Source organism: Pseudochaenichthys georgianus, chromosome 13 (genome assembly GCF_902827115.2).
Source record: "Pseudochaenichthys georgianus chromosome 13, fPseGeo1.2, whole genome shotgun sequence".
NCBI lineage: Eukaryota > Metazoa > Chordata > Actinopteri > Perciformes > Channichthyidae > Pseudochaenichthys > Pseudochaenichthys georgianus.
This window is the reverse complement of record NC_047515.1, coordinates 25400110-25544288: the sequence shown is the minus strand read 5'-3', so window position 1 is coordinate 25544288 and position 144179 is coordinate 25400110. Positions and strand designations below refer to the sequence as shown.

At 41.6% G+C, this 144179-nt stretch overlaps 6 protein-coding genes across 8 annotated transcripts in view; 2 read left to right on the top strand and 4 right to left on the bottom strand.

Moving 5' to 3' along the window:
- Positions 1 to 51757, top strand: part of LOC117457798 (prolactin-releasing peptide receptor) — a 62220-nt gene extending 10463 nt beyond the window's left edge. The window contains exons 2-4 of the mRNA XM_034098030.2: positions 49823 to 50301; positions 50566 to 50963; positions 51480 to 51757. Coding sequence (XP_033953921.1) covers positions 49823 to 50301; positions 50566 to 50963; positions 51480 to 51707 — 1105 coding nt within the window. The 3' untranslated portion in view covers positions 51708 to 51757. The remainder of the gene's footprint in view (positions 1 to 49822; positions 50302 to 50565; positions 50964 to 51479) is intronic.
- A 6135-nt stretch (positions 51758 to 57892) lies between these two features.
- On the bottom strand, positions 57893 to 62522 carry gpr184 (G protein-coupled receptor 184). The gene is made up of 2 exons (XM_034097826.2): positions 62202 to 62522; positions 57893 to 59025 (listed from the first exon to the last, which is right to left on the bottom strand). Exon 2 carries the CDS (start codon positions 58982 to 58984, stop codon positions 57953 to 57955), a length of 1032 nt encoding a protein of 343 aa, XP_033953717.1. The 5' UTR covers positions 58985 to 59025; positions 62202 to 62522; the 3' UTR covers positions 57893 to 57952.
- A 3529-nt stretch (positions 62523 to 66051) lies between these two features.
- prkd2 (protein kinase D2) lies at positions 66052 to 108618 on the bottom strand. 2 transcript variants are annotated; one of them, XM_034097260.2, is made up of 19 exons: positions 107506 to 108618; positions 78216 to 78354; positions 77750 to 77881; positions 77401 to 77600; positions 76348 to 76531; positions 76189 to 76260; positions 75976 to 75993; positions 75656 to 75815; positions 75441 to 75552; positions 74712 to 74789; positions 74309 to 74627; positions 72968 to 73020; positions 72788 to 72860; positions 72347 to 72453; positions 70163 to 70324; positions 69790 to 69888; positions 69125 to 69392; positions 68629 to 68714; positions 66052 to 67475 (listed from the first exon to the last, which is right to left on the bottom strand). In XM_034097260.2, exons 1-19 carry the CDS (start codon positions 107830 to 107832, stop codon positions 67254 to 67256), a joined length of 2811 nt encoding a protein of 936 aa, XP_033953151.1. In that variant the 5' UTR covers positions 107833 to 108618; the 3' UTR covers positions 66052 to 67253. The 2 variants fall into 2 exon arrangements, with proteins under 2 accessions (XP_033953151.1, XP_033953152.1); XM_034097261.2 differs by lacking the exon at positions 75976 to 75993.
- Positions 108619 to 110763: 2145 nt separating this feature from the next.
- Positions 110764 to 127729, bottom strand: strn4 (striatin, calmodulin binding protein 4). Of its 2 annotated transcripts, XM_034097031.2 has the most exons (19): positions 127266 to 127729; positions 119649 to 119752; positions 119431 to 119507; positions 119252 to 119330; positions 118908 to 119093; positions 118185 to 118247; positions 117742 to 117919; positions 117472 to 117622; positions 116814 to 116909; positions 116364 to 116482; positions 116090 to 116265; positions 115928 to 115975; positions 115551 to 115672; positions 115302 to 115469; positions 115070 to 115210; positions 114853 to 114951; positions 114652 to 114738; positions 114124 to 114314; positions 110764 to 113633 (listed from the first exon to the last, which is right to left on the bottom strand). In XM_034097031.2, exons 1-18 carry the CDS (start codon positions 127560 to 127562, stop codon positions 114145 to 114147), a joined length of 2361 nt encoding a protein of 786 aa, XP_033952922.1. In that variant the 5' UTR covers positions 127563 to 127729; the 3' UTR covers positions 110764 to 113633; positions 114124 to 114144. The 2 variants fall into 2 exon arrangements, with proteins under 2 accessions (XP_033952922.1, XP_033952924.1); XM_034097033.2 differs by lacking the exon at positions 118185 to 118247.
- A 631-nt stretch (positions 127730 to 128360) lies between these two features.
- On the top strand, positions 128361 to 131783 carry fkrp (fukutin related protein). Its single transcript, XM_034096960.1, has 2 exons — positions 128361 to 128941; positions 129237 to 131783. Exon 2 carries the CDS (start codon positions 129346 to 129348, stop codon positions 130942 to 130944), a length of 1599 nt encoding a protein of 532 aa, XP_033952851.1. The 5' UTR covers positions 128361 to 128941; positions 129237 to 129345; the 3' UTR covers positions 130945 to 131783.
- A 366-nt stretch (positions 131784 to 132149) lies between these two features.
- slc1a5 (solute carrier family 1 member 5) lies at positions 132150 to 141750 on the bottom strand. Its single transcript, XM_034096959.2, has 8 exons — positions 141061 to 141750; positions 136902 to 136944; positions 136698 to 136766; positions 136421 to 136587; positions 136068 to 136301; positions 135566 to 135760; positions 135247 to 135381; positions 132150 to 134718 (listed from the first exon to the last, which is right to left on the bottom strand). The coding sequence occupies exons 1-8, from the start codon at positions 141597 to 141599 to the stop codon at positions 134484 to 134486; spliced, it is 1617 nt and encodes a 538-aa protein (XP_033952850.1). The 5' UTR covers positions 141600 to 141750; the 3' UTR covers positions 132150 to 134483.
- Between the last annotated feature and the right edge of the window lie 2429 nt (positions 141751 to 144179).

Genomic DNA, 144179 nt, shown 5'->3' with positions numbered 1-144179 from the left:
AAAGCAACCTCTTAATCCAGATATCTCACCATGACTCGTGTATGCATGCACGTGCAGGGTGTGGCGTGACCACCAAAACAGAGAGATATGGACACAAGATGTGTGCAAATGTATTTAGTTTCCTATCCATGTGAACATGATTTAAGTGGGTGGGGGACCTAACCTCCTCTAGGGGGGTCCGGGGGGCATGCTCCCCTAGGAAGATTTTTTTTTAAATGTTGAAGTTAAAAGCATCAATCTGGTGCACTTTGAGAGCAACATTAGGAGATCTATGGACACATCTCTCAACACCCAAACACAACTGTAAACAGATTTTCTTTTAATTTATGGATATTTGACAAATCACTCCCCTTTCAAACTGTATTCTTGTTTATTAATAACTGTCATATAGTATTTTATACCTGTTTACTTTATTCTCTTATTTTTTTTATAACTATAATGATCATATAAAGATGTGCCTTTACCTCACTGGTTGTAGACAAAGCTTCTTATATTCGTTAGCATAGCTAGCTAACCAGATGCTAATGATAACAACACAGTTATTGACTGTCTGTCAGTATGACAGATGAGCAGATCGCCACTGGGCTTTCAACAAAAGACACAGACACGCAGAAACTGCGGCATGTGTATGGACTTATCGGTGCTGCAATTTCTGAAGTGCTGGAGTGGCGTTCTGGTGCTCTCCGTCAGAACTGCACCCCTATCAGTCGAGTCGAGACATATACCACGTGATGACACGTTAGGCTCGTGTTGTGTTCAAGGACCCTGACCTTGGCCAGGAAAAACAGGCACTCGCTTGTTTAATTTTGTTGCGGTCTAGATTTCTTTCATTTTTTTATTTTTTGCGTGTGTTTATAAATTACCTCGAGGGCCGTACCAAATTGTCTCGCGGGCCGTATACGGCCCGGAGGTTCCCCACCCCTGAGCTAAAGGGTCAGGTGCTGTCACGTTCAAATATCCCAGAAAAGGATTATATTGTTTTTGTTTTTAAAAATGTATTAAAGTTGACTAAAATCCCTTGCTAGCAAGCTAACTATTTTTAAGCTAACATGTTGAAATGCTGAGTAATGGCAGTTAAAATGGCCGACGGTCAGGCCCTGTTACGTCAAGCCCTGACCTGTCACGTCAGGCACTGTCACAAAACAGCCAAACACCTCAGAGACATTTTTCGTATTTCTGAGATCTCTAATATGTATTAATGAAAAACAGTATAATAGGGGACCTTTAAATACCTGTTAATATTGTAATGGGGGTTATTATCTTTAAGTAACAATGGCAGTAATTTGTTTTAATTCATGGAAATTGCAGTTTAATGGCTCAGTCAGTGCAGCTGAGAGACAGAGGCAGTGTCGGGCGCGCAAGAGAAGACATGATCTGGTACCTATTTGAGGATGTAATTTTTTTCATTCAACCGCCTCAGCCTGTGACCAGCCGTCATCATGAGATAAAAAAAGAAGTTTGGGCCAAATTGGCAAAATAGAAGATGAAAAAAAATGTCCTCGTACTTGTCATTAGCTCCAATTGAAATAATGACATGCATGCAGTGTGTTTTGGTTTTTTTCGCTTTCAAAAACAAAATGAAATTGTATTTAACTGTTACTTAATTGAAAAACATTTTTTAAGCTGACAATTAATCAATTATTAAATGAAATGAATTGTAGATTACCAATGTTATGTTGTAATAAATGTGTTTATTAAAACAATGCTTCGAGAAGTTATCAATACATTTCTATCAAATCTTATCGTGTGTCCTTAAATGATTATTACCACATCAGTCTAATATTGAATCATGATAATAATTTTAAAAAGGAAAACTTACCAAAACAAGATTTAAAAAATACAAACATACATTTTCTGAATCAATTCAATCTATTAAGTCAGTCCTGTCACAAGCTGTCATATAAACGACATAAACGCGAGTGAAGTCTAATCTGACAGGACGGAGACACCTCTCAAACTACCTAAACTAGTTATAAATATGTTTATTTTTACTGTCGGCCGGGTCACTCATTACTGGATCAGCTGCTGCATGAGACAGACACTGACGCTGTCAGAAGAGAGGGAGGAAAAAGAGAGGCTCCGTGTATTTTATTATTATATTATATAGAGTCGTTATTCATTTGTTTTAAAGCTCAATAAATAACAAAGAAGAGCTTTGACCGGCACTTTTATAATTTTGTCGGAAGATTTAAACTTTAATACACGTTGACTGGCGAAAAACTCTGCCCGGTTCTCTCGGCCCCCACCGCGGAGAATAAACAGAAGGGCAACCATGACAACCATGCTTCTTCGCTGCTTTTGTGGAGGGAGTTACAGCGCCACGTACAGGCTCCTGCATATACAGTATACTTCAGCTTCTCCAGCGGTTGGAGCTAAACGGAGCTGTCTCGTGTGAACAGACACTATCCATTGCACTTTTTTGCGTTTGAGTTAATCCTATGCGTTTAGCCGTTTTCGTCCTCGTGTGGCCGGGGTATAAAATACCATCTACAAGCTGATGCTGACAGCCCCGCTCCTGCTGCCTGCTTGTGGCAGACCACACTTCCACGCTCACCGGCAGGCACCGACTGGCCATCGGGAGGACCGGGAGGGTGTGTGTATGTGTGGCTCGAGCGAGAGAGAGACCTTACGTGTATTGTTGTTGTTAGCATCTGGTGCTAGCTAGCTGCGCTAACGGATATAAATAAGGCGCTGTTTAAATGAAAACAGAGGAGCGACATTTCGCCGACAACTGCGCCGAGCACTTGACTTTATGCAGGTAGCCAGACAGTGGGACATTGTACGAAAAGTCAGCACAGTCAGCACGGATAGTGCGCGAAACATGATTGCAGCGTCCAGGCAGCTCCCGTTCGAGCATATGCCTGGAGTTGCACATAGCTCCAACGAACACACACACACACACACACACACACACACACACACACACACACACACACACACACACACACACACACACACACACACACACACACACACACACACACACACACACACACACACACACACACACACACACACACACACACACACACACACACACTTTGTGGTACATTCTACCAGAAACGTATATTATCTGTCCTGGGATTGTTACAGTGAATACAAATTATAATCCATAAAATATCTTAAAACTGATGAGATAGTTGTGTTTTGTGAGTTGTTTGTACATAGGTCTGTGATTCATTAGGGTTTCAGGTGTTTTTTAATTTATTGAAAAACACTTTTGAAAAATAGAAGTTCTTAAAAATGGCCTGTCCCCAGCCAAATTGGAGCGAGGGTTTACATTTCTTAATGAACTAAAAACTTTTATTTTAAAAACAACGTCATTAATAACACATTTAACTTGTTATCTTTTACCACAGTTCATTGAAAACATTGAATAATGCTTACATTTGACCAAAACATTGTGTTTTACAACAGTCCCCATGTTTTTGGTCAGTCCTGTCACGCTTCATAAAATACTCCTTAAAAAATGGTGTAATACACCTTTAAGAACATGATTGTGAAGGAGTTACATCATCTGACTGAGGAGGAGCTGTCCTTGAAGTGGGTAAATTCTGTCCTTGAATTTTAATATTTTAATCTTGTTTTTACACCTTTTTTTACGTGGACAAGCTAAAGCAGGGGTGGGGAACCTTTTTCCTCTCAAGGGCCATTTCAATTTTTACAATATCCTCAGAGGGCCGTACAAGTTATTGACCTCTGCTTAAAAAAACTAAAATCACAGCCCATTCATTTCATTCTGTGCAAAGAAAAAGCAACCTCTTAATCCAGATATCTCACCATGACTCGTGTATGCATGCACGTGCAGGGTGTGGCGTGACCACCAAAACAGAGAGATATGGACACAAGATGTGTGCAAATGTATTTAGTTTCCTATCCATGTGAACATGATTTAAGTGGGTGGGGGACCTAACCTCCTCTAGGGGGGTCCGGGGGGCATGCTCCCCTGGGAAGATTTTTTTTTAAATGTTGAAGTTAAAAGCATCAATCTGGTGCACTTTGAGAGCAACATTAGGAGATCTATGGACACATCTCTCAACACCCAAACACAACTGTAAACAGATTTTCTTTTAATTTATGGATATTTGACAAATCACTCCCCTTTCAAACTGTATTCTTGTTTATTAATAACTGTCATATAGTATTTTATACCTGTTTACTTTATTCTCTTATTTTTTTTATAACTATAATGATCATATAAAGATGTGCCTTTACCTCACTGGTTGTAGACAAAGCTTCTTATATTCGTTAGCATAGCTAGCTAACCAGATGCTAATGATAACAACACAGTTATTGACTGTCTGTCAGTATGACAGATGAGCAGATCGCCACTGGGCTTTCAACAAAAGACACAGACACGCAGAAACTGCGGCATGTGTATGGACTTATCGGTGCTGCAATTTCTGAAGTGCTGGAGTGGCGTTCTGGTGCTCTCCGTCAGAACTGCACCCCTATCAGTCGAGTCGAGACATATACCACGTGATGACACGTTAGGCTCGTGTTGTGTTCAAGGACCCTGACCTTGGCCAGGAAAAACAGGCACTCGCTTGTTTAATTTTGTTGCGGTCTAGATTTCTTTCATTTTTTTATTTTTTGCGTGTGTTTATAAATTACCTCGAGGGCCGTACCAAATTGTCTCGCGGGCCGTATACGGCCCGGAGGTTCCCCACCCCTGAGCTAAAGGGTCAGGTGCTGTCACGTTCAAATATCCCAGAAAAGGATTATATTGTTTTTGTTTTTAAAAAATGTATTAAAGTTGACTAAAATCCCTTGCTAGCAAGCTAACTATTTTTAAGCTAACATGTTGAAATGCTGAGTAATGGCAGTTAAAATGGCCGACGGTCAGGCCCTGTTACGTCAAGCCCTGACCTGTCACGTCAGGCACTGTCACAAAACAGCCAAACACCTCAGAGACATTTTTCGTATTTCTGAGATCTCTAATATGTATTAATGAAAAACAGTATAATAGGGGACCTTTAAATACCTGTTAATATTGTAATGGGGGTTATTATCTTTAAGTAACAATGGCAGTAATTTGTTTTAATTCATGGAAATTGCAGTTTAATGGCTCAGTCAGTGCAGCTGAGAGACAGAGGCAGTGTCGGGCGCGCAAGAGAAGACATGATCTGGTACCTATTTGAGGATGTAATTTTTTTCATTCAACCGCCTCAGCCTGTGACCAGCCGTCATCATGAGATAAAAAAGAAGTTTGGGCCAAATTGGCAAAATAGAAGATGAAAAAAAATGTCCTCGTACTTGTCATTAGCTCCAATTGAAATAATGACATGCATGCAGTGTGTTTTGGTTTTTTTCGCTTTCAAAAACAAAATGAAATTGTATTTAACTGTTACTTAATTGAAAAACATTTTTTAAGCTGACAATTAATCAATTATTAAATGAAATGAATTGTAGATTACCAATGTTATGTTGTAATAAATGTGTTTATTAAAACAATGCTTCGAGAAGTTATCAATACATTTCTATCAAATCTTATCGTGTGTCCTTAAATGATTATTACCACATCAGTCTAATATTGAATCATGATAATAATTTTAAAAAGGAAAACTTACCAAAACAAGATTTAAAAAATACAAACATACATTTTCTGAATCAATTCAATCTATTAAGTCAGTCCTGTCACAAGCTGTCAACCCTGTCACGACAGGTGTCAGTCCTGTCACACAGGAAATTATAATACAGAAATTGACTATTTATTTATTTTTTAAGTTAAATAACCTCTACAATTGTGAGCTTGGAGGTGGGGGATCATATCCACATCAGCTGTTTAGAAAAAGAATTGGTGTAAAAGTATTTTCTTTACAACACTATGACTACCTGGTGATTATTCTTTCCTTACCGTCCACTACAGTTAACTGATAGGTTGCTAAGAATTCTTAAAAGGATTAAAAAAACATTTTAGATACAATCAGGGACATGTGATCAATGGGAAAATGTTATTTGTATTAAAAAATATATTGGGAAACCATTCTACCGTACTCACATTTGTCTGTGACAGGGCCTGACATCTTAACGGCCCGTCCACACAGCGGCGTGCGTTGACGCTTCCCCATTCACTTTGAATGGGGTGACGTCACTTTTAGCCGAAATGCATCGTGGGAAGCGACGTGGAGCGTAGCTGGCGTGGCTCGCTGCAAAAGTTGAGCAATGTTCAACTTTTGACGCCTAGGCGAGGCGTCAGCCAATCGAATCATATGCCAGTACAAGCTCTAGCCAATCAAACCGCTGCTTGTGTGTCAGGGGCGGGAGATTCATGTGATTGGTTGTTGGTCGAGTTTCAGACACGCTCGCCGGCAAGCGTCAGCGCACGCCGCTGTGTGGACGGGCCGTAAGGGTGAAACTCATTTAAAAATGGATTTTATTCAAAAATAAAAACATGCTGAGATGGGACAGTGTTCCTAACAGTTTAACATGTTCTCCATATGACCTGTTATTGAAATTGAAATAAATAAATAATTTTTCTTCAGTATATTTAGAAATATACATTTCTGGTAGAATGACTCTTGTATTGTATTATTGAATGAGAGAGGTTCCAGGTTGAATTGAGGCGAATATTTGTAATGTTCAGAGGTTGTTGTGTTTAATATTCATGAGAATATTTGTCATTGTTCAAATGTTAATAAACATTTACATAAAGCATATGTGTCCACTCATATGTTGATAAAAGTATTAAAAACTTGAAAAATATTCCTCTAAGGTACATTTAGAACAGATAAAAAATGTGCGATTAATCGCGATTAACTATGGACAATCATGCGATTAAATATTTTAATCGACTCACAACTTTTAAAATACTTTAAATTGTCAACATTTAAGAAATTGACACCCAGAGGCCTCTGGGTGTCACGTCACAATTTCTTGAGTTTTGACACCCTCTGCCAGCAGAATATATATATATATACTGTTGGAAGCTCAGGTTCAGTTCAAAACTGTATCCAGTCATGCCAACGAGGTATGTGTCCTGTATTCATACTTGCCAACCCTCCCGATTTCATTGCCCTCTCCCGGTTTCCTCCCGGGGTCATATTTCTCCCGATTTCTGACAAAATCAGATTTACTCAGGACTGTTTCCACTCTGACACAGCTACACCATTGTTTGGTTTCCATGGTAGCGCGTCTCTTTAGCAGCGCGCGCAACTGAAAGTCTGAGAGGGTGAGGAAGATAGTCACAGAAAACTGAACAAATTGCTCACTCCTTTCCTGGTCCAGCCCACACATATGCTCCATCAAGGAAGGTGCTACTACAGGCAGCAAGGCAGTGCACAACTACAATGAGCATGAGCATTAATCTAATACAGCTCCGGCGATCCACTAGCACCCCCCCCCCCCGCGGTGGTTCTGAAATGCTCCCGATTTCTGAGGTCTCAAGGTTGGCAAGTATGCCTGTATTGTGAAGAGAAATCTTCAATGCATGCCTTACCGAGGGCAGAACCACGACGAAGTCAGTGGTTGAAATTTATTTTTAACACTGTTCCTTCAGATGTTCGAGCCGGTATTTTACTGTGTGCGCAGCATTTCACGGAGCAAAGCTTCACAAACCTTTCAGCGATTCATGGCGGATATGTACAGCGTAGGGCACTGAAGAACGATGCTGTTCCTACTTTGTTCGGACCAGCGGGTGATTCGGGTACACAATCTGTAAGTATTCATTGTTGTTTTGGTATTTATGATGTTTAAAACAAACAAGGTATCGCCCACGACTGTTTAAATGGGTAAACGTTTTTCGGCATGTTAAGCCATTGACCTTTATATATACAGTCTATGCCATTGACACAGTGCTAACTGGGCTAACTAATGCCCCGGCCACACGAGGACGAAAACGGCTAAACGCATAGGATTAACGCAAACGCAATCGCAAAAAAGCTTCCGTCCACACGCAATAGTCATCCGGATAGTGTCTGTCCACACTCCACAGAGACAGCTCCGTTGAGCTCCAACCGCTGGAGAAGCTGCAGTACATATGCAGGAGCCTGTACGTGGCGCTGTAACTTCCTCCACAAAAGCAGCGAAGAAGCATGGTTGTCATGGTTGTCATGGTTGCCCTTCTGTTTATTCTCCGCGGTGGGGGCCGAGCATGGTGCCGAGGGAACCGGGCAGAGTTTTTCGCCAGTCAAAGTGTATTAAAGTTTAAATCTTAAATTATAAAAGTCCCGGTCAAAGGTGTTCTTTGTTATTTATTGAGCTTTAAAACAAATGAATAACGACTCTATATAATATAATAATAAAATACACGGAGCCTCTCTTTTTCCTCCCTCTCTTTGGACAGCGCCAGTGTCTGTTTCATGCAGCAGCTGATCCAGTAATGAGTGACCCGGCCGACAGTAAAAATAAACATATTTATAACTAGTTTAGGTAGTTTGAGAGGTGTCTCCGTCCTGTCAGATTATACTTCACCAGCGTTTAGGTCCATATCGAGAGAAAAATAAATAATCTGAATTCAGTGTGCAGTTTACTTTGACGCGGGGGTGAGCAGCAGAGGTGGGGAGAGGCGGGGCTATTGCCTCATCATTATCGGAAAATTATCGTATTCTTTCACACACACATACGGGTTTTGGGCCGAGGGCGACACCGTACTTCCGGTATGCGCCATTTCACGCGAGGTGCAAGCAGAATATCATAGTCTATTGCCTTAATCAATATAGTCAACTCTAAAATACCACATATATGCAATGGCATGATAATATTATTGTGACAAGTTGGGTATTCACCTGGTGTTTCCAGAAATTAGACGTCGATGCAGCCAAAATCGACGAAGGCCACTTTCGTTTTTCCATACATCTGCAGGCAGTCTGGGAGGGCAATCCGACAACCCACACAGCTCTAGTTTACGCTGGTAACGACCTAGAGCACACCCCTCAAGTCCAGAGATGTAATCCGAAGACATGCAGCGAATTCTTCGGTCGTTAATTCAGAAAAAAAAACTAGTGCGCTCTGCCTGGCTACGTTAGCTTTATATTTGCACCTCCAGGATATTTGCACCTCCAGGAAAATGGCGTATTTATATATATATTAGGGCTGTCAGTCGATTAAAATATTTAATCGCGATTAATCGCATGATTGTCCATATTTAATCGCGATTAATCGCACATTTTTGATCTGTTCTAAATGTACCTTAGAGGAATATTTTTCAAGTTTGTAATACTCTTATCAACATATGAGTGGACAAATATGCTTTATGCTAATGTTTATTATCATTTGAACAATGACAAATATTCTCATGAATATTAAACACAACCTCTGAACATTACAAATATTCGCCTCAATTCAACCTGGAACCTCTCTCATACAATACAAAGTGTGTGTGTGTGTGTGTGTGTGTGTGTGTGTGCGTGTGCGTGCGTGTGTGTGTGTGTGTGTTGGATCGTTGGAGCTATGTGCAACTCAAGGCATATGCTCGAACGGGAGCTGCCTGGACGCTGCAATCATGTTGCGCGCACTGAGTGTGCTTACTTTTTGTACAATGTCCCACTGTCTGGCTTCCTGCATCAAGTCAAGTGCTCGGCGCAGTTGTGTGGATAGAGCGCTCCTCTGTTTTCATTTAAACAGCTCCTTATATCCGTTAGCGCACCAGATGCTAACAACAACAATGCACGTAAGGTCTCTCTCTCGCTCGCTCGGGCCACACATACACACACCCTCCCGGTCCTCCCGATGGCCAGTCGGTGCCTGCCGGTGAGCGTGGAAGTGTGGTCTGCCACAAGCGGGCGGCAGGAGCGGGGCTGTCAGCATCAGCTTGTAGATGGTATTTTAAACTCGATGCGCTCTGAAACTACGGGGCGGCCGAGGACAAAAAATACACATGCGTTAATCGCGTTAAAATAATTAGTGGCGTTATTTTTTTTTTTGCTATTAACGCGTTAACTTGACAGCCCTAATATATATATATATGGCGCGCATTGCATTGTGGGTAGCTCGTGACGTCACTGTGTGTGAAAGAATATCAACTCCAATGTGAGCAGATGGCCTTACATGTATTTCATAGCAGGAGAATGTCTGCATTCACACACAAAATACTTATAGACAGTATACTCCGGGTGATTTGCCGTTCGGTCAGTCGCGAAACTTAATTACATTATAGTTGGCGTAACGGCGTTCCTAGTGTGTATGCTACCGAGCTAAAAAAGAAGGCTACCAAGAGCTAGACATGAGTTGGGAACACATTAGGATTTTTTGAGACGAGTGAGACCTGCGCTAGCTATGTCAATAAACCTTTGAAAATCTTGAAATCTTGAAAGGGATGTGCAAAATAGCCATAATATACAGTCTTTAATGAACTATTAGTAGAGAATAACGAGTAATGAATATACTTTATTACTCGTTTCCATTCATGTCAATTGCAGATAAATGTTTAGTCTTCTCAAGCACCAACTATCAAATATCTCGCCTGATTGTTGGCACTTGACAATCACCTTACCTGAATTTTACTCAGGTGTAACTAAAGTCTGATTTAAGGGTTGTTTATATTTCACATCATTAATCAGAATCTGCAAAGTAACTCAAATAAGTGTAGTGGAGTAAAAATACCAGGTTAACCTCTGAATTGTAGTGGAGTAGAATTACAAAGTAACAATGAGCTGTCATGTGGGTATATATTAATGCTGCGCATTATGGACACAAGCGATTTTCACCCATTTATTAATTATATGTTTTACATTTGATAACACCAATGTGTTTAATAATGGCAACTTCTAATTGTGGGAAAAAGGAAAACGTTCAGGAGAGACCTCCCATAGAACATTTTGCAAAACACAATAGCCAGCATGTAGTTCTGGGGGGGCGTTCGATTCCAGTTTTGGATAGTCTGGCATGGTTTCGTTCCATTTCAAACAGCTGTTTGACGCTCGTAGCTTGAAGATGAATCACGGGGACTGTAGTCCTAAACGATAGCTGGGGATTATGGGTAGTGTTGTGTCTTCAACCATCCTAAACTCCTAGAGGCCGGTTATTTTTATTTTGAAATTCAGTTCCTGACGGACGCCAAAAAAGCCAGAGATTATGGAATTAAACCAATAAATAAATAAATGCAAGGATAATTGTGTGTTATTGGTGAGTAAATAACAGTGTGTTATTTTGAAAAGAATAACAAAGGAAAAAAAGATTTAAAAAATACAGATTTCAGTATTCAGAGGCTCTGAGCCCCATTTATTTTCCTCACAGACGGCAACACAAATCCGAAATTATACGATTTAAAATAAAAGCAATAATTGTGGCTTGATATTGAGTAAGAACATGTTTTTATGAACCACACAGCTTCCGGTCTTCCACGACCCGACCGGAGAAAAAGACGTGCTGCAGGCACGAAACACATTACCAGTAGAAATACATTGCTTTTAAAATCGTGCTGTGCAACATGAAAAAAAGGGGGAAATTGTGTTGGTGAACACGAATCAATAGATTAAAAATCGTGTTGGTGAACACGAAATGCCATGAGACTGGGTTGAACCTATAGGAAGGTAAGATATTTGTAACAACACGTTTAGCAATTAAACCAACTATGGCAAGGTTTACAAAATAGACATTCAATTACTAAGGAAGAAATAAAAGGGCATATTATAGTCTATTGACAAATATGTATGGTGTATATCTTGGCATATAATGTTGTGTTCTACTGTTGGTGTTTTCAGCTAGCTGGCTACATAATGTTGTAACTGTCAGCTAGGCTACCTTTCTAATTTATTAGAACCCACTTCGGTAGGCATAATGGCGCAATTTCCACAAGTGCACCTAAATAACAACAGTTGTAGGTACAGTTTGGTTAGTTAGCGGACAAACTTGTTACTGTGATGTAGATAAATGATGCAGTTCTAACATCTGAAATGTAAGATCTATTTTAGTAGACCTCAACAATGGAATTATGATCAGTAGAAATGGCCATGACATGGGCCCTTTAAAAAATGTGGGATGAGGTAATCCCCTTCGTTTTGTTTGCAGCTCGTGAGGCTGTTCAGGAATCGTTAGGATTCAGTCCTGCAGAGTTCGTTTTCGGCCACATGCCCCGCGGTCCACTTAAAATCCTGCACGATGAGTTTCTGTCTGTTGATTCCACTCCAGATAAAAACGTATTTTTGCACCGTGCAAACTCCCTCGCCAGAGAGTCTCTTTCTGCCTCCCAAGCAGTTATGAAGCGTAACTATGACCGTGCCTCTGTCCATAGGCACTTCGAAATAGGCAATAAAGTCCTCGCACTAATATTGCCCATCCCTGGCTCTGCTCTCTCTGCCAAATTCCTCGGTCCGTACGAGATTTACAGCCGCCGATAGCCAGCCTGTAGTGTTGGATAGTCAAAAAGCCGCTGTTTGATATACTATATTTGAAGACTATAGTCACGGATAGTTCCGAACCATCCGACGACGGTTTGGTGATGCGTTCACATCACCAGCCGGATACCCGGCTATGTAATTCTGATATGATAAAAGCACTGCCAACTCAGTTAAGTCACCTGCCTGAGGAGCAACAGCATGACATAACTCGCCTAGTGGCTCGTTTCCCGTGTCTTTTCCAAGATGTCCCGACTGAAGTATTAAAATAACGTGTTATAGCAGAAGATTTAATAGAGCGTATTTCTGGTATATTCATTTTTATGTCACCTGATATATGATGTGTGTTAAACTTGAATGGGACAAATTGATGTTTTCCTCTTAAGCATACTGAGGTCTTTAAATGATGTCTCCTTTTAAGTAGAAGTAGATTAGCGCAAATGGTCTTTTCTTCCACTTTTTGTGTTATAATCAAAGGGTGTTTTTTTGGCTATTTGTGAGTAGGTAAGGTACAGTACAGCCTGTGATTTCTGTCTTGAGTAAAATGATTACCCGTTGATGAGTATTTTTCAGTAAGTCATTTTGGGCTTTCAAGGGCAGAACTCAGTAGGTTGTCTGTAAGAGTTTTCTGTATGATCTGGAAAGCTTAAATTAATACAAGAAGGAAATAGTATGTAAATTATTGGACCTTCTCAATAAAGGTGGGGTAGGTAAGTTTCAGAAACCGGCTCGAGTTCACTAAAATGTGAAAGTACACAGCCGAAAAGAATCCGCCCCTTCCCTCAGACTTCCTTACAGAGCACCTCCTCCAACACACATGAACGCGCAATGCACGCCCAATGAGGGCACGAGATACATTTGTGCGTGCACGAGATGGAAGGCTGACAGATAGGGCGGCTAAACGGATTGGTTGTACTTTTTACAGTACTACGGCTTCCACAGATGACATTTTGTTATGGATTTTTTGTCAAAGCACTTAAGATATTCATTGCTATCGGGATGTTACGAGCATTCCATGGAATATAACAAAAAGTGTAGCTCGAGCCGGTTTCTGAAACTTACCTACCCCACCTTTAATGTGGAGAAAGAGATGTCCTGTATGGGTTGATTGTGCGTTGATCTGTTGGTAATGCCTTGGGGTTCCAGTGGGCATGTAAACAAATGCATAATGCTGCGCTATACTTTGCGGCCTCACCCGGTTGCATAGCGACGCTTATTGTTTAGGTGTCTTTTAATAAGCAGGTAGTCATATAATGAGCTAGAACTAGCTAGATCTGATCGATATGGACATAAACGTGAGTAAAGTCTAATCGGACGGGAGAGAGAGATCAGCTGCTGCTGACGAGTCGACATGCAGCTCTGCATGATCACATGCAGCGGTGAGCGGACAAAACACACACTTCAGGTTAGAATATCACACGTAGCTATTTTAATTACCTCTCAAACTCAAACTACCTAAACTAGTTATTATAGATATGTTTAGTTTTACTGTCGGGTCACTCATTACTGATCCGCGAGCTGCATGATACTGACGGGCTGTCAGGAGAGGGAGAGAGCGCTCCGTTTATTATTCCCGTGTTATTGTAAATTACTGTACACTTTTGAATAGTTTATCTACTATAATTAGTTTGTTTAATATTGAATCATATCAATTTGTTTTAAAGCTCAATAAATAACAAAGAAGACCTTTGACCGACACTTTTCAAATTTTGTCCGGAAGATTTAAACTTTAAAGGTGGGGTAGGTAAGTTTGAGAAACCGGTTCGAGATCACTAGAATTTGAAAATATACAACCGGAGAAAATCTGCCACTTCCTTATAGAGCCCCTCCTCCAACACACACGAACGCGCACATGACCAATGAGGGCACGAGATAAGTTTGTTGGCTGACAGGCAGGTAGGCTAAACGGATTGGTTGTACTTTTTACAGTATTACGGCTTCTACAGATGACATTTTTGTATGGATCTTTTGTCAAAGCACTTAAGATATTTGTAGGTGCCATAACACTACTTAGCTCAAGTTCATTATTTGTATTATCATTATTATTTACGTCACCTTTATTTGCTTGTTGAGCACTTCCGGTAATTGTCACATGGGTGTGGTTTGGTTATATAAGTCACCTGTTTGATGTCGAGTGCACGTGACAGAGGGTGAGCTTGTGCTGTCATTTTTTCTGTTGACCGTTTTTGTCCATAGTTAGTATGTTTTGATTTTGTTTATTAAATATCCTTACAACTATATTGTTTCAACATGGACTTTCTTTTCGAAAACGCGTCACAGTTTAAAGCCAAGTTTAGCCTCTCGGCGACTCAAATGTAACTGAGTATTGAGCCGCCACATTAAGTCAACAGAAAAAACGCCGGTGATTCCCATCAGAGACCGAACTGGACGGACCGGCTGACTTCCTAAGCTTACGGATCGCTTGGATGCTACGGATAACGGACTTAACATTTTGTAGCCTACCTTTGGAACCTTCGGATAGTTTTTCCCTGATCGATATGGATTGGAGTAGCCACGAGGACTCACTTATGGACACTCATTGACTGCAGCGCACAACAAGCTAAAAGCGGTAGGCACGATTATTTCCTTTCTTGTGTATTTTTGCTGGACACAGTTTGGGAAGCGTGACCGTTTGTCCATTGGGGACTTTGGCTTTTGTTGTGTGTGTTTATTATGCCGTGAGCGGCGGAAGTTTTGTTATGTGTTGTGCTGTGAGTGGCGGTTGTGCATGCTTGTTATGCCATGAGCGGCGGAAGTTTTCGAATTGTTTGTTTTGTTGTGGCGGCCGGGCCCCGCTGGTTTAAGTTTCATACCAGTGAACACTGTCGTGTTACTTGAAATGCTAAGGCACCACACATATTGCATCAAATATGAGTGACACAAACGGTGAAATGGGAAAAAGTGCTGTCAAGCTTACTAGTAAAGCCTTGGCTTGCAAAATCGAACAACTACAAAAAGAATGTCAGTCAAACGTGCAGAAGATTAAAGGACGCACACAGGAAATCAAACATCTAATGAAAAATGATGAAAATGCAACGGATGTTAGACTCAAACTGGACAAATTAATTCATCAATATGAAAATGCAAAAACAGCACATGAATCAGTTATTATGTTGCTTTCCGAAGACGTCCTGGAAATACAAAATAACTGGTTTCAACAAATAACAAAACATAACAATGATTTTATGGAGGATGTACAACAATGGCTCTTGGAAACAGGGAGGAGGCCCTTTCTGCAAACGGGTCACGTGACTGTCAATGAACCAATCGCTGCAAACACAGATATTCCTCTCATTCTACCAGACAAGGCACCCGCCGATGTAAAGGAGCAATTCGAGCACACTGAGGCTCAGCAGGACGTTCTCTTTCTCCCGTCAAACATGAAGGCTACATCAAGCACACAAGATGATATACAACCTGGTGACAGCATATCAAACATTGGTAGCAGAAAAAGCAGCCAAAGCTCAAGATCAAAAGTTTCCAGCACCGCATCTGCACACATAAAAGCTGAGGCCGAAGTGGCAGCCATGAAAGTACTCCAAAAACTCCTAAAGAACAAACATGTCCTGGAAGCACAGGAACAGGAATTGAGGAGGAAAAATGAGCAAATGGAATTGGAAGGAAACATTGCTGCCACCATTGCAAAAATGAAAGTGTTAGCAGCCCCCAGGGGATCAGCTAATTGTTCTATATCATCCAATGGCATGCAGTCATATTTTGAAACGGGACAAAGGGAAATACAGTTTGTACCATTAAAACAACCAATCATAACCACCACAGACAGAGCTGTCACTAACATTGATACAGCTCCCCTAACACCCAATGCAGGCATCAGGAATCTAGATGAACATTTACATGTAGCATCTCCAGGTCCAGTATCTGCAACAGTGACAAGTGCAATATATTTTCAGTCATGGAAAAACAAAATGAAATAACCGCTTTATTAATCCAGCAACAGTGTCTATCATCCATGCCCAAGAAAGACATTCCAGTGTTTAATGGTGACCCCCTTCAGTACCAAACATTTGTGAGCTCTTTCGAATTTAATATTGAAAACAATAACCCCAGAGACTGCCTCTACTATCTGGAGCAATATACAACAGGACTGCCCAGAGACCTTGTACGGAGTTGCCAACATATGGCATCAGACAGTGGATTCAGCAAGGCCAAACAGTTACTGCAACAGAACTTTGGCAATGAACATACAATTGCTACAGCATACATGGAAAGAGCTCTTTCATGGCCATTAATAAGGGCTGAGGCATACACGGTCTACCTTAGAGGATGTTGCAATGCGATGGAAGATGTAAACTACATGTTTGAGCTCAACATTCCAGCAAACATGCTAGCCATTTTAAAGAAACTTCCATATAGGCTGAGGGATTTATGGAGAACTGTAGCATGTGACATCCAGGAAAAACAACACCAAAGAGCTGCCTTCAAGGATATTGTGGAATTGAAAGGCAAGTAAAAATTGCTACAGATCCCATATTTGGGGACATTAAAGACCCCCCTCCCGTAAGCAAAGACATAAGAAGGCCACAGCCTCATCCAAGAGGAAGCATCTTTGCAACCAATGTGAAAGTTACAGAAAATAAATATGACAGAAGCACTGTAGAGAAGGGATTTTGTCTGCTGTGAAAAACTGCTTGTATTGTAGATGTGAACATGCTCTGGAGATGTGTCCACATTAGAAAGGACACATCATGAAAAAATCACATTTCTTAAAGAAATGGTCTTTGTTTTGGCTGCCTGTGTAAAGGACACATAAGTAGAGACTGCAAGAAACGAATGAGGTGCAATCTAAATCATCCCAGAATGTTGCACATCTACCAACAAATAAAGGAAATGGAAAATGAGCAGGAGGAAATGGAAGAAGCATCTGCAAACACTGCTGACGCCTCAATTCAGACAGGTGGCCTTACTGGGGCCGGTGAAGATGGGTGCAAACTCTGCATAGTACCCGTCCAAGTTAAAGCTAAACAGGGAAACACAAGAGTGCATACCTATGCATTTCTTGACCCCGGCAGCACTGCATCGTTTGCACATTAGGGCTTATGAACAAACTTAACCTCCAAGGAAGAAGGTCAAACATTCTGCTGAGAACTATGGGTCATTGAAACCAGCATTGTGTCAGGCCTAGAGGTTGCAGGACTGGATAACCTGTACCTCAGGATCAACCCTACCTCCTCTGCAGCCCTGCCTTCACCCACACTCACTGCCTGCCTGGAGGAGATACAGGCGTGGATGAAGCAAAACTTCCTGAAACTCAACAGCTCCAAGACCGAAGCCATTATAGTTGGCACTAGTGCTGCGTACCTGGACTCACATTCAGGTTCAGGTCCGGACTCAAGTCCAGAGGTTCAGGTTCAGGTCCGGACTTATAAGTCCGGACCTGAACCCATGGCTTGTGTCAAGTTGTGCGAGTAACTAAAGTGAACTTATTGTGAGCTAATTATCAATTGAAATTAACTCATAAACAACTCAAATTCAAACTCGTCAGGTTTATTGTGCTCCCTTCCAACTTGTGTCTACATTTCTCTAAAAAGTACAAATGTAAAAAAAATACTTTTTGCCACTTAGTCTACAAATGACTTATGACAGCAACTACAGTGAACTACTACAACGTTCAAACATTATTTCATTTACCAAACTAAAGTAACCAAACAGTCCCTGAGCTGACTGAGCCTAAATCCCTAAAACGTTTGCTGAAAGGTAGAGTGTAGAGTAGACTATACACATTACACTGTTACACACCTACTATACAGTATAGGCTACACTGTAGTGACTGTACAGTCAGAGTGTACTGTACTGTCTGTGCACCATGTATTTTCTACAACTCTACATGTTTACATTATACAGTACATACTACATACATAGTGATGTACATACATACTGTTAGAAATTAAAATCAATGTGATATGGCGTAATTTTGAATTAATACACTATTTAATTTAAATCAGTTTTATTCTGAAAATCCGGAAGTTCACACTATTTACTTAATACTTTTATTCTGAAAATTCTTCACTTCCGGTTAGCATTAGCATGGGGCGAAATGCTACGTCTTCAAACCGTGATCGAAGGTGAAAGGACATGTGATGTTGTACACTGAGCACACTGGGATTAGCACTCATGTGTTGACGCTGAATAACGTTTATCAGGGAATGTTTAAATAACCACAGACACCAGATATACGTAAGTGCTAGTTTTTTTGCGAGTCCAAGTACCGGTTCCTGACGTTCCGGTTTTAACCGGACTTGAACCGAAACTTTTTACAAGTCCAGTACCGGTTCGGCGTACCGGTACGCAGCACTAGTTGGCACCCCACACCAGGTTCGGTCATCCACCATCACCACCATCACCTTCTCCGGCCAGGACATTACCCTCTCCTCAATAGTCACCAACCTGGGTGTGAAAATGGACGCCCATCTGACCTTTGAGGCCCACATTAAACAGCTGTGCAAGAACTCCTTTTACCACCTCAGGAACATCGCCAAACTCCGCCCCACACTCACTCTGTCTGATGCCGAAAAGCTGGTCCATGCCTTTGTCTCCTCCAGGCTGGATTACTGCAATGCACTCCTCATCGGGATCCCTAACAAAAGCATCCAGAAGCTCCAATACATTCAGAACAGCGCTGCTAGGATCCTGATGAGGGTGCGCAAATATGATCACATCACCCCCATCCTTAAAGCACTACACTGGCTACCCGTGGAACTGAGGATCGAATTCAAGGTCTCCGTCCTCACCCACCAGTGTGTCCATGGAACTGCCCCTCCCTACCTCAGGAACTCCTCACCCCCCTTACCTCCTTGCGGACCACCCGTTCCAGCAACTCCAATTTCCTCAAAACCCCCCAGGACTAAGCTCCGTACTATGGGAGACCGGGCCTTCTGCTCGGCTGCTCCCAGCCTGTGGAATGCTCTCCCCGACCAAATGAGAGCACCACAGACCGTGGAGGCTTTAAAAAAGGCCTCAAACCCATCTCTTCAAAGAGGCCTTTGCCTAGACATTTTTATCACCCTTTTATTTATTTTATTTTTATTTTTGTATGCTTTTTAATTAATTCTACCGTGTTGTGTAATGTTTATTTATACTGTTCATGCTCACTACTTGTAGCACTTCGGGGATTTGCATTCAAATATGAAGTGCTTTATAAATGGAACTCATTATTATTATTATTATAACAGCGACTTTTGTGATCTACCCGGCACATATACTCAGAAGACTATGCCCGTTCACAAAGGAAACATTCCACGTCAAAACGACATCAATCAATGGTTGCATTTGAGGGATGTTTATCTACCTGAAATTGATGCTGAAATTGAGTTGCTGATTGGGTCAGATGTTCCAAAAGCCCTTGAACCAATTGAGGTAATCAGGAGTGTGGGGGATGGACCTTATGCCGTAAAACCATGCTCGGATGGACCGTTAATGGACCATTAGGAGGATGTCCTGAAGATACTCAGGACAAAACTTCAATAAATGTAAACAAAACATCAGTTGTGCAACTTGACAAGCTGTGGGAACAGCATTAAGACTGACTTTTTTAGCCGAAATGCATCGTGGGAAGCGACGTGGAGCGTAGCTGGCGTGGCTCGCTGCAAAAGTTGAGCAATGTTCAACTTTTGACGCCTAGGCGAGGCGTCAGCCAATCGAATCATATGCCAGTACAAGCTCTAGCCAATCAAACCGCTGCTTGTGTGTCAGGGGCGGGAGATTCATGTGATTGGTTGTTGGTCGAGTTTCAGACACGCTCGCCGGCAAGCGTCAGCGCACGCCGCTGTGTGGACGGGCCGTAAGGGTGAAACTCATTTAAAAATGGATTTTATTCAAAAATAAAAACATGCTGAGATGGGACAGTGTTCCTAACAGTTTAACATGTTCTCCATATGACCTGTTATTGAAATTGAAATAAATAAATAATTTTCTTCAGTATATTTAGAAATATACATTTCTGGTAGAATGACTCTTGTATTGTATTATTGAATGAGAGAGGTTCCAGGTTGAATTGAGGCGAATATTTGTAATGTTCAGAGGTTGTTGTGTTTAATATTCATGAGAATATTTGTCATTGTTCAAATGTTAATAAACATTTACATAAAGCATATGTGTCCACTCATATGTTGATAAAAGTATTAAAAACTTGAAAAATATTCCTCTAAGGTACATTTAGAACAGATAAAAAATGTGCGATTAATCGCGATTAACTATGGACAATCATGCGATTAAATATTTTAATCGACTCACAACTTTTAAAATACTTTAAATTGTCAACATTTAAGAAATTGACACCCAGAGGCCTCTGGGTGTCACGTCACAATTTCTTGAGTTTTGACACCCTCTGCCAGCAGAATATATATATATACTGTTGGAAGCTCAGGTTCAGTTCAAAACTGTATCCAGTCATGCCAACGAGGTATGTGTCCTGTATTCATACTTGCCAACCCTCCCGATTTCATTGCCCTCTCCCGGTTTCCTCCCGGGGTCATATTTCTCCCGATTTCTGACAAAATCAGATTTACTCAGGACTGTTTCCACTCTGACACAGCTACACCATTGTTTGGTTTCCATGGTAGCGCGTCTCTTTAGCAGCGCGCGCAACTGAAAGTCTGAGAGGGTGAGGAAGATAGTCACAGAAAACTGAACAAATTGCTCACTCCTTTCCTGGTCCAGCCCACACATATGCTCCATCAAGGAAGGTGCTACTACAGGCAGCAAGGCAGTGCACAACTACAATGAGCATGAGCATTAATCTAATACAGCTCCGGCGATCCACTAGCACCCCCCCCCCCGCGGTGGTTCTGAAATGCTCCCGATTTCTGAGGTCTCAAGGTTGGCAAGTATGCCTGTATTGTGAAGAGAAATCTTCAATGCATGCCTTACCGAGGGCAGAACCACGACGAAGTCAGTGGTTGAAATTTATTTTTAACACTGTTCCTTCAGATGTTCGAGCCGGTATTTTACTGTGTGCGCAGCATTTCACGGAGCAAAGCTTCACAAACCTTTCAGCGATTCATGGCGGATATGTACAGCGTAGGGCACTGAAGAACGATGCTGTTCCTACTTTGTTCGGACCAGCGGGTGATTCGGGTACACAATCTGTAAGTATTCATTGTTGTTTTGGTATTTATGATGTTTAAAACAAACAAGGTATCGCCCACGACTGTTTAAATGGGTAAACGTTTTTCGGCATGTTAAGCCATTGACCTTTATATATACAGTCTATGCCATTGACACAGTGCTAACTGGGCTAACTAATGCCCCGGCCACACGAGGACGAAAACGGCTAAACGCATAGGATTAACGCAAACGCAATCGCAAAAAAGCTTCCGTCCACACGCAATAGTCATCCGGATAGTGTCTGTCCACACTCCACAGAGACAGCTCCGTTGAGCTCCAACCGCTGGAGAAGCTGCAGTACATATGCAGGAGCCTGTACGTGGCGCTGTAACTTCCTCCACAAAAGCAGCGAAGAAGCATGGTTGTCATGGTTGTCATGGTTGCCCTTCTGATTCTCCGCGGTGGGGGCCGAGCATGGTGCCGAGGGAACCGGGCAGAGTTTTTCGCCAGTCAAAGTGTATTAAAGTTTAAATCTTAAATTATAAAAGTCCCGGTCAAAGGTGTTCTTTGTTATTTATTGAGCTTTAAAACAAATGAATAACGACTCTATATAATAAATAATAAAATACACGGAGCCTCTCTTTTTCCTCCCTCTCTTTGGACAGCGCCAGTGTCTGTTTCATGCAGCAGCTGATCCAGTAATGAGTGACCCGGCCGACAGTAAAAATAAACATATTTATAACTAGTTTAGGTAGTTTGAGAGGTGTCTCCGTCCTGTCAGATTATACTTCACCAGCGTTTAGGTCCATATCGAGAGAAAAATAAATAATCTGAATTCAGTGTGCAGTTTACTTTGACGCGGGGGTGCAGCAGAGGTGGGGAGAGGCGGGGCTATTGCCTCATCATTATCGGAAAATTATCGTATTCTTTCACACACACATACGGGTTTTGGGCCGAGGGCGACACCGTACTTCCGGTATGCGCCATTTCACGCGAGGTGCAAGCAGAATATCATAGTCTATTGCCTTAATCAATATAGTCAACTCTAAAATACCACATATATGCAATGGCATGATAATATTATTGTGACAAGTTGGGTATTCACCTGGTGTTTCCAGAAATTAGACGTCGATGCAGCCAAAATCGACGAAGGCCACTTTCGTTTTTCCATACATCTGCAGGCAGTCTGGGAGGGCAATCCGACAACCCACACAGCTCTAGTTTACGCTGGTAACGACCTAGAGCACACCCCTCAAGTCCAGAGATGTAATCCGAAGACATGCAGCGAATTCTTCGGTCGTTAATTCAGAAAAAAAAACTAGTGCGCTCTGCCTGGCTACGTTAGCTTTATATTTGCACCTCCAGGATATTTGCACCTCCAGGAAAATGGCGTATTTATATATATTAGGGCTGTCAGTCGATTAAAATATTTAATCGCGATTAATCGCATGATTGTCCATATTTAATCGCGATTAATCGCACATTTTTGATCTGTTCTAAATGTACCTTAGAGGAATATTTTTCAAGTTTGTAATACTCTTATCAACATATGAGTGGACAAATATGCTTTATGCTAATGTTTATTATCATTTGAACAATGACAAATATTCTCATGAATATTAAACACAACCTCTGAACATTACAAATATTCGCCTCAATTCAACCTGGAACCTCTCTCATACAATACAAAGTGTGTGTGTGTGTGTGTGTGTGTGTGTGTGTGCGTGTGCGTGCGTGTGGTGTGTGGTGTGTTGGATCGTTGGAGCTATGTGCAACTCAAGGCATATGCTCGAACGGGAGCTGCCTGGACGCTGCAATCATGTTGCGCGCACTGAGTGTGCTTACTTTTTGTACAATGTCCCACTGTCTGGCTTCCTGCATCAAGTCAAGTGCTCGGCGCAGTTGTGTGGATAGAGCGCTCCTCTGTTTTCATTTAAACAGCTCCTTATATCCGTTAGCGCACCAGATGCTAACAACAACAATGCACGTAAGGTTCTCTCTCGCTCGCTCGGGCCACACATACACACACCCTCCCGGTCCTCCCGATGGCCAGTCGGTGCCTGCCGGTGAGCGTGGAAGTGTGGTCTGCCACAAGCGGGCGGCAGGAGCGGGGCTGTCAGCATCAGCTTGTAGATGGTATTTTAAACTCGATGCGCTCTGAAACTACGGGGCGGCCGAGGACAAAAAATACACATGCGTTAATCGCGTTAAAATAATTAGTGGCGTTATTTTTTTTTTGCTATTAACGCGTTAACTTGACAGCCCTAATATATATATATATGGCGCGCATTGCATTGTGGGTAGCTCGTGACGTCACTGTGTGTGAAAGAATATCAACTCCAATGTGAGCAGATGGCCTTACATGTATTTCATAGCAGGAGAATGTCTGCATTCACACAAAATACTTATAGACAGTATACTCCGGGTGATTTGCCGTTCGGTCAGTCGCGAAACTTAATTACATTATAGTTGGCGTAACGGCGTTCCTAGTGTGTATGCTACCGAGCTAAAAAAGAAGGCTACCAAGAGCTAGACATGAGTTGGGAACACATTAGGATTTTTTGAGACGAGTGAGACCTGCGCTAGCTATGTCAATAAACCTTTGAAAATCTTGAAATCTTGAAAGGGATGTGCAAAATAGCCATAATATACAGTCTTTAATGAACTATTAGTAGAGAATAACGAGTAATGAATATACTTTATTACTCGTTTCCATTCATGTCAATTGCAGATAAATGTTTAGTCTTCTCAAGCACCAACTATCAAATATCTCGCCTGATTGTTGGCACTTGACAATCACCTTACCTGAATTTTACTCAGGTGTAACTAAAGTCTGATTTAAGGGTTGTTTATATTTCACATCATTAATCAGAATCTGCAAAGTAACTCAAATAAGTGTAGTGGAGTAAAAATACCAGGTTAACCTCTGAATTGTAGTGGAGTAGAATTACAAAGTAACAATGAGCTGTCATGTGGGTATATATTAATGCTGCGCATTATGGACACAAGCGATTTTCACCCATTTATTAATTATATGTTTTACATTTGATAACACCAATGTGTTTAATAATGGCAACTTCTAATTGTGGGAAAAAGGAAAACGTTCAGGAGAGACCTCCCATAGAACATTTTGCAAAACACAATAGCCAGCATGTAGTTCTGGGGGGGCGTTCGATTCCAGTTTTGGATAGTCTGGCATGGTTTCGTTCCATTTCAAACAGCTGTTTGACGCTCGTAGCTTGAAGATGAATCACGGGGACTGTAGTCCTAAACGATAGCTGGGGATTATGGGTAGTGTTGTGTCTTCAACCATCCTAAACTCCTAGAGGCCGGTTATTTTTATTTTGAAATTCAGTTCCTGACGGACGCCAAAAAAGCCAGAGATTATGGAATTAAACCAATAAATAAATAAATGCAAGGATAATTGTGTGTTATTGGTGAGTAAATAACAGTGTGTTATTTTGAAAAGAATAACAAAGGAAAAAAAGATTTAAAAAATACAGATTTCAGTATTCAGAGGCTCTGAGCCCCATTTATTTTCCTCACAGACGGCAACACAAATCCGAAATTATACGATTTAAAATAAAAGCAATAATTGTGGCTTGATATTGAGTAAGAACATGTTTTTATGAACCACACAGCTTCCGGTCTTCCACGACCCGACCGGAGAAAAAGACGTGCTGCAGGCACGAAACACATTACCAGTAGAAATACATTGCTTTTAAAATCGTGCTGTGCAACATGAAAAAAAGGGGGAAATTGTGTTGGTGAACACGAATCAATAGATTAAAAATCGTGTTGGTGAACACGAAATGCCATGAGACTGGGTTGAACCTATAGGAAGGTAAGATATTTGTAACAACACGTTTAGCAATTAAACCAACTATGGCAAGGTTTACAAAATAGACATTCAATTACTAAGGAAGAAATAAAAGGGCATATTATAGTCTATTGACAAATATGTATGGTGTATATCTTGGCATATAATGTTGTGTTCTACTGTTGGTGTTTTCAGCTAGCTGGCTACATAATGTTGTAACTGTCAGCTAGGCTACCTTTCTAATTTATTAGAACCCACTTCGGTAGGCATAATGGCGCAATTTCCACAAGTGCACCTAAATAACAACAGTTGTAGGTACAGTTTGGTTAGTTAGCGGACAAACTTGTTACTGTGATGTAGATAAATGATGCAGTTCTAACATCTGAAATGTAAGATCTATTTTAGTAGACCTCAACAATGGAATTATGATCAGTAGAAATGGCCATGACATGGGCCCTTTAAAAAATGTGGGATGAGGTAATCCCCTTCGTTTTGTTTGCAGCTCGTGAGGCTGTTCAGGAATCGTTAGGATTCAGTCCTGCAGAGTTCGTTTTCGGCCACATGCCCCGCGGTCCACTTAAAATCCTGCACGATGAGTTTCTGTCTGTTGATTCCACTCCAGATAAAAACGTATTTTTGCACCGTGCAAACTCCCTCGCCAGAGAGTCTCTTTCTGCCTCCCAAGCAGTTATGAAGCGTAACTATGACCGTGCCTCTGTCCATAGGCACTTCGAAATAGGCAATAAAGTCCTCGCACTAATATTGCCCATCCCTGGCTCTGCTCTCTCTGCCAAATTCCTCGGTCCGTACGAGATTTACAGCCGCCGATAGCCAGCCTGTAGTGTTGGATAGTCAAAAAGCCGCTGTTTGATATACTATATTTGAAGACTATAGTCACGGATAGTTCCGAACCATCCGACGACGGTTTGGTGATGCGTTCACATCACCAGCCGGATACCCGGCTATGTAATTCTGATATGATAAAAGCACTGCCAACTCAGTGTAAGTCACTGCCTGAGGAGCAACAGCATGACATAACTCGCCTAGTGGCTCGTTTCCCGTTGTCTTTTCCAAGATGTCCGACTGAAGTATTAAAATAACGTGTTATAGCAGCAGATTTAATAGAGCGTATTTCTGGTATATTCATTTTTTATGTCACCTGATATATGATGTGTGTTAAACTTGAATGGGACAATTGATGTTTTCCTCTTAAGCATACTGAGGTCTTTAAATGATGTCTCCTTTTAAGTAGAAGTAGATTAGCGCAAATGGTCTTTTCTTCCACTTTTTGTGTTATAATCAAGGGTGTTTTTTTGGCTATTTGTGAGTAGGTAAGGTACAGTACAGCTGTGATTTCTGTCTTGAGTAAAATGATTACCCGTTGATGAGTATTTTTCAGTAAGTCATTTTGGGCTTTCAAGGGCAGAAACTCAGTAGGTTGTCTGTAAGGTTTTCTGTATGATCTGGAAGCTTAAATTAATACAAGAAGGAAATAGTATGTAAATTATTGGACCTTCTCAATAAAGGTGGGGTAGGTAAGTTTCAGAAAACCGGCTCGAGTTCACTAAAATGTGAAAGTACACAGCCCGAAAAGAATCCGCCCCTTCCCTCAGACTTCCTTACAGAGCACCTCCTCCAACACACATGAACGCGCAATGCACGCCCAATGAGGGCACGAGATACATTTGTGCGTGCACGAGATGGAAGGCTGACAGATAGGGCGGCTCTAAACGGATTGGTTGTACTTTTTACAGTACTACGGCTTCCACAGATGACATTTTGTTATGGATTTTTTGTCAAAGCACTTAAGATATTCATTGCTATCGGGATGTTACGAGCATTCCATGGAATATAACAAAAAGTGTAGCTCGAGCCGGTTTCTGAAACTTACCTACCCCACCTTTAATGTGGAGAAAGAGATGTCCTGTATGGGTTGATTGTGCGTGATCTGTTGGTAATGCCTTGGGGTTCCAGTGGGCATGTAAACAAATGCATAATGCTTGCGCTATACTTTGCGGCCTCACCCGGTTGCATAGCGACGCTTATTGTTTAGGTGTCTTTTAATAAGCAGGTAGTCATATAATGAGCTAGAACTAGCTAGATCTGATCGATATGGACATAAACGTGAGTAAAGTCTAATCGGACGGGAGAGAGAGATCAGCTGCCTTGCTGACGAGTCGACATGCAGCTCTGCATGATCACATGCAGCGGTGAGCGGACAAAACACACACTTCAGGTTAGAATATCACACGTAGCTATTTTAATTACCTCTCAACTCAAACTACCTAAACTAGTTATTATAGATATGTTTAGTGTTACTGTCGGGTCACTCATTACTGATCCGCGAGCTGCATGATACTGGCGCGCTGTCAGGAGAGTGACAGAGCGCTCCGTTTAGTATTCCCGTGTTGTTGTAAATTACTGTACACTTTTGAATAATGTTGTTAATCTACTATAATTAGTTTGTTTAATATCGAATCATATAAATTTGTTTAAAGCTCAATAAATAACAAAGAAGACCTTTGACCGACACTTTTCAAATTTTGTCCGGAAGATTTAAACTTTAAAGGTGGGGTAGGTAAGTTGAGAAACCGGTTCGAGATCACTAGAATTTGAAAATATACAACCGGAGAAAATCTGCCACTTCCTTATAGAGCCCCTCCTCCAACACACACGAACGCGCACATGACCAATGAGGGCACGAGATAAGTTTGTTGGCTGACAGGCAGGTAGGCTAAACGGATTGGTTGTACTTTTTACAGTATTACGGCTCTACAGATGACATTTTGTATGGATCTTTTGTCAAAGCACTTAAGATATTTGTAGGTGCCATAACACTACTTAAGCTCAAGTTCATTATTTGTATTATCATTATTATTTACGTCACCTTTATTTGCTTGTTGAGCACTTCCGGTAATTGTCACATGGGTGTGGTTTGGTTATATAAGTCACCTGTTTGATGTCGAGTGCACGTGACAGAGGGTGAGCTTGTGCTGTCATTTTTTCTGTTGACCGTTTTTGTCCATAGTTAGTATGTTTTGATTTTGTTTATTAAATATCCTTACAACTATATTGTTTCAACATGGACTTTCTTTTCGAAAACGCGTCACAGTTTAAAGCCAAGTTTAGCCTCTCGGCGACTCAAATGTAACTGAGTATTGAGCCGCCACATTAAGTCAACAGAAAAAACGCCGGTGATTCCCATCAGAGACCGAACTGGACGGACCGGCTGACTTCCTAAGCTTACGGATCGCTTGGATGCTACGGATAACGGACTTAACATTTTGTAGCCTACCTTTGGAACCTTCGGATAGTTTTCCCTGATCGATATGGATTGGAGTAGCCACGAGGACTCACTTATGGACACTCATTGACTGCAGCGCACAACAAGCTAAAAGCGGTAGGCACGATTATTTCCTTTCTTGTGTATTTTTGCTGGACACAGTTTGGGAAGCGTGACCGTTTGTCCATTGGGGACTTTGGCTTTTGTTGTGTGTGTTTATTATGCCGTGAGCGGCGGAAGTTTTGTTATGTGTTGTGCTGTGAGTGGCGGTTGTGCATGCTTGTTATGCCATGAGCGGCGGAAGTTTTCGAATTGTTTGTTTTGTTGTGGCGGCCGGGCCCCGCTGGTTTAAGTTTCATACCAGTGAACACTGTCGTGTTACTTGAAATGCTAAGGCACCACACATATTGCATCAAATATGAGTGACACAAACGGTGAAATGGGAAAAAGTGCTGTCAAGCTTACTAGTAAAGCCTTGGCTTGCAAAATCGAACAACTACAAAAAGAATGTCAGTCAAACGTGCAGAAGATTAAAGGACGCACACAGGAAATCAAACATCTAATGAAAAATGATGAAAATGCAACGGATGTTAGACTCAAACTGGACAAATTAATTCATCAATATGAAAATGCAAAAACAGCACATGAATCAGTTATTATGTTGCTTTCCGAAGACGTCCTGGAAATACAAAATAACTGGTTTCAACAAATAACAAAACATAACAATGATTTTATGGAGGATGTACAACAATGGCTCTTGGAAACAGGGAGGAGGCCCTTTCTGCAAACGGGTCACGTGACTGTCAATGAACCAATCGCTGCAAACACAGATATTCCTCTCATTCTACCAGACAAGGCACCCGCCGATGTAAAGGAGCAATTCGAGCACACTGAGGCTCAGCAGGACGTTCTCTTTCTCCCGTCAAACATGAAGGCTACATCAAGCACACAAGATGATATACAACCTGGTGACAGCATATCAAACATTGGTAGCAGAAAAAGCAGCCAAAGCTCAAGATCAAAAGTTTCCAGCACCGCATCTGCACACATAAAAGCTGAGGCCGAAGTGGCAGCCATGAAAGTACTCCAAAAACTCCTAAAGAACAAACATGTCCTGGAAGCACAGGAACAGGAATTGAGGAGGAAAAATGAGCAAATGGAATTGGAAGGAAACATTGCTGCCACCATTGCAAAAATGAAAGTGTTAGCAGCCCCCAGGGGATCAGCTAATTGTTCTATATCATCCAATGGCATGCAGTCATATTTTGAAACGGGACAAAGGGAAATACAGTTTGTACCATTAAAACAACCAATCATAACCACCACAGACAGAGCTGTCACTAACATTGATACAGCTCCCCTAACACCCAATGCAGGCATCAGGAATCTAGATGAACATTTACATGTAGCATCTCCAGGTCCAGTATCTGCAACAGTGACAAGTGCAATATATTTTCAGTCATGGAAAAACAAAATGAAATAACCGCTTTATTAATCCAGCAACAGTGTCTATCATCCATGCCCAAGAAAGACATTCCAGTGTTTAATGGTGACCCCCTTCAGTACCAAACATTTGTGAGCTCTTTCGAATTTAATATTGAAAACAATAACCCCAGAGACTGCCTCTACTATCTGGAGCAATATACAACAGGACTGCCCAGAGACCTTGTACGGAGTTGCCAACATATGGCATCAGACAGTGGATTCAGCAAGGCCAAACAGTTACTGCAACAGAACTTTGGCAATGAACATACAATTGCTACAGCATACATGGAAAGAGCTCTTTCATGGCCATTAATAAGGGCTGAGGCATACACGGTCTACCTTAGAGGATGTTGCAATGCGATGGAAGATGTAAACTACATGTTTGAGCTCAACATTCCAGCAAACATGCTAGCCATTTTAAAGAAACTTCCATATAGGCTGAGGGATTTATGGAGAACTGTAGCATGTGACATCCAGGAAAAACAACACCAAAGAGCTGCCTTCAAGGATATTGTGGAATTGAAAGGCAAGTAAAAATTGCTACAGATCCCATATTTGGGGACATTAAAGACCCCCCTCCCGTAAGCAAAGACATAAGAAGGCCACAGCCTCATCCAAGAGGAAGCATCTTTGCAACCAATGTGAAAGTTACAGAAAATAAATATGACAGAAGCACTGTAGAGAAAGGGATTTTGTCTGCTGTGAAAAACTGCTTGTATTGTAGATGTGAACATGCTCTGGAGATGTGTCCACATTTAGAAAGGACACATCATGAAAAAATCACATTTCTTAAAGAAAATGGTCTTTGTTTTGGCTGCCTGTGTAAAGGACACATAAGTAGAGACTGCAAGAAACGAATGAGGTGCAATCTAAATCATCCCAGAATGTTGCACATCTACCAACAAATAAAGGAAATGGAAAATGAGCAGGAGGAAATGGAAGAAGCATCTGCAAACACTGCTGACGCCTCAATTCAGACAGGTGGCCTTACTGGGGCCGGTGAAGATGGGTGCAAACTCTGCATAGTACCCGTCCAAGTTAAAGCTAAACAGGGAAACACAAGAGTGCATACCTATGCATTTCTTGACCCCGGCAGCACTGCATCGTTTTGCACATTAGGGCTTATGAACAAACTTAACCTCCAAGGAAGAAGGTCAAACATTCTGCTGAGAACTATGGGTCATTGAAACCAGCATTGTGTCAGGCCTAGAGGTTGCAGGACTGGATAACCTGTACCTCAGGATCAACCCTACCTCCTCTGCAGCCCTGCCTTCACCCACACTCACTGCCTGCCTGGAGGAGATACAGGCGTGGATGAAGCAAAACTTCCTGAAACTCAACAGCTCCAAGACCGAAGCCATTATAGTTGGCACTAGTGCTGCGTACCTGGACTCACATTCAGGTTCAGGTCCGGACTCAAGTCCAGAGGTTCAGGTTCAGGTCCGGACTTATAAGTCCGGACCTGAACCCATGGCTTGTGTCAAGTTGTGCGAGTAACTAAAGTGAACTTATTGTGAGCTAATTATCAATTGAAATTAACTCATAAACAACTCAAATTCAAACTCGTCAGGTTTATTGTGCTCCCTTCCAACTTGTGTCTACATTTCTCTAAAAAGTACAAATGTAAAAAAAATACTTTTTGCCACTTAGTCTACAAATGACTTATGACAGCAACTACAGTGAACTACTACAACGTTCAAACATTTATTTCATTTACCAAACTAAAGTAACCAAACAGTCCCTGAGCTGACTGAGCCTAAATCCCTAAAACGTTGCTGAAAGGTAGAGTGTAGAGTAGACTATACACATTACACTGTTACACACCTACTATACAGTATAGGCTACACTGTAGTGACTGTACAGTCAGAGTGTACTGTACTGTCTGTGCACCATGTATTTTCTACAACTCTACATGTTTACATTATACAGTACATACTACATACATAGTGATGTACATACATACTGTTAGAAATTAAAATCAATGTTGATATGGCGTAATTTTGAATTAAATACACTATTTAATTTAAATCAGTTTTATTCTGAAAATCCGGAAGTTCACACTATTTACTTAATACTTTTATTCTGAAAATTCTTCACTTCCGGTTAGCATTAGCATGGGGCGAAATGCTACGTCTTCAAACCGTGAATCGAAGGTGAAAGGACATGTGATGTTGTACACTGAGCACACTGGGATTAGCACTCATGTGTTGACGCTGAATAACGTTTATCAGGGAATGTTTAAATAACCACAGACACCAGATAATACGTAAGTGCTAGTTTTTTTGCGAGTCCAAGTACCGGTTCCTGACGTTCCGGTTTTAACCGGACTTGAACCGAAACTTTTTACAAGTCCAGTACCGGTTCGGCGTACCGGTACGCAGCACTAGTTGGCACCCCACACCAGGTTCGGTCATCCACCATCACCACCATCACCTTCTCCGGCCAGGACATTACCCTCTCCTCAATAGTCACCAACCTGGGTGTGAAAATGGACGCCCATCTGACCTTTGAGGCCCACATTAAACAGCTGTGCAAGAACTCCTTTTACCACCTCAGGAACATCGCCAAACTCCGCCCCACACTCACTCTGTCTGATGCCGAAAAGCTGGTCCATGCCTTTGTCTCCTCCAGGCTGGATTACTGCAATGCACTCCTCATCGGGATCCCTAACAAAAGCATCCAGAAGCTCCAATACATTCAGAACAGCGCTGCTAGGATCCTGATGAGGGTGCGCAAATATGATCACATCACCCCCATCCTTAAAGCACTACACTGGCTACCCGTGGAACTGAGGATCGAATTCAAGGTCTCCGTCCTCACCCACCAGTGTGTCCATGGAACTGCCCCTCCCTACCTCAAGGAACTCCTCACCCCCCTTACCTCCTTGCGGACCACCCGTTCCAGCAACTCCAATTTCCTCAAACCCCCCAGGACTAAGCTCCGTACTATGGGAGACCGGGCCTTCTGCTCGGCTGCTCCCAGCCTGTGGAATGCTCTCCCCGACCAAATGAGAGCACCACAGACCGTGGAGGCTTTTAAAAAAGGCCTCAAAACCCATCTCTTCAAAAGAGCCTTTGCCTAGACATTTTTATCACCCTTTTATTTATTTTTATTTTTATTTTTGTATTGCTTTTTAATTAATTCTACCGTGTTGTGTAATGTTTATTTATACTGTTCATGCTCACTACTTGTAGCACTTCGGGATTTGCATTCAAATATGAAGTGCTTTATAAATGGAACTCATTATTATTATTATTATAACAGCGACTTTTGTGATCTACCCGGCACATATACTCAGAAGACTATGCCCGTTCACAAAGGAAACATTCCACGTCAAAACGACATCAATCAATGGTTGCATTTGAGGGATGTTTATCTACCTGAAATTGATGCTGAAATTGAGTTGCTGATTGGGTCAGATGTTCCAAAAGCCCTTGAACCAATTGAGGTAATCAGGAGTGTGGGGGATGGACCTTATGCCGTAAAAACCATGCTCGGATGGACCGTTAATGGACCATTAGGAGGATGTCCTGAAGATACTCAGGACAAAACTTCAATAAATGTAAACAAAACATCAGTTGTGCAACTTGACAAGCTGTGGGAACAGCAATTTAAGACTGACTTTCCCGAATGTGGGAGAGACAACCAGGAACCTTCCAGGGAAGACCAACAGTTCTTGGATCTGGTTTCAAAATCTGCCCACCTAGTCAATGGACATTATTCTATTGGATTACCATTTAGAGAAAAGGAAATATGCATGCCCGACAATAAAGGTGTTGCTGAGCAACGCACTCTGAACCTTAAAAGAAGATTTAAGAGAGGTCCTTCCTTACATTCTGATTATACCAACTTTATGTCTGAGATGATATCTAAAGGCCACGCAGAGAAAGTACCGGATCATGTCTTGGAACGTAGAGACGGCAAAAAATGGTATCTACCACATCACGGAGTTTTGCATCCACAAAAGAACAAACTTCGAGTAGTGTTTGACTGTGGAGCAACATTTCGGGGAGTTTCACTAAATTCTCAGCTCTTCCAGCGGCCGGATCTGACTAGTACCTTGCTGGGAGTGTTGTCAAGATTCCGTAAAGATCCTGTTGTCATCACTGCAGACATCGAAGCCATGTTTCACCAAGTGAAAGTTCCAAGTGAAGACCGTGACTTCTTACGGTTCCTCTGGTGGCCTGATGGAGACTGCAGTCAGAACCTGGTGGAATATAGAATGACCGTGCATCTCTTCGGAGCAACCTCATCCCCAAGCTGTGCACATTTTGCCCTTAGGAAATGCGCTGAAGACAATCTAGAACAGTTCAGCCCTCAAGCCATAAATGCAATTATGAATAACTTTTACGTAGACGACTGCCTCACTTCAACAGCTTCAGAAGAAGAGGCAACAGCCCTTTATCATGAACGAGCCATTTGTTCCAAGGGAGGCTTTCTACTAACAAAATGGATAAGTAACAGTCGGCATGTGTTGGCTGCAATACCTGAAATGGAAAGAGCAAAGGAAATAAAAAATCTGGATTTGGACCATGACAATCTTCCAGTGGAGAGAGTACTGAGTGTACAATGGTGCATTCAGTCTGACGTCTTCAAGTTCAAAATCATCTTGAAAGATAGGCCACTCACAAGAAGGGGGATTCTCTCAAGCGTCAGTTCAGTGTATGATCCCCTTGGAATATTGGCACTAGTTGTCCTCACTGCAAAAAAGATCCTGCAAGATTTGTGTAGGAGAAAGCTTGGCTGGGATGACAAATTACCAGAATCTATCTCACAGGAGTGGATGAGTTGGACCCAAGACTTTCATAAGCTGGAAGACTTCAAGGTTGACAGAAGCTTCAAACCTACCGACTTTGGAACGGTGTCATCTGCTCAAATGCATCATTTCGCTGACGCTTGCGAAGAGGGTTATGGAACTGTAAGTTACCTGTTTCTGCAGAACAACTCTGGCCATTCACATTGTGGATTCGTAATGGGAAAAGCAAAAGTGGCTCCGTTAAAACCAGCCACTATCCCTCGCATGGAGCTGACTGCCGCTACTATGGCAAGCCGAATAGACACCATGTTAAGAAGGGAGCTACAGATGGAACTATCAGATTCTGTATTTTGGACAGACAGCACTTCCATACTCAAATACATCAACAACAACACCTCAAGGTTCAGAACTTTTGTGGCCAATAGAGTTTCGGAAATTGCCAAAGTATCAAATGCACTACAGTGGAGATATGTTAACACCATAGCCAATCCAGCAGACATGGCTTCACGAGGTTCGACTGTAAAATATTTTCTGAAGAAAGAAAACTGGTTGTCCGGACCTCAGTTTTTACTTCGACCTCAAGATGAGTGGCCCCAAAACCCTGATGGATTGAAAGTAATCTCCCTAAAGGACTCTGAAGTCAGGAGCATAACCGTTGACACTACTCAGATCATGTCCGAGGAAATGGATCCTGTCAACCAATTAATCCATCACTTTTCCTCTTGGAATGGTTTGAAAAGGGCAGTAGCATGGATGCTCAGACTTAAAAGACTGCTTCTGTATCGCAGCAGAAAGAGAAACCAAACAAGTGTTGTTCTTCCTCAATTAATTCCAGATAACATACATCAAAGAGGTCTACCACAAAAGGAGAGAGGGAATCTCAACAGGCAAGAAAACAATGGTCTCACAGTTGAAGAACTGGCAAACGCTGAAATAGAGGTAATCTGTTTTTGCCAAAGAAAGAGGTACACCGATGAAATCTCAAATCTGAGAAAAGGGATAAACGTCAAGAGAACCAGCCACCTTCATAAACTCAACCCCATCCTGGAAGATAATGTGTTACGGGTTGGTGGACGACTTAGCCGCGCAGCAATGCCGGAGGATATGAAACATCCTGTCATAGTGGCTAAAGACTTTCACATTGCCGATCTTATTCTGCGAAATGTTCATGAAGAAGTGGGTCATGGTGGTCGCAACCATATGTTATCCCGACTACGCCAACAATATTGGATTCCTGGAGCTACCGTAGCAATAAGAAGAACGTTGTCGAAATGCGTAGTCTGCCGGCGTATAAATGCTACTCCTGGACAACAACAGATGGCGGATTTGCCCCTGGATAGAGTCTCTCCTGATGAACCTCCATTCACATATGTTGGAGTTGATTATTTCGGACCCTTTGGAGTGAAGCGTGGAAGGAGCATTGTGAAACGTTATGGCGTCATTTTCACATGCTTAGCAATAAGAGCAATTCACCTTGAAATGGCATCATCTCTTGACACTGATTCGTTCATCAATGCGCTACGGCGCTTTATAGCTAGACGTGGTCAAGTCAAAGAACTCAGATCTGACAATGGCACTAATTTTGTAGGATCCGAACGCGAGTTGAAGGAGGCAATTGAAAGTTGGAATCAAGGTCAGATCCACAATACACTTCTCCAGAAAGGAATTATTGGATCCTCCATCCCCCAGCTGGCTCACATCATGGAGGTGTTTGGGAAAGATTAATCAGATCAGTACGAAAGGTTCTCAACTCCACTCTGAATGTACAAAGTCTCGACGAAGAGGGACTTAACACAGTCTTATGTGAAGCAGAAGCTATTCTCAATAGCCGTCCAATCACCAGAGCTTCTACAGATCTAAACGACCTAGAAGCACTGACACCGAATCATCTTTTGCTCCTTAAGACAAGACCATCCCTGCCACCAGGACTGTTTCAAAAGGAAGACATTTACGCTCGCCGCAGGTGGAGACAAGTTCAGTATATGTCAGATTTATTCTGGAAAAGGTGGATTAAAGAATATCTTCCCCTACTTCAAGAACGACAGAAATGGTCAAAAATCAGACGCAACTTCACACCAGGAGACATCGTGATCATTATGGATGACTCAGCGCCTCGGAACTCCTGGCTTACTGGAAAAGTTGCTGAGACCATCGTTGACAAAAAGGGACTCGTGCGTATGCTTCGGATCAAGACCAAGACTGGTTTCCTGAGCAGACCAATTAACAAAGTTAGCCTTCTTCAGGAGTCAGAGGACTTTTGCCATGTCTAAATGGACTATTTTTGCCTATTTTATTTGGTCTCCTACCCCCTGCACACACACAAACCTAATCATTTTTATTGATGCTGATTAGTGAGAAAAGATGATCACTTTTCCAAAAAGACTGCAACATATAAACTCTGAACAAATAATCCAAGAAAGAGATCTGAACGTATATTTTGTGTGTATTGTCATTTATTATAGTAATTATAATTTTGCGAAATGATAATTAGGGGCCGGTATTGTAGGTGCCATAACACTACTTAGCTCAAGTTCATTATTTGTATTATCATTATTATTTACGTCACCTTTATTTGCTTGTTGAGCACTTCCGGTAATTGTCACATGGGTGTGGCTTGGTTATATAAGTCACCTGTTTGATGTCGAGTGCACGTGACAGAGGGTGAGCTTGTGCTGTCATTTTTTCTGTTGACCGTTTTTGTCCATAGTTAGTATGTTTTGATTTTGTTTATTAAATATCCTTACAACTATATTGTTTCAACATGGACTTTCTTTTCGAAAACGCGTCACAGTTTAAAGCCAAGTTTAGCCTCTCGGCGACTCAAATGTAACTGAGTATTGAGCCGCCACAATATTCATTGCTATCGGGATGTTAAGAGCATTCCATGGAATATAACAAAACGTGTATCTCGAGCCCGTTTCTGAAATGTACCTACCCCACCTTTAACGGACATGTTGACTGTGCTGCAAATCCGTCATAAAAAGGGTTCAGAGAATGTGTTTGGAGATGCTCTGTCCAAGCTTATGGCTTCACAAAACCTGTGGATTTTTGTCTCAATGGAGGGGTGTTACGGCCGCTGCATCCCCGGTCCTGTTAACTCTGTTTGATTGTTGTTCTATGTAAATGAGCTGTGCGGTTGCCCTGATGTCCTTGCAGGCCCGGCTCCAGGATGAAATGACTGAGGGGGCCGTTAAAAAATCCGATGGGGCGATTTTTTTTTTCACAACAAAGAAAATACTGGCAATGTAATTAATTGACACACAAAGCTTTTTTCCTTCTCACTGCTCTACAATCTCTTTGCTTCTTTATTTGTATTCCGGATTTACCCCTCTCATTCTGTTATTTTCCTCTGATCTTTAACGATAGTACATTATTAGATGGCTGCACTTTTTTAACAGACTAACATTGATTTCCTCAATGTATAAATTGACAGGCTCTGTAATCATACCATAACCTTTTCTCCTCTATCCCTTAACTCGTCTTCCTATACAGATTTACTTACTTACTATCTACTCTATATCAGGATTAAAGAAAAATGTAAATTGATTTTTTATTTCCAGGATTGAATGTTCAAATTAAGGCCTAAAACCTGGCATTTCATAACAAAGTGACTAATATATAAACCAAATGTAATATTGGATACAATTCTACACCAAATGGACAGACACAGATTAAAGTCCCCTGGTTTGTCTCTAGAGTCTAACTGCCATGAGAAAAATCCTATCAATGTTCCAAAATCCGTCACTAGATGGCGCTCATTGTACCAATACGGTTTATATAATACATAACATATTATTATTATAGTAAAAGGGCTCGCTTTGGCAAAATCCTGATCCATACAGGCATTGCAGCCCTAAATAATAACAAGTAACCATCATGTGTGGTGCTATCTGTAGATATCTGTCTTATTTGTTGTTGATTTCATATTGTTTTCACAGTGCTGTGAAAATGAATTTCCCCCTGGGGACAATAAATCTAATCTAAACTAATTTAATATTCAATCCCGTACTTGGCGATTGAGAACATACATTCGTAATGTACCTCGTTTAAAGCACTTTTGTTGTAATACTATGGATTTAGTTGACACTACTAGCCGACTTTCTTTTGTCCAATATTTTTGCAGGAAGGTACATTGAATTAGAAGTAGAAGAAGAAGTAGAGATAGAAGAAGTAGAAAAGAAGAAGTAGAGGTAGAGGTAGAAGAAGAAGTAATAGAAGAAGAAATACGCCAGTCGTTGGCTGCTCACCGCCTCCGAAGATGTGATTGGAGCATGCCGGGCCAGACACGCTCCAATCCTAGTGCACATCCAGCACACACCTTCCGGAGACGACTACAAAGCCTGTGGACAACGATCAGTCAGCTGGCTCTGATGTGTGAACAGACGCCTCTCGTTACTTGCTCTTCATTGTTGTTAAGTGTGCTTAACTCGGGTGGTCCGTATTTAGTTTAGTGTTGTGGTGATTAGACAACAGATAAAGCCAGAAATCTAGGTGTAGACATGGACTCTGACCTGAGTTTCAACAGTCACATTAAAACGGTTACTAAATCAGCCTACTATCACCTAAAGAATATATCTAGGATAAAAAGACTAATGTCACAGCAGGATTTGGAAAAACGTGTCCATGCTTTTATCTTCAGTAGACTGGACTACTGTAATGGTGTCTTCGCAGACATGTTTTATATAGGTATGGCCCTACAATATATTATTCAAATATAGCATGATAGGTCCACTTTAACTAATGTGCATTTAAAGAAAAGAGGAATAGTTTTGGCGAAAACTAAAAAGGTACCATGGGGTACAGGAATTAGTTTTGGTTTCAAGACCCTGGTTCACGGAGGATACCATAAACAAATCCTAGAAGGACAAGGTAAACTTAACTATGTGCATTCAAAAATAAAAAAGAGGAATAGTTTCGGCGAAAACTAAAAGGTACCATGATTATAATTTTCCAAAGGGGGGTTCGTTCAGATGTGTGTATCTCACATTGCAGTGTAACTGTGATTCATGTATCTTTGCTTTTAAATTAGTGTTTTTAGATATCATGTCATAATGTTTCTTAAATGCTATTAATGTCTTTCATTTTTGTAAAGCACTTTGAATTGCCTTGTGTTGAAATGTGCTATATAAATAAACTTGCCTTGCCTAGATGTGTATAGATTAGCTTAGAATTACGTAGACTGTTTTCCGTTAGTATAGCTGTATTTTCCTACAGTCTCCTTTCGTTAGTGTGTACCACTTTGATAGTGAGGGTTGTTTTGTTGCTGTTTTGTTTATTACTATCTATTCCTTTGTGTGTAATTAGGCTCTCTTATTAGAGTCCCCCCTTGGTTGGTTGCCCATTTAAACCTGCACCCTTTTGGCCCTTTTGTTTGTTTCTGGCTGCGTGCCTTCCATTTTGTTATCCTATTATTTAATAAACTCCTTATAATTATTACCAATTCCAACTGGTGTATGTTGCTTTTCCTCATCCCCTAGTGGGGATGTAACAAGAATATTAAAATGTAATTATAAAAGGTTCTTTGCATTTCAGTAATCTAATGATGCTTATATTCTATGGTCAAAAAATACGAAAAAACGAGTATCAAGTATCAAGCTGCATCGCAATTGGCTAGATCAGGCTGAAAAATAAATCTGAATATGATCAAAATATGGACTAATGCAATACCCAATTAAGGACTAGTTCTATAACCAAATAAACAAATATGGGATAGTGCAATAGCCAAATTGCAGAAGGGGAAAATATGTTAGAGGCTAAATGTGTTAGAAATACCATTCTGAATGGAAATCATTGACCACAAAAAAGGAATGATGACAATCATCATTCCCTTCAATATTGTGATTCATATCAGAATTGCAATACCAGTGAAATATAATCACAATCAGATACCTTTTTCCAAAGCCCATGTCTGAGATATAACTTCAAACTGGAAAGTCTGGTCAGGGAAAGAATGACTGCTCTCAAAACAAACAAGACAATTTAAATTGACCCAGTTTCCTTTTTGAATAAGCAAGCAGCAATTTGTATGACTCATAACAAATTTGACTGCTGTTTCGTGTTGTGACCCTTACTCAAAACACAGAGGGAGGCTGACTCTTTGTTTGGCATAACGCCCCCCCTTGGAGACATTCACAGTGTCTTCACTGAACTATAGAGCTGGTACGTGATATTGGCTTTTAGTCGTGTAACAATAGGTAGATGTGTGATGCACAGTCTGGGTCAGGTCTCCCTAAGGCTGGGTTTAAAGGTCACAGTTGGTGCGTGTGGCTTTTTTGTTTTTTTAAAAATCAGGTTGGTCCACCAAAAACAGTTTTAGCTTGTTCATGTGCTGGTGAAAGCCTGCAACATCTGACAGAAGAGCTTGCGGCATAACAGCATTGCATTCAGGAACCTTTCAATCAATATCTACTTTCAACTACATTTTCACAGACCTTTAAAAAGAGAAACAAATATAACAAATCCGTCAGGAGAGAGCAAATCTATTTGTCCACCTTTTTGTCAATAGAAGGAGAAGTTGACATTAACAAAATCAACAGTTTTTTTCTACATTAACTGCCACGGTCAGAGAATGGTGGAGAAGAGCTACTTCGAGCCAGCTGCATGAGAATGTGCTTCACATGTGGTGAATAAAAAAGACAATTCTAATGTGTAACAGATCCATCAAACAACCCGTTTAGGATGGGCACTGTTCCTCTAGCTCCCATGTGTATTTCTCAAGATGTGAAACTTGTTCTTTAGGTCAATTTTCTCTCCATGCTGGTAGAGTTTGAGCAAACTGCAATTTTAAAGAAGGCTAGGATGGCTTTTTATTTGTCAGCATTCAACAAACAACTCAGAGACTTAACTCAACTCAACTTACTTGGAGAGATGTCAGGGCTGCATGGCAGTTGGAGTAACCAGCCTTATTTTTTCTTCAAAGCTGATGTTTTGAAATCTTCACTTACCACAGTAAAGATAGACCATTTTCACAGCAAACATTTTGACTTGCAGGGAAAGCACAGTTGGTATTGTTTTCACCTTGGGAGTCTGCGTGTGTGTCATTATTGCCAAATGTGCTTCTGGAGACACTTGCTGTAGCACCACAGAGGCCATTTTGAGAAATAGCACGAGTGTTTATATGTCAGTCTGTGAAAAGATGGTGTCACTGTGAAAGTCTGTTACAGTGCAAGATGCAGTCACAAAACTTCACAATGGGTATTTAAGATTCAATGAGTCTCCCCACATTAGACCCCTATGCCCCTTGCATGATTTGGCATCACAATACATTTTTATTTAAGATGACGATAAAGGCAGATTTAGAAGATGGTTGTGATCTGAGCAAGAGTGCTGGAAGTAGGTGGGGGGACCATTGGCCTTTTATGCTCCTGGCCTGATTTGACTTTGATGCCGGTGGGATCTAATGGCCAGATGGTTTGTAGATATTAATGTTATTAATTATGCCTGTTCTTTTCAGATATAAGTTGATTGTTACGACCCTGGTCGTTATGTGTATTGTGTGTAGAGATTTCCTTCAAGTCTTTTAGAGTCCTTCAGAATTATTAGGTAGGTTTAGTAGTAGGCATGGTTAACAAAACTGTGAGTTTATGTCTTAAAGGGGGGGTGTCACGGCTGCTGCTGCTGTCTGCTCGTTAACCTGTCTGGGATTGTTTTCAGCTGTGTATGTTATATGTATATAAGAGGTGCCGTTGCCCGGACGCCATTGGATGCCAGTTTCCTGTCCCTCCTCCGGTAGGCGTGACCGAAGATCTGGATTGGAGCAGGTCGGGCCCGACTCACCAATCCCTGCCCACACCTTCCGGGGACTCTTACAAGAGTGTGTGCATCTCACGGCCCGTCCACACAGCGGCGTGCGTTGAAGCTTCCAACGCTTCTGCCCATTTACTTTGAATGGGGTGACGTCACTTTTAGCCGAACTGCATCGTGGGAAGCGGAGCGTTGCTGGCGTGGCTTGCTGCAAAAGTTGAGCAATGTTCAACTTTTGACGCCTCGGCAGAAGCGTCAGCCAATCGAATAATATGCCAGTACAAGCTCTAGCCAATCAAACCGCTGCTTGTGTGTCTGGGGCGGGAGATTCATGTGATTGGTTGTTGGTCGAGTGTCAGACACGCCCGCCGGCAAGCGTCAACGCACGCCGCTGTGTGGACGGGCCGTCGTGCTCTCCTTACGTTCTGTGTAGCTCTGTGCTAGTTCTGCCACAGTGTGTGTGCTTAACGGCCCGTCCACACAGCGGCGTGCGTTGAAGCTTCCAACGCTTCTGCCCATTCACTTTGAATGGGGTGACGTCACTTTTAGCCGAACTGCATTTTGGGAAGCGACGTGGAGCGTTGCTGGCATTGCTGGCGTCAAAAGTTGAGCAATGTTCAACTTTTGACGCCTCGACGGAGGCGTCAGCCAATGAAATCCTGTTTATGCAAATCTGCCAGTACAATCGCTAGCCAATCAAACCGCGTGTATGCTGGGAGAGACTACGCAGGTCTTTTCCTCATATTCCAAAAAATGGAGGATAAATTAATTATAGCGGTCGTGAATCACCCGGTGTTATATGATCAGTCTCTGTTCATTTACCGGGATACAAACCGGAGGAGCCAGGCATGGAGGGAGGTGGCAGAGACAGTGGGTGGAACTGGTAGGTTTTCGCCAGTTTGGGGAGTTTATATTATATATGATATTCTGAACAAACTGTGCTGTTGTATTAGCTGTAACGTGTCTCTACTGTAGGCTAGTTTTATTATATGTACAGCACTTTGGCTCGACCAAAAATCGTTTATAAATGTGCTATATAAATACAACTTGATTTGATATATCCAGTGTACTTAATTTTAACATTGAATGGACAGCTTGCAGGCATAGACAGTATATCTAGCCAGCATGGAATGTAGCATAAAATAGCACCATAGACATTAATGTCATAAATGTTCATCATATAAAGTGTGAATGTAAAACCTTTTATGCAAATGACAGTGATAAAGGGATTTGCTTTTCATTAATGTAGAAATAATTTAGTCAATTCTTCAAGTAGTTCAACAAATTAACTTTATTATTTCATTTCATTAGAGGAATTGTGCAGGACACGGTGGAAGTCTCTGAGGGACAGGTTCCGGAAGGAGAAAGCTAGGGAGAAGGAGGCAAAAAGAAGCGGGGCAGGGTCGTCAGGGGGATATAAGCCCTGGCGTTTCACGGCAGTGATGGGTTTTTTAACCCCATTTCTCATTGACCGTGAGACGTCCAGCAATATCCCCCGGCAAACCCTGCCTCCACCCCCCTGTACTACTCCTGACCCTAGCCAGGTGCCAGAGGATGAGAGCCAAAGCCAGCTAGATGAAAGCCTTGGTGAGACTCAGCCAGCCAGCAGCCAGCAAGCTGAGGCAGGGCAGACAGGAGAGGAGGCAGGGCAGACAGGAGAGGAGAGGAGGAGGATAATGTTGAGGGCCGGGGAAAAAGGAGAAGGGGAAGGGAGATGTCCGCCTTTGAGAAAGGGTTGCTGTCAGCCATCGCTCCTGTTCTCTCCATGCCACTACCTCAACCTCGTCCAGTGGTGGAGGAGGACGAGGACGAGTTGTTTCTCCGGGGCCTCTTGCCTTCATTGCGAAGGATGTCCATGGCAAAGAAGATAAGGCTGAAATTTGCCATTCATAAGGCATTTTTTGAAGCAGAGCAGGAGGAAGACTGATTCATCACTTTTTTTTATAGTTAAGTATATATCCCCACACACAGACCACAGACACACACACAGACCCCCCCCCCCCACACACACACACACACACACACACACACACACACAGACCCCCCCCATACACACAGACCACAGACACACAGACCCCCCACACACACAGACCATAGAGACACACAGACCCCCCCATACCACCCCCCCAACACACACAGACCACAGACACACACACAGACCCCACACAGACCACAGAGACACACACACACACACACACACACACACACACACACACACACACACACACACACACACACACACAGACCCCCCCACACACACACGCCATGTACACAGGGGAGCAATACTGTATTTACCTAGCTATCTTAATTAATATCATCCATCTGAACTAAATCACAGACTTCATTCATCATTCATCCATGGCATGCATTCTCTCTCTTTATATACAGAGTCAGGTTAAAGAAGTAGAAATACACAACACAAAACGTACCGTAGGCAGATGGCGAGTCACTCGGCGGGTCCGATTGACAAACGCATATGGGTGTCTGCCTTTGAAATCAGTGGACCCACTTTCCCGAGCAACTCGTCGAACACGTCTTTGCTCATCCTGAAGTACTGCTGAAACAGTACATCATCCAGGCGGATCTCTTGGACCAGAACGTGGTATTCCCCCCGTTGCAGATGTTTTCTGAGTATTGGATGTACCCAACAACGACGCACACTACATGGCCTCCTGCGAGACATTGCATACACTAAAGCCACCCTTGCTACTACACCTGCCCCGTGCTACCCTTGCTACAAAAACCGGCATCCATTTTGGCAATAGTGGAGAAGAACCGGGCTTTTCTTTTTTTGCTATGTCGGGGGCGGGAGATTCATGTGATTGGTTGTTGGTTGCGTTGACTCCCCAAGCTTCAGACACGCCCACCGCCAAGCGTCAACGCACGCCGCTGTGTGGACAGTCCGTAAGTGTTTTGTGTGTATTCTGTGATTTGTGACGGCGTCGAACTTGTGCGAGACGCCTCACTATTTTAGCCTTAAGTGCTCATAGTGCGCTATGACTGTGATAATCTGTGGCCTTTGTTTTGTGTAGCGTTATTTTGAACAGATAGCTGGTTTTAAGAGCCTGTATTTTTGGTTATATCATCTTTATTTTGAGTTTATTATTAAAACCAACCTCTTACCAAGAACACCTGGTTTTGTGTTGCTTCCCTTTTACCCTAAGCGAGCTGGGGACGTAACATATTTGGGGGCTCGTCATTTCTAATCAGGTTGGTATTTGATAAATTCGAATCAGATGGTACATTTGTAAGCTTAGGTTAAATGGCGTTATTTGGCTGTGAGTCAGTTGAATTATGTCCTTCGCTTGAAGGAATAGACAAGTGTTGAAAAGACCATTTCAGATCGCAGATCATTTTAGTCTCACGGTAAAGAAAAATGTAGTAAAAGATGAGCTTAAGGCTCAGGTCATAGATCAGTTGGTGGAACGGGGTGTCCTTAAGTTGTCCGGTGAATCAAAGCTGGCTGTGTCTGATGGTACCATGGCCCATATAGAGTTCACACAGGAGCTTGACGGGGAAACCCAGGCTGCTGGCGCGTCGGGAGGGCAGGATGAGGAAGGTACACAGCGGGAGACGCCGGGTACACTTCCTCGATTCGATGTACTATCCACGGCAAGTGATGGCTCTCAAGATGTAGTGAGGATTAAAGTCTGCATAGCACGTCTTGAGATAGAGGCTAAGGAGCGGGCCGGGCAGGCACAGCTACAGTTTCAGCTGGAAATAAGGAAGCTGGATGCGCAGACACACGCACCAGCCCCACCCGCAGGTATGACACCCAGTTCCACTAACTTGAATTCTGTTGGCTTTGATATTAGCAGAAATATTTATTTGGTTCTGGTATTCCGTGAGACTTACAAACATATGTGGAGTTCGGCAGGGAAAAGGGAAGCATGTCCGATAAATGGGTCACAACATGTAAAGCGAATGATTTTGCTTCTCTGCGAGAATTGCTTCTGTTAGAAGAATTTAAGAAATGTTTGCCGGATCGTATTGTGGTGTAGAGTGTTTTACTGTCGCGAACCTGGGTATGTCATCGCCAACTGTTTGTCACTGAAACGCAAAGAGCAGCCGCAGTCAGGCACATTTTGAGTCCTCATGAGTCCTTATGAGTCTGTTAGTCCTTAGAGTCTGTTAGTCCTTAGAGTCCGTTAGTCATTAGAGTCTGTTAGTCCTTAGAGTCCTTATGAGTCCTTCAGAGTCTGTTAGTCCTTCAGAGTCCGTTAGTCCTTAGAGTTCTTATGAGTCCTTATGAGTTTGTTAGTCCTTAGGAGTCCTTATGAGTCTGTTAGTCCTTCAGAGTCCTTATGAGTCTGTTAGTCCTTAGAGTCCGTTAGTCCTTAGAGTCCCTTAGTCCTTAGAGTCCCTTAGTCCTTAGAGTCCTTATGAGTCCTTATGAGTTTGTTAGTCCTTCAGAGTCTGTTAGTCGTTCAGAGTCTGTTAGTCCTTAGAGTTCTTATGAGTCCTTATGAGTTTGTTAGTCCTTATTAGTCCTTATGAGTATGTTAGTCCTTCAAAGTCCTTATGAGTCCTTATGAGTCCGTTAGTCCTTAGAGTCCGTTAGTCCTTAGAGTCCTTCAGAGTTTGTTAGTCCTTCAGAGTCTGTTAGTCCTTCAGAGTCCGTTAGTCCTTAGAGTCCTTATGAGTCCTTATGAGTTTGTTAGTCCTTAAGAGTCCTTCAGAGTGCGTTAGTCCTTAAGAGTCCGTTATAGTCCTTTACATTACATTACATTACATTACATTGCATTTAGCTGACGCTTTACATTACATTACATTACATTGCATTTAGCTGACTCCTTTAGAGTCATTATGAGTCCTTCAGAGTCCGTTAGTCCTTGAGAGGTCAAACATTTTCTTTAGGGGGAAATGTTTGATTTTTAGTTGGGGGGTGTTACGACCCTGGTCGTTATGTGTATTGTGTGTAGAGATTTCCTTCAAGTCTTTTAGAGTCCTTCAGAATTATTAGGTAGGTTTAGTAGTAGGCACGGTTAACAAAACTGTGAGTTTATGTCTTAAAGGGGGGGGGGTGTCACGGCTGCTGCTGCTGTCTGCTCGTTAACCTGTCTGGGATTGTTTTCAGCTGTGTATGTTATATGTTTATGAGATGTGCCGTTGCCCGGACGCCATTGGATGCCAGTTTCCTGTCCCTCCTCCGGTAGGCGTGACCGAAGATCTGGATTGGAGCAGGTCGGGACTGACTCACCAATCCCTGCCCACACCTTCCGTGGACTCTTACAAGAGTGTGTGCATCTCAGTTAACAGGAGAGGTCTGAATCTGTGTCAGACGGCTCTCGGTGCTCTCCTTACGTTCTGTGCTAGTTCTGCTACAGTGGTTAGTTAGGGTGTGTGCGCTTAAGTGTTTTGTGTGTATTCTGTGATTTGTGACAGCGTCGAACTTGTGCGAGACGCCTCACTATTTTAGCCTTAAGTGCCCATAGTGCGCTATGACTGTGATAATCTGTGGCCTTCGTTTTGTGTAGCGTTATTTTGAACAGATAGCTGGTTTTAAGAGCCTGTATTTTTGGTTATATCATCTTTATTTTGAGCGCAAGAAAATACGTCAATCATCTCTAATGACCCTCCAGACAAGTCAGTAAATCTTAAAAGCATTTCTCATGAGAAGTAATTTATGTTCAAAGTCAGCTCTTCCACACATATTAAAAGTCTGCCTGTAGAATTCACCTCTTTCCAGAACAGTTTCATTTAAACTCAAACCGCAACTGCATGCTGAGGAATAAATAAACTAAATGATTATAGGAAATGAAGCCATGCATATCACAAACAATCAGTCGGAGTATTTCTGTGGTGACTTTTGGATCAACACAATACTTTTCTTGATGTATTTTCTGCGGTGAGCCATACACAAGCTGAAAGGCCTCAGACCAAACACCAGGGGTTTTAAAGATTATTAGAAAGATCAATACCAGTCTCAGTCAAATTTGAACACACCGACACGACGCACATACTCTATTTTTACATGCAGAATGACTTACACTTCTCGAATATCACTTCCACCATCTCGGAAACCATGGCAACTCCTTATACTGTAACTCCAGAACTTGACTGAAAATCATCAAATGTTTGAATTTCCTTCAGTATCAAAGTAATTCAGTGCTAGCTGTATGTTTTCCTTTGGGACATTGCAAACTAGCAAGCTAATGTAGCATTCACGGGGCTCAAGTTGTAGCCTACCACCAACAAAGCTTAAAGGTCCCATGTCATGCTTTTCCGGTTATTACCCGTCCCCTTGTGTGTTATGAAGGTTTTTATGCATGTAAACGGTCTGCAGAGTCACAAACCCTCAAAGTACACCCTGTAGCGATTAAACCTCTAACACAGAAAAGACCTGTCTATGCTGCCCCAGAACGCCTCGTTGTAGATTTCTCTTTTTCCATTGTTTTCTTCCTGGGTACAGTGACGTGTCCATGCCCAAATGGACCAATACGCGGAGCCGTTACGTTACGTCCGCGGAGCCATTACGTTAAATCCGAGGACTTCTTCACACACACACCCTCATTCAGCTGCAGCTCCGCCTATTTCTCCTCCCTGAGATGGCGAGGCTGCGGGTGTGTGTGTGTTCGGGCTGGTTTCGCTGTGTCTCGCTGTCTCGCAGACGGCCACTGGGCTTATAGGGAGGGGGGGCAGGAGCTCCAACAAGCCGTTTAGGACAGAGAGTGAATACACATACTTTACAGAGATGCTGTATGAGAAACCAATGTGATTTTGGAAAATTGCACAATATAAATCTATGTTAGTATACCTCAACAATGGAATTATGATCAGTAGAAATGGCCATGACATGGGACCTTTAATGACATCCCCTTATTTATTTTTAACAGGCCTGTTAAGGGTTTTCCACAAAAGCTCCGTGACTATGGGAGGTTTCTGTGGGAGATACTACTCTTGCAAATTAATTCCTCCTGTCCAAATTGTTTGTAGCCTTTGCACTTTAACATGCTTGCCCGGTCTTTAAAGGGACAGTTACTAAACTCTTGTAGTAGACCTGTCAAGCCATTCAATCACTTGAAATATTAATCACTGAGGTTTGATTTGCTGTAAAATTAAAATGGTTGTGATTAGAATGGTATAGGCTTCTCAAATAATAAAAAACCTGTATGTAGATTTTGTTTATCTCCACTTGACTTGACTTTGTCCTCAAAATGAGAAATAAAAAGCCTATTTCTTTCAGTGTTCAACAGGAAATCAATGTGAAAGTTATAGATCAAAGCGTCGCTGTATTCTCTGAAAGATTACATTTTGATTAAATGAATACCCTTAAGGACATGTGCAGGTGAAGCATATTGATTGTCATTGTAATCTCAAAATAACCAGAAATTGGAGGTTGATTACTTCTTTTACTATTGATTAATTGTTGATTATGCTCTCTCCGTTATTTCAAGGTTGGCCTCTAGCAACATGGATATCTTCACAAACGGGGATTTAGGTGTTGACGGTAACACAAGCCATGAAACAGGACAAGAAAGACTAGAAGGCACCAAAAGCCAAGGATACAACCACAGCGACCCACTGGACATGTTCATAGGCATAGAGCTTCTTCTACGTTTCAAACCTCTCTTCCTGCCACTCTATTCCCTCGTAGTGGTGGTGGCTGGTGTCGGAAACTCCTTCCTGTTGGCTTGCATCTTGTCTGACAAAAAACTACACAATGCCACCAACTTTTTCATCAGTAACTTAGCAGCTGGAGACTTGCTGATGTGTTTGACTTGTGTTCCACTGACTGTGTCTTATGCCTTCGACAGTCGTGGCTGGGCTTTTGGAAGAGTCCTCTGCCATTTGGTCCCCTTGCTGCAATGTGCGACAGTGTTTGTATCTGTGCTTTCACTCACTGCCATTGCTGTGGATCGCTACGTTGTTGTGGGTAAGGGATATTACATTATTTGTTTATCTTTTGAGAATTTCTTAATAAACATGCGATTTGCAGGATTTTTAAATGTGTTCCTTTGCAACCAAATGGTGTTATCAAAAAAGACATGAATGCATGATAAAAAAAAACATAATATAGAACACAAATACTTTGGTTTTCAGAATTATTTAAAATATGTTAAATACAATGCAAATCTAAATATGAGTAATTCTGTATTACTTTGGTTTTCATTCATGCTATTTTTCCTTCCTGTCTCAGCTCACCCAGTACGGAGGAGGATCTCTGTGTGGAGTTGTGGGGCAGTGAATCTGGGTGTGTGGCTTTTATCTCTGGCCCTGGCTGCACCTCAGTCTCTTTACACACGCTACATGGACCTGCGACCCAATGGCATCGACCTCGTAGTGTGTGAAGAATTCTGGCCTCATACTGGCAATCTGCGGCTGCTCTACTCCTGCTTCACTCTCATTGCCTCTTATATGATCCCGCTGCTGTCAGTCAGCATATCTTATTGCGCCATCACTGTTAGCCTGAAACGCTATTCAGTGCCTGGGGAGCCATCAAACAGCCAGCAGCGATGGAGCCAGAGGAGAAGGAAGACCTTCTCACTGCTGGTGGCCTCAGTGCTGGCTTTCGCCCTGTGTTGGCTGCCTCTGCAGGTGAGTCCCTGATCCAGACTGTAACATTCTTAAATGAAGCCAAACTTCGAGCCAATTTTAGCTCGACTACTCTTCTCTGCTCCTTATATAACTAACCTGTTACATGGATTTTGATTAAAATCTTGATTCAGGAGTAGGGCTTTGGCAGAAGATCTAGTCAATTCTTCCTAGGTATCTACTAGGAAATGCACAAACTCAACAGCAGTAAAAAGATGAAAAGGGGAAATCTTTAACTGACAATAAGATAATGAATGTTATACATCATTAACCACATAATCTTATTTTCAGGTACACCATGGCCATAAAACTAACTGTCTGCAATGAGCAATGCAAACAACTAACACCGAGGATTTGATCATCATGGTAGAATAGCTCAGACCTTTCATTGCAGTAGGATTGCACAAACAATGAGTCACAATCCAAAAACCAAAGAATGCTTACACACAACTCACAAATGGTTGCAGAAATGTGTGAATACAAGTAAATACAGCCAGGTTTTTCCATGTCACTGTGCAGGTGCTGACCCTGATGCTGGACCTGGACCCAGACTTCCACATCATAGGGAAGCGCTACATAAATGTCTTACAAGTATGCTGTCATTTAGTAGCTATGAGCTCTGCGTGTTACAACCCTTTTATCTACGCCTCACTGCACAGCAAGGTGCGCATGCACCTGAAAGGCTACCTCTGTCCCTGTCGTCATCGTCAGAGGGAGACGGTGGAGAGGGTGTCGTCCAGGAGCTGATTTTAGTCCGTGCCCTATTTGATATAACTGGCTGCTCTAGCATCGCCTGACACCCAGAGCCCTTGTCCAGGAAAACAAGGCAAACGCTTCATTGTACTTAAAAGCAAGGAATATGTCTGTTTCTCTATCAGTCTGTCTGTCTCTCCATCTGTCTGTCTCTCCATCTGTCCGTCTGTCCGTCTGTCCGTCTGTCTGTCTCTCCATCTGTCTGTCTCTCCATCTGTCCGTCTGTCCGTCTCTCCATCTGATAGCTTAAGAACTGTTAATCCTACCTTCATCACTCATGGCAGGCTGGTGTGGACCCAAGGACACGCAGAGTCAGATTTGATGTTATTTGGACACGCAACAAGTGATATATTAATACACTTTGAATAAACAAGCAACCTTTTTGTTAAGGGCTTCTTGGCTCGACACACTGACCATTGGCTTCAGTTCACTTTTGCTGTTATCCCTGAACGAACGATGAGCGGCTCTTGTCAGCAATATCAGGAGTCTGTTCTGAATTTGCATTGCATTACTTTATTTAAACCAGTTTTCTCAATGTGTTTCCAGAATGTTGTGACATTTTGTCCTAGTGTCCGCAGAGTAAGTTCTAAATAAGGCCACTTGTGACAAAAATGCATACCAGACTGTAGTTCAGGATGATGATCAAGAAGATTCCACTGGGATCCCTGTGTTTTTGTTGGACGGTGTAGCTGCTGGCATGGACACTAAGCAGATACTGCAGCTTGAACAGGCAGCAGAGCTGGGAAGCAGACATGCTGGAGGCTCAGGCCAGGGGGGGGGGGGGGGGTGGGGGGGCTGCCGGACCTGGTTTAACTTAAACAGTAAATGTTTAGGGAGCCGACCCTACCATGAACTCTTCTTCACCAGACATGGATTGCAGGCCGTTGTAGACATATAGATACCAGATGGTTTTTCCATATCCCTGCTGCTGAATGTCTTTGCTTAAAAATCAGATGTGTTTCTCTCATATTGCATCACCTTGATTATATTATATATTAAAAAATGTTAAATAATGTTGCCTGCTAATTTAGTGTAATTATGTAGTAGCTGTTCTCTGTGGTTTGGTTTCACTTTTATGTTACCTGTTCACATGGATTAATATGATTGTATTTGCATGTATGTAAGTTAGTATTAGTTTGCATGGACCTGCATGGAACAGATATGATATGTACAGCACTGGGAGAAAAAATATGCGGCCTTATAGTGACCTTCAGACCTCTCTGTAGAAAATTGAATTCATATCAGATTCATAAATGTTACTTTCAATCTCTGTGGCTGGGCTCTGTCTCGAGAAACATGTAAACATAATATTCAGAGTATGAACAATAAAGACACCAGAGTTTCCATCCACTAGGATTTATGCTTTCTGTGCCAAAGCCTGACGATTCAATATATTTTTTCACATGTCTTCTGTTCAATAATTCACCAAATAACTTGCTATTGTGATATCAATTATATTAAAGGTGGGGTAGGTAAGTTTGAGAAACCGGCTCGAGATACACTTTTGGTTATATTCCATGGAATGCTCTTAACATCCCGATAGCAATGAATATCTAAAGTGCTTTGACAAAAAATCCATAAAAAAATGTCATCTGTGGAAGCCGTAGCACTGTAAAAAGCACGACCAATCATCTGAGCCGGCCCGGCTAAAATAACTGGAAGGCCTACCTGAATCTCGTGCCCTCATTCGTCATGTGCGCGTCTGTGTTGGAGGAGGGGCTCTGTAAGGAAGTGGCAGATTTTCTCCGGCTGTGTATTTTCAAATTCTAGCGCACTCGAGCTGGTTTCTCCAAAATTACCTACCCCACCTTTAAATGGCATCGGATTTTGTTAACCTGGTTATTGAGGTACTACAGTTTGCATAACTATTGTTGCTTTTAAATTACAATACATGTTTTTCTACTGTTAGGTGGAAGGATAGACAAAACACAATCAAGGTGCAGGGCAGATCATCAACAACCAGCTCCCTCTTAAATGCCAAAATACAATTTGTTCGGTCAGCCAAGTGGTAGTGTAGCATTCGTTTTAGAAAAGAATCCCTGGCTCCCCAGCCAACGCTGCTGATGCCAATTGTCCCCTCTCAACAATCAGATTACTTTGCTGTTTGTTGTTTGAGTACCATGGATTTTCCATCCAAGTCAACCTTGCATTCAGCTCTCAATTGCATTTTTGGCCAGGTGCTCTTACTTAAATGGTCTCTAAAAAAATGGGAATTTCACCTTCATTTGTTGCCATGATTCCAAACACATTGTCATTCCACAGTTAAAGGCCTTTCAATTTGATTTGAAATATTCTAGTTAAGTATTTCTGGACTTGAAATACTAGGGATTATAAGCAATCAAAAACCTAAGGACCTAAAGTTACAGATAAAGAGGAAACATACCTTGCACTGTTTTTAATCAGTTCTTCAAAAGCATTGATTTTACTGTAACGGCATGTTAGACTCTAAAAACAGAGGCGTGTCTGTAAGCACAAACAAAAACAAAGAAAAATCCTCTTCTGCAGTGTAATCAAAACAAAGTGATTGCACTGTGGGGTAAACATATAATATTACACCACCATTTGTCTGCTCAGTCTAGTTATTAGTTACAAGCAGATGATGCCTTAATACCGAGAGAAATCTTGCTAAAACGCGACTGTCGTAAATAAAGGGCAGGAGAAAGAATAAAGAAAATACAACAAATAGACCCAATATAAAGAGATGCTTTTTCTCCCTATTTGGAATTCTAAAGACCATAAGTCTGACAATTCTTCACAACCACTTCAGCTGTTTGGATAAGGCTGAAAGCTGGACCAGTTCATTTGCTTCATATTCAGATAAACAAACAAAGCTCCTTAAAGTGAAGAGTTAGACTTGCTTGTGGCCTCTTGTTTTATAAACCAGACATATGTCACTGAACCACCAATAATGACGCAACTTTTAAAAGAAAAGTTCAAGTGAAAAAGTACCACATGAAAAATAAGGTTATTCAAAATATACTGCAGGTTATTATTTTTTTAGTAGAATCACAAATATGCTTTCTTGTCATCAAATCAAAAAATTGTTTTGAAAAATGTAAGTGGTTTATTATTATTGACTAAATCATTGTTTGTTTCCCTGTTTCTTAATGAGTGTTTTAGCTTGTCAACGAGAAAAATAAAAAATATATTGTGGCTATGTCTATTGTACTAAACCACATGTACATGCAAGCACACTGGTGCACAACAGAGAACCACAAAAACCTATAAGAACATCAAAATATACATCTAACCAGGTGTAAAAGCTAATTAAAACTGTAAGGGAGATGTTTTATGTATTTATTTTGTAACTTCAACAATCATCAACAAAAAACTGGGAACTCTGTTAAAGGAAGCTACCTTTTTCTAATTACCTTTAATATTAACATTGTTGATATAAACATATTGAGACAGACAGACAGACAGACAGATAGATAGATGGATTAGTCATGTTGGAAATTAAGTTTGCCTTGTGAAGCATCAAATCTATTGATAGACCACTTTGGCGTTGTGGTTCAGAAATGCATTAGGACAAATTGAGTTTGATTATTGAGACGTTCTGCTTCATTATGACGAGGTAGCGGGAGAGCAGTTTATTTTTGCTCTAATTAGCAGTGATTGCACATCATGGAAGGGAAAATAAAAAAATACTTTATATTGAATGATGCTTTGTATGTATCATAATAGGTTCAAGGTACAAGGTTCAATGCTTTTATTAGTCATATGTACATAGCTACAGTGTAGTTATGTCGATGAAAATCTTAGGTCACAGGCTCCTCCAACAGTGCAACACAATAAAACAGAAAAACAGAAAAAATTGTGCAAGTAAATACAAAAGAAAAATAGTGAAATAGTGCAATAAGAGTCTATATACAAGTGATTGGAATATGATATATTAGATAAATAATTTCTAAATTGCAGCCAATTTCAAAAGTTCAGGTGTTTACTGTAGCAGTCTTATAGCCTGTGGGATGAAACTGTCCCTGAGTCTGGTGGTTTTAGACCTGATGCTGCGGTAACGCCTGCCAGGCGGCAGCAGACAGAACAGTTTGTGGCTGGGGTGATGGGGGTCTTTTATAATCCGGAGGGCTTTCTTCCTGAGCCGCTGGGAGTAAAGATCCTCCATGGATGGCAGCTCCGTCGTAATACTAAACTAAACACTAAAATAACTTCAGTCTAGTATTAACTTCATTCTGACCCACCCTGCATCATGAGCCTGAGTCACAACAGCGAATCAATGAAAGCGCATTGATTTACCACGGCTACAGTCTGAGTAAGCTCATTAAAAGCTGAGCCTGGAGAAAATCGATCTGTAATATCTTGGACCTTATGCCACAATATGATGGACTGCAGCTTTGGGTAATTTCTTTCAAACTTGACTGCAGTCAAATCACATTTTCAAGTGGTTCTTCTTGAAATTGCCTTGGGCTCTGACTGGTAAGAGTATTGAGAGGAAATAATAGAGTGAGGAAAGGACATCTTTTGGGAGCCTTACATGAATTCATAAATGAATTAGGGACTTATTTTTCTTACAAGTCTCTCTAAGCAGAAAGACTAACCAAACCGAGAATCTGATATGGAAGATTAATCCTCACCAGTGTTATTTTTAGTTGCTGGCATCATTATTTACTTTCCATGCTTTATCCATCTCTGAATACTTTCCAACTTCCTAAAACTGTTTCTGGTCCCTTCCTGCCTACCAAAGATGATTTCCTAGAACAGCTGGGTAGGTAAGTATCCCTGGCATTAGGCTGTTTATTATGCAGTGCCAGATATAATAATAATGGCACAAATGACTTATCATCAACCATTGTTTTTGGTGGTAGAATCAATCATTTAGATTTGAAATTTCATGGAATTTGTTGAAAATAAAAGACATTTAGAATATTACCAATGTTATTATCAAAGGATTTAATACTGCACACCGAGCTTGTGATATCGGAAAATCTTTTAAAAGAAAAAGAGAAAGACAATTATTTTGCAGGGATAATAATGTTTTCATAATGACATTTCTGCACAAGTATAAATATAAAACTACTAAGTGGTTTTCTGGAAATAAGTATGCCTGTTTCCATTTACAAAAATGTGTCTTTCAGACCAATGGACTCAACAGTAAAGGCTTTTAAGAAAAAAAACATGTTGTACAAACCCAAACAACCTCAAGGATCATACTGGTTATATGCCGAGTGCTCAGTTGGTCATGTATCGATTATGCACTATAGCTCTATTGATGGATGAGAGAGCCATTGTATGAATAATGGGCAAAGCAAAACAAAGCAATAACAGCCTTATTGTTGTCAACTCACTTACTCTCTTTTCTTTCCTCTCTTATTTTTCTGTTCCTTTATCGTTGAAAATTGGTCTCTGATTACAGTGTTCGCCCACTTGACACCTGCGCTGCACACAGCTGTGCTGGATTTATTATTAACTGTATGTGTGATACAAATGGCAAAGTGCTTCAATCATTCCCTTCATCCCTGCGGATATGCAAAAAATGCCAACTGGATACAATTTCAAATGTTCTGCATAAACAACCTAAAAGCCGAGCATCTGTTCAAACCACTTTTTTATTTGGATTTACATTCAACATGGCGTTTACCGACATTTAGACAAGGTACATGGTCATGTGAATAAAATGATATTTTTGCATGCTTTAGAGTTGCACTTTGAGTCACACAATCACAATATCCTTGTATAGATTGGTCGGAAAACGCAAGTGCTCTTCAACTCCTGCAGTGCCAGCCAGGAACCAGAAGTGCCTGAAGACCTCTTGAGAGAGCAGAACCTGGGAATGCAATCCAATTACAGAGCACGGAGATGCATATAATTCAACCCCCCCCCCCCCCTCCCCGCTCTACATCGTGCAGGGTATGAGGGAGAGAATAACAATAACTGATTGTCTGAAGAAGGGTTGATTATTTGATATATATATTCATGCTATTCTCGCCACCTCTGAAAATAAAGCCATGACTTTAAAAAGCTTATGCAAGAGCATGTAGTTGTATGCACACACACACACACACACACACACACACACACACACACACACACACACACACACACACACACACACACACACACACACACACACACACACACACACACACACACACACACACACACACACACACACACACACACACACACACACACACACACACACACACACACACACACACACACACACACACACACACACACACACACACACACACACACACACACACACACACAGCTTACTTTCATATTAGGTGGTTATTATTATTAGACGTTCCTCTGTTGTATGCAGTTAAAGCTGGGTCTGTGCCTGTCTGTGTCCTTCTATGCCTCCTCCAGCACAGTTTCAAATCTTCCTGGACTCCGTTACTTACCAACACATACAACACAGGGTCCACCACGCAGTTCAGACTGGACATTGCCAGTGTACATGAGAAATAAAAGTGCATTTTTTGTTCAAACTGGCAGTAACTTCCTTCAGCTTCTTTGCTATCACTGCTGTAGAAGACAAGTGAGCGGATGAGCAGGAGAATGTGATATGGAGCAAAGCAGATGGAGAAGATGCCAATCACCCCAAAGGACAGCATGCGGACCTTCCTTTTGGCCTGGACGCTCAGGCCGGGACTCTGGCCCACGGTGGCCAGCACCCTCCAGTAGCTCACGGCCAACACCAGCAGGGGCAGCAGGAAGCCGATGCCTACTCTCAGCAGGTTGAACAAGGCGACAGCGGGGGTAATGGGGTACGTTTCATAGCAACGGTCATTGTTGTTGACCTCATCGTGGGCGTCAGTGAGATTGTCATTAATCAGTACCATGATGTGTAGCGTTATCACCACAGCGTACACAGCTGCACACTGTGCCCAGGCGTAGCGGGACGTACGCTGGGTCTTGGAGCGGAGTGGGAAGGTGACCACCAGGCAGCGGTCTATGGAGATGCTGCAGAGCAGGTAGATGCTGATGTACATGTTGGAGTAGTAGATGAAGCCAGCTACACTGCAGGAAGCAGCACCGAGCTCCCAGCGGTGGTCCTGTCTGTAATAGTTGATCCAAAGGGGCATAGTAAGGATGAAGAGAATGTCAGAGAACGACAGGTTGAGCAGGAAGATGCCCAGAACGTTTTGCCGCCGCACTTGTTGGCAAATGGGGCCCAGGGTCAGCACATGGAAGATCAAACCAAATATAAAAGCAATAATGTAAACGGACATCAAAACGTCACTGATGGCGCTGTCGCCAATTTTAACACACAGGGTTACGTTTGTGGTGTCCGTGGTGTTCATTGTGTCTTTAGTTTTCTTTCACTGTGATGGTTAGAATTCACCTGTAAAGAAATTAAGAGTTTGGTTGAGTAAAAAGGACACGGCAACATGAGTGTAACTATAATGCCATAAGATTCACAGTACAGCTAGGACATTTCTTACTCTCCATCCTATTTCGTGGTTCAATGAACTCAAGAGATAACAATTTGGTTCCCCCCCCTGATGTTTCTGAATGTGAGGTAGTTTAGCTCGGCAGAGTTGATGTTCCCCCTCAGAAAAGAGCCAGGCTTAGTCATGCTTCCTGATGATAACAGTGTCTAGCAATGGTTCAATAGAAATGGACATTGCCAAAAATCCCTTCCTATTATTTCAACAGCTCAGCATGCAGAAAGAATGTCCTATTCCTTATGGAAACTGCAAGGTACTAATCCTTTTTCTCAAATGTTTTAGACGTTAACACGTTTGGTCCCAATTTCCCCTATATCTTATCACATGCTTTTATCTCTATGCTGCTATTTGTTAAACTGTTTTAAAATGTTTGCTCTCATTGCCCTGCATGGTATACATCTGAATGTCAGTAAGGGGCAGTTCCTATTTGCATTTTACTGACATCAATGCTTGATAAACACATTTTGGGTTCTGTGTCAAAATTACCCTCAAACCGGTACTGCTAATTCAATGTGCCTTAGTGTAATGTCTGAGCAGAGCTGGGTGGCATAAGCATCCCTCCCAGACGAGAGGAAATGTAATGCTTAAGAATAAGTAATGTGGACTGGACTCATGCCTTATGTGAATTAATCAATTAATTTCTTCCTTGATTTACACGATAGATGCACGGTCAGTCCCAGGTCATCGCAGAGCTGTGGCTTTGATTCCCATCTGACACCTCCTTGATAAGTTTGCGTTGCATCCTTTTAAAAATGTTCTTGGTTGAAATGACATGGCCAGTAATGCCTGGGCGCGCAGACACATCTAATCAGAAAATGGATGATAATAATAATAAAGTCAGTTTTACTTGATGTAGATCCCTTGAATAATGTCCTTCCTACAATGACAACATTTAGTGGCTTTTTTATGTAAAGGAACCCTCAATAGCTTTTCAAAAAGATTTTCACAAGTAGATTTGATTCTGGTATCCTATTTTTCTCCGTTCATATTTGGTCCCCTCCTTTGCATATGTCCTTCACAACACATTAGAAACCCTGCTGTACTTTACTCTGGAAAATATGGAAACAGACAACTTTTTACATTCAAATCTCTTTCAGTCCCATCCATATTTGCAACATTTAGCTTTGTTCACCCTACTAAAACGTGAAATGGAAGAAGGTCTCTTTTTGTGACCACTACTTTGAACAGACATTTGGAAGCTTTAAAAACCATGTACATTTGGTGTCTGTTCTGACATGGTGCCTACCTCACTACATACATTTACCTTAAGTATCTAAGAAAACTCTGTTGAAGAATATTACCCTGAATGACAAAACAATATCTATGTTTGGATTCACCCAAAAAAATAAATCTTGCTAAAGAATATATAGGAAAAGGAGCTATGGATTAATTCCACTTGCTTTTGTTGACACCCTTCCTGAAGTTCCTGCCACTTTAATAAACATGTGCCCCTTGATGCCACTGTATCTTTGTTTTGCTTCATGCTGAAGGCTGACTTGCTGCATTTGCTACAAAGATAGCTAAACGTATACTTAGCCCCTAACCCTTCCCCTGACACAACTTCTTTGTAATGAATGTCAATGCCTTTTCTCCTCTTAGAAAAGATTGAACACAGTGAGAAGATCTGTGAAGAGATGTCACGGATACCAATTATCTCCTCTTCTTCCTTCTATAGACATTTAATCTGTCCTCCTTGTAACCCAGTTTTGTTGTTCTTTTAGCTATTTTTTATTTTATGTTAAGTGTATATTGCACACCGCCTAGGACATGTGTGATGGTGGGCAAGCAGGAGGGTTATTCCCGGGGTAATGTGCTGTCTTGAAACAGTTTAATATGTGAGAAAACTGTTATGTTTGAAATAAAAAAAGACTTCTTATTTCACAATTACGAAACACATCTCAATCGAAGTAGGAAATGAACCCGCTGCGTCTTTGTACTCTTTCTCTCTGTACCACAGTGGTATTCTTTGACATTTGTTTCCTCTCTACCTTCTGTTCTATCACTCAGGCTCGGCTCTCAGGAAGCTTCTAATGACATTAACGTCTGGGCCAAGATGGTCCAAACTCAATAATGGAAAAGCCATTTAGAGTCAGAGCATCTTTAGAGAACGATAATGTGTGCCTGCACTTGTGTGTCTTTGTGTGCATGTGAAGGCTTGCATTTGATACAAACAATGGGGTTTGTGAAACCAGACTGACTTCAGTATCAGAACGATTTACTCACAAGCAGTGGTCGTGTCTTCCAATGAATGTGCCGGCTGCTGTTTAGTCATCAGTCTGGGCGCTATGATACACCAAAGTTGTTCCCCTATTAGTAAAAATGAGTCTAAAACGGTGAACCGTTTGTTCTATTACTATGCTTCCATTTATCTCGTAAGCTACAGGTCTTCGTCTTCTGGTGTAATTCTCTGGGGATGAACTATTTCATTTTATGACATAATTCATTCTCGATACGTGCGTACTTTCTAGTACAGACTTCAGCTCGTCCTTTTTTCCATCTGAGACAACTATGTGTTTGTTAATATTGTAAACTGAACTAAGCCTGATTGTAACTACACAGCCATGTCACCAGTGAGGCTTTGAAAGAGCAGAACTAAACCTCTTCTCTCAAGAGGTGGAATGTGGCCTGTGTTAAATAACCTTTTTCAAGCCAAAACAATATGATTTATGTTTTACAGCTTGCCTCCCTAATACCAAAGCTTGTTATCAAAGGTTAACATTCCATCTGTGCAATATATTCCTATGATGTTCCAATATGTTCTCCTTGTACAGCACGACTCTTCTGTACTTTCCAGCCTGTTAAAGTGACCACCACTGGGAGAACGTCAAAATACATTCAACCTTGCAGAGAATCAACCTAATTATTTTTGCCACGCTGACTCACACAAGCGAGCCGTGTTTCCCCGGACAAAGAAACACAGGGATGAACATAAAACTAGCAAGATTTCACATTTAAAAAATACTTTAAACACTCTGCTTGAAAACATTAAAAGAAACATTACCTTTCCAGTTGTGTCTAGTTTCATTTCCACACATCTCACACCCAGACATGTAATTATTAATGAACTCACCTGTTGTTTCTGTTAGGAGGTGTTTAAAACGAAGCTGTGGTGTGGGTGGAAAGTTCCAGACACATTCCAGAGATGTTTCGAGTGTTAAGGAGTTCAGTCCAGCAGGGTCAGAGGAAGAGAGAAGAGACTCTTCAAAGCTGCTGACATGCATCCAAGCCTCCAATGTCCCACATGGTACTCTCAAATGATTACTACACTAGATAACTTTCAGCCTATAGTATAAGTGTGGGCGGCTTCTTTCTCTCTTTACTCGAGTTGTTGTTTCCTTTTTGGTTGAGATGACTTGTCGCTGACAGCCACGGTAGTAATGTGAGCAAGGAGTGTGTGAAAAGGATGAGACGAAGTACAAAAAGGGGAAGACGTAGGAGGAGGGAGGTTCGGTTGTGCATACGTACACAGAGGAAGTGTGCTTCAGGGGTGGGGAGAAGCATGAAACTGTGATGCTAGTACTCACTATATTGTGACCACTGTACTGAAGGGAAATGAGACTCTGCATAGATGTCAAACAGTACGTGACCTCATTTCACTTTCACATGTGAGTCTTGTCCGAGTGTAACCAGGAGTAAAATGATAAAATGGGGTATATTTACTACACATAGCTGAGGTGAGCTACAGAAAAAGCAGAGAGATGGAAAGAGCAAGGTTACAAAGACGAAATACTTAATAGTATTTGCCAAAAGGGTTTACTGAATACAATCTAAAAGGGGTTTTCTCACTTCGTTCTTACCTCATCTTTCATCCATAGTTTATTTTCTGCATCAATAGAAGTGTTGAGTTTCTGTCTCTGTAATGAAAAGGCCAAAGAAGCAGGTTAGCAGTTTTTTTAGTACTAGTAATATTGAAGCCAACAGTTCAGTTTATATCAGAAGGGGATGGTACATTACTCAACACATTGAAGCAGTCACTTGGTGATTTGATACCACACTTGCCTCAACTTCTGACTACATGGCTTGTGAAGGTTAGATTGAAGGATAGAGTTGTATAGCAAGACTACTCACTCGCCGTGCTGAAGATTGCTGTTTAAAAAAAAAGAAGCTTTCTAATGTAAAGGTGTGACATTTTAAAACCAGAACTTGGACGTGCAAGTTCAACTGATTTGAACTGGTGGGGCCTGGGGAGAGTAATCCTTCTCATCATATCTTTTTTTAAATCCCGAAGCATGAAGCTGACAAAGTATTTTGCTATTTCTCACAAGAGAAAAATGTGATAAGTATCGTTTGTTTCCTAGCAACAGCTTCCTTAGCTGATCCTCGTTAACATGTAATGTTAAACATTTATTTCTAAGAAACACTGGGCGATGGTTAAATGACTATTTAGCAACAGAGAAATCACATGGAAGAGAAAAGTGATAATGAACATGAACACATCATTTTATACCAGAATTTCTATTAGAAAACATTTGTCCATTAAGTTATAACTCAAAAAGAGTAGTGACATTGTTTATTGACATTTCATTTAATCAGCCTATTATTAAAATGTCAATCATACTATTTGTTATATATATATATATGTTTTGTACGGGATTGAAAGGATATTTGTACAATGGACCATAAACTGTTAAAATTATATGGCACATTTCTAACAAGTAATAAAGCGCACACAAAGTTACAGTTTTCTTTGTGCAAAGACAAACTGGGGTGAACTAGTTCTAATGTACATTTTGCGTCTGGATGACAACCGGAATCGCTCGGCAATTTTCCAAATTGCTTTACACGGTTGAGTTTTTCTCTTTCCGCATGCATTATGTCTGAGTGCGAGGGCAAGCTCAGCATGGCATAGCCTTTTAATGTATACTCCATGGCTAAACTGCAGGTCAATGCCTCTGCAGTCACAGCGGTGGATGAGGAAGTGCAATCAGAATTTGCGATCATGTTGCACGATTACAGAAAAACATTTGCAGAGCTAACAAGGTCTTTGTTTTGTAAGTTTACTGACAGTGTTCAATGGCTATCTCAGGAAGCAGGCTTTGTGAGCTGAGCTAACTCAATCTAGAAACCTTTTTACCTCACTCCACATACCAACTTTGGAAGGATTCCAAAAAAGCTCCATTATCCTAAATGTCCTATTATTTCCCCTGAACCCCCCCCCCCCCCAAATATACACAGAACATAAAAAGGAACTGTGTGAGTAGTATTACTGGCCAAGTTATGAGCACAGTTTATTTTGTAGTTGTTTTTGTCTTAAAATGTGTTTTTGGAGTTATGTTTACCAAAACCAACAATGAATTGATCATACTAAGGAGTAGCCAAAAGCTCACCGAAGTTATTCCTCTGGGCCAGAGCTCCATTATTGCCTGAAACATATATTCATAATAAATCAATTAGTGCTAAATCTCACTTTGATACCTTGAACATGGCCGCTGTCGTTTGCATCAAGTCCTACACATGTCTGCTCACTAAAATACACTGCTCACTACGAGAGCAACTCATGTGCATCGATTTGCTGCTGGTAATGGACTCCAACTAAATGTGCTTGTTCTGTCTCATTAACACTTGTTACTGGTGTTAACATTTCAGAGTGAAAATGGGCTAAAAGCAAACAGGATAGGTAAGCATTAAAGAGACACACCAACACGTTGTTGACTTTGGTCTCTATTCGCATGATTTGTTGACAATAACAGACATCGAATATTACCAGTTGTATTCTTTAAATATAGGTTAGAAACAACTCTGTCAGTTTACCTAACCTGGTTTCAACCTCTGAATAAACACCCACACCTCAGTTTTGTTCAGGAATTAAACTACGATGAATGAAAATTAAATGAATGAATTAAATTGTAACAAAATGATAATACAGTCTGATTATCAGTCATTGAACAACATCTTAACCTTTTTGACTGAACACTTGCCTAAGTAAATATTTGTTTTTATGTTTATGTACACAAAGATGCTGCCATCTCTCGTGGAAATTCAACTGAAAACCTTAAGCCACACATACAACCTGTTACGATGGCAACTGAGAGCACATGCTATCATTTGAGATGTGCTTTGTCACGAGTTCTTCCCTTAGACTTTCTGCAGTCAAGACAACAATTATTTTCTTACTTTGAAAAACAATATGAACATTGCTTCTCGAAACAATGACACAAAGCTAAGTGGAGACTTCCTTATGGTGCCAGGTACTCTGAGCTTTGGATCTCCATTTCCACTTGCCAGTGCAGAGACATTAGCATGGAGACGTGTAGATGATAGGCTGTGAACACACTATAAACACTTGAAATAAATAAAAGGAGACAGAGTGTATCACTTGTGTCATTTGGCAATGATGATTGGTGTAGTGTAGGAGGACAGAAGGGTCTGCTTTCACCAGAGGAGACGGCTGAAGTGCGCAGATCGCAGAATGTAAAACAGTTCACTAGCGTTGCCTCTATAGCCACAGGCTCCTCTTGAGTGGCACTAAGAGGCGTAATGTGTGTACAAAAATCTTTGTTCTATGAGAGCTGAGTGTTTTTTTGTGTGTGTACTCAAATGCATAAATAATATCATAGCCTTAGTCCATGTTGCAAGCATCCTTGAATTTTTGCATTAGCCCTTATTTGAGTACATTTAAATAAAAATTGAAGTCGGCATGTTTGTTGTAATCTTGCTTTTTGCCAGAAAGGGACATCAAGTGGAGTGGATGTTATTGCTGCATTAAGGTGTTCATTATTGGTTTGTCTCGTGTTAACCAAAGCATGTCTTCTGCCGCAGAAAACCTGAGGGACAATAATAGTCCCTGCTTTTTAAACTTCTAAGTAATGCATCTTAATCACATTGTCCCTCCAGGCATGCTTGGTTGTTATTTAGATTACAGTTTCTAGATGACAGTTGAAGGACAGATGAATAAATAAGGCATCCAAGGCAAAAAGGAATATTGTTCAACATTTGTATTTTCTGTTACCAAGGCTAGGATTATCCTTCAAACATGTCATACACAGTCTGCGCATATTCAACTACATAGGTTACACATGTGTATAATAGACCATCATAACTACAGTATGTTTTATCTAGATCATTCTACTACTTCACAGAAACATGCAACATATCGACTTGACAGGTTGTCAATAATCAAACTGTTTAAAAACCGAGTTTCTTAACCCAAGCTGTAACCACATCGAGAGAGAAAGACGTCTTTTCTTCTTCTTCACAACAGCAAACGAGGAGCAGTGTTGTTCAAAACAAGTCTCCATTGACCTGCTCAGGTGTAAAACATGTGTTTGCATTTGATGCAAATACACAACTGTTTGACTTTAAAGATGGGTGTGGGTGGGGAAAGAAAATCAGCTTATGAACAGCACAAAGCTGGAGTTCATTTAAACCCGCAGACATCTTTAATCACATGTATTTCCCAAGAGTCTATTGTGGCTCAAAACTAGTGGTAATTGCACATGGTTTTCTGAATGGCCTCCCGTTTTAACTACAGGGCATGCACTTATGGGGATGCATTTGTGAATGTAAATGGATTTGCCTCCATGCCTGCACATTAGTAATTTCCAGCCCAGAGGAAGACCTTTGTCTCTGTAAAGCACCGAAGAGAAATGAAAACCAATCTTTACCGAATACATAATGGCGACGGTAATTCCAGTCAGTCCAATTAAATTACAGCAAAAGCAAACTTTTCTTTTAAAAAGGGAGACAGTTTCATTTTTAATATTCACTCCATAGTTTAGACCGAACACACCCCCCAACAAAGACACTCTTTATCGCTTGTGGTGAGGTGGCATTTCCTGCTCAACTGTGAAGCATTTTGCAGTGATGGGAAAAGAACGTGACACGCGACATTCGTGTGAGACATTCTGATTTGAAGTTGACTCTAATGTAGTCTGTAAACACTGCCAGCTCAGCCGCACAGAGGATGTAAGACAGAGACGAGCAGTCCTCAGCATGTAAAGAGTTCAACGATTCAAAAGATAAAGAGGGTCAAAAGTGGCAGTGGTGAAAGATAGGCTGTATAGTCTCAACAGCTGGACACTTTTCAGACCCATGTTTTTCAGGCTACAAGTCGACCATCACAAGCCTCCCTCTAGTTCTTTCCTCCTTCCTTAATAATCTCGAGTCCTCTGTGCCTCTCTGGTCAGAGGATGCTGACCCTCTCAGTGAGGCCTTGCATATCTGCATCCTCCCCCCCGTCCTCTTCGTCAGAGCCCGCCCCCGCAGGAGGGACGAGGTGAGAAGGGTAAGGCAGAGTGTGTTCACGGGCAAACACTTGCCAGCGGGTGTCGTCACTCTCATGGGTGATGTAACGCCCACCGAGTTTGTTCTCGAGCTCCCGCAGGTCCAACCACGCCTGATAGTCCTGAGGCAAGCACACACAAACACACACAAGCACACACAAACACACACAAACACAGGGATGCAATTTCAGTTTCAGGAAAAGATTGAAATGGGATTAAAGTGAAATTGGCTTTTATGCCATTATAGCTCATAGCCAGTAATAACTTTAGACCACGAGTGTGTGCCTGTATCTGTGTGTGTGTGTGTGTGTGTGTGTGTGTGTGTGTGTGTGGTGTGTGTGTGTGTGTGTGTGTGTGTGTGTGTGTGTGTGTGTGTGTGTGTGTGTGTGTGTGTGTGTGTGTGTGTGTGTGTGTGTGTGTGTGTGTGTGTGTGTGTGTGTGTGTGTGTGTGTGTGTGTGTGTGTGTGTGTGTGTGTGTGTGTGTGTGGTTTTAGGGTGAAGACTTGGTTAGGATTAGGATTAGGGTTAGGGTAAGGGTTAGGGTTAGGCATGTGTTGGTTATGGTTAAGGTTAGGATAAGTCTCCAGGAAATGCATGTAAGTCAATGTAATGTCCTCTGAAGTGATGTATACATGGTATGTGTGTGCGTGTGCGTGTGTGTGTGTGTGTGTGTGTGTGTGTGTGTGTGTGTGTGTGTGTGTGTGTGTGTGTGTGTGTGTGTGTGTGTGTGTGTGTGTGTGTGAATAGAAACTCAAATGACCCTTCATTGGACTGAATGCTTCTGAGCTGATTATAAAAGAAACTTTTAGCAAAGTGAGGGCGACCATGACTCAAAGCTTTTTAAAGCAAGGACATTTTCAAAAGAAAAACAACAACAAGGGTGAAGTGGTTTAAACACAGTGAGAAAGCTCGTCTGTTTTCCCACTGTTAAACATTTTGTTTTGAAGGAGACATTTATGAAAGTGTAAAGTAAATGAAATGAACATTTTAACAGTTAATCTACCCTCATTATAGTTATAGAATATCAGCCTTGAGCTTAGGTCTCGCTGCTTGAGTGCAGACACCTTGTGTTTATATGTGCCACTGTAGCAATGGCTACAGATGTTGTAGTACCACGCTACCACTTATGTAACTGGCAGTCACCCTATCTGAAAAAAAAGCTGCTTCCTGATCTTTGCATTGGAAGTAATGGTTGAAGTGAAAGTGTAATAAAACATTTCAGGAACATTTACATTTAATAACGGTAAAACACTGCGTGTGTGTTTTATATGCTACCTGTAGGTATACATGGCTGAGACTCTTGTCCACGCTGTAGCGTTTCCTCATCTTAACTTGCAGCAGGTTGTTGATCAGGTCGGTTGCTGGAAACACAACAGAAAACAGATCAGCATATATATATATATATATATATATATATATATATATATAGCTACAGTAAAAAAAAATCAACAATTATACCTACAGTAAGCAAACTAGTTGTTAAAGAAAAAGAAATACAATGATCAAGAACCATGTTTAAGTTAAGATGATTGCACAAGATATTATAGATGGAAACCAACCAAAACACATCATCCTCTTAAATGGGCATACACTTAAATCAACAGGTCTCAAACAGTTTCAACAAATCTGATTAGTATAACCTTCATAAAGTTCTATTTATTGCAGGACTGTTGTATTTGACTGTGTTTGTTTTGGCTAGGTGTTCCTTAATAACCGCCAACTGAGCGCACTTCTATATGTGCGTAACAATGACATTCCCCTCTGTGTTTACCGTCACTGGAGATCTGTTTCCAGGGGTTGGGAGGGTACATGAAGGCTGCGTTGTGAATCTGGTCGTTGATATCTTCGTCCTCATTAAAGGGGAACGTGCCACTCAGACTGACATACATAATGACGCCGACCGACCACATGTCCAGGGAGCGGTTGTAGCCCTGGTTCAGGAGAACCTCCGGGGCCAGATAGGCCGGCGTGCCGACCACCGAGCGGCGGAAAGACTTCTCGCCGATGATTCGGGCAAAACCAAAGTCACACAACTTCACCTGAGAGAAGGGGAGGTTTGAAAAGGTAGGTAGGGTCCATTAAGGAAGAAAGAAACAGAGAAGTGTTGAAATTACAGGTTTGGATTTGAGAAGAGAAAATAGATTTGAGAAACACGTCAGAGTGACAGCACCACACCAGCTCTGACGTGTCGATGACCAAAGTAAAAACCATAACTGATGCATATTTAGGGTATTTGCATGGGTTATTAGTTTTTGTCCTGTGTGTGTGTGTGTGTGTGTGTGTGTGTGTGTGTGTGTGTGTGTGTGTGTGTGTGTGTGTGTGTGTGTGTGTGTGTGTGTGTGTGTGTGTGTGTGTGTGTGTGTGTGTGTGTGTGTGTGTGTGTGTGTGTGTGTGTGTGTGTGTGTGTGTGTGTGTGTGTGTGTGTGTTGGGCGTACCTGGGGGAAGGGGTCAGCTGAGGCAAGCAGCACATTTTCCGGTTTCAGATCACAGTGCACGATGTTCTTAAAGTGTAGATGTCTCAGAGCTGCCAGAATCTTAGCATAACAACGCCAACAGGATATGAGTTAGTTTCATGAACCAGCCAAGCCCAATACTAGCGCAACCATTTCAAGATGATAACGACATAAATAGGCACGGCATGCCAGAGTAGCAGACCACAATAACACACTGCTGCATCCGGAAATGTTTTGAAGGTATGGCTGACACACATCCACGCTACATTTGAACCACAAGAGCAATACTTTCCATGTCGTAGCATACATACAGTTCCACACAACACCTCCTCTCTGTGTTGGGGCGCCAACTCACCTGGGTGATGAGGAACTTAGTGAGCCTCTCGGGCAACCTGCCTTTCTCACTGGAGAGGATCATCTCGAGCATGTCACCATGCAGCTTCTCCATCACCACAAACACCTTCTCTGGGGTCTCAAACATGCACTCCAGGTTCACAATGCCCAGGTGACGTAAACTCTGAGAGGGACAAGAACATCGGATCAGGAGGGGAGAAGGAAAAGAGATAAAGGGTGGAATTGAATGTAAGAAATGTTTGAAAAAGAGGGAGGAATGAAATAGCAGGCAAAAGAAGAGAGAGTGGTTAAAGAGATATATATCAATGACAGAAAAATGTTTGAAAAAGAAGGTTAAACAGCGTGAAACAGAAACGGAATGAAGATTTGAGGTGAATAAGAAAAAGATAGACAGAGACGGACAGAGTTAGCAAAACACAACAATGAGTATAGAACATGTGTTATCAGGTCATTATTCTCCACAAATGCCACATGGCATCAATAACAAGCTATTTCACTTGAAAGCTGATGACTGCTAAGTGAGTAACTGCCTCTTAGTCACGGCTCATCGACTGATGCAGCTCCTGCCTGCCTCCTGCCATCTGCTGGTGAATCAGGAACTTTACATTTAAGTAAAGCGAAAAGCAAAGAGTTGTTCAAAAAGTTTTCAAATGATAACATCAACAGGCTGAAAAACAAAAAGTGAATGTTTTCCCCATAAAACATACTGTAGAAAACAAACAAATAACTGGGAACATGAGCTACATCTGAAGGAATATGACCTTCATTATGTGACCTTTTTGATCCTATAGCTATTGTTAAACCAACCAGCTCACGCACATGTTTCCTAAACAGATTGTCTCAGTGCTTTGATACTAACGTTAAGACACACGTGTGGTCAGATCCCAGGGCCCTGCAGGTGAAGTGTCCTCGAGCCCGATACTGAACCCTAAATGTAACCCCGGAGGCATGTCTGTGGTGTGGAGGTGCTCAGTGTTTCCCCTAGGTTTACTGCTTTGGGGGGGGTGCCTGAGCGGGGGGGGGGGGGTAGAGAGAGGAGCTGTGGATTAATTGTTATTGATTAGTGCATCAGTGTTTCTTACGGTACGTCTACACAGCAGCTTTAGACGAATCTTCCACCACTTCCAACGCTTCTCTGCCCATTGACTTTGAATGGAGATGACGCTTTTCGCCGAACTGCATTGTGGGGGAGCGAAGCGAATATTTCCAGGATTTCAAAAGTTGAGCAATGTTCAACTGGCAGAGCCAGACCGCAGTTAATTTCCTCGTATTCCAAACGAGAAATTACGGTAGCAAATCACGCGGTTCTTTACGACCAGAACTATTAACGGGATACAAACCGGAGGAACCAGGCATGGAGGGAGGTGGCAGAGACAGTGGGTGAAACTGGTAGGTTATATATATATATATATATTGCTCCCATAAAATCCCCGGGTTTTTTGCTTTGTATGTCGGGGTGGGAGATTCATGTGATTGGTTGTTGGTCGCGTTGCTCGCAAAAAGTCCCCAAGCTGTCAGACACGCCCAGCTCCAAGATTTTCAAGATTTTTGAAAAGCTGCTGTGTGGACGTACCGTTAGGGTCAAAAACACTAAACTCACTTAAAATGAAAGCGTTTAGTTTATTTAATAAAAGAGCACATGTTCAATGTGAAGAGTGACAGTAGATATAGATTAGTTGCAATTTGGTACTATATATATATTAAAAAAAATAATAATAAAAAGAAAAAAATATAGAATTTTTTTTTTTATAAACACCTTGAATTTCAGGGGGGCGCGGGGCGCGGGGCTCCGTTGGCGGGGCGCAGCTACCCTCCAAGACAATGGTAGGGGAAACACTGGGTGCTTTATACTGAAAGTCCCTTTGGGTAAAAGCATCAGCTAAATGAAATGTCATGTGACATATACCGGTAGGTAAATACTAGGAATGTGGGGATTTCCTTTGTTTTCAGAAATGGTTTCCAAACCACCGATTGGTTTCGGGTCAGAGACTGAATCATCTGTTCCTCAGAATTAAACAAAGAGGAACCTCTTACCTACTTCCTTTTAGAAATGTTTCATCACAAAATTGTTTTAGAATATTGAGTCTCAAATTAGGCCAAACACGAAACTTATAAATGTCACAATGCACACCAGGTTTGGAATGACTGCCTGTAGGATATCCATGTACAGCTGCAGTGTGTTTACCTGCAGTATGGCCACCTCGTTCCTCAGCTGGCTCTCCTGCTTGGTGGGAAAGCGAAGCTTGTCAATGACTTTGACAGCCACGTCCCTCCCTGTCTTCCTGTGCTTTCCTGATGAAGAAATGCAGCGTTAGTAATAGATGTGGTTAGAGATTAACCACCCATACATGTTGAGATACAGCATGTCATCCAGAGGTTACGATGTGCTTAAAATAACACTCCAATTATCTAACATAATGATCTGCAGGTTCTCTCTCTACTTACATACACATGTACTCACAGGACGCTTTGTGGTGTACTGTTTTGTAAGATCCTTTGTTACTTTATTTATTTAGAGTAGAAGTTGTATCTATTATGTATATATAAATGTAAATATGGTTTCATGACAGCAAACTTTAGACATCATTATTTCCTATACAGCCTTTTGACCTTGACAGCTACATACCTCCATACACAACTCCAAATTGCCCAGATCCCAGAACTTCATCAGCAAAAATCTGGTACACGGTACCAATATCCTGTAGGGAAGAAACATTTCAAACATTCATCATCATAATAATCATCCTCAAAGTATAATTAACGTAAAGGTTAAAGAAACTTGATAAAATAATGTACAAAGTCATACCACATTCTCTTGGATTTGACTGTTGGACACAGATATGCTGACTGAGGCTTGTCCTGAAAATACAGCACCAGGAACAATGGTTAAACAGTGTGGCAGTGGGAGTTTCACATTGTGTATCAACACCAGTTCAACATACCAAACTTGTGAGAGAACAGCTTAGTTTACTGGAAGAGTCTACCCTTTTTTTTTGACCAATATGTTTTGGTGCATGGCCTTCATCGGGTTGTTTCTGATTAAGAGCGGCCTCTTTGAGTAAGTCATCTAGAATTCGAAAGCTGGTTTTTTTCACATTTGGTCCATTGTTTTTCGCTGAGCTGAAGCTTCTTTTAAATGTTGAGAAAACCAAGGTAAAGCAAAAAAGACTCCAGAGACTGCTTTGGATATTGTTACTATGCAAGGACAAGTACTCAAAGTGGTTACCTGTTATAAATACCTAGGTATCTGGCTTGATGACTGTCTTACTTTTAACTTCAGGTCATTAATCTGCTTAAAAGCTGAGGGTTAGGCTAGGTTTCTTCTACAGGAACAAGTCCTGTTTCTCGCTTGAGGCCAGGAAAAGGCTAGTCACTGTGCCCTTTGTACCTGTGCTGGACTATGGTGATTTGATGTATATGAATGCACCTGCCCATTGCCTGGAAAAGTGAGATGCCGTCTATCACAGCGCTCTGAGATTTGTTACTAACTGTAAAGCACTTACTCATCACTGTACCCTGTATGCCAAGGCAGGTCTGCCTTCACTAACTGTACGGAGGCTCAGTCATTAGTACATGTTCATCTATAAAGCCATGTTGGGTAAACTACCAACTTATATCTGCTCTTTGATCTCACAGAGAGTGGCAAGTAGCTATTGCCCTGAGATCCCCAGGATGTGTTTTTCTTACATGTGCCAAGTGCTAGGACTGTTTTAGGTACTAAAGCGTTTATGTGTGCTGCTCCTCTAGCTTGGAACACTATGCAAAGAAAATTGAAACTGAGCATTTTGGTTCCCTTGCATCATGTTAAAGCTCGGATAGATGAAATGTTATTAGATATCTGTCATTGTGAATAGGCTGCTAATGTATACCCCTGTAATTATGTTGTATTGATGTCCTTTTTGTTTTCTGTTGTTTTTATGTGTAACCAATGTGCTGCCGGTCTCCCTTGAAAAAGATATCGTTGATCCCAATGGGATTTCACCTGGTTAAATAAAGGCTACAAGCACACAGTTTTCTTCTGACGTAGCAACAGCACACACATTTTGGAACATTACACTTTAATACATATCCATCGATCTCAAACGGCAATGTGCCATTCAGTAATAACGGCAAATAAACCATCTTCATTTGACTGATCTCCACTTACTGTGAGTTGTGTTCCCCTCAGCTGGCGGGGCATCCTGGAAGATGACAGGCATGAGTGCCTGGCGAATGACACCCTCCCACGCCTTGGCCACCTCTCGCCCAATGCCACTGTTGGGAGCTACTTGGCTGGGGGAGGGAGGGGTCGGGGGGAGAGTCTGGGGGTGGTTGAGGCATGGCGGTGGGAGTGTGTTGGGGTCTTCCCCTCCAAAGTAGCACATAGTGCCTGTGATAAGCTCAAAGCAGTGAGGATTTGTGCCTGGAGGGACAAGTGAGAAGTTTCCAGCAGGACGCACCTCCAGGATCTCAGACAGAGGGATCTCCTGCAAGATGGTGGACCAGTGAGTTTACACGCCTCAAACAAATGACTTGGGATTATACTTTTACAGAGAGTAAACTATATTTACCTTGTAGTATTTGTTGGTGGTGTTGTTCTGGAAAAGGGTGATGCACTTACAGTCCAGACGCCAGTAGTGCCTCTTTCTCTGTTGAGGTTGGAATAAGGCGAGATGAGGTGGGGGCAACAAAGGTAAAGCAGGACATTAGGGGGTGAGATGGAGAGAGGACAGAGGGTGGCATGGTTCAGGCTTCAATATGAACGCATTTCAAGTTCTGCGTTGACGTCCAGAGGAAGAGAAGAGAGTCCAGATGAGAAGAAGGACAGGCAGGAGCACAAGCTGCAAGATGAAAAGGTGAAAACCAAGAGAAAAAAGACAAAAGCAAAAGAAAGGAAGAAAAAAGGAGGGAGTTAGTGAAGCCAGAAAGTGAGAACAAGCCAGGACAATACTAGAGAGGCAGAAAGGTTTCTCAATTAGAGAATGTGTTGATAAAGAGAAAAAGATAGCTTGAATTCATGATCTGCATCTTTACATCTGTTCTTCCATAAAGATAACTTACAATGGAAGGAACCGAGAGCACAAAGCCAAACCAGAAGAGTGGAAATAGGAAATAGACTGCTGACATGTATGCCTCTGGTGAGAGGACAGTAAACTGGCTACAGCAAATAATGGAAAAGGAAGTACATTGAGAATATAATTGACATCTGTATATTCAACTGCTACAACACATTTTATGTTTAGAAGAACTGGTCTAGATACCCAGAAAGGATAGCATGGGAATTATGGGTAATGTTTTACCAGTGTGTCCTTATTGCTGTAGTGAACCATCCACCCTTCCTTGATAGACGTACTGGATCGACGGGTTGTCTGTCTCACAGACTGCACCACCCTCATTAACGGGATGTAAACACTAGAAGAAGAAAAAGAAAAGAGGGTCGAATGGGTTATCGTTTCACTTTTTGGCTATGCCTTCAGCACTCCTTTACTTTATCTCCAAACCTTTTCCCCCATACCTTTGGTCTCCACTGTTTCCGTCTTGGTTGTTGTCCGGAGAGAAGGAGCCAGGGATGCTGCACGCCTCGTCCGAGTCATCTATCGAAGACTTGTCTGAGGCGTCGTACTCACTGCTGTAGTCCATCGGCACCTCGGGGTCGGTGCTGGGACTCAGCATGTCTGGGGCGAGAGAGAGTTTGAGTGCACCTTGATTTCAAGTATATGTGCATAAAAAAGGCTGTGAAAGGACACTACGACATGCTGCTCATGTGACTACGACGAAGGCTATTAGAAGACTAAAGCTTTACATGCATCAATGCAGAGTACCGGTGATACTTACCACAGTTACTTCTGTTGTCTGAGAAGATAAAAACATTAGTTACAGTAAGTTCAGAGGTATTGGATAATGTTTTATATTATATATTTGACTAAAAGTAACATAGTTCTGACAATAGAGACATACAGATGATATATACATTATTTGATCAAATCCCTGCAGGGCTAAAAGAGTCACAAAGACATTTAAAGATAATAGATTGATATACTCCCTCACCTCCAATGGTCTCCCCAAGGCAGTCATTGGGGACCTTGTACACACAGCGTTTATGGCAGTTAAACTTGCAGTCTGTAAGAAATAAAACATGTTTTCTACATATAATCTAATTTGATGCATTTTATAGTTTGCGTCACCTGTCTCTCAGTCTGCCCTCACCTTTGCACTGTAGGCCCTGCCTGAACAGCCCTCGCAGGAGTCTCTTGCAGTACTGGCACACCGTCGGTCGCGTGTACGAGTGGACAGCAAACGTGTGGGGCACCTTCACCTTGCTCATCAGGATCTTATCCAGGTGGACAGGTCGGCCCGTGTAAAAGCGCCGGGCATCACTAGCAGTCCGTGGCTAGTCAAATAGAAAGGAAATACAAATGATCCATTCAATTGTGTGTGGGTAACTAAAATAGTAAAAACACATTAGTAGTAGATAACTAAAGATAGTTATCTAACTAAAGATAGTTATCTACTGCTACCTATGAATATTTTGTTAGAAAAAAGTAGAAAGAAGTTTCAATAAAACAATTCAGGGAGAAAGTTTGTGGATTACCAGACAGACAGAGGGTGAATATAGTTATATTCAGACAAACGGTATGAGAAAGATAATGTGTTATGTGAACATTGAAGCATTTAATCATGTTCTAGTAGAAATATAAAATACAAATATGAACTGTAGAAATGGTTGAATAAGTCCCCTTTAAAATGGGTTTACCTAATTTGTGACACAACATGAAACAAAGCTGTGTGACGTGGTTAAAGGTGGGGTAGGTAATTTTGGAGAAACCGGCTCGAGTGCGCAAGAATTTGAAAATACACAGCCGGAACAAATCTGCCACTTCCTTACAGAGCCCCTCCTCCAACGCACACATGACCAATGAGGGCACGAGATAAGTGTGTGCACAGATGGAAGGCTGACAGGCAGGTAGGCCATCCAGTTATTTTAGCCGGGCCGGCTCAGATGATTGGTCGTGCTTTTTACAGAACTACGGCTTCCACAGATGACATTTTTTTATGGATTTTTAGTCAAAGCACTTTAGATATTCATTGCTATCGGGATGTTAAGAGCATTCCATGGAATATAACAACAAGTGTATCTCGAGCCGGTTTCTCAAACGTACCTACCCCACCTTTAAATTAATGGGATCTGCAGGAAAGCATCCTTAACTTTAATAGTCTAAACCTGACCAGAGCATTGTGTGTGTATGAATCCATCAGTACCATCTGTGTGTGTGAGCGGATGAGGCTTGTTTCCTCTGCGCAGGTGGAGGCTGTCCCTGCACTGTATACTGAGTCAGTGGTGGTGAGGCGCAGGGACTGGCTGCTGCTCAGGGAGGTGGTGGAAAGACGCCGTTTACGCGCACCGCTGCAGTTGTTTGGGATGCTGAATGCACAGCGTTTGTGGTAGTTTAGTCCACATCCTGCAGGGGGCGCCACATATCAAAGAACCAGGGAGAAAGAGAGTGGAGGAGATGGAGCATAATTAGTCTGTTTTATGATTTATTTCTCAGAGACATTTGTGGGCCACATTATTTGTTCTTATCGCTCTTGTTCTCCCTATGTTCCTCACCGTCACACTTGAGTCCTTGTCTGACCAGTCCAAACAGCATCTCTCCACAGTGATCACAGAAGGCCGGGGCCCGGTAGGAGTGAACATTAAGTGCATGGGGCCGAATCTGGAAATCTTCAAACGTGGCTGCCGCTGAAAGAGAAAACAGGCGTAGATCTTGGTCACAGTGGGTGTCAAGATACAATCAAACTCCTAACCTGGTGAAATAAAAGAATGATCAGATGGATGCGATGGAAACAGCATGGACAATATAGATTGTCAGGAAGTTTTCTTGCCAACAATGGAGCATTATAGTTTGAGACAATGACAGACCAGATCAGAGTAAGATATCAGCTATAGTAAAACAAGCAGACCTGATAACAGGAGTTGTGATGCAGAGCAACATGAAAGGGAAATAGCTAAAGGAAATGAGGAAGTTCATTTAAATGTTAACATGGCTGACTTGTATCCTAATAGGATTACTTACCCGATAGCACCACCTCCACCAGATCTCCCTCCTGAATGTCACAGGGACCTTTAACCAGCTGCAGGATGTTGTTGGTGGTCGTGTCATGCTTGAACAGCAGAATCTTGTCATAAATGCCATAGAAGCCGCACTCGGGGAACTAGAACACAAACAAAAAACACAATGTAAATGTAAGTTAGCAGGATCAAATGTAGAAAAGGCAGAAATTAGAATACCATTTGTACTTCAATCACAGAAAGTCCATTTGTTGAAAGACTGGAAGTTGCACTTCTTATAATTCAATAGAGGGTTTTATAGCAAATAATAACTGATTGCATGTTCAAGTCATCAATACAATCACTACACTTCTGTAAGGGGTAGGAACATCTCACTTGAAGAGGGTAAATACAAAATCAGATCCAATATATATTTTTGCAATGTTTGGATGTTTTCGAAGAACAAAATTAGATGCTAACAAAGGGTACTATGAACTTAATTACACATCTGCAAAATAGCATAGCAGTTTTTTTTTTATATTTTCAAGACCCAATATAACATTTGAAAGAGGAACTTGCAAACATACAGTATAAAAAGAACATACAATTCAAAAAGTTTATTGCAAACGGAGTATATATATTATAATGATTTAAAAAAAATATTATTTTGAAATGGATCACTTTAAACTGACTTGCAAAGACAAAGAAGCTTAATGTCAAATACTGAAGATCAACAGTCCAGTTTTAAATAGAAGCCAGGAGACATTATGCATTCAAAGGTTGGTCAGACAACTTCAATGAGAAAATGTTGTACTAAAAACTGCACCAAACATCCTAAGCAGTTACTGCTGTTTTCACAAATCGGCTGTAAAATATCACATTTCGTACTGTGAAGCGTGCAGGAATGTTCTCAAGCATATGTCGTAACCATAGACTGTATATATAAAGTGTGTATGTCCACAACTAAGTACATTACACCCTGTTTAGTAAAGCCTCTGGAACAGCCAACACAAACACAGAAGACCCATTGGCTGATTTCAACAAATCAAGAAAGTTGGCCAATGTGGAATCAAGACAAACACTATCCTATCAGTCACACACACACACACACACACACACACACACACACACACACACACACACACACACACACACACACACACACACACACACACACACACACACCACACACACACACACACACACACACACACACACACACACACACACACACACACACACCACACACACACACACACACACACACACACACACACACACACACACACACACACACACACACACACACACACACACACACACACACACACACACACACACACACACACACACACACACACACACACACACACACACACACACACACACACACACACACACACACACCACACTATATTTTATCTTTCATTCAGAAGTCAGCAGAGGAGGCTGTCATAGGGAAACCCTGCTCTCCTGAATAGTTAATGCTGTCTGGTTCACTTCAGTGGCCACACCACACAGGACACCACGGCTCCACACACACAAAGGGAAACGGAGAAAGAGAGGAGAAGACATTCACCAAGCTTTAAAAAGCGTCTTTGTGTAAGAATGCAGCGGACCCGACTGAGTGACACCAGAAGAAGAAAAATAGAAAGCAAATGCACCACACAAACACCAAGGACCCTCCCTGTCTCCCTTGTTGTTTTTGTTTTTCCAAAGTGGAGTCAAGATTGGCCAGGCATGTGGCTCTAACAACTTACAGGAAGGGGAACCCTGGTCTCCACCTTGGAACCACACAATGACACGCATACACCTCCTCCTCACGTACCAACTGACACACCCTCCTTTCAAACAGCTACACACACCCTTTCTTCCCCCATTTCCCTCCTTTTCTCCTAAACACACACATAAGCCTTCCTCTCAGTTTCCCAAAAGGCAATCCACATCACCACATCTGAAATCCAGGCCTGGTTTGTCACACTGCCAAGCTACGTAGTGAGTCCACCACGCCCAGCAGTGGGAAACTGCTGCTGACCTCACACTCAACTACAAAAGCACAGTGGCCTTTTTAAAAAAACACAACAATATTTGCTTTAACTCATTATCAAAAAGTATATTTTGATTGTACAACGTAATGGCTATAGATAAATGACACCATAAGCACTTTAGATGTATAGCTTAAGTAAGCTATCCCCAGGTAAGGGTAGATCAACTTTACGCCACAATAGAGCTATGTTGATGAATGAGGCAAACACATTCTCAAACAACTAATAGCTATATGTATTATTATGGACATTTGAAATGGACAAATCAGAAAAAGGAAGAAAAGAAATTGCCAAGTTTTCTGTTTGTTAGCACACTTGTTATGTAAAGTGGATTCTCAAACAACGAATAAACATAAGTTGTTTTAATCAGTGTATAAATAGACACAATTAAATAGAAGAAAATCGTTTTTTTATCATTTGAGAGCAGCCTCATATTTGTAAGCCATTTTATCACGACACTTTTTAAATGTTTTGTTTGTATGAATTGATTTGATTTGTGGTTCATAAATAGAATAAAATCATGATTGTAACTGATTTTAAATGACATTTCACTAAAACACAACTGTATTTGACTCTAAATTGATGAGGTTGATGGCAGCCATGAAGTGTAACGTTTCACAATGGCTTGGTTAGAGGAATGTTATGTCAGTAGTCCGCTATGTCTAACTCATTTGGAACCCATTGTATGTGACTTCAGGTGGAAGATCAAATGAAGATGGGACCTTTACAAGTCTGTATGAGCGGCAGTTGCAACAGCAGTAGCAGCAAGAGACAGCATAGTAGGTCAGCAGTGGAAGATTGAGAAAGATTTAAAAGGTGGTTTGAAATATATGTTGCAGCGAAAGAGTGAAATGTTAGTGTATTGTCGACTCAAGTTGGGCCGCAACAACTCTGAAAAATCCTTAAAAACATACTTTCAACATAGAGATTGTGTTCTAGTGAAAACAATTGAGAGACGTGTGATTATCCAGAGTCACTGTTTCTTAAAAGGGAGGCTAGCTGCTGTTGAATTGTTTCCATTTTTTAAAACACTAGATCAACACCAATTCCGTCATCTTAATTGTACTGTGGTGGAGGCAGCGATGGATGGATAAAACCAAAATAATCTGCATGTCTGGATACCACTAGCGGTACAAGCTTTGGGCGCACAGACCCTTTGACTCCAACAGACGTCTACATAAGTCTTTCTGGCTTATGGTCAATTGGATGAAACGGACTAATAAGAAGAGGCTCCAAACCTGACCAAGAACAGACTTTAAAAACCCACAAGTTCTCTGACAGAACTGAGTCATATAATAACTGCATGCATTATTACCTGGGATTGCCACAAATAAGACCAACTGCTGCCACTTGTAATTACAAAACACCCACGGAGCCCAGATCAGAGCAGACTCCGAGCTCTGCCTAAATCCACAGACACCCCTCGGCCTAAGTCATTTGCATGCCCCACAGTCATCATGCCAGCCTTGCTGCGATTAAACCTACACTGTTACTGCTCTCTTATTTCTGAGCAAGTCAAGCAACAAGGAAAGTCATATACCCTACGCCATCCGTCCAAAACATGCAAACCAACCAACCAACCAACCAACCAACCAACCACAACTGCAGTTCCCATGTCTGTGCAGACCACAAGTCTTTACTGCGAAAATAACAATATCCCCAACTCCCCAGAACCACAGTAACCTCAGAGTAAATGACTCTGTTTCTTCTCTCTCTCCATCCCAGTACTTAGTGAAATACAGGGTAGGGACAGCACAAAAGCTGCACATTACTCCTGTCTGTATGTCAACATGTTGAAAATGCCATTATTCAAGTCAAAGTCAACTTTAATGTCAATCTTTCAGTTTGTGTGTACAGACAGAGAGATCGAAATGACGTTTCCAAAAATCCCGAATACAAAAATAAAAGTATACAATATACAGATATGTATACAAATATCTATAAAATATGTATATCCTATATACACAATCAACAGACACATGTACACATATGCACACATTAAGATAAAAAAAACACAAGAATCAATGTATACAAAATAACAGTCACTTCACTATCAATATCTTTGGTGCAAGATTGTCCGTAGATATGCATTATTGCAGCGTAAAAAAAAAGTGTCTGGTGCTGGATTTGAGTGTGTGCAGGGTGGAGAGTGGGGGGGAGGGGAGGGGAGAGGGTTCAGCCTCCTGACAGCCTGGTGTACAAAACTGTTCTTTATTTGTCTTGCACTTACATAATCACCTCTATATGTTTGTGTGTACACTGCATCCTTGGCTGCGAGGGTCAGGCAGATGTATATCCTTGCAAAAGATTGTGAGTGTGCGTGTTGTCGACAAAGAGCTGGCTGTATTATCATACTGTAGAACGGTTTGCCTGCAGGCAGGGCTGTGTCTCCAGCCGGTTTCTTTGGGTTACCAGGGATCAGGTTGCCTACACTATTCCTGCAGCTCTTCGGGCCAACGAAGCCATTATGAGTGAAATGAATTATGGACTAGGTCATCTTCACCTCAAACCCTCCCTCTTGTTCTCCCATCACACCTCATTTCCTCCTCAGCGCCTTGTTCTGCAACCTCTCTTTTTTCTTCTGGGCTGCACAGCTCTACTTACCAGATATCAGTCTCGTATTTATACCAACGTTGTATACGCCCCTTTGAAAAGGAACAACATACAATAGGAGTCATCTTTTCTGAACTTTACAAACATTCATCTTGATGTGGTCCACTCCCTCTCCAGAAAGCTGATGTAATAATACGGGCAGCCAGCAGCGCTTTCCCTCGCCAATGACTTCCCTAACCTTTCACCAATGGCTTGATGCTGTGTTCAGTTTTGGATCTGACATAAAAACTTTCTGCAAAAGAAAGCAAAGCAATCTGTACATCTAGTAGTACGATGCGTCCCAAGTAGGGATGTCCCGATCACCTTTTTTTGCTCCCGATCCGATTCCGATCATTTGATTTTGACAATCTGCCGATACCGATTTAGAGAAAAAAAAGGTAACAGATAACGGCTGGTCATCCAACGCGATGAATTCAGCTATCTTGGCTGTTATTTTTTTGGCCTTTCACTGTTCTGGGGCAGTTTCTCTTTCCTTTTGAAAGTCTCCGCCTTCCAAACATTGCATCTGGCTGTTACACTGCCTTCACTTTCAATTGTATAATACTTCCACACTCCTGACATTTTCTCTGTCCCGACTCCCGAGTCACCAGCTGATCGTAGCCTCTCGTTAGCTTACTGCTACTATTAGACATTGCGTCCACTCTGTTGCCAGATTTGAGAGAAATAAGCAACCAGGTCTAAACAAGCCCAAAAGAAGCAACACATACATGATGTTGTGTAATTTTAAACCAAAACTAAGGCCTCAGGATGACTTTAAGACGTGAACATGGTCATTTTTGTTTTTATAACATTAAATAAAATAATAAAAATATTTTACAAAAAAAATAAAAAATTCCCGATCCCCGATTTTTTTCTCCCGATTCCGATCTTTTGAAAATCACGTGATCGGATCGGGACATCTCTAGTCCCAAGGCATAAACTGCTTTTGCTTGCATCACTTTATGTGCCTTTTCATATCTCTGACATGCTGTAAATAGGGATGGTTTCAGCTTCTCGGATGTGAGGATTTCAGGTTTTATTTTGTCGGATATGATGGTAAATGCAACACATTTTATTAACGGTTCCTTGTTTTGTTTTTTTATGACCATCACCTTAAGAAAATGCCTCTTTTTGGTGCTGTGTGTTGTTACTGACTCATCAGTAATGTCAAACATTCATCCCGATTACTCAAACAGTTGTTATTAAAAACACTCAATCACAAAAAAGGATCCAAACACTTGAATGTGTACACAACAAGTGACATCACTGTGTGTGTACACTACAATCACAAAGGTCTTTCTCATCGTATCAGAATGATGTCATGGAACAAGACCTTTGTGAGTGAAATGTGAGCTCAAAAACATTGTATTCAAACACCAAAACACACACAGAATGCCACAGCACTGTTTGCCATTTCCTCATAGTCCTTGTATTATGTTTGTTTACTTCCCCTTAGACTACCTCAACCCCCTGGCCATATGAGGCGATCTTTTGAAAGTGAAGCAAGTGCAGTCAAACGGGAAACTGTAGAACATGAAAAGACAACCCAATTCCTCTTTCCCCTTACAGTTTACTTTACATTAGTGTTGCTATTCGTAGAAAGCCTTAGATACAATTCTCTGCAAAGTGAATTCAATATTGATGTTGTTTTTAATTCATAGATAATCCAGACAAAATGTTGTAACTGCAACTGAAAGGTCATGCAAGAAGAGAGACAGCGGCATGGGGCATGCAGAGTTGTTGTCGATGCTCCAGCAACAGGTTAGTGTCGTCACTGATGCTCACAACAATAGCACCATTATTCAGTGTTCGGGTTTTAGCTCGACCTCATTGGCTCTACAGTACAGCTTCTAAATATAGTCCTTCTTTATATAAAGACGCTGCATGTGTGAAGAACACAAAGACGTTTATGTCCTGCTGAGAAAGCCGCTTGCTTCTGTTTTTCATCCTCCTCATCATTTCCCCTCCAGCAGCTCAGCATGAAACACCTTTGACCACCAAGCCGTGCAAAACATGCAAGCACACTCATGCTAACAAACACAAACACACACACACACACACATAGTTAGCAACAGCTTCGGTGCCATCTAACCAAAGCAGTTGCTAACCAACAAAGCAGAAATCAAGCCAGCATTTTGTTTAATGACTGACTGTAGTTATTCTTAAAAAGAGGCTTTTATGAAGACTTCTAAATGCTATTTGATACTAAGTTTTACTTTTTGTGTGGATGCAAAAGAGCTTAAAGCAAGTATTACGACCTGTTACGCTGTTAATCTGCACCGGGAAATACTTGAATTCAACTTATACTCACTCCATTGCTCTGTTAACTATTAGGGGATGTTGCTGGGAGTTTCTTGACATCAACAACACAACATGTTTGTCCACACATTAAAGGGCAACTCCAAAAGGTCCATGAACTAACAAAGAAAATACTTCTCTAGATGCCTTAGGCCAAGAGGCGCCTGGCCCACTGGTTTTATCCGTTCTGTATCAGTACCTTTCCACTCACCATACATGATCATTTGTACTTATTTATTTAAGTAGTAGTATTTCCAGCAGAATAATGAGCAATTACTGTTGCTAATTTGAATAAAGTACCAGCAACATTACAAGTATTAATAATATCATGCGTGCCTCAATGACACAGGAAGCTACTGCAGCCTTGAGAGTGAGGTTTATATCTCTTCAAAAGGTGTAAAGTATATCTATACATGTACGGTATGGGTCTGAGGAGGAAGAGTGACGGCATTTTAAATATAAGGCAGTTCAAATGGTCACAGAAAACACACACATACAAACACATTCACAGACCGACAAAAAACTGCCATATCATTCAACATGTTCATTTGTGACATGGCTGACATCATTTTCTGATCATTCTATGTAAATAACTAAAGATATCATGTTTAAATAACATGGCAGAAACATTGCGAAATTCAGTGAATTACCAGTTCTTTGGCCCTTCGTCCCAGTCACATTTAAGACTTCAATGGGATAACAAATATTTAACCGTACTTTGCAGTCGTTGCATTGTTTTGTTCAATAGTGTAGTGAAGGAGGACTGGGAGATGTTCCAGAATGATGTCATTCTGTAACATCTCACCAACTCAGCATTGGTGTTTACACGGTTCAGTATGTTACAGAAACACTGAAGTTCTGTAGAATCAATCTGGCCAAACTCCAAAGATGACAACACATGATGAACCGATGAGAATCTTCATGGAGAAAATGCAAAACGCGCCGTGTGTGACACTGAAAGCTCAGCTTTAAACAGTGTGACCTCTATAGCCCTACATGGTGCTCCTCACTGATGTGTTTCTGCAACAGAAGCTGGTAATCACAACAGGAACCTGATCCAGCCATTTTATAGTCACAAGGAAACACGCTGCGTCCCTTCAAACAACAGACATTGTTTAAACATCCACGGTTTACTGTGTAACAAATCAAAGCCTCCTGAACACCTGTGACCGGTCACACTCAAGTTCTGGATGATAGAGCTGTGTGTGTGTGTGTGTGTGTGTGTGTGTGTGTGTGTGTGTGTGTGTGTGTGTGTGTGTGTGTGTGTGTGTGTGTGTGTGTGTGTGTGTGTGTGTGTGTGTACACGTGTGCTTATGCATTTCTAAGTGCATCCTTTAAAGACACAAACCCTAATTGTTGGATCATAACTCCCTCTATCCTTGTGAACATGTCAGGCACGAGACTCCGAAAGAACCACCACACCTTTCTGAAAGTGATTAAGTGTTTAATGAGCGGTTGCCATAGAAACGGGCATGTAAAGACGTCAACGATCTGCCCTCATTAGCTCCTGACAACAACTTGGCGCAACACAGGAATTTTCCTTTAGTGCTGACAGCGTTAGCGATGGAACAAACGTGTCGCTGGCCCGTAGCTCTATTTTTAACCCCAGTGAGGTCACACAATGACGAAGAGATGGGGCAAATGAAAAAAATGATAGCCATACCTGTGCCCTCAGTTACCTGTATAGTCTGTGTTTATGCTGGCTTTATGAAAACAAAACTGTCATGATCTATTGCATTTATAACACTCCTACTACCCATGAAATCACAACATGGAATTGGGTAATACCCATGACGTCAGCTGAGCGCTGGGATTGGCGTACGTACACAAAGAAGGAAAACACAATGAGGATGAATCAACACACGAAGTGTGCACGGAAGAAGGGATAACTGAGAAATGAGTGACGTTAACCATGGCGACACGAACCACAGCTTACAAACTCACTCATAGTTTGTATGTCTTGTCTTCCAGCAGAGCAACGACACCTGTAATCAGGAGGATTTTCTGATTCTTCCATCTGTTAATCACTATTAACTCCAGTGTTTCCCATACATTGATTTATTTGTGGCGGGCCGCCACAATTAAATATCGTCAGCCTCAAATAGATCTCATAAAAAAATAATAATAATATTTTTTGATTTTTTTTTTGGTGGTCTAATGCAGTGGTTCTCAACTGGTCAGGCCTCGGGAACCACTTTTTACTTTGTCAATAAATTGCGACCCAACATTTTGAACCACTCAAATATATTCAACAAAAAATCGTGCTGTAATATATACGCTTTTCAGCATACAATATTAATTAAAGTGAAGTACAGTGCATATATCCCTTATATCCCTTCACAGAACTAAAGTATGCTTTAAAAAAAGGTTTAATGAGATGATGGAATCAAAGCTGAACTATATAACATAAAAAGGCACACATGCTGAAAACCCAACCCCCAGGAGATTTTTAGAAATACTAACATATAAACTACGCATTCTGGTACACTCTAATATGTGGGGTAGTAATAGATTTATTTTCTTAAAGGATAGGGTAGGTAAGAATGGAGAAACCAGCTCGAGTGTGCTAGAATTTGAAAGTACGCAGCCGAAAAAAATCTGTCCCTTCCTTCAGACTTCCTTACAGAGCCCCTCCTCCAACACACACAAGCACACACATGACCAATGAGGGCACGAGATAAGTTTGTGCACGAGATGGAAGGCTGACAGGCAGGTAGGCCTTCCAGTTATTTTAGCCGGGCCGGTCTAGCTTTTTTCAACGCCACGGCTTCCACAGATGAAATATTTGTATATATTTTCAAAGCATTTAATGTATTCATTGCTATCGGGATGTTAAGAGCATTCCATGGAATATAACAAAAAGTGTTTCTGAAGTGAATTACCTACCCCACCTTTAATAATATGTTATGCCATTGTTTGTTTTTCACTTTGTTCTGACAGCTGAACTTGCTGCTCCACACAGAGAGAAGAGTAAAGAGGAGATAGTCTGTGTGAATTAGGGCTGTACGATATTGGAAAAAACTGACATTGCGATTTCCCCCCCCCCCCCCTGCGATATATATTGCGATATGAAAACATACAGGAATTGAAGAAAAGACAAATTTTTCCCGCAAACCATCCTTTCTTGAACTTTAATGATATACAATTGGTATTTTTTTTAACTATATTCAACCGGGTGAAGGATTTTAGTCACGGACGTTAAGTTATCAGAGCAACAAGCTGAGCTAGCTCGGTTAGCAGCGCCGAACTGCCCTGGAGAAACACATGAAACTACTTTATTCAGTGTTTTTACCTTTAATCCCCGGGTCCGTTTGCTTTGGAGATTTGATTGTGGTTTGCTGTGCATGCAGAGCCTGCAAGTCACTCACTCAAGTACCCCTGACATGAGAGCCACGCAAGTTATCCTTTTGTAGCAAGCAGCAACATAATTGTAACATGACGTGTTTGAGTTAATTTGCCTACTTAATATCGCAAGTCTTAAAAAAGTTTAAACAAAAAAAGAATTAGAGAAAAAAATTGCACGTCCATGCGATGTGAATATCGCGCATGCGCATATCACGATTATTGTCACGACACGATATATCGTGCAGCCCTAGTATGAATTACTTTCAATCTGTGTAAGGTAGTGAGTTCACATGGGGTTGGGTGCGGTGGCCCCACAAATAGAATCAAATACTGTGGGAAACACTGAACTCTCCTCACATTAACACACACTTTTGGGGATTTACCAGTTTGCATGGTCAAAGCAAATGACTTTCCTCACAGACAAGCATTGTTAATAAATAACCTACATGTATTTGTATTATGCATTGGTGGGTGTGTAGTTTCTGTTTTTGAATAAGCATGACCACTGTGGAGCACTTTACTCTATACTTTGCCTTTATGTTTTCCCTGACTCGTGTATTCTCTGTATGTGTGTGTATGTGTGTGTATGTGTGTGTATTTGTGCGAGCGTCTGTGCAGTGTGCAGAGACATAATCAGGTTTACATTCCTGACCTGCTAGTTTCTACATACCAGAGATAACTGTAAAAACCTGTGAGACTGGAGGGGGGGAATGCAAATTCTGGTCTCATAAACACACATAAAACAAGAGTGAAATTAAAAAAACACCACATGACCCATAAACCCTCAAATAACCAGAACACAAAAATCAACAGTAACAATGTAAAAATGCAAATACAAATGGATTCCTACACAAAATATGCTGGGGCCTGATCATTTCTTAGTGAGAAAAAAAGATGACCTGAAAAATGCGCACACAGAAATGCACACAATACATAAAAGAAAAAAACGTGGCATGTTTCCTACATCACACTAAAAACAATTGGATCCTGCATTCATGAAAAGAACAAATGGTTTTCCTTCAAAAACAAAATAAATCAAGTGAATTAAATAATTTTTCAAAAAGACGGATTTATAGTTTTAGCAGTTTAAATGGCCATTGGTCTGATGGGTAAAGGTGTGTGTGTGTGTGTGTGTGTGTGTGTGTGTGTGTGTGTGTGTGTGTGTGTGTGTGTGTGTGTGTGTGTGTGTGTGTGTGTGTGTGTGTGTGTGTGTGTGTGTGTGTGTGTGTGTGTGTGTGTGTGTGTGTGTGTGTGTGTGTGTGTGTGTGTGTGTGTGTGTGTGTGTGTGTGTGTGTGTGTGTGTGTGTGTGTGTGTGTGTGTGTGTGTGTGTGTGTGTGTGTGTGTGCAGACAGACAGAAAGTGGAAGAGGCTTAGCGAGCAGGAGCGCTGGGACAAGGCGTCACATTCTGCTCCGGGCATCAAGGAGGACGGAGAGGTAACATGAGAGCCGTGACCAGGCATGAGAGGGGTCCGGGGATAAAGGAGACACGCACTGCTATTCTGAACCAGCCTTTGTTGGTAGCAGCTCTTGTCTCCATCGTCCCCCCCCCTTACTTCTCCTCCTCCTCCTCACTGTCTTTCCTTGGCTCGTTTCTGAGCAGGTAAGCCGATAGGAACCTTGGATTCAATCCTCTCTGCAATGAACAAGTCACTGATTCATGACAAGAGGGAGGGACAGAAAACAGGCCTTCATAAAATAAATGACGGCTTTTCCATGATGGAAAACAAAATAAGCAATAGGATGAGAAAGCCCAAATAACTGAACTATAGATTCCAGGCAAGACCCAAAACCACTTCTTTTTTTTGCGTGTGTTTATAAATTACCTCGAGGGCCGTATCAAAAGGTCTCGCGGGCCGTATATGGCCCGGGGACCGGAGGTTCCCCACCACTGATCTAGATCCTCTGTCTTGAGCCAGTGAACTAACGGGCCTTCTAGAAGGCTTCTCAATTCTCTAATTTCCCCTCCTCGACTACTCTACTCCTCGGTTCTCCGGTAGTGACCCGTAAATGGATTTCAGCGCGCCATGTTGAAGGACATCTCATTTCTCTAAATGCACATCGACGACCGAGCATCGAGGAGACTCTCTGGAGGAGCTATAATCGAGGATACACTGATGGTTCCTCCACGGCTCCTCCGCGGCTGCATTTCCGGCAACAGTGATGTTTCAAAGAGTCATGACGCACGGCCGGACTTATCTCAGCCAATGACAGCTCTGCATGCATCCCCTGGATATTATTTTATTAACTGCTTTCATCGCAACGCGATGTTTCCAGTGAGAACAGCGGTGAGGTCCGTGCAGAAAGCAGAGCAGTGTGTATAATATATATCACTCAGTATAACAGGCCTACATTACTCTCTTTATTGGTATGCTGTAGTTTAGTAGATATCTACAAACAAAGAGTCGATATTTTTCTAAAACCATTTAGTGCTTCACATAATAAAATACACAACCGCTGTATCCTGATATTATATGCTTAGGAGCTGTAGGTGCGTGTTGTACAGTGTGTAGGTATGTGTGGTACAGTGTATAGGTGCATGTGTTGTACAGTGCGTAGATGCGGCGGACAGACAGGTATCAGTTGGTTTGGTGTCCTATGCTTACTTGTAATACTTGTAAATAAAACTTTTGGCCCGTAATTTCAATTCCCCATTTCAGCGACCAGAGAGGGGGGGGGGGGGTATATCCAGTCTCTGATTGTGTTACGTTATTATGAGAGTGCTCTCATACTTGTTTGATTCTGAATTTGTATATATAAATATATGTGTGTGTTTATGTCCGCATCTTTTATTGTGTCATTATACCGCACTGTCAATTAATTAAAAGTAAATATATAAGTCATCATAAACACATCTGTCCATCAGACAGAGGGCTGTGCCTCCTGTCATCATTAATGGACGTCTCTTTAAAATGACAACTCAGAGGAGAGGATTTCACATTTCTCTAAACGCCTGCTGCTTCCCCTCCTCTCTCCTCTCTTCCCCTCCTGGACTCCTCCACTCGCATCTCCTATGGGCGGGACTAAGACACGAGGATAGGAGTCGAGGAGGGGAAATTAGAGAATTGAGAAGCCTTCCTAGAGTACCCTGAACCGAGGGAAACTCTAAAAGAATAAGCCCATCAGTAGCGTGGCGTGGGAAAAAAATTAGGGGAAGCCAATAATACGTCCTTTCTTTTGGGTCGGGGGTGTGGTGGTCAATGTAATAACGTAATCAGATGAGTGATTACAGCACCCGGTATCATTTTACACACATTTGTATCATACAGATGCAGGACTTACACACGCCTGTTATCTAACCGACATGTCCGCGCGCACCCTCCAGCCGAAACTCTAATAGAGTGGCGAAGTCACGCCCATCTACTTCCAGTCCATGGGACCTTATTTCGGAAAAATAATGTATTGAGGTCAATGGAGAGAGAAAACTTATCTTTCGATCCCGTTTGAATTGTGCCATGAATTACACATATGATGTTTGTCAATCTTAAAAAATAATGTCCATGTCAAAAAAGTCACAGTTTGTCGTAAAACTGTTGAAATATAAAACTATGAAAAATACGCAACTAGAAAGACTACAAATCCCAGACTCGCGTAAGTGATGTCACAATTGTTTTCCTCCACTAAGAGATAGCTACGATCAGCGCCATATAGATATAATCTATCTATATGGCGCTGGCTAAGATAAGATAACTTTAACAAGATGCCTGTAGTACCAGGTTGTTATCATACCAGCAATGGGTCTCGCTCATTCTTTCGCTTCCCGTCTGATGAAAGGACCAGGAGTGGCTGGATCAAGTTAGCTACCTAGCTAGTAGCTAGCACGTTAGTTAGCATTACAGCCTTGTCATTTTTATTAGCCTTAATATGAAGTAACATTAAATAACCCAAAATGTTAAACAGTAAGAGTAGTAGTCATTGCTCTTAAAACTAATTTCCCTGCTTCTCGTGGTTTCCTTGCGTCCCTCCATGCTTCCTTGGAGGGAGGGACTAAACACAGGGAAACGACGCAAGTGAGGGAAGCAAGGATTTAATTTAACCGACCTGAGATGGGGCCTATAAATGGCCCGCTGGCCCGGAAGCACTATTTAGACACCCCGGGCCAGCATAACGTACTTTCCACTTGCCCGCTCGGGCCACTAAAAATATTGCTTTAAAAAAAAAAAATTGTCCTGTGGTAATAGGACAAGCAATTTTGTTAAATTGTTTCGTTTATTAATGCTACAACATAGCGTTTCGCGAGGAGGTTGTGTTGTTGGATGAAAAGCAAACGGCTGTTTGCTGCAGAGCGCAGCGCGAGCAGTCTCCCGTGAGTGCGCTCGTTCACTACAGACTTTAGCGCCACCTAACCATTCGCCAAAATGTTTTTAATACCAGCGGTCAGAGCCGGCCCGACCCATTAAGCGACATAAGCGGCCGTTTAGGGCCCCGCAGCCATTAAGGGCCCCCTAGCAACAACAAAAAATGAAAAAAAATAATAATCTCAGGACACCGTCGCCTTGATAAGTATGTTTAATTAATTTTGTTAATATGCCTAGATTGCCTACTCTCAAAGCAATGTATTATATTATTGAGTCAATAATATAATACATTAACCGTGCTTTACCTGAACCTCATCATGACACTAGAGAGGATGGCAGGATTGTAATTTCCCGTGTTCAGTGAATGCAACAGAGGCAAGACACCAGACCAACCAGAGTTGAATGGAAATAAATATCTGTCTTATTGGCTGACAGGTACCTCTCCTGTGAGCTGTGACAATGTTTAAACTGTCAGTCGGACTCAGAGTTTTTGAAGATGGACATAAGAAAAAAATGTCTTAAAAAAGACGACAATTCTCAAGTGGTGGGTCACACAACAACCCCAGAGCCACCACTTGAGCCAGGTAAACAAGGTATGAAAATGTCAGTAAACTTCCAAGTTATGCGAACATGTAAGTAAAGCATAAATTACAGCTACGTTTACGTTACTTTGAATCGCGGGGGTAAGCTAAACCGTTAGCAAGTAGCTATAGCTAGCCAGATATATTAAATAAACACTTTGTAATACAATCTAAATGTTATGTTTTTTAGCGTTATCTGGTGATTTCAAAGAAAGCTCTCTGGAAAAGGTTGACTTACTGTTCGACATGAAGCTAGAAGCTACCTTACAGTACACAGTTGATCCTGAGTCCTGTCAGTTAAAGTGTTTCATAGTTAGCTTAGCTAAGCATCAACCTAGCACTGAAATATATGGATGTTATGTGACAGTATTTCTGAGAAAGAGTCAGCTGAAATGGTGGCATAGTTGCCACTGCTTTACGTGTCGGCAGCATGTTTGAACGTATTTGCAGCAGTAAATGTGGCTGTTTGGCCACTGACATAACAACACCTGCATTTAAATGTGCAACCTCTTTTTGTGACAGATTTTTGCATGAAATTATAATTCTTCTGAATGATATTCCTATTGCCAGCTAGTTTCTATGTGAACATTATGAGATGGACAGCCAGAGAGAATAAATGAAAAACAGTTATGAAATACTATATGACAAAACAAGAATACAGTTTAAAAGGGGGGGGATTTGTAAAATATCCATACAGAAAAAATCTGTTTACAGTTCTGTTTCATATGGGTGTTGAGAGATGTATCCATAGATCTCTTAATTTTGCTCTCTAAGTGCACCAGATTGATGCTTTTAACTTCAATATTAAAAAAGAAATCTCCCTGGGGGAGCATGCCCGTGGACCCCCCCTGTGAGGTCCACAGTGTTTACATGCTTATTTATACAATATGTGTGCTTATGCTAACATCATAAGACAAAAGTTGGTTCCGTGTTGTGTGTAGTGAGAACACGCTAGAGTGAGTTGGGCCCCCAAGTCAAAGCTCGCTTAGGGAGAGGAGAGTGATAGGGAGTATGAGAAGAAGAGGGAGAGAAAGTGTCAGCCACACTGGCTTGATCGATGGAGTTGGCTTAAATATGACGCCAATATAAACAAGGTCTTTTGTCGTCTCTGTACATCAATGCCGACCTAAGTGAAGAGTAGAACAAACATAAAGGTATATTCGCTATAGGGAAATGTCCCAGAAGTTTAGGATAATGAAGGTTCTAATATAGGCTATTACATAGCCGTTACATGTCTAACTCCTAATGACAGGAAGGCAGAAAGCGCATTATACAAATAATGATACTCATAATAATGATAATAGTAGACATTTTTAACAATGACCACAATATAATTATTTTAATAAACCAAATATGAACAATTGAGGAAAATGAGGAAGACCTGATGATTTAAATGTTGTAGTACAAGTAGTAATGTAGTTTGTGCATAAATTACTATGGCAACAAATGTGTTCATTTTCTTCATTATCAGTCGATTTTTTGGACGAATGCTCTTGGGCCAGTGGAATTTTACCCTTAATGTCTACCCCTGCTCGTAACACCACTGTAATATTAAAAATCAACAATACAGATAGGATTCTCATTTATTAATTTTATTTATATAATTAAATCGATTTTTTTGTTTGTTTCATATGAGTGTTCCAGGGTATTCTCTCAATACCTTGAAGGCCCTGACGGTTCGCCACTGCTATGAAACATCTGTTTACCTGTATCTGAGTTTTTTATTTATTGGTGATTAAGAAGTGTAGAATATTAGTTCCTCTCAAATAGAGGTGATCAGCCTGCACTATATTAGGGTCAGTGGAGAGAAGGTTAAAGTGGACAATGCAATAATTTGGTAGCTCTCAAGCATGGTTGATGAGGGGCATGGACGCGAAAAAAAGTAGTTAAAGGTAAACGCATATTTTACTCAAGTTATGTATGGTTTCTTACAATCTAAATATTTTTAAAATCTTCAGTTAGTTTAAAAAGAAAGGAAGTGAAAAATGTGATCGCAAAAACAGGATATAAAAGAAGAAGTGAAAGCAGGGCCCTCATTACCATAAGTATTCCAAACATTTACTGAATTATTAGCTTCCATCACATGTTCTCTTAAGCTGACCAACTTTACCACTGTGGTAGAGCAGGAACAATTTTATCTTGATTTAATTTTCATTAAAGTAACATTTCTTCACCTGTCCAAGGTATCATGTTGAAATATGAGGCCTAAAGGGTGGCCTGACTTCTCTGCATGACTGCTCATGTATTAGACTGTGACGATCCAGTCACTGTCAAAGCATCTGCCTCTGAACTAGAAAAAAATCCCTATATTGATAACGGCGTCTTCAAATCTATTGAAACATCAGCGACTAATCAAATGAGTGATGATGATAGAAACAGAGATTGACGCATGTGAACACAGGTGCTCCAGGCGCCTGTGGTGACATCATCCAACAGTTACAGAGACTTTATTCTAGATAAATAAAAGAAACCTTTTGGCACAACACTTCACACCTCACTGATCTGCTCTTTGTTCTTTCCTTTATCCTTTTACTGCCAATGTTAATAATCATGTACTTTTTCTTTGGTTTATTGTCAGATCTACCTGAGAGACCACAAAGAAAGCTAAACACACGCTGAGCTACGAGAAGCTGATTCTCCAAACGCCAAGAGGGCCACTAACATTTGAAGCTGCTTGCCGAGGGCCACAATAGGCACATTTCTGCACTCTGAGTCATCCCCTTTCCCTTTGTGCCTGTTCCCTTCTCCTCTACACACGCTGTTTTTTCTCTCCCTTTTTTCACTCATCTCCTCACCACTTTCCCTGGCATGGCTTTAGATCCTAATTGAAAGAGAGGGAGGGGGGCGCTGCAGGCTATGACAAACTGATTCAGAATTGAACAATAGTTCTATAATTCTGGTTGTATATGCTTATTCACTTTTTGGCAAAGAGAATCAAGTGTTTATTTATGAGCTCTTTAGAGATGGATTAATAGTTACCATTAGACAGAGTTAGAATACATGTTCATGCAAAGCTAATGGTACGGGTTTCTTGTTCAGGCAAACATGAAAATGGTGTCAACCCATCTATTTTGAAAAAAAGTTACAAAGCCAAAAGTGACTTACTATTGCTTAAAAACATGAAACAGGAGAGAGAGAGAGTATGGACTTTGGTTGAATAACCACTCTTATGTTCAATAAAAAAGAACTTGCGATCATTAGTTGATGTTAGATCAGAGGAAGTCTACAACACTATAATGAATCTAGAAAATAACAAAGCTTGTGGCCCGGATCTCAACTCAGCTGAACACTTAAAACATGCCAGTCGTAAGCTTGCTCCTCTTCTTGCTCTGTGTCTTGCTGGTTTCCTTAATCATGGTGTCTTACCAGATCCCATGTTATCTGTGCTACTTGTGCCAGTCATCAAGGATGAAGCTGGGAAGATTAATGGCATTGATAATTACAGACCCATTGCTTTAGCTAGCATTCTCTCCAAAGTGTTGGAGACAATTCTGTTGGATAGGCTGGAAAGGTATATTACCACAGCTGACAACCAGTTCGGTTTTAAAAGAGAACACGGCACATATGTGTATTTTTGCTTTAAAAAGACATTATAGCAAAATATAGAAGCCATGTTCCACCATGTTTCTGTGTTTTATCGATGCTTCCAAGGCATTTGATCGACTGAATCATTACAAATTATTTGACAAAATGTGCCAGAGAGGGGTACCCAAGTACATAATAAGGATCTTAGCCTTTTGGTATGCACATCAGACTATGCAGGTGAAGTGGGGCAATACTGTGTCTGAACATGTTTATGTTGGTAATGGAGTCAAGCAAGGTGGGATTTTATCTCCTTTGTTGTTTAATCTGTACATGGAGGATCTGTGGAGGAAACTGAACTTGTGTACAACTGGCTGTGTCATCGGTGCTACTGTTGTCAACCACCTTATGTACGCAGATGATTTAATCATCTTCTCCCCGTGCAGTGCTGGCTTACAACAAATTAAATCAAGTTTTATTTATATAGCACATTTATAAACGATTTTTGTTTGAGCCAAAGTGCTGTATATAAAATAAAAATAGCCTACAGTAGAGACACTTTACAGCAAATACAACAGCACAGATTGTTCAGAATATCAGTATGAGAACAGCTTCTGAGGACTTGTTCCCAGTATGGCATTGATTTTAATATTAAGTATAACGCCAAGAAGAGTAGCATCATGATTGTGCGAAGTAAAGAGGATAAAAAGGCTGTATTTCCTAATTGTATTCCCAGTAGCAACATTCTTCTTGTGTGCAGTGAGATGCAGTATCTTGGTCATTATATTTCTGATGATCTCACAGATCAAAGACATCCATAGACAACACTGCAAACTGTATGCCCAGGCAAACATATTAATGTGGAAGTTTCACAAGTGCTCTGTAGATGTCAAGCTATCACTTTTTAAAGCTTTCTGTACACCATTGTACACGGCTCACCTGTGGAGTAACTACAAGGCTAGAAGCATGCAAAAACATGGTTGGTTGCATACAATGATGCTTTACGGTTGCTGCTGAGGGTACCGAGATGGCACAGTGCCAGCCAGCTGTTTGTTAACTTGGGGGTACCTACTTGTCAAGCCCTTTTAAGAAAGTTAATGTACAAATTCATGTGTCGCCTAGAATACTCGGACAATCATGTTATCTCGATTTTAATTAACCCTGTGAAGAGTTCTACTCGGTTCTCTTCCATGATTTGGAGACATTGGCGCAATAGCCTATACAGACAGTGAGCATGTGTGGCTTGCTGTGATTGGACTGATTTTATGTTTTAATCTGTTTTGTGTTTAGCTTTTTATCTTATTTATTGATGTGTGTTTTGTCTTTTTGTATGTGATATGGACCTTGAGTCTGGAATAAAGATTGGAAATTAGATAACACAACTTTTAAATCCATGGTGAATATCCGACACCATGTGGGAACTGAAGGCCTGGATGGAGACACACATTATGTTTTGCTTCTTCAACTGACCAGAGGCCTGTACTACGAATCCAGTTCAACATACCCATGATATGTTTGAGTTAACTGGCTAAACTAACCCTAACAAACGAGATCTCGCTAAACGGTCCTACGACACTGGTTATCAACTCGGTAACTCAAGCCAGGATTTCTCCGTCCGGCTGAGAGCGTGTTCACATGAAAGGGGCGGGGTTAGCAACATTTGACCAATCACAAACATACATGGACAAGCGTACTGACAGCGCAGCGTCATACTTCCTGAATGAAAAGTGAACTATAATATTAGACAAATATGAAGAAGTTAAACTTTAAACATCCATGACTTAAACACTTTATCCAGGATAAAAGCCACATAGCTGCACCTGCAAGGTGGATACAGCTGGTAAATGCGTACATTAACAGGTTTATGATATCACTGCCCCGTCTAAGACACGAGTGGATCTGACTTTAATTACATTTACAGTGTTTCGTCAACTTAATGTGTTGCTTAAAATAATACTTCTGCATACAGTGTGTGACACTGTAAGTGTTGCAAGGCCAGATACGGCTCAAGAAGCTGACTCAGATAAGGAAATATATGATACATTATGATGTGATGTGATGTGATATGAATGATAATGGGACACATCGACGTCTGCACTCACAGTGTTGCGGACTGTACGTAATGTTACTCTGATCCGGTTACTTATGTTGTGGCAGATATTTAAGCAAGCTTTCTTAACGCTAATGTTATAATAGTCAGATTGCTCTGAAGATGGGAGGTGATATTCTATTAATTTTCACGTTCACACAGTCAGCTGATTTTTGCCGGACGTCTTTCCTGCAACGGCAGTTTTTCTGTATTTCCTTTCTCCTGTAATATGACTTGATAGCTTTAAACTCCGCACACTGAGCTCTGATTGGTCAGCAGGCGGTGCTTTCACTGAGTTGATCTCTTCTCCTCGAACCAAACCTGCTCCGGAGCAGGTTTGCCGTTCAGCATAAGTTACCATGGAGATCTACTCTGGTAAGAAGTGAACCAGCGTCGTAGGACCGGAAACCCAGAGTTTACTCTGAAGTTAACTCGCTAAGTGAAAATCCGGCTTCGTAGTACAGGCCTCAGGCTTCATTATTGATGTCATGTGTTTACCTACTGAGGTAAGACTGTGGTTTACCCATTTCCCTTCATAACTGAGCGTCCCCTGTATGCAGACACCTCACCATGTGTCTAAGCCACTCCAATACACACTGCAGAACTGCCCCAGACCATCCCAACCCACCCAGTTAACCCTAACACTGAGCCGATTGTCTGAGGTCTTCCCAAGAACACGCACTCACACACACACTCTTCACACACCTGACATTATAGCAGCCAATAGTTTCATGCCCTGATGTAACTGCTCTGGTTTTTCTAGGAGATTTAGCTGAAATATTGGCCTCTCTTGTAATTATTGTCCTCTGCCATCTTCTTAATTAAAATCAGGATCCTTTCTCACTTCATTTCACAATAAAGAACCAAAAGTGTGAATTTAAAAACGTCTGGGCCCTTACAATTACATTTCTTTTCAGGTATATCAACAGTAGCAGAGGCTGTGGCTCAGTGGTTTAGTGCGCTGATCTTCGAATCAGAGGATAGCAAGTTCGAGTCCCACTGCAGTTAGCATGTCGGTGTGTCCCTTGGCAAGACACTTCACCCCAAATTGCTCCTGTCCCGACTAAAAACGCACCTATTTGCCGCTGCTTTTAATTGAGCTGCCCATACTCATACTACAGTATGCCTTTTTAGTCATGTATTCTGTACCTGCTGTGTTCATTTATTTTATTTATTTCATTACCTTTGCTTATTATGCCTGTTTTTAAATGCCTTTTTAATAATGTATTTATGCTGTATTTGTTCTTAAATGTCTTTTGCTTTTAATCTGTAAAGCACTTTGAATCGCCACATGCTGAAAAGTGCTGTATAAATCTAATTGCCTTGCCTTGCCTGTGGGGATTGCCCACAGTACTGAATGTATGCAAGTGGCTTTGGATAAAAGCATCCAACAAGTGAAATGTAATGTAAGTAGCTACTATCAAGAAGCCCCCACTAACAGTCTCTCTCTGTGTAATGAAAATATGAGTGTTAGTTTAATATCTATCCTTGATCTCCAGTGCTCCCCCTCCCTTCAAAGAGCCCTGTGTTTCTGCCTGTTTCTATGACATGAGGATAAATTCTCTCCAACTGGTCCAAACTCTCCACATGCCACTAAATGCCGCTCAGCTCTGCGGCCTCCAATTGGATTACAGCACAAAACCGTTTTTACCGATGCTAATCGCCAGATTAGAATCATATGGTCTCCTTTGCTCAGGACAAGAGAAGGAATGCAGGGGTCCAAGAGGCCGAATGGGCCCTAGAAGAACATAAATAACAAAGAAAACAGCTTGGCCTTACAGGATCATTCTGCTTCGACTAGCTTTAGTCCTAATTTGTACTGATTTCAAAAACATTGTACCCATTTATAAAATAAACAATTGTTGTGTTCCAGAAACACAGCAACATTGGCTACAATAGAATCTGATTCGGCACACACAAGCTTTCAAATGATTAGATTGACTCTCGAGTTGGCCAAGTACAATGTCATTTAAATGTTTATCTGAAAATTAACAAATCCCAAATGTCTGTAACCATCCTTCATTGCACAGTGAAACGGTTCGGACTATGTGTATGATGTGTATGGTAGGTCAAAGAAGGCCAAGTGAAGTCAAATCAATTTAGTTTTATTTAGACCAAAGTAAAAGGTTGCCTCAATGGGCTTCACAATTTTTGCGCCATTGCACAAGATCCTCCTACGTGTTCTCATGAAATCACATATGAATGTCACCAAGATGCTACAGAACCAACATATACAAATATTCTGCAAAGTAAACCCTCACCATGCCTTTTGCTGAAAATGTTGTGGTGCTGTGTGGTCACAGTGTATCGCTCTGCACCATCCAGACCATACCAGTTTGCTAAAGAAGCATTTTTCCATTGGTTGAGCTGGTGTTGTCATGCATCACTGTGATTAGCACAGCTGGGTGCATTTCATAATCACTACACCCTCTGATCTATATTCCCCTTCACCCAGCCCTTTGCACTGCTACACATATATGCACAGAAACGGTAGGTGCCCTCCATGCATTTGAGTGACTAAAATAGATCCCTTTAGAAGAATAGAAAAAAGTTTAGCGGTGAACAGGAAGTCAGTCTTGAAACCGTGATCGTGTCTGTAATTACAACATACACTTTGAGTAATAACTAACTTTTGTAATCTTCCAAATAAGTTTAGCCAGAGTTTGTTCAATTGTTCACGCCACCTCCACCACATCCCTGTCACTGGACTCCAGCCAGCAGTGTACGCTTTTAATAATCAAATGTCCTTGTGCGGACTAAGCTTCCCCCACAGCTTGCCACTAACAGCCAGGAGACACCAGGCACGGTCAGTCATGCAAAGCTGTTCCGCTACCATGCAAATTGTATCAAAGAGAGGAACACACACACACACAGTGAGAGAGATGTATGGGTAAGCAGAACTGATACAGGTGGCTGTGGGTATAGCCTTATCAAAATAAACAACATTTCCTGTTGCAGTAAGGCTTTTGCAGATATAACTTTGGTGAGATTTTTGCATTTGGCTAAAGCTGCTGCATTTGGTCAGTGACTGTGTAATCTTTGCTCAATTATCAAATGTCAAGCAGGCTGATAAAGGTGTGGTTTGTTCTTTCACTTGTATGTCCATCTGCCAGTGTCTTCTAATTGACTGGCATTTATTCATCGACCAACAAAGGTTTGGGCTGATAAGCAGAGTGTATTTGCCCAGTAGCTCCAACCCATACAAGAGGCTTTTTTAATAATCCATGCAGCGAGACAAACCACCCCTGGGACTTTAGATCAGTACAGTGAACAGCATCGTAGATGTAGATTGTAATAAGTCAGACCAAATTAAGTCAGCGTCCTCAACGACAGCTGCTGATTGCTGACTGTTGTTTCAATACAAACAATATGAGCTCGTCTGTCACACCGGGCCTTTATCTGGAAATCAGGGCCAACGTTATTTTACAATGTGAGTGTGTGTTTGTGTGTGTAGAATACATTTGCACGAGTGTGAGGTAAACAGGAGGTAGTGTGTATGATCCCATTCCCAGGGCCAAACTGCTTCTCCGGGGAGAGAGATAAAGAAACAGACCCTTCCAAAGCGGAGGTGGAAACAATGGCCAGGGCATGGCTCTCATAAACAGCTGTGTGTGTGTGTGTGTGTGTGTGTGTGTGTGTGTGTGTGTGTGTGTGTGTGTGTGTGTGTGTGTGTGTGTGTGTGTGTGTGTGTGTGTGTGTGTGTGTGTGTGTGTGTGTGTGTGTGTGTGTGTGTGTGTGTGTGTGTGTGTGTGTGTGTGTGTGTGTGTGTACACAGTTGCTGATCTTTTTGTGTTAAACCATACACTGGCTGACAATGTGTTGTAACTCATCACAGATTAGTATCCAGTAATGTGACGACAGCGAACACTGCCAGAACTCAGCAGGTTCACACATGCTGACACATACATTTTAACACACCCACTGACGTCAACAAAAATCGACGTGCATCTTGCTGATGATGAAATACAACAAGTTGTTAGTGTTGAAAGAAAACAACGTAGCTGACACACCTTTTTGCAAACTATGTTAAGGAGAAATACAAAGCCAGACCTGATCATAGAGTATGTAAACTCTACGCTTCTGTAGCTCGGTGTGTTTTTTTTTTAAATGGTAAGGCCTGGCTTATCTGGCATCCATGTCTACTATTCACGGGGAAACATTCATCATTCAAGTCGAGTACAGAATGAGTGATTCATCACTGAGTAGGAAAATATACGTCCTCCAAACCTGTATTGTCCTGCCACGTACAACAAGACAGAAGTGTGAAACTTCCAATTTTAAAAGGCCATTCACTTGAAGTGTGTTTAAGAGGGTGATCGACCTAATGAAAAGGTATGGCTAATAGGGAAGGCAGGGACAGTAGGTGGATGAGTGCAAAGAGACGAAAGTGGATGAACAGGAAGTGGGATGCGAGGAGGAAGAGGACGCAGAGCTTGAGAGGAAGTCGATGATAAGGCAGGCAGAAGGGACCGGAGATGAGCGGATAAGGAGAGGAAGTATAGGATCCGAAGGGGAGTTAGAGAGGAAAGGTAAAAGAGTTGGAGGTAGTGTTCCCAAAGACAGTTAGAGGGAACAATAGAATGTAACATGCCAGAAACCAAAGAACAGAGAAAGGAGAGGAATACAAAGGAGAAAGGAAAGGGAAAGAATACTGAGGAAAAACGAGACGAAAGTTAAGCATTCGGTTATTAACTGAATTTCGTATTTTTTTCCAACATTATCATCACTCATAGTATTGTAAAATAACAACTAAGAGTCACAGCGAAGTCGTATTTGTAAGCTATAGACCATTTAATATTTGTAAATGTGGGGAAAGAAGGGGGTCGGTGAGGCCTGGCCAACAAAAGCGCAAGTACATCAGAGCTGCATCATGGTTGAATGGACACAGGCCGCTGGTTTCCAGGCCACACTATTAGTTCTTGTTCCATCGGGAGGAGGAGGAGGGGGTTGGGGCAACTGAAGGTGGGCCGGCTAAATGGGATTTTGGCAAGAACTATAGCCAGGTATAAAGCCAAGCCCTGTTTTAGAAAGGTGCGGAAACTGCTGGATCTAGAAACAGTTTTTGACTAAGGGTGGGTTTTGTGTTTATGGCTTAGTTAATGTTGAGATCAGGAGACAATTGACAAGAGCTGTAAATAACATATTGTTGTTCTTAATTAAAGTGTTGTTCCCCCTTAACTCTGGATTAGTGTTGGACGTTGAAGCCAGGAGAGTGTGTGCTCCTCCAATGAGAAGTGTATGGAAAAACGTGTCAATGGAACACAAGGAGGCAGCCTGTGAATAAACAGAACCGGTGACTCACCCTTTCTGGGATGGGAAAGATGGGCGGGGGTACCAAACTACTTTCAATACCCCTCTAAACACACCAATGTAGGCATTCATGCGTACACACACAGTCAAACTCATGTGTCGTACTTGGTTAGCCAAACCAGGACAAGCTGTCCATTGTCCAAATGTCCCACCTAAAGCTGGAGCACCTAGCAGGGCAGGAATTCTGTATTTAGGGGATTGCAGTGCAGTGTGTGTGTGTGTGCGTGCGTGCGTGCGTGCGTGCGGTTTTGCTTTAACAAGCATGGGGAAGATCTAAGTGTCTTTTTCTTTGTAGGAATCAGGGTGCTTTTCAGATTTCCCTTTTGTTTGATGTTCAAAGTAAAGTCAAAAGGTAACCTCAGGAAAAGGAGACAAGGACTTAACAAATAGCTCTGGAAACATTCACCTATTCCCTAAAGGCCATACTCAACAAAAACAACTCTACTGAATTGTAAACAGCCAGCAATACATTAGTTTTAACCCAACAGCAAGGCTGAAAAAACAGCCATTATTGTCTGAACACTTTTTCGACATGTTTTAAACAAGAGACTTTGAAGAAACTCTGCATTTACTAGGAGGTTCTAAGGACAGAGGGTGTCGTATTCATTCAAACACAGGGAGAGCATGCAAACTCCACACAGAGATTCAATGTAATCAGTGGTGCCATTATCTTACCATAGATAGACCTTACTCATCTCTAATAAACAAACCAGGTAGAGGCAAAGATTGACTTCACACCATCACAATTAGTACTTTAATACACCTGTTGGTTGTTATAAATAATAATCAACCTGTGTGCATTGTGACAACTGTTTGTCCCTTAACATTCTGAATCCTTTCATGGTAAGGACATTTTTTCAAATATCAAATATTTTAGATGTCTAGTGCATCAACAACAGTTCAGCCAAAAATATTTGGGATCTTTAAAAATGTATGATAGTCTCTCAAATTTCAAATACAGTAGTGTGCGTTTGGTGATTGTGACAGCGTCCTGACTGTTGGACTGAAGATGGTGAAAAGGCAGAAGTACAAATATGACCAAACCATGAAAAAAGGCCTATTATCTTCTTTTGCTGAGAAGGGAGTCTTTTCTAAATGTGATGCTGTGGAGCAGGAACCACAAAATAGTATCCAACATATATATAGAAATCTGCAGAGGCATCGACATTCCTTTCTGTGTCTAACAACACAGAAAGTCAAGGCTAGAAGGTTGTTACCGTGTTAGAACTGCTGTGGGAGTATGGCAGTTCTATCTGGCCATTATTGTTTATTAATCACCATAAGTCTGGTCTTACTGCATGTCAGATTGACCCTTCTACTTCCTGCCTTGCATCTGAGTCTTTCCCTGACAAAAAAAAAGAACATCCAGTATTTGATTAGCTTTCCAATTGTGTTTTGGTCCCATGTTACTCTAGTGTATTGCATATTGGATTAGCGTTGTAAATGTCCCAACCACAACCTCTCTTACATCACACGGCAGAGTTTGGGTTTGTTTGAGTAAACAGAAAAAAGAGGATGAGAAGATGAAGCCACAAGTGAGCTGTACAGAGACATTGCTGTTTACATTTTGAAGATGGTTCGCAACACCCCGTTTAACCATATCATATCGTATGAAAACACAATTAGAAATCATGCCAGACTGCAGCTACTGTTGTCATTCTAAGTGCAGTTATCCAGAATTGTATGCACAGTACAGCTGAATTACCTCCCTAACTTCAACCAAGTACATGACAGCTAGAGAACCAATTATTTAGGAAGGGAAAACAAAGACTGTTGTGCACAGGAACAGATTAGCAGAGTGGGTCAGCTGTTTGGAGACAGCTAACAATATTTCCTAGAGGATTTGCAATTGTGCGCGGTTTTGCAAATCTGCTCTTAGTAGGCTCTGGAAATCTGCTAATCTGAACACCTTTAAGCGTAATTGGAGGATCAAAATGCATGGCCTGCTCAAACAACTGCAACAGCGTTACGTTATATCCTGCATGTGTTGTCTTCTATAGATAAATAAGGTGAAACTTTGCTGCTCTATAGTTGAATGATTATGTCCTGTTGGTTCTCAAATACTGTGAAGACCATATTTTACATAACACTTGATGCTTCCTGTTGCAAAGAGGATGTCAGTACTTCTCCCTCCCTCCCCAACTCTAGCATATGTTGGTTCTGAAGTTTTGTTTTGCAGTTTAATAAAGAAAAATATTTCAACAAATTATTGTGATCATCATTTAAGTTAAAATGCTGAATAATACATTTGAAATACAGCTACATCGTTAAGATATAAACGTAACAAAAGTAAAGAATAGAATACTTATAAACATCCACAGAGACACATAAAACCAAGGCATTCAAAGAGTGCTTCCCAGAAGGACTGACAAAAGGACCATCATTTAAATAGTTTTGACAGGCTGAAAAAATAGTAAGGCCTGATTTATGGCCTTGTCCCCAGGCGAGGTTATCAGTTCTTTGACATCTTTGGCAATACAAAGCTACAACTTAAAAGTGATGCTCCTGACATCTGAGGAGATGTTAAGAAGACTCAGGACCATCACAAAGAAAGGAATTAGGTCTTCTGACAGAAAAAAGCACATTTGGATTATATAAATAAATATATATAAATGAAAGATCCTACTAGACCCGCGTTGGCTCATGACTGTTCAGTTAATGTCTTCACACTTCTCTGTTTGACTAATGAAAGGTTAATGTGCTCCTCAACACTTGGATACTGGCTTGCTTTAGTCCAGCTGCGTGTTGAGACATGCATTTAGGTAAAAGTGTTCAGTGCAAGTGTTATGGACCTACGTTTCCTGTTTCATGAACAGCACATGAATGAACATCCAGATGAGACTTTCTCAAACACTGAGCCCATACAGCCCTTTGCCAGTGTGTGGGGCTGGTGGGGGCATAACAAAGCCTAATTGAAGGCAAAGTCATTTTTCCAACTGAGTGAGGGAAACATTCTAATTGCTGTAATTAGGGTGGAGCAGAACTGTGACATTCTGTCAATGTCTGCCACCGCTTTCTGCTCGAACACTTTGTTTGCTGGCATTTTCAACCCCTTTATTTACCTATGAGAGCAACATTATTTGTGGAGAATGGGACACAGAAACAGAGGTTCAAAGAGAAAGAAAGAACCTAAACTGGTCATCTGACAAACACGCTGTGTGTATTATGACAGCTTTAAAAAATAAACAGCTTCCCACCTGGAGAAGCATTAACCCCCACATGTACACTTGTCCTACCTTGGTGTCAACAATGGAGCAGGCCATCTGTTTCACATAGGCCAGGTCAGAGCTCTGGGGCATCAGGACAGATTCTCTGGTCAGGCCGATCTGGATGATGAAGGAGACCCCTGCAAGAGTGGGAGGAAGAGGGGGTATCACAGCCCCCCCAGGAATCTGCACTGTTGTCAGGTCCATCATAGGAAACCCCCCCTGAACGGGCAAAGAGGGCATGGATATGGGGGTCCCTGGCTGCATCACGGCAGACCCTGGAGGTGAGGAGCCCCCAGGAGGAAAGAAGACCTGGGCCATGGCCCCCGAGGACATACAAGGGCTAGCGTTAGCCATCCTGGGTCAATGCCTGAAGCGCTCTACATACAAACACAGGTACAGTGTACAGTTCCCAGGAAACCCTCACTCATTTGAAACCGTCTCAGTGGATGAGAGCGGGATGCACACGCTGACACATGGACGGACACACACACACACACACACACACACACACACACACACACACACACACACACACACACACACACACACACACACACACACACACACACACACACACACACACACACACACACACACACACAGAGCAGAGTCCCGGTTCCTCCGCGTCCTGTGTCCGCTCCCTTCTAGTGGATCAAGGAAGAAACCCTTATCCAGGAAGTTGTTTTTTTTCCCTTTCTGACACTTCTTCCGAGCGCTCTTGTTATAAAACTCCTGTTATAGTCCTTGCATGACAGGCATGAGCAGTGTGTGTGAGGGTCTCATCCCCCGTCTTCCCTCCTTCCCCTCTCACTCGTCCAAAGTAGCTGCTCTGCAGGGGAGAAAGTACAAACTTGATTGAGAAACTCCCGGGTGTGGGAGAGACGAGAAACAAAAATAATGCCAAACTTTGTTGTGCCTTTCCTTCAGGCTGAGTTACAAAATGGCCTCCTTAAACAGGAAACTGTGAGAATGAAGGAGAGCAAGAGACTGCACTCCTTTTACGAGTCTTGCCCTGTTTCAGTTTCAGCCCCAGTTCAGTCTTTTTGGTGAAAAAGCACACAAGAGAATGAGCCGCGTGAGGGTACCTCCCACTCCCTCCTGTTCTCTCATCTGTGATCTTGCCAGGGAGGAAGTGAAATGACTGACACAGCCTGAAGCCAATGGCCAGCCAGAAAGTCCCGCCCTTTGACTCCTGGTTTCTCCCGCCTCCCTTTTCCTCTTTCTATCGTTCCCCTTCCTTGCTTTGGGGTAATATACGTCTTGTTTTCCCTCCCTGAGTGTAGGCCAGCAAAGATCCTGCCTGAGGGGCAACTCGCAAACCCTCCCACTTCTTCTTTTTACTGCATAAGCCTCTTTCTATCCCTCTGTACAACTCAATTTCCAGCCTTATTTAGGCTTTGTAACACATATTTTTCTTTGCATATGTTAGTGACACACCTATGCAGAATGAGACCACACCTACTTACTTAACCCTGAAGTTGTTTTCATGCAAATTGAGTGCACGTTTCAGTAAAATGGGGAACTTAGCTGGTACTTAGCACACACCAGGATATGCTATACTGGGTTAATTCAATCATCAGCATGACTGTGCGCACCACTAATCAATGTATTACATTAAAAGCATGCAGATTAATAATAACTTGGTGGCCATGGGCGCGGAAAGGGGGGTGCTGAGGGCGCTGCAGCACCCCCTAGCGGCAGGCAGGGGATGCGGAGCTCCCCTGTCTGAATTATTATTTGACGGTTATTGCTGCTCCCGCTGTGCATAATCTGTGTAATATGTAGCCAATAAATTCCACATTGATGGTAAAATAATATTTTGGCCTGCCCCGAATGTTTTTTCTGTAGCCCCGGACAATTCTACCTCAATAATATAATACATTAACCGTGCTTTACGTGAACCTCATCATGACACTAGAGAGGACGACAGGAATGTAATTTCCCGTGTTCAGTGAATGCAACAGAGGCCACCAGACCAATCAGAGAGTTGCATGGAAATAAAAGTGTGCTTGTGTTATTCAAGCTCGGCTGTGTGTGTGTGTGTGTGTGTGTGTGTGTGTGTGTGTGTGTGTGTGTGTGTGTGTGTGTGTGTGTGTGTGTGTGTGTGTGTGTGTGTGTGTTTCATCTGGGTGTCCATAGATCTCTTAATGTTGCTCTCAAAGTGCACCAGATTGATGCTTTTAACTTCAATATTTTAAAAAAATCTTCCCGGGGGAGCATCCCCCCGGACCCCCCTAGAGGAGGTGAGGACCCCCCCTAGAGGAGGTGAGGTCCACTCCCCACTCATAAAAAAAAATAGCACTTTACCCCTGCCTATATGCCGTGAGCTGATGATCGAGCCTTCATTGTAACAGTCACGGGTGTACTGTGTGTTTGCGTGTGGGGAGTGCCCTAAATAGTGTTCACTGGAGTCCAGCACCCCCACTCAAAATACCTTCCCGCGCCTCTGTTGGTGGCAAACCTTCTCACCATTTCATTAACACTGATGAACCACATGCAACTGCACCCTTCGGAGTTTGCCGGGAAAACTCAACTTTACAGCTGCAAATGTTTGCTAGGATGCTACTATCCACCACAAGAGGGCACTGTTTACTATAGGTGGAAATTGAATGAATGATCCTCAATAGAAATGTATCCTTAGTGCTGCTTTGTTGATTTTTTACTCGGTGTTTGGTCTCATTTAAAAAATGTATATAGGTAAGGAGAAGGGATATGAGAGCATATTCCATTAGGGGGGACTACAGCACAATTTTCACAAATATATTTAAACCTATTTGTTGCATTATAAACATTTCATGTAGTGGAGAAAAAGCTCAATTGATTATTCATTCTTGGTTCTCAGTAGCTGATACAGCACCTGTGCCAAGAAGTAGAAAAGCAGAGATGGACTCTTTAAAAACCAGGCCACTGCATTCTTTCCAGTAATTTCATTTATCAAATGTGATCTTGGATGGTTGCTTTTAAAAGGGGAACATCAATTTTACAAATCAAGTTAAAGATACTCAGCCTTTGAAAACAGCAGTAGGATGTTCACTGGGCATTCTTGACTTTGGAAAAGACAAATAGCTGCATATTAATAGACTTGGGAGTTAGTGTATGTTATAAAAGTTTTAACATGGTAACTGAACTTTATGAAATAAAGAAGACCATACAAAAAAAAGATGTGTATATGTTTGATTATGTAGGTATTTGTATGTGTAAGCAATACTTTCATGTGTCTAGTTCTTTTGAAAGTCTCATAAGCTAACTAGAAGGGGAAAAAGACAACACAAACACAACTCTCAGTTCACTGTACAAAAACTTCATTTTTTGCTTTTTTCTTCCTTAATGACATACAACAGGGGACCCGTAAACAAAAAGAGAAAGTCATTTGATACAAGCTAGAATGCAGTTCAAAAATATATAATAAAACAAAATTAATAAAAAGCAGGTCTCTTATCCCTTGTAGTTAGAGGAAATAGTTTGAATACAGCTTAATATGATGTACAAAATATCACACAGTGATAAATTGCTAATAAAAAAATAAAAACACAAAGAAAAGAGAGTCCTTTACCTTGGCCTCTGACTGGTTACAGATTTTTTTTTAACTTATTTTCTGAATTTTTCATGTTTTTTAATTATTTTTGCTTTTTTACAAGTTATACATTGTCATTATCAATCACAAGCAAGTTCTATGCCTAGCCAGGAAGAATGATTCACTTATGATACTACAGTATTCTTACATCTTAATAATCATATTCATAATCAAGGAAAAGAAATGCAAGAAAAAAAACAAGAAAATGATGGACATTTACAGCACGTAATGGCATCTCTAGTCATCATTTACAACTTCTGTTTCAATTTCTTTTTTGATGTGTCATACTGATTTGTCTTTATTCTGAGAAAGGGGCCATCAGTTACTCTCACTCTCCAATAACTGTGAGCCACAGCGGGTTCAACCATTGTAGTATTTACTCCTTAATGTAAAGTAATTGCATGTAAAACATGATTTGATGCACCCTGTCTGTTACCACTCTTCAACAGAAGCATCCATACTTAGATGTAGTGCAAAGTGGAGCCAAAAAGTAGTTTAATGTGATAATAGGACGTTATTTCCAGCAGCAGTACTATAATATAGTCGAACCCAGATCTTGAACAGCACACTCTACCAAATCAGAACTATGAATGCTCTTGTCCAAAGTGTGTTTACCTCTAGGCAACATTGAACCCTTGGGTCTGAACTCTGAGCCGTAGTGTGACCCTGTAGTCATAAAAATGTGGAGGATGCCCCTTAACCAACCGATTGAACATCTAATTGTATTTTTCCTCTAAAGACAATAAGATAAAATGACTCAAGTAATTTGAAGTCAGGTCAGCTCTTAAAGGGCTACTCTTACCTAAAGCAAACCAAGTTTCCTGCAGTTATCAGAAATAACTACAGGACACAGACAGATAGACGAGGGGTGTCTCAAAGGAACTTGCTTTCCACCTAAATCAAATGTTCTGAGTTTCGCTCAACATCAGCAGCAACAGTAACACATCGGCGAGACTGATTTTGAGTCATGTTACTTATATAAACTGACACCCACACATCGTAAAAATCAACTCTCGTCTTTTTTTTAAAAAAGGGACCTTTTCTTTCTCCTCCTGAGGCTATTTCTCCCAGCATGCCTCTTCTGAAAGAGACCAGCTTCACATCATTAGCTCTCATGGGAAATGTGCTACTGATGCACGTCAAATCAACACGAGGGATCCTCACCTCAACACACAAGTGAAGGTAATGTCAAACTTTCTTTTTTAAAAGTCTGATTAAATTACAGCACGTCAGAAACAAGCACTGCCTACATACTGGCACTCACTTCAGGATGAAATGAAAAAGACGATCTGAAGAGCTCTCATCTGAGGAATCATTTTCCTTAATGCAACTATCATCAGCTCTCCTCAAATGATCACTGCCAACCTTACTCACAAACCTTCAATGAGAGAAATGAACACTGAACTTCAATTCTGAAATTAGACCACAAGTATTGAAATGATTTAACAATGAAATGTCATTTAAAAAGCATATTCACTCTTTAGCCCGTTGAGTGAGAAACAGTCTCTCTTTCTCACATGTACACACAAAGTAGGTCCCTGATTCTGACTCAAGACTGACAAGGTCTTTCATAGCACCGTGATTTAACTAGTGCATATTCAAACACGCACACTCTTACAGTGTTCAGTGGAAAGCACCAAATGACACAAACGGCATCATTTGTTGAGACAGACTGGCCTCACTACCCCTGTATCTCTGCGGACACGAACTGTACTTGTATGATACCCATCTGTAGCTAGTAAATGTGGTGTGAAAGCATCGGTCTGCAGAGTTCACACTGACCATCTGTAGAAATGTACCATGATTGTGGAGTTACGTTCATTAATCTTGTACAGCAGAGTGTCATTTTATCTCACACACACACACACACACACACACACATAATTAGAGCCTGAATCATGGGGATGCTATAATACTCGGACATACAATGAGACTTGGCCATAAAGCTGAAATTAAAGCTATTTGTTCAACACTGGTTAGCAACTGTCTAATGTTTCCTCACATTATAGACAACTTTAACATTCTCCAACCCCGAAAATTGCCACCACACACGCTCTACCTGGAGTCTTTGGAATGTAATACATTGAATCCCAATGTAGATGTTGGGCAGGTGTTTTCCGCCCACACTGGGAAACTTAACTGTTATTAATCATGCCTACATATGTATGCTAGCCACAAGCAATTTGTTAATGTTGAGGTGCATTTCTGCATCGTGTGCGATGTGCAGTGCAAGCTGCGGTTTCTCTGTGAAATGTGAGTAGTGCGTCGGCAGGTTGAATGAAATAAAATCAAAAGAACAGAATATTGTGTAGAAAAAGTGTTTCTCCAAAGATTATTATTCGAAAACAGAGCGATTGGGATTTTATAAAAAAAAGCAGTGTGATTGGTATAACAAGAAGTCACTGAGGCATCAGAGAATAGTGAGGAATTGAAGGGAGGTGACGACCTGTGGCGATGACCCAACCAGTGGGGTGCAGGAAAAGTGTGTGTTGGGTGTTGTGTGTTGTGTGTGTGTGTGTAAGCAGTTGAAATGTGTTCTGTCGTCTTCAGTCTCTTTTCGCCCAGTTGTTTATGTAGGACTCTAAAAATGCAGAAACAAACAAAGTTAGGCCGACAGCCGTTCACAACTCCTCATGACATATCATGAAAGGCAGAAGACATTAGGCTCAAAACATTTATCAATTGGTCATTTAGAGTTATAAAAATCAAACAAATAAGTCACACCACATCAATAAAGTTAGGGGAAAAGTAATCATTTCACAACTATAGGTTGGAAAATGGAAGCCATAGATCATTAAAAAAAATAACCAGATTAGAATTTTGTGAAGTTCAGTTTTTTTATATAGCCTTAATGGGTTATCTGTTGAGGTCTGCTGCAGATCTACTTAGAACAGTAGGCTATACATGCCATTTTAGACCTAAAGGAAATACAATTCCCAAAATGCAACTCAATAGCTTTTCAATAAACCCCCAACTGGCTGTTAAATATGCTTCTATCAAACTCCACACCACCAGTGTGTAATACGGGCTTCCTGTTAAAGACTTGAAGAAAAATGAACCCCCGATCTCACCAGAATGACAGCAGAATGCTTTCAGACAAAGATCTTGGCAAGTGCATCTGCGCCGGCGCTGGCGATAAAGGGCTGTGAAGAGTGGAAGGCTACGTCATGGATGGCCTCGTCGTGCTTCTTCCTGTGAGCCGTGATCTCCTGCACGCACGTCCTGTTGTCCAGCATCCACAGGCGCACCGAGCAGTCGTGGCCTACAGGGGGCAGAGGAAAGGGGGGGGGGGGGAGCTTATTAGGAGCAACGATCCCTGAGGAATGCAAGGTGCAGGATCCCCTTATATTGTCTTGTCTTACATTGTCATTTTAACCGAGATCGCAGATTGTACTGAGGCCTTCTGATTATTTTTGTTTTATCTAAAACATGTATTGTGTTATACAGGTATAGGTGGGGTATAAATAACCTTTTTTGATTGTGAATAAAGTGTGCAGAGGAGAAGAGGGTATTTTTTTTAAATGAAATAAATTATAAAGGTTGACTTTACTGTAGAGGAAGCCTGATTCTAAGGTGTAGGCAGCTAAATAAGTACTCACTGCCGGAGATGAGGTAAGTGCCGTTAGGGTCCGTAGTGAGACAGGTGACGGCATCCAGGTGAGCCACCATTGAGTGGACAACTTTACCTGTACGGACACACAAAGCAAGCTCATTTAGACCCATTCACATACTATAAAATAAAAAGAGAGGAGAAAGAAGGAATCGACTGATGAGTCTACAGATAAAAGACCTGCAGATACCTGTCTTGTTGTCCATGAAACGGATGGTGCGGTTCTCATGGGCAGTGATGGAGACGGGCTCAGATGGGTGACTGACAACACGATTGATCAGCTCACTGCCTGCAAAGGGAGAAAAACCACTCGATTGTTGTTTTATCTGCTCATTTAACTATTTATTTGTTAACGTATCTCAACAGTGACCAATATTACGCTAGAACAAATAGGGTCCTGAACATACCATCCTTGGTCTGTGTCTCTAGCGCAATGATGCTTTGCTCCGCGTTGAGGTCATAGAGCAGTGTCTCTCCAGCGTCGAATGACACCACCACCTGGTTGGGGTCAGTGGCCACAAATGCTACTGATGTGGGTGTGCCGTGCTCTGGGAGAAGACAGGAGGAGGTTAAAGTTGTGAGTCATGGACGCAATGCAAAGCTCAAAAGCATGTCTACACACTCCACATAAATGTCTACCTCTTTCTTTATTGAAGACAGACAGACAGGGAGCTGAGTTCTGAGGGTCCCAGATGCGAATGGTGCCATCGGCTGAGCATGAGGCAAGACGATGGTGAACTGCTGAGAATGTTAGACCCCACACGCTGTCCTCGTGACCGGCTAGTACACTGCTCTCGATGCCCGGATCTGGATAAACAAACGCACGTTAAAAAAGGGAAAATCTAAAATTTGAATATTCGTATCCATCTGAAGTTGAGAATGGCTGACCGTAGTTATCATAAGGATCCACATTGAGGTCGGGCATCTTCCAACATCTGACAGCTCCATCTAGACCCCCGCTGTAGCAGGATTCTCCGTCCTCGCCCATGGAGAGCGACAGAGCAGCACCACTGGACAGAAAGAGAGAGAGAGAGTGTTTGCACTGCATCTGGGTGCGTCAGTGACAGAGTGGGCGACTGTGGCTACGAGGGGTGGTGTGTGAATGTGTATGAATGTTAGTTCCTAGAGCATGGTACACTGCTCTGTATGAATGGGTGTGAAAGGGTGAATGACTTGTAGTATGTAAAGCGCTTTGAGGGGTCGTAAAGTATGGATAAAGCGCTATATAAGTACAGTCCATTTACAACATTTGTATTTGTACTCACCTGTGTGCTCTAAATGTGTAGATGGGCTCAACATCCAATGCTGCGTTCCTGTGAAGGGACAGTCTTTTAAATTTCATTCTTAGTTTTATTTCTTTGCTATGTTTGATTTTACGTTTGCACGTTATTATTCCTACTCTTAAAATAAAGGGGTAGGGTTCTTACTTTTTAGAGTGCATGGACTTGTTGAGGTTCCACAGTTTTAGTGTTCCATCCTCGGAGGCTGTGAGCAGCACTGCTTGGCTGGGGTGAAAGGTCAAAGCGCGGATGGCATCGAAGTGGCTGCGTAGTGTGAAACGAGGGTTCCATGTCTTCTTAAACTCGTCTCTGTTATCCTGCATCTGACGGGACACACGTTCAAAAAGAGTCACATATTCCGAGTGTGCACATGTATGTTGGATCACGTCCCATGTATTGACCAGTAGATATATGTAATTACATCCATGGAGAGATCGTTGTCATTGGCAACGGTGAGATCAGCCAGTTCACCCAGGTTCATGTCCCCACCCCCGACGGCATCCATAATGAAGACGTCAGAGGAAAAACCCAGGGCTCCACCTGCAGGTTTGGGGGTGGAAGTTCACAAAAGTTACCCTAAAAACATCACTGCCTGATAAAGACAGGCTTAGGAAAAGAGAATGGGAAATATAGCAATACATCTCCCAGGCAAGAGTCCAGTCATCTTGTTTTCTTTACTCCCACATAATGTACCAGTGGATTTATTTATAGGTGTTGGAGCAGTTTTGTAAGACTACCCCACGCAGATTTTAAAATGGAACAAGACAGCATCTAAATGTGTTGTCTGGCGTTTAATCTACAATCATGCGTGTAGGGCAGTAGAGGAAAGTCTAAGGTCTTTGATGGGGCATAATGGTGGGAGGGGTCTTACCTTCCCCGGAGCGAGCTTGTCCCGATACGGAGGGGGGCGGGGTGGGTTTAGGGGGGAAGTCCGACATCATGCCTTGTAACTTGTTCCTGCGGTTCTCTGAACCCGGCAAGAGGAGAGAGACACAAAACATCCAGTCATGCAGATGGGCGGAGGAAGGATGGAGAGGCCAGCAGACGGACAGATAAGAGACAGACGGATGTAGACAGAGGGCAAAAAAATAGACTTCATTCTTTAAATGCAAAACAAACACCCATACAATTTGAATGACTCTTCAATAAGAATGACTTTAAAAAGAGAACAGGGTCACAGCGTAAATATGACTCAAATAATGAAATGTGCGCGTAGAAAAAAGGGCAGCATGCGTGATAACCTTTGAAATGACCCCACCCTGCACCACACAAAATACATCTACGGACAAAGGTGGCGGCTACACAACTCTAAAGAGTCACAGACTGACAAGCTCGTGAAACAGGACAGAGAGACAGGTGGTTGGGAAAAGAGGTCGGTTTTATTGACAAGAAGAGATGCCAGGACACAATGAGAAGTAAAAGATAAAAAAAGTGAGCAGGGAGGGGGAGGGGTGGGGCGCAAAAAAGACAGATACACTGGTGGCAGTGATTCTGGCAGTGCTGATGATGTTGCTATGGCAACAGCGTACCTAGCTCCCGTCCGTCCCCCGAGATCCGGGCCTCTCCCGCCCCCTCCCCATCCTCCCCCGAGCCCAGGAAGTCAAATTCACTGAGGGCATCTTCCGAGTCGTCTTCGTCCTCCTCATCCTCCGGGTCCAGGTCCGTGGTCATGGGCTCCGACTGGACATGAGAAGAGAGAGGAGCGCGTTCATAATGTGACGAGTCATGACTAAAGTTTGCGTTAAGACATTCAGATGTTCCTCGTCTTCCCAACTTCATTTCTAAATCTCACATCTTACCTTTACACGGGACTTTTTGTTCTTGCGCGGTCCATCAATGCAGTCAGTGGCCATGCCTTGAAAGTCATCTTCCTCGTCACTGTCGTCTTCATCGTCGTCCTCGCAGCCATGCAGGAAGGGGATTTTATCGAGCACCGAGCTGCCCAGATGTTCCTTAGAGTTTTCCTTGCCCGCGTTCCTACAAATGCAAACAAACTTTTTCAGTCAAAAAGGACAAAAAGATAATGCAGGACAATACAGGTTGACCTCAATTATACTTATTTATATATAATACCATATTATAAGAAGTTTGGCCACAGCAGTCTTCATTACAGTTTAGCTTTTTAATAAATATTATTATTGTAGAAAAGTTTTATGGATACACGTGCTTTTTCATTTACTTTTCTACTTGTAAATAATACTTTTTTGAATAGATTCCTGCTAACTTTTTCTTATAATCTTACCATGTTGTCATGGTGGAGGATGCCCTCCGTTTTAGACATCCTTTCTGCGTCTTGTTCTGTTGGCTTTTGAGATCAGGGTGTGCTTTTTGTTTCACTGTCTTCACATTTCTGCTACAGATAAATGCTACTCACAGAGCTGCCTCAAGATACAATGATGACTCATGTTCTGTCTCACCTGCAGTAAGTAAGTTCTCCTACTGATAATAACCTAACTGCACTTTAGCCTACTGTTGGTCTGCTAGACCATTTTCTAGTTTCTGGCATAGCACTGTTTATAGCAATTTTGCACAAACTAATACATAGATTTTTCTAATGGGTCATAGTCAGATGATCTTAAGAGGAGCGGTGTGTGCACTGCCAAAAGAGCATACCATAATATCTCAAGGTCTGTGCATAGACGATCATATCAAGATGAGTAAATTAGGATGTCAGTATTTGCATTGGTTTGATATGGTAGAAAAATGTTTGCAGTTTTATACCAGATATTAAAGATGAATATCGTGATTAAACTATTAAAAATGTTCATCTTTAATTCACATGATGTATCATGATTTAGGCTTTGTGTAGCAAACTGTGGGTTTTTTCATTTTTCTGATAAAAATGGAACACTTATTTAATAATAATAATAATAATAATAATCATACATGTTATTCATATAGCGCTTTTCCTGGAGCTCAAAGCGCTTTACAAGCAAGTACAAAAAAAATGATGTAGGGTTCTCACCTCTTGATTTGTTCCTCTATCTGTCTGACCAACAGCGACTCCACCCCCGCCCGGGGCTCGGGCTCAGGTGAGCTTTCAATGGGGGCAGGCCCGTTAGCCTCGGGGCTGCTCCGCCCGAGCAGCGAGCGCACACGCTTAGACCGCATGTCCAGGATGGTGTCTGAATAACCCACCTCCTCAAGATATCTACATTCACAGGAAAAGCACATATGAATACATAACCACATTCATATGATCTAGTCATTGGAGTGTAGATCACAAATGTAACACTTGTGATAAAGCACTAATGAAACATATTAGTATATTACTGAGATCAAAAGGAGCTGATGACAGCGAGGCCTTACTTGCGTAGTAGCTGACGTCCCTCCTTCCAGGACATCTGATTGGCTGGCTCAGAGTCTGACTCAGCCGGCCCATTGGGAACTACAGAAAGGATTGGTCAATAGTGATGCAACAGCAATGAGCAGAAGTTTGAGTGTCTTCTGAAAGTAAAGCCAAAGTAACAGATAATGTAATCACTTACGTTGGTCTGCCTCTGTCTCTGGTTTCTTGTCTCCGGGACTCTGGTCGTTTCCCGTCTTAAGCTTCTGGTGTTTAGCCCTGCAACCCCACAAAATACCACATGAGGGCAGTACAACAAGCAAATATAGGGAATCCTTTAATGATCAAATGACAGACAGCTGTCTGAGTGGATAACAGACACAGGGACAGAAAGAAGGAGTTTGCTGCCATTTGTCTGACCTCTCTTGTTTCAGGGCGTACTCCAGCATTTTGATCCGCCTCACCAGGTCCTGTTTCATGTTCTCCTGCCCCTTCCTCTCACCCTGAAGGAACGCCACCTGAGCCTGAAACACATATAGGATGGTGAGGGACACAAAGTACCTTTTAGAAAAGGCACACACATACAGTACAGCAACATCATTAAATACATTTCAATTGACACTGTAACTGCATCCATATGTATCTTAATTTAAAATAGACGCTTCTAGATCAACAAAGATCACAAGCAGAGTCCTTGAATGGGAAGAAAAAAGTGTGATGTGACAAGCATAGCAAACATGACTTCTGAGAACCCAGAGGAATAAGTAGAGGGTTGTAGAACAAGGCTCTTATTTTTAACTTCTCCTAACCAAGGCCTCAGTGCGCATCTGCAGAAGAAGAAAAACAAGACACACACTGGCCAAATTCAAAACACTCTTTTAAAACACATCCTTCCTTTGTGTGCTTCCCCTCTAATTGTCCTTCCGCTTCCTTCCTCACTGAGCCGATAAAAGGCTTACCTTAAGGAATGAAAAGATTCACTGCCCATTCTTGCCATATGGCAAACAATTAAAGTGTTTGTGAAAAGAAGAAAAATGTGATAATGAAAGAATTAAGGGTGATAACGAGGGCTTTGTTTAGACAGGATCTTCCTCTTGGTATTGCATCATAATGCAAGACTTGACAAAGGTGTGAAAGGGATCCTGGAGCGGATGAGAAAGTTTGATAACACATTTTAAAACATGAACATGGCCTCTGTTGGAATAGAAAAATGTGAAGAAAAAACAACATACTGTAGATCCTAGTTAGAAATAGGGTTGAAATGCCACTGCAAGATAACACAGTATGACAATTGACGTTCATCAAAATGTGTAAATGCACTTTTAAACTGTAAAAAAACTCAAATGAGTGTATGTGTGAGTGCGCACGTTACATTTTACAGACAGGAGCACATTATTGTAAAGCTCTTAATAATAACCCAATTCAACATACCATAGTGCTGCTAACATCTATTCTAAACTAATGTGTTTTAGTTACATAACTATTTATGTATTATTATAGTCACATGCCATCTTATCAGATTTGAAATTCAGCTTATTAATATAATTCAGGTTTCATCCCTTTAAAGGTCATAATAGTAATAATAATACTAATAAATCGAAAAACGACTATATACTGTACTATATACTATAAAAATGTCATACCGTTACAACCCTAGTCAGAAGTAGGTTAGAAGGCCCGTCTCTACTCTCAGGATTTGCATACAGGGGATTGTAGGGACTAGTGCTGCGTACCGGTACGCCGAACCGGTACTGGACTTGTAAAAAGTTTCGGTTCAAGTCCGGTTAAAACCGGAACGTCAGGAACCGGTACTTGGACTCGCAAAAAAACTAGCACTTATGTATATTCTGGTGTCTGTGGTTATTTAAACATTCCCTGATAAACGTGATTCAGTGTCAATAAATGAGTGCTAATCCCAGTGTGCTCAGTGTACAACATCACATGTCATTTCACCTTCGATTCACGGTTTGAAGACGTAGCATTTCCCCACATGCTAATGCTAACCGGAAGTGAAGAATTTTCAGAATAAAAGTATTAAGTAAATAGTGTGAACTTCCGGATTTTCAGAATAAAACTGATTTAAATTAAATAGTGTATTTAATTCAAAATTACGCCATATCAACATTGATTTTAATTTCTAACAGTATGTATGTACATCACTATGTATGTAGTATGTACTGTATAATGTAAACATTATTATTATATTGAACTTTGTAATAGTTCACTGTAGTTGCTGTCATAAGTCATTTGTAGACTAAGTGGGAAAAAAGTGTTTTTTTTACATTTGTACTTTTTAGAGAAATGTAGACACAAGTTGGAAGGGAGCACAATAAACCTGACGAGTTTGAATTTCAGTTTATGAGTTAATTTCAATTGATAATTAGCTCACAATAAGTTCACTTTAGTTACTCGCACAACTTGACACAAGCCATGGGTTCAGGTCCGGACTTATAAGTCCGGACCTGAACCTGAACCTCTGGACTTGAGTCCGGACCTGAACCTGAATGTGAGTCCAGGTACGCAGCACTAGTAGGGACCATTGTTTTGCATTGTCTCCATCTCCCAGTCTTTTTCTTTCTCTCTCTGTGGTGCTGGAGCATTAATACCCGTTGTTTTACAGTCCATCTCTCCTCTGCATGTCTCTGTCTGCGTCCACGAGTCTGCTCCCACGCGCAGACACAGTTCGGTGTAACTAGAACAGTCTAAAAACACTATCTCATGGGGCAGGCACTCGGTCTACTTGAGAGGGTAGTCAATCACCCAGGAAAGAGCACGCACACACACAGACAGACAGTAATGTAACTGGCTGGGAGGTCGAGTGTAATACAGGATCATCTGCCAAGCAAACCTTACTGCTGCTGCTGCTGCTGCTGCTGCTGCTGCTGCTGCTGCTGCTGCTGCTGCTGCTGCTGCTGATGAGTAATCCTGATTAATGCGATGTGATTTTATATGCTTACTTGCTTAGCTGATCATTTTGGATAATTGTCAAAGCTAGCATGTCAATAGTGCAGGCCAGATCTAAGAGGGTGTGAAATACAGATAACGACGATGTTTTGTTGGGAAAAAGCAATCAGAGAAGAGACTGAAAACAGCATTTACTGGCATTTTTGCATTAAATGACGTTAACCATTAGCCATCATTTGTCAGTCTACTAGTTAAATAGACTTCTAATCAGTGCATCTATAGTAAATGCTAACATGCTATCATTATAATGTCATCTTCAAAGTAAACTTGCAAACATGTTTGCTTCTATTGATAAGGGTAATGTCGAAGCTAGATCCACAATAATTACAAAGCTCTGTTCTGATAGTGTTGCCTGTTTTGGGTCAAGGAGAGCCAACTTGGGTAAAACCAATTCAGTTCAAGAGTAGGCAAAGTAAGATATGAGCTCCTCTGTACACGAAAAAACACGTCTTTTACAGAGATTTGTTTTCAGTTCAGCATTGATAAACAAACCTCCTCATAGACCATGACCTACAATCACCCGAGGGTCAACTAGCTGCAGATAGGTGGATGCTGGGAACTTCACCTAGTTAGCATATGTTATTAAGGGCTAGGTCATATTTACTGAACTGAACAAATAGTTTAAACCAACAGCAGATTACTAAAAGCAGTCATAGTAATGTCACCCTGCCACGAACAGTCATTTGCTCATTTACTTATGTTCATGGGTATGTTTAAGTGTTGCAATCGCTTAGCTGAAGCAATCAAACACAGTGGGTGACTAGTAAACTAAATTATTCAAATCATCAATGATCTTTGTAACTTCCACCTCTAGAAGGAATGTGTCTACTTCATCCTTCAGGGGCAAGGCACTTACACTTAAACTCCTACTCATACACACAGACGAGCTACAACCTGCTCACACACGGAGATAACTATCACACCCCTGTGCGCCGTGATCCCAGAAGGACAGGTTCATAGGAGTGTCCAACACTTTAAAACCCTGACACTGCTTTATTGCCCAAGATAAAGCCATGGCTGCACACACACAAGTATTAAGATGACAATGAACCCACACTGTAAGAACTGCCCTTTTCTGAATCATAAAGGCAAAACACAGGGACGAGTCTGTCAAAGGGTCAATGGTATGTCATTCTCCATCTATTACTAAACTACTAGTTTTACTTGCTCTTCCTTTGTATCCTTCAAAGTGGTAGGATAATAAGGTACAGTGGTAAAGAGTAGATCATTTTTCCGGGTACAAGAACAAATGCAGTTTGACAGATTAGCTTGTGAGGGAAAACAAGATCACAAAATCAATACCCGTATTAAATTGTGTGAATCCACTAACAAAAACATGCATGGTATTGTATTGTTTTTAGCTTTCTCTGTTGTTGTTGTTGTTGTTGTTGTTGTTGTTTTATTATGCGCTTTGTCTGGTTCAGATTGGGACATGCTTGTTTTTACTCGTATGTGGGACCTGGGCCAACAGAGGTGAGACAAGGAACTCCATTCATTAGCTTACGGTGTTCTTATTGACCCGTTATATACATTAAGAGCCAAACTGGAGAAGGTCAGTTCATCAGGGTATTCTAGAGAAAGATATACTTAAGCTGAATATTGTTCCATGTTGAGGAATTACAAATTCATACTTCAAAGTCATTTGATATAGTCCTGCAAAGACAGATGCTGTGGTTTTACTCATTGTATTATGTTGGTATTCTAACAATTTACAAAGGAACCTTGTTGCGGGCAAACCTTCCGTGCCATCTGATCTGTCTTTCCCGTGGGGGGGGGGGGGGGGGGGGGGTTCCTCGGTGTGACCAACTGCTGCTGACCTTTCCAGAGTTTGTTGTAGCATGGAGAGCTGACACATTTAGCCTTTTCTGTCAGTCTCCCTTTACTAGCTCCAGAACAGGGTCAAGGACAGCTTTCCTCCTCCACTGGCCACCCTCCATCTTCTCATCCCTTCATCCCCATAAGAGCATCAAGGAGCCAGCAAGTAGAGCAATGAACTTTTCTGGGACAGGGTGCTTTGATGGAGCATATCATAGTGTGTGGTATTCAGCGTGAGAACGACAACATCAAAAGTTGGGCTGGTTGCCTAAGTTGGATTTGAAGATGATTGAAACGCAATGGGAAGCAAATAAACTGAATGTCATGAACGTTTTTACATAAAAGGGGAAACAAATCTAATCATGATTTTCCAGATTTCAGGGGAAGAGCAGAGAAAGAAACAGGAGGGAATTACAAACCGATAAAAAAGATACCTATAATAAGGGGGGAATAGTTCAACAGGAGCTCTGGAAGTGAACGAGGCCGGCACATACTGTAACAATATGGCACATATAGATGTCATATTTGTGTCATAGCTGAGCGTGCAGAGCTATTAATTAGAGATGTGTACCCAGGGGCCCCCCTGGCCAACACTCAACAAGAAGTGATGTCAACTGGGTCACCAGTAATCTATTCTACACAACTACTGACACTGACTGGTTAATACAGTTAATTAGCTGAAAATGAGAATAATAGAAAGGGGTAGTAACAGGTAAAGGTTCCCTGTTCTCTATAGAATAACGTGAGTGACTTTGCTGCTCCATCTGTTAATATAATACATTATAATGAGTATCAGGTTAAAATAAGTCTGCTCAGGCAGTGCAGTGGTAATGTAATTTGATATAACAAACTGGAAGAAGCCTCATGTGTGTCTTAAGAACAGAGAGACAAGGCCACTGCCACCTGTCCCTTTTGCTGCCGTCTTATGGTTGCGCTGGGACGTCCCACCTGGCCCACTGCGGGGAGGGTCTTCATTCCTGGCATGTCACATGAGACGCGAGAGCACAGGTGGCCCTTCACGCTGAAAACCCATTCAGGGAGACAGGACATGTGTTGCAGTCTCACTAGGACGCGCTGTGCTACAAAAACAGACATCCACGCAGCCGCACAGAGACTCACATGGTCATCAAATAATGGTGATGGTTTTGCAAAATGGTGCATATAGCTTCCCTGTCCTGTTAGCTTTACAAATGCCATAAAAGCTGAACATGCCATGTATAGTTGCCATGTGAGTAGCATACATGCACAGTATGGTGCTAACTGTACAGGATATAGCCCAGGGGGTCTCCTAACTGGCATGTTGATAGCACTGCCAGCATGCTGGCAACAAAAGCCAAAGGCCTGTGGCCTGTGGGTGTTCAAATGTAAGCTAGGTCAATTTTTCAGCCTGGCACTCTAGCAATCCCTTCTTTCCCTCAGCACAGGACGTGGTACTAATTGTACCCATGAAACCAGACCATGTGTAGCAAATACGCACACGCAAACAAAGTTCCATAACAAGCACTAATGGTTTGTTGGACATAGCGATGGCCCGCTTCTGCCTTCCATTCCCACTCCTTCACACACAACTTTAAAAGCAGCGAGCAAAACCAGTTTGTTATTGTTCATCCATATTTTATCACAGCTCTTATTTATAACTACATGGGGTTGAGTCAGGGGCAAAGTGGGATGCAGAGTATCAGAAGAGAGCCGATGATATGGTTTTTTTATCTGTGGTTTTGTCAAGCTCATAAACTCCGGAAGATATATGAATGTAATTACAAGCAAACAGCGGTTACAGGAGAGAGAGACCACAAATGGGTAGGAATGAAAAGATATACTGTTCATCCTTTCATTCCCTCAAACACATCTTTGAATGTGTGCATGTTTACCAAACCTGCTTTAATCCTGGAACACTTTGATGAGTAGGCACAATCTTCTGCCTCACACAGTTATAGCTGCATGCATTCAGGGGTGTTGCGTAGTAACACCCTCTTTCTTCTGCTGTCTGTCTCTAACAAGGACAATTAGGGAACCCATGCCTTGCTCAAGAACATTTCTATAGCATTGACTCAGACATTCAACATCGATTGTTCTTGCCATTTAAAGACTTCAACTGAAAACCTTTAATAACACAAGTTCACTAATAGCATTGAGGGCAGCCAGCATGTGTGTTTGTAAGTAGCAGGTCATAGCATGTTTATATCTTTTATAGTTTAGTTGTTGTAGGATAGTAACCAATGATAATGTAAGAAAGTCAAAAAGAGTACGATTGACTTAGAAAATACAACTGCATTACTTACGTATAGACTAAGTGTAACAGACCCTTATTCAAAATGTGGATATCATTCCGATGCCACCAGATACACATGTACTACAAAGCACTAAGTTAGATTAGGGCCTCAAGGAACTTTATCCGAGGGATGTTTTGTAATAAAAGTTGATTTCATGCAAAAACTGCCAGCAGCCCAACCTGTCACCCTGATAACTTCCTCTTTCTGTTTGCTAATTGTTTGATGGATCAATAACTTAACTATTAACTATTTTAATAGAAACTGCTCACATTACTCTCATTGTCAAATGCAGAGATTTCCAAGTCAACTCACAGCAATGTGTTATCATCTTTAACCTCAACAGACAAGCCACATATTACCAAATGTGTCCCCAGAGCACATAAAAGCCATCTTAATGTGAATTTACAAATAAATGTTTTTTTGCAAAATGTCCTGCCAAAATACAGTCCATCTTTAAAAAGAGTCTGGGACAGGCATATTTTGGATGTGCATCTGCATTAATAACAAGGATACACTGCAATGTAGCCACACCTAAACTCTGTTTACCTGCCTTATTATTTGCTGGATAACAGGCTTGCTATAGTAAGCTTAACAAGGCTGACCTTTCTAGTCTAACTCGGTAGTGTAACTCTGTGTGAGTGAAATGTTAATCAACTGATTATATGCACAAAAGGCGTATAATAATGCTTCCTGAAAATATGTTATTTATGTTTAAAATGTACGAGTGCCCGTTTGGTTTTAGGTGATCTAGTGGAGGTCATAGAGTCCCTTCATTGTTATGTAGTGTCTAGTAATCATACATCCTGGTCAATACAGTACACTGTGATAGGGTGTAATGTTAGCCAGTTAGCATTGTGGCATCCCGAAACTGATTGATTGTAGTGCATGTGTGCTGTCACAAAGCGACACTAAAGGAGCTCCTGCCATACCCGCTCTGGCCTTTATTCGGATTTGCAAACGCAGGCTAAATGATAAACAAATGTACCCTGAGTTCGTCTCTCTCTGCCTCCCAGCGGTATTTCTCGGCCTGGAAGCGTCCCCACTCGTACTGGATGAAGTGTAGGATCCCAGGAAGCGACATGCCCGAGTCCCCGTCCTGTAGCTCCCTAGCCTGGGACGATCCGGGCATGGCCCCGGCTGCTGCCGCTGCTGCCATCACCCCGGCCGCCGCAGCTGATGTCGCCGGGCCCGGTGCTGCTTTGGGCCCGTTTGGGTTGCGCCCCGCTCCGCTGCTACCTCCGGAGTTCGGGTTTGGTCCTCCGCCGGATCTATCCGCCTCCATTTTAACCGTTCAACCTTTCGCCAGGATAAGGAGGTGGAAACGGGCAGAGTGTACGAACAATAATAATAGAAAAGTACCTCGTAGTACCCTTCTTCCAGCCCAGCAGCACTCCACTATAGTCGACCCTCTTTTCTTCCTTTTCTCACAAGCACAGAGCAAAATTACTATTCAGTTAGCAAAATACTACACTTCCGCTTTTAAAACCTTCAAAATAAAACACGACAATGAAGATACATATTTGTAAAATTGTGGCCTGTTTAGTTACCGATTTACCATATTTATCATACATTCCTATGAATAAGTGTATGCTAAAATGACTCAAACATATGGGTTTTAAATGCATACAACTCAAGACAAATGTTTAAATGTTGTTTGCGACTTTTACTCTGTAAATCTCGGATTTCTTTCCTCCTTCTTGTGTTTGCTTTTGGAAATACCCAATGCGGGTGACAAATAAAGAGCCATGTTTGCAGCAATACACACTGAACATGTCGCTAGGGGAGTTCATTTCCTGCCATTTTGTGAGCAGGAATTTTGAGGGCAGTGAAGTTGGCCAACATTATCCACAACTGTGTTTCCTGTTTGAAAACGTTGCATTAAAACATCTTCACAACACAATGGTGATACAGGTCGACCGCTATATGTGTGCCATACAATCCCAACAGTTCTCAAAATAACAAAGAAAATCGTCAATATGCATCCTCTTAATATTATTTGCAGTATGTAGAAGTGCAAAGATTTCATGACATATTTCTAATGTATTGTTTATTTATATTTATTTTTACAAATGTCCAAATACAGTTGCAGAAAGAGAGAGAGAGCGAGAGAGCAATGCAATGTTGAACATAATTGTCATTTGTTGTGTGAAAGTAACCTTTGGCCCAGCAATAGAGTTTTGATAAGTATTCGCATTACGTTTTTGTGGGAATACGTTTTCGAAAATGCCCCTTTTATTTTGAAGAATCGAAGGCGGAAGTGTTTCTGTTGTTGCTGCGGACATTGGGCATTCGGCAAGCGTGATTTGTGCAGATGGGTTTCATGGTTGTGTTTGGGTCCGGCTACATAGTAATGAAATGTTTTGATGCGATTTGCGTGCACTTAGCTGTCGATTTCTTGATAAGATATTAGAGGCTCTATTTCAACCACAACCGTACAAATACTGGCTCAAAATGAATATGTATTGTTGTGGTGTCTTCCACTGATTAAGCCTGGTTTGCTCCTCTGCTACCAGAGCATGCTAAAATGGACCATCATGAATACCAAATATACTACAACAAAGTTAATAGGCTTAACGTTGTCAATGCTTCTGATAACATGGCTAATGCATGATGGGATGGACTGCAGTTTATTTACAAGATACATTATGCATCCAAATGAAGGTAAGTTGTCATTTTACCATCCTGTTTTTAAAGATTGGTAATGCTGCTTGTTTATATATGAAAGTTATCCTTGCATGAAGCTATGGCTGCCCTACTTTTACATTTAAAATAACAGATTATTGCTAGCATAATTGTGTGCACTGCTGTCTTTTTCAAATTAAAGCAGTCCTCTGTTTCAATTTTAAATGAGCATAAGGTGTACCATACAGTCAAGGCATCTTCTTACATTCTCTTACCCAGGGATTATGAATAAAACAGAATTAATACATTTGTATATATTTGCTGTCTTTCACAGGTTGTCTTCAACGGTATCCCTTTACTGTTACACTAATGGGGACTTAAGACCCACCACTGGACTAATCTGTACTTCTCCTGAGAGAAACTGGAAAGTAAAATCAGTTGCCATGCGTGTCAGTCTGTGCCAGGGCCTGTTATCTGGCGCCATCCTCCTCAACCTCCTCATCCTCTACTTCGTGTCCCGGGCCCAGCAGCAAATGATGGAGAAGAGGAAGGAGCTTGGCAGGGGCACGAGAAGGTCAGCCCTACCGGCCTCAGGTCTGGGGGGAGGCCTAGGGGTTCTTGTAGGAGTTGGAGGTGACCTTGGAGTGGGCGGAGGTGAGGGTCACAGTCGTGGCCAACGCGTGACTGTTCTTCTTCGGGAGTTTGAAAACTTTGAGAATTACGTTGGGGATGTGGCTAACTCCTTCCTCCGCCAGAGACCCGAGCTTCCCTTCTTGGCTGTAGCTGACACGTCTCCGTACCCCCCCCTGCTGCTCCCAGAGGGGGCGCGCCTTCTAGTGCTCTCCCCCAGCCCGGACCAGCCACCGCAAGCTCACAGGCCTGAGTTTCACGTCCAGACAGAGTTTGTGCTGCTGGTGCCTGATGGAGTAGAGTTGGAACAACCTCGGGCTATTGAAAGGCTCATCAGGGAGCTGGAAGGTGAGGGTGGGGGGCCTGTGAGGCTGGTGGCTTCCCCTGTGCTGGCTCGTTCGGCTGTGCAGTGTCTCCACCTGCGGGTGAACCTCAGAGAGTGGACAGCCACCTACTCGCCGGCTGCGTCTGGAAGCAGTGGGAGTGTGTGTACGGCTCTACAAGGAGATGCAGTTGTCCTCATTCGCACTGAGGATCTATTTAACCTCTCTGTCCCTCTGCGGCGGCCCCTTTTCTCCTCGCTCTTTGTCCAGACTGCCTTGAGAGGCTGGAAGGTCAAGCTGCTGGAGAGCCCCTGTTTCGCCGCAAACCACCGGCCCCTCTTCAGCTCCGCTCACAACCAATGGAAGGCCGACACAAGATTAAAGGAGACCACCGGGAAGCTCATGAGGAGTTTTGGTCTAAAGCGACTCCTGCTGTCCGATGGGAAGGAACAGTGGTATGGCTGTAGTAAAGAGACTCCTCGCTGCTTTGGCACTGTACAGGACGACACTCCAGACTACCTTTATCTGGATCGATGGACACCTCCCTGCTGCCTGCGGGCTCTCAGGGAAACCACCAAATATGTTATCAACATCCTGGAGACCTCAGGCGTACGCTACTGGCTAGAAGGGGGGTCTCTTCTGGGCGCTGTCCGTCATCAGGACATCATCCCATGGGATTATGATGTGGACCTGGGCATCTACCTGGAGGATATTCCCAATTGTGATCACTTGAAGAACCTCGACTCAGGCTCTCTTGTGGATGCTAACGGCTATGTGTGGGAGCGTGCAGTGGAAGGAGACTTCTACAGGGTCCAGTACAGCGAGGCCAACCACCTGCATGTTGACCTGTGGCCGTTCTATCCGCGTAATGGCGTCATGACAAAAGACACATGGACAGAACACAAGCAGGATGTGGAGTTCCCAGAGCACTTTCTGCAGCCGCTGGTGCCCATGTCCTTTGCCGGCATCACCGCCTACAGCCCCAACAACCACCGAGCCTTCTTGGAGCTCAAGTTTGGAGAGGGCGTTATTGAGAACCCCCAGTATCCCAACCCCACAAAAAAGAGGCTGGACAGAAGCAAATTATGAGAGATGGAGACTCCAAAGCCTGTTTATGTTGTATTATATTTGTTTACTTAAAAACACTGAAAATGTTGACTCAATTTATTTTATTGAAAGAAAAAAGATGATGCCTGAAAACTAATACGGTACCAAAAAAAACTGTATTTGCTTTCTATTTTACAACAGTTATATCACCACTATTATCTACTGCCTGGTCAAGATTTCTTCATCAGTATTTGGATGTATAATCAAAACAGTTTTCTGCCTTTCTAAGTTCAATGCAATAGTGCATTTACATCAGGCAAATTAAAAATGGTCGAAGACTGGTTTTACTACATGGTGCACTAAATCTGTACTGTAAAGTACACGACTGCTGTAAAGATGATACATGCTACACATGTATTGTCTTGTTAATAGGTGCAAAGTACTTAAACAGGATTTAAGATTATGTACAGAATAATTTATGCACAATTTTGCAGTTTGTGAATAAATGTTAATGTATATTTATGCCATTTGGCCAATACATCACCATGTTGTGAAATGAGAAACAAATCATCTTTAACCCCGTTATTGTTGGCAGTAGGGGAGGTTTATATATGGCCTTAGTATTCAGTAAAAAATATTAACTGGAATTTCCTCGATTAATAACCCTTAGCTCAGTTATGTGTGACTACTGAGCGCCCATTATTTATTTACTGGAATTGGATGAGATTAATCAAAGCAAATATTTTAATTGTGAAGTTGAACATACAGACTTACCAACTTCTCTGGGTACAACATGTTTCCTATAATGTTGTTGCTTGTGTGTGATGTATTAAGATGTAACCCCAATTGATGAACTAGTAAAATAAATGAATGATGTTTTATCAATTTGTTTTGAGGGTTGATGGCAAATACACACAGTATAAAGGAGGGTTGCAATTCTTTTTGAACACCAGGTGGCACAACACACTTTTTTTGTATTATCTGGCCTTTACAGCTCCTAAGCTTCTGCACTAAGTTGTGTTAACCATACTGTTAACAGCATTATGGGAGTTCTTCAGCCATATGGCATGAGCCCAGGGGGTGGGGGGGTTATAACAGGACACACAGGAATGCAACTCGCTTGTACGTCAGACTGTCCCAATGGCGGTGTGTTCGCATTACTCTTACTTACTGTAGGATAACCAACATTGTTCCCTCTTGCATGCTGCCATAGTATATCATCTGGAAATGACTGACTAGAACTAGAGTTTTCATGAGGCAACAAATGTATTTTTCTTTGCAGATTGTAGTGCTTGCAATTAAAACACACACCCCTATCTCACAATGTTAATGAAAGTGACAACATTCTTCAACTAAGTTTCGTAAAAATAGGGCCAGTATTCCTTCCTGTAATCTTGCTGGAAAACAAATCAAAACTATAACCTACTTGACGGAGTTACCAAAACAATGGCCAACATTTTTTTTAAAAAGGCCATTATTGTTTACATCCTTAAGACAGTAAATTCAGACTGTAACCTGGGAAGATTTGAATACCATGTGCACACACAACACAGATAATATGCGCGGACCAGACAGATGTCCATATGGTGAAAGATCTCAGAAGGGAATGATAAAATCTTTACAACCTTCCACCAAATGCTTAACATATTATACATTTGACTGTATGATGAGGCCGCAGGATTGCAGTGATTTCCTTTTTTGACCATCATGGGAAATACTGCAAAACTAGAACAGTATAAATGCTGATAAAGAATACAGACTTGAGGAATTTGTATTGAACATTAGTTATATATATGGTTGATTTTAACAGTTAATGATATGGATGGAAGTAATACACATTCAATAGTGCAACTGCAGTTAATACATGGCATATGGTGCACACATTGAATGCATGTCGCATTTGTAAATAAATGTGTAGCTATAGGGTGCCACCAATACAATTCATACCATCACTTCTTTTTTACACAGTCTCACAAGTCTACCACTGCCAATATGAAAAAGAATATTCCATAACCTTTTACAAAGAGTCTAACATCTACAATTCAACCCACAACATGTAACTGAATTTTGGAGTAACTAACATGTCAAAACGTACGCTAAAATATCTCTTTGGATTTTGATCAGGGAAATAAATAGAAATTAAACAAATTATCAGAGGCATCAACGATGGCCTGAAGCCCATATATAACGATTATGGCCATCAAAGGCAAACTTAAACAGGTTTATGTGGAGACATGCTTAACTTTGACTTAAATCCTTTCAGTTTTCAGGCCCCAACAATCAAAATAAACTAGTAGTCCATTGCTGTTATTTGATCAATGCAGCAAAATCCTTGTAGTGGAAGGACAACACATCACATTAAGTCACGCGTTACACAACGTCAAATAAATGTCAGTGTGTGCTTTAACATGCATGTGTGCCTTGGTTAGATGATGGTACCTACACAGAGCAACAGCAAGTAAAATGTAACATGTAGGCTTTGGTTTATAATAAAAAAAAAAAAAAAAATCTCCTTGGAAATGACATTCAAAGTTAACAGGTGTTGAACGTTCTCCTTGTTTGGGTGATTTTTGGTCTCAGAATATTAAAAGTACAGTCTTCAAGCCATAGGTTGTGTTGCCAGCCTTCACACCACCGTCCATCAGAAGAGGCAGAAAGGCTTGGAGGTCAATCTGTTTCCGTACATATTCACGTAGTAAAACTACTAGTTAAAAGTTCCTTCATTAAGCATAGGGGTATTGAAATGGCATCAAGCATGTCCTTTTGTGCGGCTGAAGAGGATATTATTTCCTTTGTGTGCTATTGCTTTTCACCATGAGAGAGTCTACGTACAGACATAAATAAAATGAACCGTCTATAACAACTAATGTCGTGTCTTTTCTCTTGACAGTCTCGGCCATTTCAATGCAGGGTATATGGAATATAACCTAGTTAAACTAGTGTTTCATATGCTTTAAATATGACACATTTAAACACAAGACATGAAGTTTAAATACATGACATCTGCATTAAAAAGGGGCTTTAAGGATTTAAAATAAAATATTTGTTAGGGTGACTAACAAAAATCAAGCAGCAGTTATGTAGTCCCTGTCAACTTTTAAAGTCAGAAATTTGTGAAATTTGTGTTTTCCACCACAAAGTCAACACGCTGCCCTAATGGTCAACACCAGTAGTGTGCAAATTTGGTGAAAATGTAACATTTCATTTTTTTATAAAATTAGATGTTAGAGGGTCACTAGAACAGCCCCTTGACACCGTGATTTGGTGAACACCTGTTGTTTACAACTTGGCCAAATGTAAAATGTCTGACATTACAAATTGAAGAGGACCGACCATATGCAACATTAGTAGCCAGCCTAATGTACAATTCTGCCTCAAAACAAGGAAACAAAAGTCCCTGGGTGGATTTGTAATGTCCGCCTTAACTCTTTTGCACAGAATAGTGTAGAGGTAAGACAAAGTTTCATTGCATCATAGTCCCTCCTCTCTTTTCTACAGGGCATAAAAAAAGGGATTAAGAACCTCAGGTTTTGCAGGAGTGTGAAATAAGTGAGTGTATCATTGATGTATCAGCAGCTGGATTACATGGCTGACTCTCTTTCACCAGACGGAGACTTCTTCTCTTCACTGTCCCTCCCACCTCGCCTCTCAATGAGCGGCGAGTTCTCCGGGGCCGCAGCTGATTGGTCTCCCTCCAGTCTGACCTCGCTCAGCTCTGCTCCCTCCTGTCGTTGGGCCGTGCGGTCCACAAAGTGCTGCAGGATCCCAGCGCCGAAGGCATCGCCCTCTACATTAATCACTGTGCAGGTACGGTCACTGAAGAGACACAGAAGGGAGGGCAAACCACATTTATATACAGTGTTTATGCAGGTTTCAAAAGGTTACATTTTGGACTTTTAAGACCAAATAGAATTAAAATGAATACCCATCTGTGTTTTGTGATCATGTAGAAATAACAATAACTTAGAAAAAATAAATTGAATGCATAGGAGAACATTGATGTAATCCCACTATACAATATTAACAAAAACTCAAAGCATGACGGTCACCATGGAGATAGATAACACATTTTTTATTGTGATCCAGTTCTTGGCTATGCAAAAAAATCATTAAATTCAGACGCCCCTTTTAAATATTTACAGTCAACACATCAGTATAACATTATCAAGACCTATCAAATCATTTTCTTTTAAAGAGGCCAACATTTCAGAACCTTTAATATAAGACATATTAAGGAAAGAGCTCTGTAAATAACTGCCTCAGACTTTGCCAAGGTATGTCATAACTGTTGCTTGGTTGTTGTGTTCTGTGTTTTTCATAAAATCCCAGAAGTTGTGTACTTACACAAGCCAGTCAACAGCCAGGATGAGAGAGATTTCTTTGGTGGGCAGTCCTATGGCCTCCAGGATGATGGCGAGGGTCAACACACCACCAGCAGGTATACCCGCTGCTCCAACACTGGATGCTGTGGCTGTCACACTAACAAATCAAGAGGGAACATGATCACAGTTAGACACAGATTCACTTCCATACAGCATTGTCACACACATTTTATTCTATTCAGACTAGATTTGCACCTAATAAGTAAGGTAATTGTAGAGTTGCATATAAAATGTATTCAGCAGTGTAACTCCAGTTGTGTTTCAGTGGCTTTGGGACTTACAGGATGGTGATGATTTGGATAAAGTTAAGTGAATAGTTGTTCAGCTGAGCGATGAAAACAGCAGCCACACACTGGAAGAGAGCCGCTCCGTCCATGTTGACCGTTGCTCCGATGGGCAGGATGAAACGGCTGATGTGCTTGGATACGCCGTTATTTTCCTCCACACACTTCATCATCAGGGGCAGAGTGGCAGAGCTAGGAAACAAGGAATGTGTGAGCGTATCGAGGCGAAAAGGTATTTCCATGTGTGTTTGTAGAGAGAGTTAAGTGTGTGTGTGTGTGTGTGTGTGTGTGTGTGTGTGTGTGTGTGTGTGTGTGTGTGTGTGTGTGTGTGTGTGTGTGTGTGTGTGTGTGTGTGTGTGTGTGTGTGTGTGTGTGTGTGTGTGTGTGTGTGTGTGTGTGTGTGTGTGTGTGTGTGTGTGTGTGTGTGTGTGTGTGTTTAAGAACAGAATATCCTTAGTATTAACAACCAGAGGGAACAAATAAGTGTGCAGTTTATTACCTGGAGCTCGTTCCGAAGGCCGTTGCCAGAGCTGTGAATATCCCCCAGAGGAAGGTGTATGGGTTCTTCCTTGTAATGATGAAGTAAATGAGCGGCAGCACGAGGAGGCCATGGATGGCATGTCCAATGATACAGCAGGCTATGTATTTGCCCAGACTGGCAAATAGTAAGGCAACATTCTCCATCTCAACGATCTTGCCAGCCACGAGGAACATGATACCAAGAGGGGCATACCTGTAGAGAGACAGTGAGGTGAGTGCAGGAAAGACAAAGAAATGGACAGATCATTAAATAATTATGGTTCTGGAACTTACACAAAGAACAAGCCTCTCGCATTTACACAAGTTTCTTACCACATGATCCAGGAGACCAGCACCATGGTGGCTTCATTGAACGAGTTGAAGAACTTGATCAGGATTTCTCCTTCCTCTCCCAGTTTTCTCAAAGCCACACCAAAAACAATGGCAAACACAACCAGACCAAGAATATTCATCCCATCCTGGTCTGTACCAAAAGGCACCTGGAGACATGCACAGAAGAGAAACGTCAGGACACAGATCCACACCAGACACAGAAACATGTTGGATTATGATGTGTTGGGTATTTCTGGTTAATGTTATGGACCTTTACCTTTTCCAATGTGATATTGGGGTTTCCATCAGTACCATTCCTGGTAATCAGCTTGTAGCTTGTTGCATACTGGATGGGAAAGAAAGTTTTGACCATTATTTACTTTAGTAACTTGAGTCAGTTAAATAAACAATCTAAGAATATCCTTTAAACAATTTCAAATGATCAGTTTTGTAAAGTTCTAGAACAGATTCCAGTACTTACTGATTGAAAGGCAGCCGAAACCAGGTTGGATGGAAATATGTTTCTGTGGAGAGAGAAAAACAAAACACTTTAATGATAATTCCTGTGTGTATACCAGATGTCTCAGGAGAAACACAATGAAAACAATGTAGCTGTAATTGGAGGAAGATAAATTACAAATGAAGAGCAGAAAACAATACAAAACGTGAGTCTTGTTTTCATTTGCATACACACAACAGCAAAAAATAACCCTGAGCACTTGTGTGAATCGAGACACAAGGCAAACACATCGTAAAGCTATAGAGTGGTCTTTGTTGAGTTTATAGCTGTTCCTTGTGAATTCTTAAATATTTTCACAGCACATTAATAATTTAAGTCTACAACAAAAACATTGTCCTTTCTTTCTGTTGTAGAGACAGCAGCAAAAGTTACCCTCTGGTCACCACTGATACTTCAAGCAAATGGAATCACAAGATGGATCATGTGGAAATAGCTGGGAGAATTTACCTATTAAGCCCCTTTTCCCCCCACTTCTAATTGCCGTTTGGCTATTCAATCTCTGCTAAGAAGTGTACACACACATACATTGGTACATGGGTTGAACTGTATGTTAAATCTCTAAGAATGCATGAAACCAACGTGTCCCAGATAGTCCTATATGTATTGGATTTAGAATATAATCAAGGCATTAACTTCACAAGCCCTTTCCAACCATTAATTCCCTTACATTGGAACCATAATGCATTAGAATTAAAACATCATGTGATTGTGGCATGGCAACATGAAACACCCTGCAACGGGAACACAGACTGAGGCAAGATGTGCTGCAAATAGCCATGGCTGCCAGGCTTTCAAACAAATAGCAAACTTGATTTGGATATTCAAGTGGTTGTGTATTATAGTTTTTTTTACAACTGATTTGTATGACTAGCAAAGGGACATCCTCGCAATATCTGTATGTTTAGTATCATTAGAAGCGATGCCACGGTTTTCTAAATCATCAGTTAGACTTTTGATATTTTTTTTGAAAATACTTTGCAGATCCTGCTTTTGAATACAATGATCAAAATGAAGAGCCAAACGATTTTTGATTTACAAACAATACACTGACGTCCCTAATCATTAGGCCTAATGGATGTTATAACGACTTCAGAGGATAAAACAATACTGTTTGCTAAGGAATTGATTCTGCAGAGATTTAACCAGAATGGATCCACTTCCTTGTTCTTTGTTGTGGCAAATTCACTCCTGTTGCAGGTACAAAACCCTTCCAATAAAATGCAGGTTCATTAGAATATATCACCCCCCCCATCTCAGTATCTCCGCCCACTGCTTTTGCCCTTAGGGCTTAAAGAGACAGACGTGCAACTAACCCTGTCTATTGCACAACCAGAGATGACAATAATCAGTGGCATGACAACAATCCACACAAGTTCAAATGCCATTAGGTGGGTGTGTTTCTTTTGTGTCAGGCTTTTGTTTTAGGAAAATTGTTGTGACGTCTTTCCAGCATCTTGTTACACCAGTATCTGGCAACAATCAGGGAACATCGAGTGAAGGTCGGCGTGGAATTGTTAATGTAATATATAAAAGAAGTCCAAGTAAATGTGCTTGTTTAAAAAGAGAACACTTCCGCCTTAATAATAATAATACCTTACATTTATTATAGCGCTTTTCCAGATACTCAAAGCGCTTAAGACAATGCCACTCACACCATGTTTAGTAATCTAAAAAGAAAACACTGAGACGTGTCACTTCTTTCCTGTAGCTATAGGCAAATAACGTTGTCAATAATGTCACAGGTGTCACCAGCAACTACTGATAGCAGTCACCTGTGAATGTAGGTCATATTGTTTAAAGTGGGAAACCAAACAACATGTGGCAGATAGGAAATGTCAACAAGGATATGTAGGAGTGGCTCCAGTCACAGTTTAACCCATCATAAACACCCGTAAGCTAACAGTTGGTATTCTGCTGTACTGCTTGGACAATGACAGAAAAGCATTTAATAGAGTGTGAGTCTTGGAATAATGACCAGGCCATTTTTACGCTTTGATGAACAGCCCCCCGGTAAAGTCTCTTTGTCTTTGTTGTCACAACTAACTAGGACACCAACTGAGAAGGATCACTGTAATGAGAGGCACGGGTTTTGTCAGCTTTCATAATAGGATCATGTGTTAGTGTGTGCGTGTGGTGTTGGCATGTGTCCTGCACGAGCTAAACATTACTTTATGAACAGCAGACAGCAAATCATTTTGAACAAAGGTGTTCCAGACGTTGCATTCAGGAACATCCTTTAACACTAAACTGGACCAGTATATTGATTCTAGAAGTAAAATAAGTATATCCCTTTTCATCCTTGCTGTTAAACATGAACAGAGTCAAACAAAATGGTAAATAGTCCATCTGAAGTTTGTAAACCAAACCATTGTGTTGCAATTTACATAGGGCCTCTGATAAAAACCATCAGGATAACATTGTTAATCTACGAGTGGTTGTGTTTTGCTCTGTTAGTCCTGCATGTGTAATCTGGCTGTGGGCAGTATGAAATGTATTTAGGAGGTGTTACCAGGGCATGGTCACACTGCTGGTATGGGAGAGAGGGTGGAACATTCTGGCTTTTATAGTAACAATTCCATAATTCATGGAAAGCTGCACTGAATTCTCTAAAACGAACCAGAAAAAATTATGCAATAGAGTCCCACGTGTATATGAACAGTGAATTTCAGTTAATATGAAATAACAATACAGGTTTATATTGCTCAATAAATACTGTTGTAGAGAGCCCATCACATAGCCAAAACTCAAAAGAGTGTTACAGTTTCTCAACTATAAAGAAAAAACTTCACAGGCCCTTTCTAGTCACTAGCAGGACATTGTGGTGTAGTGTGTGGATGGGCAATGTGTTTATAAAAAGGCTGAGGTTCAAGAGCCTTTAACCTTATAGTAAACTAATCTACTACTGAATAGGAAGCTGTGGCTTAGTGGGTAGTGTGCTGGACGAATCAGGGGATAGCAAGTTCGAGTTCCACTGCAGTCAGCATGTCCCTGGGCAAGACACTTCACCCCAAATTGCTCCTGTGGGGATTGTCCACAATACTGAATGTATGTAAGTCGCTTTGGATAAAAGCGTCTAACAAATGACATGTAATGTAATGAATATCTTCTGGCTCAGATAAGAAATGCCTTTAGGGGATCTATCTGATTTTGGAGACGAGAAAACCAACAACCTCATATGACATGTGTATAATGTGTTACTGCAAATTCAATACATGATTATGTGTAAAAAATGTTAGATTCTGAGTAAACCTTTTGCCAAGTCTAAGCACTGCTGTTGTCCCTTGTTCCTCAAAAGATGATGTGGCACAGGTCTCATGATGTCCCATGAATGTGACACGTAAAAAAGAGACAAGTGTGGTGAAAAATGGACACAGTGACATGCAAGTGCAAACAGGGTCACCAATTAAAGGCTGCAGGGTACAGGGCACTGAGCTAGCGTTCTATCATCAGATAAATGTTAGGCCACATTTCTCCTAACCACGTGTCTGTGTACACTACCGTTTGTCTTTAAATTGTGTTAAAAATACATCCTGCTTCACACGTATGGTAGTATATTAAGTGGAAAGGACATACCGTGACGCGCTTCCTTAGAGTAAAATTAGAAGAGCAGAGGTGTGCTGGTTTTAAACTTTACAAACGGGTAACGAAACAGGACGTTTCACACCAAATGTGTCACCCACGTGACACAAGTAAGTAAGTAATTACACCACGTGTCAAAATAAAGACAAAATGTGAACGAAAACTAAATTATTGAGTCAACTTGTGTCTACAAAAAGAAAACATGGTCAAAAGAAGGAGGACCGTAGTCATCGAACAGACAGAGACAACAGGCACTCTGTCCGGGGAGTTAGAGGCAGAGCTGATGCAACTGTAGATGTCATTACAGCACACCTAGCTGAGAACACGTCAAGCTACATGTTCAATGTGGCTACCACCCAGTAGCCAGACTTATGTTCTCTTTGTAACTTTAAAACAAAAATTACCGAAAGATAACTCCAACTTAGTGTGTAACTTATTAGCAACACGTTTAACACATCACTTGAGGAACAATAACATTGTATGCATCGTTTTTAAGAGTGTCTGGGTTCAGCAGGTTTTGAAGTGTGGGGGGATCACTTACCTGATCAAATCTAAGAAGGAGTCTATCACTTCTTTAGCCACAGGTACTTCGTCCCCAAAGTCTTGCAACGTGGGTTTGGCTATCGACCCAGACCCGGGGTTTATGATGTAACACATTATAACTCCGATGGAGGAAGCAATCAAGGTGGTGACCAGGAAGAACAGCATAGCCCAGCCGCCCAGTTTGCCCAGGGCTTTAGGGTCGATGCTTGCCGAACCGGACACTAGACTGCACACCACCAGGGGGATGATGATCATCTTCAGCAGCCGGATCAACAGTTCTCCGGGGAACCCGATGTAGATGATCTGCGTCTTGGACAGCGTAGCATTGCGCACCCCAAGTCCAATAAAAACACCGATGATGACCCCGGCCACGGTGAGAATCACCAGCAAGTTGGCCATCACTATTCTCTTGACCCGCTGGACCAGCGGCTCCTGGCCGCCTTTATTCGGGCTCTTCATTCCGTTGACCCGTGTCTCATCGAGGTGTGCGTCGCCGTTGGATGCATTCCCCTCCTCCATGTCCATCTTCTCAGCCATTGTGCTCTTTGAAAGTGACCCTGACAATACTCCGAAGAGCTCAAACGCTATTGTTACTGAGGTGATAGTAACTTTTAATATTATAAGCACTCGCTGCCGGTTTCCGTCACACTTACACACGATTCTGCCGCTCCACTCAGCGTATGTGTAACTTTATCTACTCGGAAACACCCACTATGACGTATAACAGCTGGGCGTGTTTTTATATATACAGTCTATGCCAGGGGTGGGGAACCTCCGGCCCCCGGGCCGTATACGGCCCGCGAGACCATTTGGTATGGCCCTCGAGGTAATTTATAAACACACGCAAAAAAGAATAAAATTAAAGAAATCTAGACCGCAAAATAATTAAACCTGTGTGAGTGCCTGTTTTTCCTGGCAACGGTCATGGTCCTTGAACACAACACGAGCCTAACGTGTCATCACCATAGGTCATCACGTGGTATATGTCTAGTCTGACAGGGGTGCAATTCTGACGGAGAGCACCAGAACGCCACTCCAGGACTTCAACACAATTGCAGTACCCATAAATCCGTACACATGCTGCAGTTTTTGCGTGGCTGTGTCTTTAGTTGTAAACCCAGTGGCGATCTGTTCATCTGTCATTCTGATCATTCAGTCAATAGCTTTGTTGTTATTAGCATCTGGTTAGCTAGCTATGCTAACGAATATAAGAAGCTTTTTCTCCAACCAGTGAGGTAAAGGCACATCTTTATATGATCCTTATAGTTATCAAAAAACAAGAGAATATACAGGTATATAATACTATATGACAGTAAAAAAAAATTGTTATTAATAAACAAGAATACAGTTTGAAAGGAGAGTGATTTGTAAAATATCCATAAAGAAAAAGTAAATCTGCTTACAGTTCTGTTTCAAATGGGTGTTGAGAGATGTTTCCATAGATCTCTTCATTTTGCTCTCAAAGTGCACCAGATTGATGCTTTCAACTTGGAGGATGTTGAAAAAATTGAAATGGCCCTTGAGAGGAAAAAGGTTCCCCACCCCTGGTCTATGCCATGGCATGGGTCGGCAACAGGCGGCCCGCGGGCCATTGTTGGCCCGCCAGCAATAATATTTGGCCCGTAATTTTGAGAATCAAAAATAAAATATTATTTTGAGATAATTTTATTTTTTTAAACAACATAGGACCGAGAGTCGCACATCAGGGTTTCCGTTAGCCGGTAATCACCGGTTTTTATCTGGTAAAATTCATTAAAACCCGGTAAATTCAAAACTTGCTCGTCAAAATCTCTGGTAATAATTAGGGATGCTCCGATCGATCGGCCGCCGGTCATTATCGGCCGATATTCACTCTTAATAGTTTGATCGGTGCTGTGGAAGAGCAGAGTGGCGAGGGAGAGCTGTCATCTTCCCTTTACAAGCTTCAAACATGTATTTATCGTGTGATTTTGGAAATAAAAGTTCCATATTCTGAAAGCCAAGACTTTGTTTATTTAAAATCAAACAAAACACCCGAACCCTGAAAAACTAGTTTTTTACGCAAATCCACGTTTATTTTTAAATGAGCCGTTGCGACTTCCGACTGATTTCGATAGAGCGGATCACATATGGCAAATGTGTGGTTGTGGGGAACCAGGTCAATTAAAGTACTTATTTAACTATTAAATACATTGAGTTTGAGTAAAATACTTGGTTACTGATTAATTTAGGTTATAATATATTAAATTGCAAAGCAAAACATGCTGTAATTGATTATTTTGATATTTTTTTTAAAGGTTTTCAACCTGAAAGAATCCTAATGTGTCCTTGAAAAGTTGAAATAAAGAAAAGGAAAAAGGATTCCAGTTGTCCATGCGTCCTCTGTTGCCCCTCAAGCCTCTCAAATGTGGGCAAACACTCAAATAAATGCCAAAAACCCAGAGAACTTGACAATACTTATCAGAATAAAAGTATGTTAAATAACACTGCTAGCTAGTTAATAACTCTACTTTACTCAGAGGCTCGTCGATTGAGGAAAGGGAGGACCATCCTCCCTACAATTTCAGAGAAAATGTTACTTTGAAGAGAACAATAAATACACCTCAATTTAAAAGATAAGTCTGTTAAAATACAGATAATAGCCCTGGCTTTGGGACTGAAATGGGGCTAGAGAGGACGAGCCTCCCTTTGGGCAGGTCTAGCCAGAGGCTCTGGATTGGGCGCTTATATCATCAGTGAACCAATCAGCGGATCTGACTGCGCATCAGAGTGTTGATGGGGAGGCTTATCAGCGATATCAGAGTTTTTTCTGAACCGGGGAACAGGGGCGCTGCGACCTCTTACCAAAATCAATTCCTTGAATTAGGCTTTGATTATGTTCTGGCCTGCCATCTTGTGGCTCAGCAAAAAATTGGCCCAAGGCCAAATTTACTTGCCTACCCCTGGTCTATGGTTTGATACAATGGTTTGAATAGAGAAGCTGGAAGCAGTCAATTAGCCTATTACTCAACATTACATGTGTTGAAACAAATGAAAAACACTACTAGTTCGTTAAGTCGTTGTAGTTGATGTTGCAATGAAATGTAAATGGTCATAAGCTATTAACCATTAACACAAGATTATTGATGAATCAATCAA

What these genes read in the sequence shown, in the direction of transcription:
- gpr184 (XM_034097826.2), bottom strand. Translation starts at nt 58,984, where the DNA reads ATGAACACCACGGACACCACAAACGTAACCCTGTGTGTTAAAATTGGC.
- prkd2 (XM_034097260.2), bottom strand. Translation starts at nt 107,832, where the DNA reads ATGGCTAACGCTAGCCCTTGTATGTCCTCGGGGGCCATGGCCCAGGTC. An exon ending in CCACCAACAAATACTACAAG is followed by an intron (nt 74,628 to 74,711) that starts GTAAATATAGTT and finishes ACCATCTTGCAG; the next exon opens with GAGATCCCTCTGTCTGAGAT. An exon ending in TCAGCCATGTATACCTACAG is followed by an intron (nt 67,476 to 68,628) that starts GTAGCATATAAA and finishes TGCTTGCCTCAG; the next exon opens with GACTATCAGGCGTGGTTGGA.
- strn4 (XM_034097031.2), bottom strand. Translation starts at nt 127,562, where the DNA reads ATGGAGGCGGATAGATCCGGCGGAGGACCAAACCCGAACTCCGGAGGT. An exon ending in ACAACGATCTCTCCATGGAT is followed by an intron (nt 116,266 to 116,363) that starts GTAATTACATAT and finishes GTGTCCCGTCAG; the next exon opens with ATGCAGGATAACAGAGACGA. An exon ending in TTTCATGGACAACAAGACAG is followed by an intron (nt 114,739 to 114,852) that starts GTATCTGCAGGT and finishes GTGTCCGTACAG; the next exon opens with GTAAAGTTGTCCACTCAATG.
- fkrp (XM_034096960.1), top strand. Translation starts at nt 129,346, where the DNA reads ATGCGTGTCAGTCTGTGCCAGGGCCTGTTATCTGGCGCCATCCTCCTC.
- slc1a5 (XM_034096959.2), bottom strand. Translation starts at nt 141,599, where the DNA reads ATGGCTGAGAAGATGGACATGGAGGAGGGGAATGCATCCAACGGCGAC. An exon ending in ATCCAAATCATCACCATCCT is followed by an intron (nt 135,382 to 135,565) that starts GTAAGTCCCAAA and finishes TTGATTTGTTAG; the next exon opens with TGTGACAGCCACAGCATCCA. An exon ending in CTGGCTGTTGACTGGCTTGT is followed by an intron (nt 134,719 to 135,246) that starts GTAAGTACACAA and finishes GTGTCTCTTCAG; the next exon opens with TGACCGTACCTGCACAGTGA.